Source organism: Chrysemys picta, chromosome 3, assembly GCF_011386835.1.
Source record: "Chrysemys picta bellii isolate R12L10 chromosome 3, ASM1138683v2, whole genome shotgun sequence".
Classification (NCBI taxonomy): domain Eukaryota; kingdom Metazoa; phylum Chordata; order Testudines; family Emydidae; genus Chrysemys; species Chrysemys picta.
This window is the reverse complement of record NC_088793.1, coordinates 31,945,020-32,089,198: the sequence shown is the minus strand read 5'-3', so window position 1 is coordinate 32,089,198 and position 144,179 is coordinate 31,945,020. Positions and strand designations below refer to the sequence as shown.

General features: G+C 42.9%; 1 protein-coding gene and 2 long non-coding RNA genes across 3 annotated transcripts; 1 reads left to right on the top strand and 2 right to left on the bottom strand.

Moving 5' to 3' along the window:
- Positions 1–31,037: 31,037 nt before the first annotated feature.
- On the bottom strand, positions 31,038–42,362 carry LOC135982194 (uncharacterized). Its single transcript, XR_010599434.1, has 2 exons — positions 42,312–42,362; positions 31,038–32,013 (listed from the first exon to the last, which is right to left on the bottom strand). It is a non-coding gene; the product is annotated as an uncharacterized LOC135982194 (long non-coding RNA).
- Positions 42,363–71,371: 29,009 nt separating this feature from the next.
- LOC135982193 (uncharacterized) lies at positions 71,372–133,413 on the bottom strand. Its single transcript, XR_010599433.1, has 4 exons — positions 132,844–133,413; positions 85,819–86,049; positions 73,046–73,176; positions 71,372–71,487 (listed from the first exon to the last, which is right to left on the bottom strand). It is a non-coding gene; the product is annotated as an uncharacterized LOC135982193 (long non-coding RNA).
- Positions 133,414–133,552: 139 nt separating this feature from the next.
- C3H2orf50 (chromosome 3 C2orf50 homolog) lies at positions 133,553–143,171 on the top strand. Its single transcript, XM_065587706.1, has 3 exons — positions 133,553–134,535; positions 137,991–138,030; positions 139,758–143,171. Exons 1-3 carry the CDS (start codon positions 134,267–134,269, stop codon positions 139,947–139,949), a joined length of 501 nt encoding a protein of 166 aa, XP_065443778.1. The 5' UTR covers positions 133,553–134,266; the 3' UTR covers positions 139,950–143,171.
- Positions 143,172–144,179: the final 1,008 nt, after the last annotated feature.

Below are 144,179 nucleotides of genomic sequence, written 5' to 3'. Positions count from 1 at the left end.
GGGGCAGTTGAATAAAATCAATTAACAAATATAGGATACAGTGATAAATGAAACGTATGTAACTAGCATTTACACTGCCACCATTTACCCCACCCCAGAGTATACACTCCTGTGGTTTTCAGAGTCCTAGGCACTTGCTTGCATGGTGTGCTGGAAGATCTGCAGCTGGAGACAGCGCTCTGTTGGTTCTGTGTATCAGTCCTGCCAAGGCAACAAGCTGCACAACCCCTCAGATGATTGGAGCCAGCCCAACCAAATGTCAGCAGCTCTGGATCCTAGTTCGATGGGAAGATCACTCTGCTTCTCCTCAGACTCAGTCTCTCTGCTGTGCCCCTTCCCTTGCAAGTACTTTCCCAAACCAGAGTGGTGGTTACTCACAGTCCTTCACTGCAGGCCCACCTCACTCAGCTCTAGGCACAGCAACAGTCTCTGCCCTGGCTCCAGTGAAGCCACCAACAGCCTCTGAGGCTCTCTGCTCGATCAAAGCCTCTGCAGGCTCTCAACAGCAGCTCCTGGTATGGACAGAGCTCCACAGCAGCAATCTCACTCCTCTTCCCAAAATGGAGTCCACCACCTGCTCTCCCTGCACAAGGAAGTCGCTCCCTCTTTCCCCAAAGCATCATAGGAGTTATTGTCTCTAAGGCTAGATTGCAACACACAGGCATTTCCCCTGGAACACTCCCAATAAAGTTCAGGGGCCCCTCTAGTAAAGGGTGCCTACACTGGCATGACAGAAATGGGGTGAAATGTAATAGTGCAAAGTGCAAGGTTATGCCCTTTGGGATGAACAATAAGAATTTTTGCTATAAGCCAGGCACTTTACAGTTGGAAATTATAGATGAGGCGAAAGACTTGGGTGTATTGGTCAATCACAGGATGACTATGAGCCACCAATGTGATGTGGCCATGAAAAAGGCTAATGCAATCCTAGGATGCATTAGGTGAGGTATTTCCAGTAGAGACAGGGGAGTGTTAGTACCATTATTCGAGGCACTGGTGAGACCTGATCTGGAATGCTGTGTGAAGTTCTGGTCTCCCATGTTTGAGAAAGATTGATTCGAACTGGAACAGGTGCAGAGAAGGGCTACTAGGATGATAGGAGAACCTATCTTATGAGAGGAGACTCAAAGAGCTTGGCTTGTTTAACCTAAACTAAATGAAGGCTATGGGGAAATATGATTGCTCTCTATAAATACATCAGAGGGATAAACACCAGTGAGGGAGAGGAGTTATTTAAGTTAAGGGCCAGTGCTGGCACAAGAACAAAAGGATATAGAATGCCCATCAACAAGTTTAGGCTTGAAACTAGAAGAAGGTTTCTAACCATTAGAGGAGTAAAGTTCTGGAACAGCCTTCCAAGGAGTAGTGTGTGTGGTGGGGGAGAATCTAACTTGTTCCAAGACTGTGTTTGATAAGTTTCTGGAAGAGATGGTATGCCAAGGTTGCCTACAATGGCATATGGCTCATCTGCTACTGCTATTAGCAAATATCTCCAATGGCTGGAGCTGGAACACTAGATGGGGAAGGGTCTGAGTTACTAAAGAGAATTCTTTCCCAGGTGTCTGGCTGCTGGGTCTCACCCTATGCTCAGGGTCTAACTGATCACCAAATTTGGGGTCAGGAAGGAATTTTCCCCCAGATCAGCTTGGCAGAGACCCTGGGGTGTTTCGCCTTCCTCTGCAGCGTGGGGCATTGGTCACATACTGATTTGAACTAGAGTAAATAGTGGATTCTCTGTAACTTGAAGTCTTTAAATCAACTAATCCAATGTGTTTAAATTGAAGTGTCTGGATAACTCCATTTAAAGGAACAAGTTGTTATATATTATTCCCTTAAAAGCATAACAGACTTAATATATTTGGACTGTCCAGGAGAGGATTGGGCAGTACCAGACATACATTTCTGGGGGGAAATACGGGACTGGAAGTGTGATGGGCTCACATTGCAGTATAACCAAGGCTACTGAAAGCCAGGATATGGACAGGCAGGCTGCAGTTACACAAACACACCTGGGAGTGATCTGAATGCTGGCAAGCTTTTTGTGAGCAGTCCAGGTTGGGAGCTACAACAGTAAGGCATTGCAAGATACCCCAGGATGCAAGGCAAGGGTGACATAGCCTGCCACTGGTCTGGACTGCACCCTGGTACGTCACAATAAGGCATCCACTTTAGGCTTCCAGCTTCTCAGCTGTACCTCTCTTGGTCGGAAACCCATGTCTCGCTCTTTCCTGACTGGGGATTTTAAGGCTGCAGAGCTCCTTGCCTTATGCTGTGATATCCCCAGCAAGCCAGATGGCCCGAAAGGCCAGCACCTGCACTTTGCTTTCTGTCCAAGGGCTATGACCACTGTATTGCCTGCAGTTACAAGTCACCACACAGCTCTTTCTAAGAAAGCACCTTTATTCTTAAGTAAAAGCATTACAGAGAAAACATATTAAAACAATAAAAGAACCTACACACATGCAAAGAAGCTTACTAGAGGTCGCTCCCAACTCCAGTATTGTGCTCTGGTAGCTTTTAGTCCTTCAAAACCCACAACTGAGTTTCCCTGTGGTTACACAAGTTCATCCATCTTAGATCCAGAATCCCAATTGGGCAGATCAACCATTTCTTTCTATGGTTTAGGCCTTTGATCTTGGTCTTCTGTAACAGCTAATCAGCAGACAATGACCCTCTCCTCAGGGCATAGTTTTGAAAGGCTGGGTTTTTGCATAACTGGAGTTGAAGAATTTGTATTAGCCCCTCCCAAGGGATTTCCCAGAAAATTCACTTTACACTTATTGTCCCAAAAGTCCATACATGTCTGACACATTTTCAATATAATCTTTTGAACTCCTAGGTCTCACATCCGTCACATCTCCCCCTAAAAGAAGTTACATACAATCCCAGCTCACAAAAACTTAATACACTAAAGTCTTCCAAGAATATTGCAGGAAATTGCCAAATCTGTCACTGTGTGTATGCAAATTAAGAACCTGTCAGGCTTACTCATCACTGTCTGTTTCTAACAGTGGATTGTGCATTTCATTATTTAAAATTGCTTACAAAGGTAAACTGTTTGACTGAATATATTGCTGATGTATATTTAGGAACTGTTCAGACTGAGAAATATTATTGCTTTATGAATCAGCAAGCATTCCACTGTCAACCTACTGTCAGGATAATTAAAGTCTAATTTAATTGACTCATATTTCCCCTTAAAATAAACAAAGTGCATCATGACAAATTAGGAGATGAGTCTAAATTGCTCTAGCATGCACCTTTTCCCTCTTCTCTCAGCTGGTATATTATACGTCTTTAGGCTATGCCTTCACTGATGAAGAGTTGTCTTTTCCATGGGATAAACAACACGTGTTAGCTTCCCAGTGTAAAAGCAAAGTGGAGGCAAGGCCCTTTACTTGTATGTGAGATAATGTAACAAGTCATGTCCTCCTGAGAGGTCTCCTCATAGCTAGAGGTGGCCCTGCAAGTGCCCCAGTTTTCCCCATCAGAAGGTTCCTTGTAAACTTCTTTGCTTTACTTTATAATTCAATAATTACCTTGCTGTGGGGTCATTTGTTACCCTAAATGCTCCAAATTTGCACCCAAAGTCACAAAGTACAGTCCAACACCCTAATACAAAAACCGGGCTCTTCTTCAGCCTCCTTCTTCAATCAGAGCGGTACATTTCCAGATTTCTGCCCAGTGTCCCCTAGCCTAGCTCAAAGCCAAAGAAAAAGTACAAATAAACAGTGTCTGCCCACCCTGCAACAAAAATGTAAAGCAACCAAGGGTTCACACCCCTGGGCTTAGGTTCTTAGTCACTCTTAGGTTCTCGCCCACCTCAGGGTTATTCCCGTGGACTTCTGTTCTCCCTGGCCTTGAAGAGGTCAATGGGCAAACTTACCTCCACTGCTCTCCCGGCCCAAAGATTTTTCCAGCTCTCTCTTCCCTTAGGAGTTTTCCATTACTGCTCCCTGAGGAAACTCCAGCAGGATGCACATGAGCTCTTTCTCTCTCAGGAAGTTCCACCAGATCCCAGCTGCCCCTTCCTTCCTGTCTCTTTCCCAGCTGCTGCCTGACCCTTTATATAGACCAGGTATCTTCTCTCCATTCCAATGAAAAGACAATTAACCAGGCACAGGCAGGGGCGGTGCCCACACAATGGAAATATCAAGGGGGTTGGATCTATGGCCTTGTCTACACTACTGGTTACTATGTTACGCTACTCCAGTTACATGAATAACATAGCTGCAGTCGACATAGCTTAGGTTGATTTACTGTGGTGTCTGCACCGTGCTGCGTCGATGGGAGATGCTCTCCCGTCCACTTACCTTTACTCTTCTCGTTCCAGTGGAGTACTGGAGTTGACCAGAGAGCACTTTACGGTCGAATTAGCAGGTCTTCACTAGACCCACTAAATTGACCCCAGCTTCATCGATCGCAGCAGCATCGATCCCCTGTAAGTGTAGACATGGCCTTTGTTTTCACCCCCACAATATCTTGCAGAGGCAAGAGCGGGGAACACAGCTATAACTGCTCCTGCACACATGCACAGCTACTGGGGAGGAGGTAGGACTCCGCAGTCCAGCCCAGCCCCAACTTCCAGCCACCATGCATCCCACTGGAGAAACCCAGTCTAGGAAAGGGGCAGGAGCAAATGCGCCAGCTGCCAGGGTGAGATGCGGGACAGGACAGGGTACAGCCCTGGAACTTGGGCAGGGAGCATTCATGCAAAGAGTGCCAGCTGCCAAGGTGGGAGGACCATAGGGCACTGGGCACCAGCCACTGAGGAACTGCCATAGGAAAGACTATATGAAATAGTGAGAAGCCTCTTCTCAGCCTGAAGCCAGCTGCCCTCCACTCCCCCTCCTATCTCTCCAGCCCCCCATTCACAAGGAGTTTCTGCCCCATTCCCCAGTACAGATGGATTGGGTCCACTCCTTATAGGGGCCCTCCCCCGTGACAAGTAAAGTAGTTGAGATTAACCATGGGCAGTGGTATAGTGCTGACCTCGCCTAGCTACCTCATGGCAAATGCTACAAATGCTTTGTCTCCATTTAAGATTTAGCTGTAAGATAGTTACAGGATTGCACATTTGTTGTTGCTCTGTAAAGAACACTAGTGAAAACAAAGCCTAGACACCATATGCTAGTTATGCTGTTGGTTACTAACATGTAACTAACACCCCTGCAAGCACTGTCTCTCAGTTTGGCCCACTGTGTCTAAGTCTAAGGGAGTCTAAACTGGGGGACTGGAAGAAAAGACTGTACCAGGAAGAACATGTAACATGGACACGTAAGAATGTGTACTTTAAATTGTTACATCTTCTACTGGCTCCTCAATGTGTTAAGGTATGTTTCCAGCAGAGTCTAGGTTCCAGGCACCCAATGCTAGAAAGTCTGCCAGGAGCAGAACATAATGGTGCAATGGCATCCACAATCCTCACTCTGCCTGAGAGGCCTGAACTAGTTAGTGCCACCCAGATGTGGACCAAAAGGGATTGGGGCCAGGCCAACTAGGAGATATGCTAATGCAGCTCCCTTCCAGGTCAGTCTCGCCTGGTAGGTTCCCCAGATAGAATTTAAAGCTACTCTCCCCAGGTGGTAAATCCCCTCGGTAAGCTCAGCTGCAGTCACAACAGTTTGCACTCCCATGTGAACCTGCTGGAATGAATCTAGTCCTTTAGTCTCCCTTCCTGCTCACTGATGTTTAACTTACCCCAATTTACACTTCACTTCTGAATTGTCCCCATCATTCTAATAGCAATTTTTCATTGAGACAGCCTTTCAGCTGATGATCTTTTTGTGCTGTATACATCCTAATTAATAAAACTCCGCAGTATCCCTGTTTATATTTATTTTGAGGCAGACAGACCTGCACATTTTCTTACTAAGTCAGTGGGAGAGTGAAAAATAAAATGCAGGTGGTCCCAGTTCCCAGTCTCCTGCTCTCCCACTAGATAACACAAACTTACCCTAATCAGATCACGACATGCACCTATACTTGGGAAATATGGTTAAAGTCATCACTTGACATTTCTCACTTCGAGCAACTTGGTGCAATTTCTGTTTATACGTGTTTGTAACTAGTACCTAACTGCTGTGGCATTAGGCACTTTATAAATGAGTAACGTCAAATAAATAAATGAATGAATTTACTGTACTGTCCTTCATATAATCTGGAGAGTATTCCTTGCACTCTAGTTCTAGTTCCTTTTTCTAAGTGGGCCATGGAGAGATTTCTTTCACAGGTTGCTGAAATTATGATGAATTATTTAACTTTGTTTTGATGTTTTGAAATAGGCTCTGGTGAATAGCATGTTACTTACTCCTTTCCTCTGGCAGTTTTTTTTTATGGCAGGTAAGAGGAGCACATGCTATCATGCTGCTCAAGTTAAGTTATACGCTCACCATTAAATGTAAGCAATCAGTTGGCCCAACTATACCCTATACCTTCCATGTCTGGATGTGTTTGGATCGGGAGATTTTGGATCAGCCTATCACAAAGAAATTTATATCAGTTTTACAGCAATAGAATTCCAATGACTTCAGTGGAGTTACTCCCAATTTACACCTCTGTGAGCCCAGAATACTGCCCGGGGACGACAGAAAGGGTGGTTTGTTTTTGAAGCACACATACCCCACTAGATGATCTACAAAGAACATACAAATGTGGAATATCTTCATCGTTTCACTTGGGAGACAAACTGGACAACTGACAGCAAAGAACATAACAAGCAGGATATTTTTGGAAGCCAGAAAGAACATCACTAACTTTCCAAGAAAAGCAGATATCTTCTAATCTTTCAATTTAATTTGCACTGTCAGTTTTAAAAACCATGGAACTCAGGGGACCTGTATTACACAATTGCTCTCCAAAAATAATTCTTTCTTCAACTAGTAACATTTGGAAGAGTAATCTAAAGTATACATATAAGTGACATTTTAAATGTTAGTGTTGTAATAAAACTCTTAATATACTAAATGTAGTTATTTGGAAATCTAGTCATAGTTGAACACTTCAGTCTCTTTGCTATTACAATAGAGAGAAACAGAATGGCTATATTACTGTGTCTGTGCTTCCTCACGGTATGTTGTCCATGTGGGTTCCACTCTTGGTGCACACATGCAACATGCATATGAGATTTGATTGTTTTGCCCAGCAGTGTCTGTTAAGGTCATGCCTGTGTCCTAGATGTCCTCATGCTCCCAATAAAGTATGGAGAAGGTCCAACCATCCCTCAGTTCCTTCACCAATTCAGAATCCAAGAGGAGTAGGACTTTGTAGTAGCAAGGCCAGAGGGCAGGTTTTGGAATCCATGGTGACAACATATCTCAATGAACCACTGTTGCTGTAAGATAAATAACCTTATAAAAGGTAATAAATGGATTTTCCGCTTAGTGACTAACAAGCAGTTTTCTATTTGCTTGGGAATGGGTACTAGGCGTCCTACTTAAACAGCGATTGTAGGACAGCCCTACCAAAATGGGCATCCAGTCTGGAAGCCTCAATCAAAGAACAATGTCCTGTAAATCAGTGGTTCTCAACCTTTCCAGACTACTACATAAGAACAGCTATACTGGGTCAGACCAAAGGTCCATCTAGCCCAGTATCCTGTCTTCCGATAATGGCCAATGCCAGATGCCCCAGAGGGAATGAACAGTACAGGTAATCATCAAGTGATCTATCTCTGTCGCCCATTCCCAGTGTAACGCTGACAGACCCTGGTCATTGGCAGGCGGGATCGAACCGGGGTCCTCTGGAGTTTAGTTCATGAGCCTTTACCTCATGAGCTAAAAGCCAACTTGCTGTTAGCTAAGGCTGTAGAGCAGACTCATTTAACTCTCTCTAAGTGGTCTTGGTGCCACTAGATGGGACAGAACACCACACCCAGAAAGTGTGTGGGTTACACCAGCTTCTGGCAAACAGAGGCTAGGGACACCATCCCTGCCAATCCTCCATGAATTTATCTAGTTATCTACTGTACCCCTTTCAGGAGTCTGGTTTGTCTTGCGTACTCCCAAGTTTCAACTCACTTCAAAACTATTTGCTTATAAAATCAGACACAAAAATACAAAAGTGTCACAGCACATTATTACTGAAAAATTGCTTACGTTCTCATTTTTACCATATAATTATAAAATAAATCAATTGGAATATAAACATTGTACTTGTATTTCAGTGTATAGTATATAGAGCAGTATAAAGTCATCGTCTGTATGAAATGTTAGTTTGTACTGACTTCGCTAGTGCTTTTTATGTAGCCTGTTGAAAAACTAGGCAAATATCTAGATGAGTTGATGTACCCCCTGCAAGATCTCTGCATACCCCCAGGGATACACGTACCCCTGGTTGAAAATCACAGCTGTAAATGCATGGATCAAGCTCCACATAGCCGCTCTACAAATTTCAGAAACAGGAACATTCTTCAAACAGGAAGCAGGGACTGCCTGAGCTCTAGTGGAATGAGCTCTAAAGTGACTAAGTGGATCTAACTTGGTTATCTCCTAACATACTCTGACACAGACAAAGACCCATTTTGATCATCTGTATTATATTGCCTGACCTTTAACTCTATCACAAAGGCCACCAACAGTCTACATGTGCTCCTGAATGATTTTGTCCTACAGATGCTCCCTGGGTTACGCAAACCCGACTTACACAAATCCGGACTTACAGAAAAAGTTCTTTTTCCGGTAAGCTTTTTTTTTTTTTTTTTTTTGGCATAATTGTCGGGTAGACGTTCCCCACTTACGCAAAATTCGACTTATGCAAGGCGTTCCGGAACGGAACGCTTGCATAAGTCGGGGAGTGTCTGTATTAAGATAGTATGAAACTTCCCTTACTACATCAAGTGTGTGATGTTTAGCTTCCACTGGACTTGAGCAAAGCTTGTGGAAGAAAAGTAGGAAATGAATAAATTAGTTCATATGGAACTTTGACAGAACTCTGGGTAGGAATTTGGGACGAGATCTGAGAGTGACCCTGTCCTTATGAAACACTGTATAAGGGGGATTTGACATGAGGTCCTGGCTCACCCCTAGTCTTTGAGCAGATGTAAGGGCTACCAAAAAGGCACTCTTTGATAGATGATATAGGGGAAAGGTTTCTAAGAGCTCAAAGGGGGGGCCTATCAACCCTGTTTACACTATAGTGAGTTCTATACTAATAGTAAGGGTGATCCAAAACTGGGGGGGAAACAGGTATAAGGACCTCATGGAAAGTGTTCAATAAAAGGCGGGATGATTGTGAGATTAAGAATTTTGTCACTGTGGAAAGGCAGTGCAACATTTCACCCAGTTTTGCTCATTTGTCATTATTTCAAATCAGTTTGCTTTAGCTGCAAACATTTCTTTGACATTTATTTAATTTTAGTTCTCTCCCATTCCAGGTTTTTGTAAATTCCTCATCTGTGTCTCAAAATCAGAGAACCAACAATTGCAAAGAAATGATAAATCAAAACGAAGGGATTTGTTTCAGGTTTTTGGTAGCACAGGAGAAGAACAGATGGTTTGTGGGAACAATTAATTATTCTCTTCCCATTATTTCTTTAAATGAATCTTTAGTACTTGTGAAAACTGCCAGATTGTTAGTCCTGAAAAATAAACTTCTGCCTTTCTCCACAGCACAGAGGCAGTGCCAGTGCAAGCTATTGTCTCAGTCCTGACTTGCAGCACAATCCATCAATGAACTCTACATTGGCAAACCCCTTACACTCATGTGGAGCCTATTGACTTCAGTGGGGAGTTTGTGGGTGCAGTAGTCTGCCTGCATGGATTGGGGCTCTGGAAAGAACATCTCTTAGAAGAACAAATCAGACTCTGTGCCCAATTCATCCTCAGCCTTGGCTACCATTACATTTGCCAGTGAACATTAACTATTGTGGTAGTATTTCTGATGGGAACACTTGGTGCCTAGGAAGTGGATCAAGGCGACCAAAATCAATTTTCATAGGCCACTACACAGGTGGTAATGGCTTTCTGTTATTGGGTCTGAACTACTGATCTAGAAATGAAAAGATTAACATGCCACTACCAAGCCATTCCCCATCTACCAAGCCCCTTACTGGTTAATATTTTACCTTAAGCATTCCCAGGCCTCTCACTAAGTGCAAACGTGGAGAAAAGGAGAATAAATCAATTGCTAGGCTCCTAGTTTAGCTTGGGGATTATAGTAGTCTCTTCCAGAGTTACTCTGGAATTAAATAAATAAATTGTATTGCTTTGGACCCTGATTCTGCACCTGGCACAGTGTCAAGATGCAGAACTGAGGCCTGGTGAGTATCTTGGAGAAGTCAAGTCTAAGGACACACTGATGCCTCATAGAAAACTTGGTCACACTTTATATTAAGGTTCCATTCATAAACAGTTTTTAAGGGGCTAATCAACAATCAATAGATATTATAAGCATGTTACAGACATGAGTAGTATGTGTTATAGATGGCTATAAGCACATCAGTAGAAGCTGTTATAGATGGTTATAAGCCACGGTTATAAACAACCTATTAGACTTTAACAATTAGTATATCTTTTTTAAAAACATCTAGTAAGCATTTATTAACTGTTTATAAGCTACTTATAAGTGAACTTTAATAAAGTGATTGGAAACTCAGTTATAGTTTCTTTAAAGCCTATTGTTTGCTGTTTCATGTATTTCTGGGGTTTGTTTCTCTGCCTCCATTATCTACTAGACATAAGCGTCAGTCTCCTTTTCTTCCGAATCCCCTGCAACTCCTAGGAGAAAAGGCTCTTGTCCCAAGGCCATTCTAAAGATACATAAATAATAGTAATAACAACCTCCCCGCTCCCATCCCAACAGTGTTTCCTAGACCCTGGTTAAAAAAAAAAAAAAAGCAGACTCCTCTAGGAATCCACATTATCAATATCAGCATTTAGACCTAATTTATAGTGGCAATTGGTACTGAGTCTAGGAACCTGGATAGGTTTTCTAAGCCTGTTAGCTGCACTCTTCACCTATTTTTACCAGGGCCATTTTAGCATCAGTATTTTGGAACGTGGTAACTCACTGTGTGGTGTAGGAATCTTCAAGCAGCCTTCATGAAGGAAGCTTAAATCTATTAAAGGTGTTCTCAAATTGTAGTATGTGGGCCACTGTGACTGTCACAGGGCATGCCTGCCCTGTAGCACCCCCTGGTGGCCACACATGGCACTCCCTGCCTCAATTTTCTCCTCAGGGATTTCTGTCTGAGCCACTCAGCTGGATCACTTTCAGAGATCAATCCCCTTCCAGGATAACAAAAGTCTAAACAAACCAGAAAGTTCTTTCCCCTGCTTGGGCTCCTCTTCAGCCCTTTCTGGGCTCCCTTTAAATCTCTCCATTCTCAGACTGAGCCTCATTCCCAGGCTACTTCCCTGGAGTCTCCTCACAGTCTCAACCCCACCGAGCTGTCTTTCAACTCTAAGATAGAACCTGGATTCCTAGGCTGCTTCCCTAGAGTCCCCTTATCTTTCTAGGCACTATTTCAAGGCTTTCCAGAGGAGCCTCACTTGTTCCCTGGAGTTCCTCCCTTTAACTGAGTCCTTGGCCATTTTTCAGGCCCAGGGGTTTATCAGACTGTCATTAGTCTTGCCCCCCTTAGACTGGGAGGCAGCAAATTATGGCACAGGCAGGGATGAATGAACAGGGCTGAGTAGCCAGGTCTCCTGGGCTTTAAAGGGACAAATCACCCATGATGCACTGTCCCATGATGCACTTGCTGGTGGTCTGTGGAAAGCTAGCAAGTCACCTGGTTCTGGCTTCTCCACTTTATTTCCAGCTGCTAAACTGCATTAAAAACAGCTGAAAAGACACAAATACGTTCATATTATCACTCTTCCATGTAAACAAATGCTTTGAGGTGCCTCAGGAATGTTATGCCATGCCAGATAGGAGGAGGTGGGCCACATAATCTCTGTTAGGAGGGGACATGGTCCATGAGATAATCTCTGCTTTAGAATACAAATCACACTATGAATAAAGTCAAAGACCCTGTGCTAAGGGGTCACAACAGTCAAGCATCTGGACAGCCTGTCTTTGTTATTTGTCAAATCTAGTTAATATATAGGGTCACATCACGGCCAGCACTGTCCATTCCAATTCCAATATCAGGATTAGCTCTGAATTGTGCGTACTCTCCAATTAAAGAAGTGGATTACCTCTTTGGAAATTGTGACCTTTACATTTAGATTCTGAATTATGTCAGCTTGGTAGGAGATTAGGAAAATATGTAATGGCTTCAGAGGGACCTGGCCCCACCCTCAGGAGTTCCATCAGAACTCTGGTTGTCACTGAGCTGTCAAATTAAGTTTTTTCAGATTAATTTGCATTTTTGGGTCTCCTGAGAGTTGCTCTTTCTTCTGTTATGTGTATCAGGACACCCAAGTGTTGGGTCCCTGGGAAGAGTTTCAGATGACATTTAATTGTTAGTTGGGAATACATGCATTGGGAAGTTGGGTTCAAGTTTAGATTAAATCCATACGTCTTGTGTCTAGAAGTTTCATCTCAAACCAAAGCAGACACTTAAATGGATGCATTTGACAGACTCATTTTAGAAGAGAATACCAGACTTAAGAAAGTATGAACATTTATTCCAAAAAAATGTATCACATATTGTCCCTCTGATCTTAATACAACAATCATGAAGCCTATGCAGATTATTCTCAATAACTAGGGTAAAGGTTCATATCTTGAACTGGCTTAGAAAGCATCCAAAAAAATTACAGGGATAACAGAAGTGCAGAGTTCTGTCATGACCAGAAACTAAGGTGGACTTAACTAATTAGGGAAGACCCTCCATCCAATAGCTGAATGCATCCTTCTTTTCACTTCAGCCAAGGTTCAGAACAGGCCCCCTAGGCTTATGCGTTCTATTGGAGGAGTCAGACAAGGGCTTTCCTTTTACCAAGCCAGTAGGAGCTATGCTAAGCTTATCTCAGCTAAATACCACGCTTTGCTCTTTGTAAACAGTTTGTTTAATATATCACCCATTAGAGTTGATTTACAAGCCATTAGAACTCTTGTTTACACTATGACCAAAACCAAAACTGCTCCATACTCATCCACTTGGTGGAAATCAAAAAGAGGTAACCCAACAGAACACATTTCACTAATTAACATTTAAAAGAGGATTAAAAACCTCCAGTTCAATTATAAGAACCAAAAAAACAAGGAAAATATTTCCGAGTGGTAGCCGTGTTAGTCTGTATCAGCAAAAACAACGAGGAGTACTTGTGGCACCTTAGAGACTAACAAGTTTATTTGAGCATAAGCTTTCGTGGGCTAAAACCCACTTCATCAGATGCATGCAGTGGAAAATACAGTAGGAAGATTTTATATATATATATATATATATATACACACACACACATATACATACACACACAGAGAGAACATGAAAAAATGGGTGTTGCCATACCAACTCTAATGAGACTAATTGATTAAGGTGGGCTATTATCAGCAGGAGAAAAAAAACTTTTCTACTGATAATCAGGATGGTCCATTTCAAACAGTTGACAAGAAGGTGTGAGTAACAGTAGGGGGAAAGGTTTCAGTGGTAGCCATGTTAGTCTGTATCAGCAAAAAAAAAACGAGGAGGCCCTGTGGCACCCTGGAGACCAACAAATCTATTTAGGCATAAGCTTTTTTACATCTGATGAAGTGGGTTCTAGCACACAAAATTTGTTAGTCTCTAAGGTGCCATGAGGAAAATATTTGTAATTGAAGACAAAGAAACTGGTGTGGGGGGGAGAAACTATGAGAAAATGAACCAGCTAATTTTTTCTTTCGCACCACCCCAAGGAGAAATCCTGATACCTATACAGAAAATAGATTGTGAAAGATGAAAGGCAGAAGAAATTAGAACAATAAACTTCAATTGCATATAAAAGGAATAAGTAGGAGGATGGGAACATATTTATAAATATTTTCTTATAACAATCTAAGGGAAAATGACTCCACTAAAGCGAGAGATTATTAAAGCCACCCTCATATTTACCTGATCTTCCAAAATATCATCTCTTTAGAGAACAAAATGAGGAGACTGGATGGCTGAGAGGATACAAAGCCTTTGGCTCTAGGTTATTGATTGGAATTTGACTCAGTGATTGGAAGTCCTTACCATATAATGTCTGCTTGGTGACTTATGTGAAATGAGCTATTAGACTCAATTCACCCACTTCATACAGTTAGGGTAAAATTTTCAAAAGCACCTAAATGATTTAGGAGATTAAGTCACTTAGATGCTTTTGCAAATTGTACCCTCAGTCTGGCACGTGGTTTGATAAAGGAATCTTGAAGTGAAGTTTCACCACTGCCAAGAACCACCCTCTCTGAAAAGCAGATCCCTTTTGAGCATCTCAAACTAGGCATCCAACAAATCACTAGTCTCCTTGGAAAACTGTGGTGCAGGCAGGCTGTCTTTTTTTTATTTTTATTTTTTATTTTAATTACAGGGAAAGGATGATCCAAGGGCTAGTGTACCAGTCTGTGACATGGGAGGCCAATGTTCAACTCTGTTCTCTGCCACAGACTTCCTATGTGAACTTAGGCCAGTCAGTTCCTCTCTGTGGGCTTGTCTACACTACCCACAGGACCGGCGGGCAGCAATCAATCCAGCAGGGGTCGATTTATCATGTCTAGTATAGACATGATAAATGGACTGCTGAGCACTCTCCCGTCGACTCCAGTACTCCGTCAGAACAAGAAGCGCAAGTGGAATCGACGGGAGAGCATCAGCTGTCGACTTACCACAGTGAAGACACCACGGTAAGTAGATCTAAGTACATTGACTTCTGCTACAATATTCACGTAGCTGAAGTTGTGTATCTTAGGTCGACCCCGTGCGGTGGTGTAGACAACCCCTGTGTCTCAGTTGCCTATCTTTGATATGGAGATAATAGTACTGCCCTACCCACCCAGCAGTTGTGAGGGGAAAAATACACTTAAAACATTGTGAAGTGTTCAGATACTGCAATAATTAAGTAAATACCTAAAAGATTATTTTTAAAAAAGTCATTTAACATTCAGGAAATTGCTCCAGAGTTTAAAAAACTTCCAAGGAAGGACTCCCTGTTCCCAACCCTTCTCCTGCCTCCTCCTCCATTTATTAGGCTTCCTCTCAATCTCCCCTTTTTGTTGGTTGTCTTGCTATGGATCTACTGGGAAACATACCAGAGAAATCATTTAATTCAATGAAATGCAACTTAAATACACAAAGAAGAGCTGGCTGGCATTTAGAGAAGCTGCCCTTTGATGAGAAACATCTGGACATGATTGAAGCACCTGCCTTATTGAAGATTTAAAAAGGGTTATTCCAAATAATAAATAATGTAAAAAAGAAAAGCCAGTGAAAAGCAGTAGGCTGTGGTCTTTTTTCTTACCCTGTGCCCAATGATAGTCTCTGTTCCTTTGTATCCGATACCTTTGCATTATTTTACTTAAATGTTTATCTTGAAAAATATCAAAGGTTATTTGATTATTAACAAATTATTTTAAACATTTCAGCAATGAACAAGTTAAACAAATAAGCAATCGTGGCTTTCTCTGTCTTTTCAATTCCTCCTTTCAGCTGTTCATACTGTCTGGTTTACCCTTGTCTCTTGCACAAAGGTCATTTGAAAGCAGCATATTTAAAGCATCTTCAGGAATAAATAAGCTTGCTATTATTGTTTTGCATTTTCTAGTTCTTATAGCACATACAGTATTTGAAAGGGTTTTTTCAGAACAACAATTTGAAAACAGTGAAAGTATGTTCAGGTGAAAAAACATTTAATATTTAAAGACTGTTAACCTTCTTAAGTCAAAAATATGCCTTTTGTTTTCATCTCTACATAAGTGGGTGGATCAGTAGCCTAAGGAGCTGCCAGTAGATTCTACAAACAGCTCCAATTAATTTCATTCTCAGCATTACTGTAAACCTAGAGAATGAAAAATGGACATGCACCAGGATAAATAGGAAGGTGAGGGAAATTTTACGTTCTCAATTAATGGGCAAGATTTTCAGAGTGCATTTTAATGGGTCTGACCCATAGGCACAGACTTTTGTTTTTGCGGGTGGGTGCTTTTGAACAGGTGTGTGTGTTTCGGGTGGGAGGAGAGGGGTTAAGGGGCACTCTGCCAGTTTTGGGGGAATGTATTTTCAGCTTATTTATACACTTCTTTCATATTCTAGTTACTGAATGTGTCTATCATTGGTATCTTTACTATTTTAATAATGATTAAATTGTTATGAACTACGTAATTACATTATCTTGAATTACAGTATATTAAAATCATTTCAATCACCCACAAGATGTCTTCACTAACGTCCCAGTTTAAAGACATTATGTTCTCACTGTAGCTTTCTGGATGAAACTGTCAGCGATCTTATTCACATCTAGTTCCCTGGCATTGTCTTGGTGCACATTAAGGACAGCTACATTATTCAGTTGTGTCTGTCCCACTGAAGACTGGAGATAATTTTTAAGTGTTCTGAAGCTGGGGAATGAGTTCAGGATGATATAGGCACAGTGAGAAGAATTCTTATACATTTGCAGTACTCGGGAAACATAGTGCTTCCAGAGTACTGCAAATAACTCCAAGAGCTCTTTCTTGATGGGTAACAGCTAATTTAGGCACCATCATCGGGGGGAAAGGGGACCACAAACAGCAGCGTTTGAGAGGGGGGAGAAGAGAAGGAGATCCCCCTGCTGAACTAACAAGGTGCAAGTACTAATCTTGGGTTGAGTGAGTTTGTTTGGCTGTTTGTGGTTTTTCTTTCTCTTTCAGGTTATTTCAGTTACAGGGTCATTTGGGATTGTGTGTCTGGGGACTATTTGAGCCTTTTTTCCCCGAAGTGGGTTTTAGCTCATGAAAACTTATGCCCAAATAAATTTGTTAGTCTCTAAGGTGCCACAAGTACTCCTCATTCTTTTTGCTGATACAGACTAACACGGCTACCACTCTGAAACCTTTTTTCCCTGGATCATCCTTGATGATCTTTGATCAGCTTCAATCAGCCTTGTGATCATCCTCCCCCTGTGTGATTAAGAAGGGTGTAGGGCTGACCTAGGAGAGAAGACCTTAAAAGCCAGAGGCTAAACGACCAAGGGGAACTAGCAAACAGAGGACCACAAACAGGAGAGTTTGAGAGGGAGTTGGTGGGAGGGAGTTATAATATAATCGCTATGGTTAGGTAGGGCCGCATCACCAGTGCCAATGCTGTTCCTGTCTACACTGTGGCTGTATCCAGACAGACAACCTAACTATGGATGCCTCTGCCCAGATCCTGGTGAGATCCTGTCCAGATTTGCAGAGACTGTGGCCTGTATTTTCCACTCACAGAAAGCCAGGCTGGGGGGGACCATCCAGTGTGAAAGGTGCCTGCTGGTGGAATCTCTCAGGAAGCAGGTGGGAGAGCTATAGGAGGAGGTGGTTAGGCTGAGAAGCATCAGTGCCCATGAGGAATTCCTCAAGAGTATTCATATGAAGACGTCCAAGGCTGAGGAAGCTATCCAGCTACAGAGGATTGCTGTCACATCACCAGGGGAGGAGGATATGGCTCTGTCATAGGAAGGACACTGGCTGCTGGTTTCTTCTGGCATCAGGCAGTGTTCCACCCCTACTCCCAACTCACCCACCATGGTGATGGAAAACCATTATGCTGCCCTGGCAACGAGCAAAGAGAAATCATCCCCAAAGGTGGAGGAGGAGAAGCCTTATACCCCCAAGGCTGGGAGGAGGAGGAGCCTTGTACCCCCAAGGCTGGGAGGATCGCAGCCACCACTCCCAGGAGGAAACGTAAGGTAGTGGTGGTTGGTGACTCTCTTCTGAGGGGGACAGAGGCACCCATCTGTCACCTTCACATGGCATCCTGGGAGGTATGCTGCCTGACAGGGGCCCGTATCTGAGATGTTACAGAGGGATTGTCGAGGAGTACTGCGAAAAGGGATCTGGGGGTCACAAGCTAATTATGAGTCAACAGTGTAACACTGTTGCAAAAAAAAGCTAACATCATTATGGGATGTATAAGCAAGACACGAGAAGTAATTCTTCTACTCTACTCCTGGCTGATTAGGTCTCAACTGGAGTATTGTGTCTAGTTCTGGGTGCCACATTTCAGGAAAGATGTGGACAAATTGGAGAAAGTCCACAGAAGAGCAACAAAAATGATTAAAGGTCTAGAAAACATGACCTATGGAGGAAGATTGAAAAAATTGGGTTTGTTTAGTCAGAAAAGAGAAGACAGGGGATGTGATAACAGTTTTCAAGTACATAAAAGGTTCTTACAAGGAGGAGGGAGAAATTGTTCTTCTTAACCTCTAAGGATAGGACAAGAGGCAGTGGGCTTAAATTGCAGGAAGGGAGGTTTAGGTTGGACATTAGGAAAAACTTCCTAACTGTCAGAGTGGTTAAGCACTGGAATAAATTCCCTAGGGAGGTTGTGGAATCTCCATCATTGTCTAACCTGCTCTTAAAAATCTCCAAACACCTGTCAGGGATGGTCTAGATATACTGAGTTCTGCCATGAGTGCAGGGGACTGGACTAGGTGTCCTTTCGAGGTCCCTTCCAGTCATATGATTCTATGATCATTTTGTATATTTAGTTGGGATTATATTTTGCCACGTGCATTACTTTGCATTTAACATTGAATTTCGTCTGCTATTTTGTTGCCCAGTCACCCAGTTTTGTGATATTCCCTTTGTAACGCTTTGCAGTCTGTTTTGGACTTAACTATCTTGAGTAATTTTGTATCACCTGCAAACTTTGCCACTTCACCGTTTACCCCTTTTTGCAGATCATTTATGAATATGTTGAACAGCACTGGTCCCAGTACAAGCCCCTCAGGGACACTACTATTCTATATGCATCTGAAGAAGTGGGCTGTAGTCCACGAAAGCTTATGCTCTAATAAATTTGTTAGTCTCTAAGGTGCCACAAGTAGTCCTGTTCTTTTTGCACTATTTACTTCTCTCCATTCTGAAAATGGACCATTTATTCCTATCCTTTGTTTCCTATCTTTTAACTGGAGTGCCTGGGAATGCTTTCAGGATCATCTAATGATCCTTTATTTAATTTAATGACAGGCCTTTTGTTATCTTAATCACCCTGCCTCTGTTTATAAACAAACTCCCTGCCCCTACTGTAGAAGTTGTTAGCAGCACAGAACTCATCACATTCCACACTCAAGCTCTGACTCCTGGGTGCTGAGCACCCACAGAGTCAGTGCCTATGGTCTGACCCTTTTTCTGACAAAGTAACTGGCAAGTCTGCCATTGACTTCTATGGTACAGGATCCCAGTCTCCCAAGTGGGAAATTAGGAGCAATTATGGGTAAAATCATGTCTAAAATAGAATTTGTTCAGAAGTACAAGAGAAGGTATAATTATGGGAAGGGGCTGTGCACCACATTTGGAATACATAAGATAGTGCCCTGTTTCCCATTGTCCTCAGCTGCACGCACCAGCCACTCATTAAAACAATGGACTTTTGAATCATTCAAAAATTGTTAAATGAGACAATCAGCTGACAAGTTTAGGGATGTCATGTGCTTCCCTAATGCTACTGAAATTGCAATGGGCATTTAAAGAGGTGATTACGCCCACATACTCTTCTGCTTAATAAACACTTATAGCAATATCCAGCTCTTATAGTGTTTTTCTCCTGTTGCACTCAAGGTACTTTACACAGGAGGTAAATTATCTCTATTTTATAAGTGGGGAAACCGGGAAACAGAGATGAAGGGACTTGTCCATGGTCACCCAGCAGACCAGTGGCAGAGCTGGGAATAGAGCCCAAGTCTCCTGTGTCCCAGTCCAGTGTGCCATCAACTAGGCACCATGCCTCATATAGCATTTCTCACTTCCTGATCTCATCATTTATTTTACAGATGGGGAAATGGAAGCACTGAGAGTTAAAGGGATTTGTCCTGGTCACACAGTAACAGACATTCAGCCCCATGCCTTCATATTGAACCCCCACTATTCCTCACATCTGTTTTGTTTTGCTTTCTCGCCTAAGGAAACAGTTGTTTGCACTATTGAAAGCCATCTTGTGAAAACATAATTGTGTACATAATTGCAAAGTTGGCAAACTCAGCTCAGATGTATATTTCTGAAAATGTTACCTAGTTCATTTCTATTCACACATTCAAAAATGAAAAAAAGGTTCATTGATGTAAATTATGCATAAAATTCCATTAGTTTTCTATTCTTGTGCCCAGCTATTTAGAGGGTGGTATTTAAACAGGCATTCTATTAGACAGATTAATAGCTGTCTGAAGTTCAGGTTGGTGAAGCAAATCTCTGATCAGTGTAGCCCTCGGCATCTTTGGTAGAGTTATCCACCGCTTGGTGGATTTGTATTTTATACATATTTTTTTCCATTTGGATAACTGAGGCATCTTAGATCTCTCTTATGTATGGACATGGGCTCAAGTCACAACATTTGGTTTTGGATTTCAACCCCCAAATTTCAGAGATAGTCAGATAATGCAACTCAGCTCAGTTCCTCATAAAGATAAGGTGCATTTGGAAAATTCATATCTGGCTCTGGGTTCAGATTTTAATCATAGAATATCAGGGTTGGAAGGGACCTCAGGAGGTCATCTAGTCCAACCCCCTGCTCAAAGCAGGACCAATCCCCAACTAAATCATCCCAGCCAGGGCTTTGTCAAGCCTGACCTTAAAAACCTCTAAGGAAGGAGATTCCACCACCTCCCTAGGTAACCCATTCCACTGCTTCACCACCCTCCTAGTGAAATAGTGTTTCCTAATATCCTACCTAAACCTCCCCCACTGCAACTTGAGACCATTACTCCTTGTTCTGTCATCTGGTACCACTGAGAACAGTCTAGATCCATCCTCTTTGGAACCCTCTTTCAGGTAGTTGAAAGCAGCTATCAAATCCCCCCTCATTCTTCTCTTCTGCAGACTAAACAATCCCAGTTCCCTCAGATTCTCCTCAGAAGTCATGTGCTCCAGCCCACTAATCATTTTTGTTGCCCTCTACTGGACTCTTTCCAATTTTTTCACATCCTTCTTGTAATGTGGGGCCCAAAACTAGACACAGTACTCCAGATGAGGCCTCACCAATGTCGAATAGAGGGGAATGATCACGTCCCTTGATCTGCTGGCAATGCCCCTATATTTACAGCCCAAAATGCCGTTAGCCTTCTTGGCAACAAGGGCACACTGTCGACTCATATCCAGCTTCTCGTCCACTGTAACCCCTAGCTCCTTTTCTGCAGAACTATTGCCTAGCCATTTGGTCCCTAGTCTGTAGCAGTGCATGGGATTCTTCTGTCCTAAGTGCAGGACTCTGCACTTGTCCTTGTTGAACCTCATCATATTAATCTCTCCCCAAAGTGTGAGTACACAGACAGGTTTTGTGAGCAATTGGGTAGCTGGTCTATTCAAAAGAGCTTCATTTCCTGCCCAACACAAAACTATTTTCTAGATTCTTATTAGGGCATGAGGCAACTTCTTTCCCTGTTCCTCTGATGTAAATCTAAAGTGACCCCATGGAAGTAAATGCAGTTACTCTGAATTTACATTGGCATTACTGAGAGGAGAATTGGGCCTCAGGTCTGTCCAGCCCATCTATACAATGTCACAAAGAAAGCAGACAAGCTCATCTTTCTGTGTCCTGATGGTTTGCTCGCTTCCTGGGTACTATGATACAATGGATTCAGACATTAATTGAGTTTCCGGCCACTTTATCCAATGCCAGCAAAAACAGAAAGGCTTTTATGTTGTAATTGATGGTTTCCCAATGTCACTGAAAGTGACTGACTGCACTCAAGCTCCTGCTATGGCACTTGAAGAGAATTAAATGCATTGGAAAGAAGAAACATTTCTCTGGATAAATGTGAAAGTTGCCTGGAATATCAGCGACATTGTGACTGTTCTCTGGAGTGCTTCAGTGTACAGAGAAAATGCACCTGTCGAGCATTTCTTCATGTTTCTCGTCTTTCACAGCTGTACTCTTGTACCTACTTACAACTAACAGGGCAGGGATATTTCCCTGAATTATAGTTTTGACAGGAGGCACAAGGTTAGGGTTAGAGTTAGCTGCTCTTGCATTGAAGCTGAAAGAGCTTTTGAACTTGGCATATGCTGAAGTGGGTCTCTTAATCCAAAATTCTGTTTGAATTAATTCTTTAAAGATTTTAGCAGAAATGTTTTGTGAGTGTGGTTTCAAATGGCTTCTGCAAACACACTTTAAACCTGGGTTGCCTGGCTGATCATACTTAACCACGCTATAAGCATTTTAGAAATCTATGGTCTTGACTCAGTGGCTGCTTTAGAATACTAGCTAAACTAGTTATTCTGTCCAGAATATAGGTGTGTAAGTTGTTTTAAAATACTTGTGCATACATTGACCCAGCAAACATGTTTAAAACACAATGGCAGGAACCATTTTTAATCTGTATTTAGACACTTTTTTGTTATCATGGTAAAAACAGTATAGACGGAATCTAAGCTGATGCAGAAAGGGGAAATGAGAGATAGTGTTAGAAGCAGCGTTGCCAGTTTCTGTATTCTGGCACTCTGTGCTGCTTTATAGTTGATTTTAGGGCCGGTGCTGGCTCAGAGTTGAATATTTTGCTTAAAAATGTGCCCAGATTCTAGTGATGGGCACCCAAGCAGATTCAGTAGATATTTAAACACAAAGTTTTACATTCCAGATTTGAGATTGAACGTCTTAAAGAGAATTTAGAATGAATTAAAAAATACTAGGATTTCCACGCAAATGTAAAGTCATACATCTAGGAAAAAAGAATGCAGGCCATACTCACAGGATGGGGGACTTGATCATGAGAAGCAGTGACTCTGAAAAAGATTTGGGGGTCCTGGTGGATGATCACCTACACATGAGCTCCTAGTGCAATGCGGTGGTCAAAAGGGCAAATGCGATCTTTGGATATATAGTCAGGGGAATCTGAAATCAGAGTAGGGAGATTATTTTATCTCTGCATTTGGCACTGGTGTGAACATGACTGGAATAATGTGTTCCGTTCTGGTGTCTACAATTCAAGAAGGATGAGGATAAATTGCAGAGGATTCAAAGAAGAGCCACAAGAAAGATTAAAGGATTGCAAATATGCCTTATAGTGATCGACCCAAGGAGCTCAATCTTTTTTGCTTTCAAAAGAAAAGGTAACTTACCTGCATGGTAACTAGAGTTGTTCAAGATGTTTTGTCCCTATGGGTGTGTTACATCAGGATCTGAGCACCCCTATGCTCTCTTGATCAGAGACCAGTGTCCACGGGTCTACACCTGTGCCCTACACACCCCTGTACTCTGGGAGGGGTGGAGCATTATAAAACAGTTCCTTCTCAACCACAAAGTCTCAAGGCAAGACTCTGAAGGAGAGGGGAAGGAGGTGGGGTAGTGCAGTACCCCTAGGGAGAAAAACCATCTCAAAGAACACCAGTTACTGTAGAGGTAAGTAACCTCTCCTTCTTCGAGTTACTGTCCAGATGGGTGCTCCGTGTCAGGAGATTTTCCAAGCAGTACCTCAAAGTGGGGAGGGTGCTGAGGAGGCAGATCTAGGACAGATTGGAGATCAGCCTCACCGAATGCTGCATCTGCCCTGGAAGCAGGCACAATAGCATAGTGACGTGAAAATGTATGTATGAAGGACCAGGCGAATCTACAGTTACCACGGGAGGGGGATGCACTCAGGAAGCTTTAAAACTAGCTAAGATGCACCCCGAACTCATTTCAATTGTCTTTCAGTGGAAATTGGTTATCCCTTCATTCTGCAAAAGAAACAAAAAGTCTAGGACAAGCCCTGTAAGATTTAATAGGGCCTACCAAATTCACGGCTATGAAAAACACATCATGGACTGTGAAATCTGATCTCCCCTATGAAATCTTGTCTCACCCGTGAAATCTAGCTAGTGTAGGGAAGGAGCAGGGCCTGGGGGTTCTTACCATGCATCAGTCTCTAGATGCTACTCCTGGCCAGGCTTAGAAGGATGGGACTTCCTCTTTCCCTGCAGGGGCCCTCCCACGGCCGGGTCAGACTCATCTCCGGGAACTTCAAGTAGCTACACGGCTGCTGGTTGGGAGCCCAGCTCTGAAGCCAGTGCCACCACCACCAGCAGCACAGAAGTAAGGGTGGCAATACTGCAACCCCACTCCAAAGCCTTGCGAGCCCCGCTACAGCCCCTTTTTGGGTCAGGACCCCCATGGTTACAACAGCATAAAATTTCAGATTTAAATATCTGAAACTGAAATTATGATTTTTAAAATCCTATGACCATGAAATTGACCAAAATGGACCTTGAATTTGGTAGGGCCCTGCCTATAAAGGTGGAAGGCAAGGCCCCTTCTTACTTTCAGAGTATGCAGACTGGCATCCTCAGTCGTGGAGTGAGACCTGGGATAAAACACTGGCAACTGAATATCCCAATGGAAATTTGCAGATAGGCAAAATAAGTAATAAATTCTCAATTAGCACCTTTGAGTTTGATTTAAGGATATTTACTTCGTATATTTCCATGAGGTGTTAATAATTTGTGTTTTAATGGTTAGAAAGCTTTAATTTTTTGAATCTCAATGTCAGTCATTACATAATTATTGCTTGATCCTCTGTTGTATGAGTGGCTAGGTCATATTTTCAAAACCAACTTTGGTGACTAAGCTCCTAAGTGCCTAAATCAGTTTTGAAAATGGGACTTAGGCACTTTTGAAAATTTTACCCAATATCGGATTATAATTTCTGATGCTTTTAAATCCTACCTCTAAACAGAGTGATAGCAGATCCACTCTCTTACCCACTCTTCTCCTCGGTTAGATTCCTTTGGTAGGACTGTTGTACATGAGGTCAGACTAGATGATCACAGTGGTCCACTTCTGGCTTTATAATCTATAAAATCAAGTTGCCATACAATATGACTATGATGTCCTGCAGCGGCGAAATCCATAGGCTGACTAGATTTGTTGTGTGACAGTTTATTGTAGTGTCTCTCATTCGCTTTACTTGCCGTTACCTGGAAGAACTGTGGAAGCAGCACAAACAGTTCCTGGGAGGAGAGAGTGTCTGGAGCTGCTTTAGTGATCCCATCCCTTCCCTGACTAATCAAATGGATATTACTAAGCATGATCCAACCATCTAGTCTCTTGGCCAGAGGGCTGCTCTGCCACTGGGTCTTTGAGGAAATAAAAATACAAGCGTCTTCTTGAAAGGGGGTTTTATGTTAAATTTTTTACCAAGTTTTAACTGAAATTAAGAGGGAAGATGGACTCTTCTGCAAGTGCCACTAGAGTATTCTGTGTGGGTAGCACTCCAAAATGGAAATTAGCAAGCTTTAAACAGCCACCCACATACCAGCCCAAACTTTGCTCTGAGTTACTATTATATCTGAATCAAAATCACTATAAATATTCAGATTTGGCTTTTAACATTTTAAATTAAGACAAAAAGTCTTGGTTGGATGAGATGTTGGAAGAGAAATGCCCAGATGTGGGAGTTCAGGAGGTAAATTGAGGTGAGGAGGTGCTGTCTTCAAGAAAACAAATGATTTTCTGAGTATAAGAATGGTTGAGTATTTTTTGTTTTACCAGAGGAAAGGGTGTCGGATGGATATGGCAAAGAAAGAAAGGAAATAGATACAGTAAGCTGAGTGACAAGGTTATAAGGATAATATTCTAGATTCACGTAGTGTTTTCCATTGGCAAGGATCCTAAAGCACTTAAAGAAACCATACACCATGCATAGGGGACTGCTGAAATACACCTCTCTATAGGCGGCAAAGGACCAGTGCAAGGCATGCTGCACAACAACATAGAAAAGGTCTTTTCTGACCAAGGACAATACAAACCCTCCTCTCAAGCAAAATGCTATGGGATCTTTAAAATGCATTCAGGACATTCAGAAGACGTCCATTCCAAAACCCCACAAACTGTAAAGTCCATGTTACTCAATTTGCTTCAAGAGGTTGAAACCCTGAGTTGACTCTGAGATATGACTTTCTGAATATTGTTTTATTACATTTGCCCTGTTTATTAAAAAAATGTTGTGCTCTATTCACTTGCATAGCCTCTACAGTTCCTTTTCAAGGCAGGATGACAGAGGTTATCTGAACAATGTAGGTCAAATGACACTAAGGATCAATCGAAACTATTGCTTTTTATGGTGTTTAAAACCATTTTCAAATATGGTAATGGACCTTCCTCACAGTGTCTCTATGGCCCTCTCTAACGAATGCACAGGAAATGGTCTCCCTCATCCAGCTCTCCAACAGTGCATGCAACAGGTGTGTTCTCATAATGCCTGACTAAGTATTTCAGCTAAGTATCTCCAGAATACACAGCCCTGGAACGTGAAGATCACTATCTTTTTCTCTTTCTTTGGAAAGTTCTTACAAAAAACACTTTCAGAGTAGCCTTAACTCTGTCCCCTTTCATATATGATGGTCTTACTCACATGACCACAATTTCTCAACAACACAATATGTCATACCATCAATTTTTTCTACAAGCTTAGATACTTATGTAGCATCTTGTAGTATACAATACCACACTCTATTTGCTAGACAAACAGAGACCATGAAAGGAATGTATATAAAAAGCATATAATGAACAATACCTGCACAATGTATTACAGATTACATTTAGTACATAATAATAGCACAGGTTTTCTGCCATATATACTCCCCTAAATGCACCCCCTCATTATATTCATTGTTAACTATTTCATCCCCTGAAGTGCCCCAGAGGAAGACTAGTCTTCTGGTTGAAAAAAGTACATGATAACTGATTAAATTATTAAAATATATGCAATAGAAAGAAAACAACATATAAAAGTTATTTAGGTCTACAAACTGCATAGTATAGGCCAGTTTTAAGTATGGTAGTGTCATATTTTGGGGTGCAATACAGACCAGTGAGATGTTGCATCACTGCCTGCCTTGTAATGCCGGATATCTTAAATGCTCTGCTGCTGTGTCTCACAGCCGGACACCAACAGCCAGCATGCACTAAGTGTCCGTGGGTTAAGCAGCTCTGGTTCAGTAACTGATTTCAGCAGCCTGCCTGTTATACCCCACCCTCGTATCCAACAGCCTTGGTTACTACTAACCAAGTGACTCCAACACACTCTCAGTCCCCAATCTTCCCAAGATGGTGTGCTCTGCAATGTCCTGCTCTTTCCTGGACCATTCAGTGGAATAAGAAGGTTTGTTTTCTCCCTTAAAGAATCAATATCCAGCAGCTTGCCAAATTAACTGGAGTTAACAATGACTGCAATCCAAACACAGCACTGCATTGGTTTAGATTAAAAGTAAACAAGTTTATTAACAAAGGGAGATAGGATTTTACCTTATACCAAGTAGAAGGAATCCAAGTAGAAAGGGTTACAAACAAACGGAAGTAAAAATACACTTTCTAGTGATTAAGACTTAACACAAATACACTGTTGGTTCAAGGTAAGATTCTTACCACTCTTCCTTCCTGCAAGATGGCTGACCACCCACTTGGTCAGCATCTCCCACAAACTCCAAGGTGCTCAGTTCCTTTGTCTTATTAGGTGAAAGATAACTTGGGATTCTTTGGCGCCTGCTTTTTATAGTGCCACCGGACTCCTTGTTGTTTAAGTGTTTGCAGTACTGGTTCTTGCTATCAGATATGCTAGCCTGGACCTCTGTGGATCGGACTCCTCATTGGTTTTGAGGATACAGACTAACACGGCTACCCCTCTGATAGCAAACACTTATGCACATCCTTAGCTTTAAGCATGAGAGTGGTCCAACTGCAGTCTTAAGTGTTTGCAGGATTGTACCCTTAGTTTTTACAAGAGGGAGACTTTATGGGTAGAAGCACCAGGGGGAAAAGGGGAAAAAGACAGGCTGGGGAAGAGGTTGACAGGACAATCAAAGAAGGGAAGGGGGAGAGATTGATGGAGGGAGTTAGGAACCAAAGGACAGCGGGAAAGAGATGTGAGGTATTGAGGAACAAAATAGTAAATTGTGAGAGAGAGCACAAGAATACACAGGAAAAAAGTGGAAATAAATGATACAGTAAGAGGATGAAAGTAATGCATGAAAGGAACAAAAGAGAAATGAAAGAAGCAAAAGAAAAGGAATATAGGAATGGGGGGCCAGAAGGAGAACACTACACATGAACCCCTTTAAGTAGAGAAGGACTTGAACTGGAATATCAGTTCCAAAATTCCTTAAATCTGAATCGAGAGCAGGAATCACACACACTACTTAATCTTTGTTATGTAATGGGGTAAATCAGAACACCCCAACCAAATCATCCTGAACTTTGGGTGAGCTGGGCACCAATTCTGCTTCTGAACATTGTGTTCTGGGCTCATCTGTGCCTTCAAAGAAATGCTCTGTTTTATTTATTTTAATTACAGTACATTTTAACAGAATTTCCCTGGCAGAAAAGAAAATGGAGGTGAGTACATTTTGAACCCATGGTGAGCAAAGCAAATCTTTGGGTCCATTCTTGCCAGGGAGACAAAGACAATTTCTCGCATACACGGACACCCCAGTGTTTTCACTGTACTCATTAGCTAGTGTGAACAATTTGGTATGGGGGTTGCAGGAAAAGCAACAACAGAGGGCCAGATTCAAACTCCAGTGGAGATATGGGAACACTTCCATTGATTCCAACTGGCATTGTTTCAGGTCCATACTCTGGTGGTAATGGCATAAACTTGCCACATTCCATTTATTTTCTCTTACCTTTTAAAAATTTAAATTGCGGACACACTGTAACTTAGGTATGGGCAAGACACTGACTAAGTTTTACAAGCTAAAATAAAGTCAGCTTCTGTTCCAGCATCCTAATTGGAAATGGGTAAAAAAATCTACCTTCAAGAATAAACCTGCCAAAGATTAAGAGGATTAACTGAATAGAAATCATGTTTTTCCATCTGTGATTGACACTGGATTTTTTGCCTTTAGATATTCTCCTGTCTAATCTCTTTAAGAGGTGTATAACTACAAAAAATTCCCTGATCTTAACTTCTGCAGCACGGTTTATCACTAAATCTGCAGAGAAATGGAAAGCACTTTCCAGAGGTGGCAAGTGCATCATCTTGACCACCTCCAGATGGGTGATATTTTTTACTTAAGAGGTTTAAATTTAGTTCCAAATGTCAAGAGACAGGAAATTAAAAACAAAAAGAGAGAGTGGGGGGAATGGGAGAGAGAGAATAATGGGAACTATAGCGTTTAAACATGCCAAAGAAATTGTTTCAGGGCAAATATGAAGTTAGAGAATATATTCTAACTTCAATGCATACATATTAATTGGAGAACAGACCTCTGCTGCTATTGGAGACAAGGCTGATTATTTTGAATACTATAAATTACCTGTGTCTCCAAGATTTATTTCCAGAGGGTGTACTTTATAAATAGGTGTGAAAAGGTTAACCAGCACATTCTAGAGTCTATGTCACAGAATATAAATAGAATGCCTTATATGAATTACTTTGAGTAGCTCGTACAGCCAAATTGTAGCAGGTGTTTTGCATAAGCTACCAAGAGAAAACCCACACCATGAATGGGACCACAGGATGACGTTCTCTACTCCTGTCTAGCAATTCCCTCAAAATGACAAGGAGGCGACTCCATACGTACTCCACAAAAGCAACTTCAGAGGAACTGTTAGCCAACCTGTCCATAGTTAGTCTGATATCTGAATTATTAACAATTCTTAAAGGTATCACAATGTTTAAAAATGGGGCAGCACAGCCCACTGGGTAGGTCGCACGACTAGGACTCAAGCATAGCTGGATTCTATTCCTGGTTCTGACCCTGACTTATTGTGTAACTTTGGGAAAACCACTTCACCACTCTCTCTGCCTCTGTTTCCCCTCCCATCTGTTGTCTGTCTTATCCATTTAGCCTAATTTCTTCAGGGCAGGGGCTCTCTCTTACTATAGCAGGGGTGGGCAAACTACAGCCTGCGGGCCAGATCCGGCCCCTCAGGGCTTTGGATCCGGCCTGCGGGATTGCTCCCCATGGCCCTGCAGGCCCCGTGCTGCTCTCAGAAGTGGCTGGCACCACTTCCCTGCGGCCCCCGGGTGGGGGGGCAGAGGGCTCCGTGCATTGCCCTTGCCTCCAGGCACTGCCCCCCGCAGCTCCCATTGGCCGGGAACAGGGAACTGCGGCCAATGGGAGCTTCGGGGGAAGTACCTGGAGGTGCGGCAAGGGCAGAGCACGCGGGGCCTTCCATCTCCCCTCCCTCAGGGGTCGCAGCGCTTCCTGGAGCAGCACGGGGCCGGGGACAGGGGAGGTGTGCAGGGAGCCTGCCCTGGCCCGGGTGCGCACCGTTGCCACCCTGGAGCCTGAACCCTGCCTGCATCCTGCCCCCCAACTCCCTGCCCTAAGCCCACTGCCTACACCTCGCACCTCTCCTGCACCCCAATCCCCTTCCCTGAGCCTTCTCATACAACCCGCACCCTTCCTCTGTCCCAATCCCTTGCCCTGAGCCCCTTCCTGCACACCGCACCCCCTCCCACACCCCGTACTCCCTCCCACACCCCAACCCCCTGCCCCGGTGTGCCTACTACAGTTCTGCTGTCACTTCTACCTCTGACTTTGCTCCTGGCAGTTGTAATTGTGAGTTGAATATCAAATTTGTACACTCTGTTACAGAACCTCTTCTCCTAGCAGCATGCATGGATGACTTTCGTTAATCATGGAAGTTGTGTGAGCTTTAAGAGAACATGCCCCATATGCATACCATACAGAAGGACAAAATGTCCCTCTTGCTTTTGATAAAATTGGATTAAAATTACGTTAGGTCTACTGAAAGTAGGTCATCATTTTCATACCAGATACTAATAGTTTTTTTATATACAAAAAGCCTCCTCTATGGTTTTCATTTTGATCAGCAAGCACAGAAGTGGCTCTCAGTAGGGAGGAGAGTGAATTTCAGATGAACTTTCTGGAGGTGAGCAAGCCTGTCATCTGAATCTGGAAATCATTATTAAGCTTCGAGTCCCAGTTTAATCCAAAATCCACAGCTTTGTTGGTACTTGCACCAATTAGGGAATTAGAACGATACTGATTTGTAAAATATGTATTTCAAAAATGCCACAATGTCATTTTTGCAGTAATTGGCATAACAGGATGAAGTTCTCTTTATTCAAGCTACAGTTACTAAGCAGAAATATATACATCCAGCAATGAAACTTAAAGATTAAGTATGACATTGAAACAGTAGGTAAAGCAGCATGCAGAGCCTGACAGATACAAACTGCTTGCATAAACTCTAAACATCATTGCATGGAGTTCATGTTTCAATAGATGTGTAAACACCAGATACACATGTGCCTCGGTATTTGTTCTGTATTCATTGCTTCTCGGTGTATTTCCCAGCAAAGACAATCTGCCTAAACAGGCCTGCTTGCTTTCTCCTCAGAAAGTCAGAACAGAGAGATTGCTACAGATAGAAAAAAAAACTGTGCTGCTTTATTCTTAAGGTAAAAAGCATTACCAAAAAAAAAAAAAAAAAAGGCACATTAAAGCAATAACAAGAACCTACACACATGCTGATAAGCTTACCAGGCATATAACCACAAAGAAACCTATACGGTGGGGTTACGTTCATCAGAGCTTCTGCCAAGAACAAGCACACAGTCTTATGGGGCCTCAGTAGGTCAAGTCCTTCCAAACCTCCCCTAAAGATTGCACCCCTCAGTGGACTAGGGATCCTGTTTATTTGCTGGATCAAGAGGAAGGCCCTGAGTCAATTTAAAACCCAGATTTTTATCCAAACGTCTTTTTTTTTTTTGGTCTGTTGGTCTCTGGAGAATCCAGTTTGAACTTGTATATGCATATCTCTCTGGGAGATGGCTTCAAAGGCTGAGAGAGGAGGAAGTTTATTAGCACTCCCACTTCTTTGTTCTTCCGAAAGTGTCAGGCCTCTAAATCTCTTTGTGGATCTAGCCCAAACTCTTAATAACTTTAGTTCTTAGTGTTTTGTGAGAAAGAATTGAAATGAAGAATATATGTTCAAATTCTCTAGATTTGCTCATTTCTTTTCCAGTTTCTTGGTCTCTTGCTCAGAAAGAGAAGTATCTTAAAGAAACAAAAAAAAAACAGTTTTTAATTTATAGCATTGCAATCTTTCATTTCTGTTAATTCGTTCAACCCATCAATACCAGCTAATGACTTTCCACGTGTATTAGCCATAGTCCACTGCAAATACATTGTTTTGTTCTGTCCATACAGTGCCAGATAACAGGGAACCTATTGTCATAATCTTCATGTTTCTGTTTTAGCCACAGTAATGCTTTTTAATGGCTGCATTACCTCTTCACTGATAAATCATTCTGTTTGTGCAACTGTAACCCACACAGAAGCTAACAAGGGAAACACAAAGGAGAAGAGGATGATGGAAAAGACTGAATGGAAAATAAATGTAAAACTTCTGAGAAGGACAGGATTGCACAGGGAGTCCCAGAGCCACTGTGAAAGTGGGGGTAAAGTACCTATCTGGGTCACAGAAGCCCCCAGAGAGGTTGGCTGGGTTTCTCTGGATAGGGCTAGAGCCCATAATCCAGGTTTCATGACATATCAGAGTGGGGATCCAGACTGGCTTAGAGTAAATGACTGGAGAACAGATGAAACTGGGGCTCATTAAACTTACAGGTCCTAGATGCCATGTATAAAATGGAGAGAGTGGAAAGGAGTTGCTGGAGGTGGAGGAAATCTTAGTCTCAGTCCAGGGGCAGTACCAAGAGATTTCTTTGCTCTTGATGACCCATCTTGGGAAGCCTTCACTGAAATGCAGCTCCTGGCCTCCTCAGCATTGAGTTCATGGTAAACATCCCGGGCTTCCCTGGTAATACAGGCTGCCAGATAGATGGGCCAGACTAGTTTTTCCCAACTAGCCAATCTTGCATTCGATGAAGTGGGCTGTAGCCCACAAATAAATTTGTTAGTCTCTAAGGTGCCACAAGTACTCCTGTTCTATTTGAGGCTTTGTTTGTCATTCAGAAGATAGTATTACTTTGACATATGCTTGCTGAAGCATTCGCCCTTGGCTAACTCATCCCACTCAAATTGCATAATCTTCTCAAAGAATGAGTGGAAGGGAGAGAGGCACCATTTCTTACTCTAAACTTTCATTGTCTTGTCTTATGTTCTTCTTATGTTTTGTTTCATGACTGGCAGCCTCTGTATCTTCCATTCCTTGCCATAGTGGGACCCTGAGGAGGAGTCAGCACACCTCTTCCTCAACTTAATTACATGAGGCAACCGTAGATTATCAGTTTTCAGTCTTGTCCTATGTATTGTACATACTCCAAACAGGAAAAAATTGGGGTTAAATCCAAGATAAAAACATAACAAAGTTGGGGAGTTGCAAAGGTAGCTTGAGCTGCCATGTCATCAGAGTGGGAGGAAAATCCCTGCTTCCTTCCCCATGACTATAAACACTGAATGGATGACTTTAGGGGTAGTGGGACAATGCCAGGGATTAGAGGGAGAACAGATATGGCATTCTGAGACACAGTTCAACAGAGAGAGTTACCTATTCTCTTCTCAAGTTGCGTCTTTCTAAGACAGTTGGGAAATGGGCAGAGGGATTCTGCCCTTCAAGGCCTATCTGTGAGCTCCATGTTTCTGGCACCAGAAGTTCTTCCAGCCATATGAAGCATAGTTCTACAGTGAGGAACAAGTCTCCTGTCAGGGAAGAAGCTGTTGGTTCTCTCAAGAAATCTCCAGTGCAGGCCTTCCAGTGCAGTTTACAATGGTGGGGCGGGGGGGGGGGGGGGGGGAGGAGGACCGGAGTGGAGGGGGACGAGATGACCGCAGTTCACACAAAGAAGAGCTACAGTTAAATTATGCCCTCAAAATGAATGAAGGAATGAGGGCTTGCAGAAGAGTCAGTCTCCAGGCAACCTAATGAGCACAGCTGGCCTGGGAATCAAGAGAGCTGGGCTCTATTCCTTATTCGAATGCAGACTTACTGTGTGGTTTTGGGCTGACATTTAACTTGATTTTCTTACAGTGGGGACTTGAATCTATATTTAAATTCCTGAGTAAGTGGTCTGATTTTCAAAGGTGCTGAGCGCTCATAAGTGTCAATAGAGTCAATGGGAGCTGCAGGAGCTCAGAACCTCTGAAAATCAGACCATTTATTTGGTACCTAAATTCAGACTTTGGTGCCTATTTTAGGCACTGGAGTTTGGCCTTCATCTTTTTGCCTCAGTTTCCTTGTCTTTAAAATGGAGTAGTAATACTTCCTTATCTCGCATGAGTAAATTCTTTAATGTTTGTGAAGCAATAAGACACTTCAGGTACAGTAATGAGTGCCATACAAGTGCCTAGAAATAAATCAAAATAAATTAATAAGGCTTATCAGGATCAAAGTGAAAGCTGAACCTTTGTGCAGTTTAAAAGCAGAATTCTGTCAAAAACAATGTAAAAGAATTTGCACTTCAAAACTTTAATCCACAGTCCGTGCCCTGAGAGTGTAACCTCTGTGTTTCACTAGACTTATTTTCAATTGCTGCAAGAGGCTCTGTATTCAATTTCTTTCAGATAAGAACAATATAGTACACGTCAAGATCAATTGTGCTGTGTTTATTTGGGAAGACACTATGCTCCAATCTATGTAGCTCTGCAGTCTCTCTCCAACCATATTTCTAAAGAAGTCTTACTTCAGAGAGTATCTATATTATATTTTAGGATTACAGGCCCAGAGGGCAGCATTCCATCAATACAAAATGCCATCAAATCACTCTGGGTAAAAGCTTTTGCTGGCTTTTCTGACATCTAATTTTTTCTTACCAAATGAACAGCAATCACATACAAGTTTTAACTGAATACGTTTTCAGGAGGTGCTACTCTTCACTCATGACCACAGTATTTCTTTTGTTTTAAAAGGCCAGTCCTTGTACTGTGAAGTCCAATTTACTCACGATAAAACTTGTGAGCTAGTTACATGAACCAGATCCTCAATGGTGGACTCCATTTCAGTCAATGGAGAAGCACTGCTTCACGCAGCCTGGGGAGCGGTCCTAAAAACTTGAGAGCTTCAAACTGTGCACACTTAACAACCACTACATGCACTAGCAATTGAAGCTTCAATATGTGAAACAGCGAATGACTACGAAGACACTACAGTGAATTACTGTAACTGTCACCTGCACCCCCATCGTCACCTTGCATCTCTGTAGTTCTTCTCCCCTTGTGTGTGACCCATATCCCTTTGGTGACACACATCAATAGGAGAGCACATCTTTGTCGGTGCCTGTTGACGACAAGTGAAATACAGGCCCACTAAAGTAAGTGGGAGATTTGCCACTGATTGCGATGTGGCCCAGATTTCACCCTGAGACCTCTGGTTGGGATTGAGGCTCCAGAAACACCTTACTATTCAGCACCACTCCCTTGAGATTGAGGAATTCTCATCTCTTTGGGGCCAGGTGTGTGAAATTACCCCTTCAACAGTAGTTTTTATTTTTAAAAAGATTAAAAGAAGAGAGAAGATTATAGTAAAACAAAATGGCTTACAAAAACTAACCAAAAAACCCCTCATCTGAACACTTTGCAAAGCCCTGAGCGGTATGCTTCCCTTTGATTAGATATTCAGGGAACAGAAAAATCTTACATCTCTTCAAATCAGTCCCTTCAGACCATCTGCAGATAGGCTGATGCAGCCTTTCCCTTCTGTGTCTCAAAGATCCTTTCCCATCTCCTCCAGACCTGCTTATCAAGTTCCTTGATCAAAGTCAGCTCTCAAGTGAGGGGGTGTCAAGGCTGAATCACAACTCTGTCACTCTGAGTGCAAAAGGTGGGGGCCCGCAAGGATTTTAAAAATTAATACTTGCCACTCCAGGCTTTTATTAAACTCCCCAAGGTTACAGCTTTTCTCTGACCTTGCCTTGGTAAACGCTGCCACCACCCAAATGCAACAAAACCCACTTTGAACCCAGGAAGGAGCACTTGGAAATTCCTCCCTGTGGCTTGTCCCTCAAGCCCTTTCACCTCCACTCCCCCCAGGGAAGAGCTGAAACAGGAAACAAAGGAAATTAGTTGTGGCTACCAGCTAATCAAACAACATGCACAAACCTCTTAGGACACCAAAAATCCAACCCTGTTCTTAAAAAAGGTAAATTTTATTAAAAACAAAAAGAAAGAAAATACATCTAGAACTTAGGCTTTTGCTAGATTTTAAAAGAGCAATTCCAAAAATCAAGCATCCAAAATAGCTTTCTTAGGGGTTCAGCTTAAAGGTTACAAGCAACAAAAGCATCTGGTGTTAGCACAGAGGAGTCTGCAAGCCAATAAGAAATAAAAGAAATAACCCTAATCGCCTCTAGTTAATATTCTGATGTAGTTACACATTGGAGTTCAGATAAGTAGTTCTAGGCATGATCTGATGACTTGTAATCATACCTGGTTTAGCTGCTTATGAGAGCCCAGAGTGAACAGACCAAGGGAAAGTTTCTTTCCCAATTTTAAAAAGTTCTACCTTCCCATTGGCTCTTTTGGTCAGGTGCCCACTTTTTTTCCCCCTTTACCTGAGAGACTTTTAAACCCTTTACAGGTAAAGCAAGTAAAGAACAGCTATCAGGAGGGATTTTACAGCTAACTGGCTGGGTGTCCATCAAAGGGAGCTCCCCCCACCCACACACACACACACTTTATTTATTACAGGGGGAAGCGAAGATACATCAGCATGGCTACAACACAGTGTTTGGTCAGTTGCAGGAGGAAATGCAAAAATTGCATGAGGATGGGGATGATTGTCCTCGTTATTCTGATAACAGCCACACTACCCATCTTCCTGGTTCCAACTACTGTATTTCACATATGTAATTCAATGACTTAGCGATGTTCACCAGTCAAGGTCAATGAATTCTGATTTGCATTTTCATGTTCTTGGCTACAGGTATTAGACCATGCCTTCACTCTGGCTGAATTCAGTTTGTATAGTGCCCTCTCAAATAGACAGAATGGATTTTCCTAATTATAAATCCCTCTTGCCCACCTTCTCTTGCTTTGAAATATAAATTACTGACAGAACCCAGACCCTCTGTCACAATAACCATGATGTTTTCTGCACTCTGTGTCATAAATTTAATACGCACTTTTAGTTCTCTACTCAGGTCCTAAGGCATTTTTCAGGTGTCTGTCTAACTGCAATCCTGACAGTGATACATTTATGGGAGAAAACTCCTAAGTCTGTGCCCGTTTGGCTGAGACCCCAAGGGAGTTAGATTCCAGACATCCCCCCTCCCCTACCTCTCCTTAAAAGAGGAAGGGATTTTCCCTTCAGCATGGTCTGTGTGAAATTCCCCAATCAACAGGCTAATTAAAAGGGAGATTATGAAGAACAGAGAGAAGAAAAGGTCAGATTAAACAAAAGAAATGGTCTGCATAATAACATATCTAGTCAGACAATTTGGCCATTGAGTTATCCAGTTCACTTTTGGTTTAGTTGCAGTTCAGTAACAGATATACCTTGTGTTTCACACAACGAATGAATTTGGTTTATAGAATAATTGTCAAATTAATTTAGGTTTGTTTGTTTACTTCTATTGAATCATTCATCTGAGAATCTCAAAGCACTTTATAACCATTAATGATATTATATTATTAGGAATCATTTACTTCAGTGTATCAATTTAAATCTAGTAATTAAAAAAATTGAATTAAGCAGTTTCAGGTATTTACACCTGCCTTCAAATCCCCTACCAATTTTTGTGGGTTCACAACCATATTTTCCTATCTTTTAAAAGGCTTTCTTGCCCGTTGCTGTGTAAAACGAAAACAACAAAAAACCCCACGTGTACAATGGGGGGAAATGATTCGCCCACTTAAATTGTGAGTTCCTTGGCCAGGACCCATACTGTCTGTGTGTGTATGTACAGTACTTAACACAATGGGAGCCCCGATCCCTGATTGGGATACATAGATTCTAAGGCCAGAAGGGACCATTGTGAAAATTTCTAGACTCTACTGCAATGCAAATAATTAATAGCACTACTTTGGACCATTTAGACTCTGTTTCACTGTGTCTTATGTATAAAATATATGATGTAAACAGGAGAAGCAGATTACAGTGAAACTTATTGCATACAGGCTCCTTGCAAACCCACAGTGTAAATAAAGTGGAGAAAAATATTTTGCCTCTGATCCCGTTCAGTTATGGTAATCTTGGTTGTTACAGTGGCTGGTAAAACAATTTTCACATGACAGTGTGATTTTTTTTTTTAATTGATGATCCTTACATTGTGTTTCTTGATTAAATTTTAATTTCCTGCCCCCACTCTGACTCATGCCAAACATCATCACAGGCAGTCAGGCTGTCTCCTGACAGAATTATGGTTGTTCCAGTGGGACTTGGCTGAGGTGGAAGAATGAGGTAGTATTTACACTTGTACTCTTGTTGTTAAACATTCCTTTACAAGAGAGCTTGTTAACAACTGGCCTATCAAAGAGCAATCTGCTACAATAAAGACATTAGAGAACATTAGATGCCCATAATGTTTTTATGATATTAGACAACAGACCTGTGCTGCCTAGAACTTCAAGAAATAATCAGTATCAAGTGAAAGTAAGAGCAAACGTAGGCAGATTTCACTATTATTAAGGGCTCAGCTGTAGTTTTGCCATGAGTGCTGTTTGAACTGTGCCTAAACCAGAATGGAAGGCAAGCTGTGACTCTGAGACGTCTATACCTGGTGCAGCATTCTCTCCCTGGCCTATTGGCATTACTATGCCAGCCAGGGTGTTAAAGGGCAGAAGCAAGGCTTCACCCACTTTCCACCCCATCCTGCTCACTCACACCAGAGGCTCTAGTTCCACCTCTCCTCTGGAAAGGTTCAGATTGTGGTTTTTAACATTCCTGTCCTGCCCCCAGGTATGAGTGTTTTCAGACTTGGAGGTTTGGTGACAGCTATTTTAAAGATTCACTTGCATTTTCAATATTCAGCTCTGGGTTCAGATTCTGAACAGCCAGGATGTGTGGTCTGCATTTAAGAGCATCCTCCCTCTCCAGTCTCATCTTTTGCCTCTACCTAGGATAAGCACAGTTATTGTGGCTCAGCAGGCTTTACTTTGAGCCTCTGCCTGCCATCATTTTCTGTTGTAAACATCTTTCATTTGCCAGCACTCACCATGCTATACACAGGCTGGGCAAGAAAGGTGGAGCATGTGCATTCCCACAGCTGCCATCCCTAAGTGGATGTCAGCAGCAGCTGTTCAGCCTTTCCCACTTTTGATCTGAGTGAAAGAACATGATCCTCATCTCTGGTTCAAGCTACCTCCCCCATCGAGGGTCTGTGGAACTGCCCATAGCACACACATTGAAGGGAAGAATCAAGAAGCCCCAATTCCCAGAGCAAAGACTTGAGGGTGACTCCGAGGGGCAGGTCCAGAGGCAACTGGTCAGTACTCAGCAATAGGCCTCAGACATGTTCTGCTCTTGTGCTGGCTGCCCTGGACTCCTGAGCTGACAACGAGCTTGTCATCTGACCAGGAACGTGCCACAGGCCCAGACAATTATATGGATTTGAAGTGAGGAACTAATGGTTCATTTGTATATTTTAGGAAACAGTTCTGATTTTTAAAAGGTTTTCTGAACAATTTCTGTCTCTAATCAAAACCTGAATGGTGCCTTTATTAGCAAATGATACCAGGGATAGGCAGGCTGGGACACAGGCCAGGATACCATGATACAAACACATGCTTCCTCCCCAGTACATGCCAACCCTCCTTCCTCTGTTTCAGACCACACCCCAAGTGCAGACAAACATCTATGGTCCTCCTATGCCCCAGTAACAAGGGAGGCAGGCAAGTGCTCACCATCTCCCTCCTCGTTCCACTCCACACTAAGGCGGGAGTAACTGCCTCAACATTAGATTCATTTGAGCCTAACTGCCAGTGGCGAACTTCCAGCTGCCTTCCTTTCTGAGGAAAGAGGAGAAGCCTATTTGGTAGGTGGCCTGTATTTTAGCCTGGCAAAACATTCAGCCCTTACGTTTTTTCCCCATGAATATTTGTATGAGGGTGGGACTTTTGTTCAATGGATGCACAAGTCCAGCAAACACGCATATGACTGCATGCTTGTAAAGGTTCCATCTGAATTATATATATGGATGTCTCGAATAGAAGCATTTTCAAAAGCACCTACGTGACTTAGGAGCCTAAATTCCATTTTCAAAATTAACTATAGTGTACATACATATGACCACTCCCCTTGAGTGATTATATCACTTGCGAATGAAGTTAAGGGGAGTGGTCATATGTATGTACACTATAGTCTGCTGCTCTGCAAACTGCTTAAACACCCTCATCAATGACTTTTTTGCATGAGATCTAAAATTTTGGAAGCTATGTATATATCCAACCCTTACCTATCTTTCCTTTTCTCTAGGTCCTCTTTCCTTTTAATCCCTCATCTGTCCTGTTTATTCACTTGCTTATTTCTTTTAGTCACCGGTCTCATTTTCATATCTTTTCTAGATCGATTTAAATATCATTATACTTGTTTAAGACATTTGTTCATACAACATACTGCATTATATCCCCTCTCCCCCGTACTATTGATTACATTCAGCTCAGTCACCGTTGCTTACTGCCCCCAAGGTTGGACTCCTAGGGACAAGCAGCAGGCTGTTCTGAGAAGATGGAAGCCCCTCACTTGTTGGAACTCACTTTCTCCTTGCAATCCACAACAGCCAGACGTTAGGATGCAATGCAAGACACACCTGTTTAATCTGGCCTTCTAAGTGGCATAGTATTTGCTGTTGCTGGGAAAGGATGAGCAGATTGTTTTTGCTGGACATATTGACTCCATTAGTGTTTGCTATTGTTTTAATTTTTGCAGAATGTGTTCAGGTATATTACATGGGGTACATAACAATTAATGCATACATTTTATAAAAATTATATCTGAAACTATATTAAGTTATATTTGAAAGAATCCAATCGTTCATTATTTACAGATAGCAATGAGGAGCACTCCATGCTTAGCTGTCCTATGTACCTTTGTCATAGACTTTAAGGCCAGAAGGGACCATCGTGATCATCTAATCCAGCACATTGCGGGCCACAGGACCTCACCCACCTACTCCTGTAATAGACCCATAACCTCTAGCTGAGTTACTGAAGTCCTCAAATCATGTTTTAAAGACTTCAAGTTACAGAGAATTCACCATTTATACTAGTTCAAACCTGCTTTCCTAAATACATACGTCTTCTCTTCCACAGAGCCAGCATCATGATGCTTGCTAAGACAAATATATCTTCCTTTCCAAGCAACACAATGTAAGGACATCAGTAATGCTTGCCAGGCCTGAGAATTTATTGAGCTTTTAAGGGAGAGCATTTATTTCAGTTTTTATCTGCAGGGAGGATAACTGCTTTTTTCATGCAGCTGATCAGTGGCCACAAAGATGAGCACATAATTTACAGCATGTTGATGCAGAATGGACCCTTGTGAATCTAACCATGCTCTAGCAAACAATGGACTGCAACCAGTCTCTGACAAATTGCCCCTCACTCTGCCAGCCCTGATCACAATTAAAGGCAAGGATTATGCATGAGGGGCAGCTTAATACTATGTTCATCCATTATCTTGAAGCCTTATAAAGCAAAAACCTGAGTCTCTAATCAGTATGATCCCTGCATCCATACGTTAACCTATTAAATGAAGATAGGTAACATACCACTCGACAAGTGAAATTTTCAGTAAGGACTTTTGTTTTCCCTTTTAGATTGCTGAAATATTAGCGATGGTTGGAAATAGGGTAAGATGTCCATGGGTAGCTGTCTCTTGAGACTGGCGTTCCAATCCATTGACGGGAAATGTTAATTTAAATCATTCCAGCCAAACAGATTTCGAGACAGTATAAATTAAATCATACTTAAAATCCAAAGACATCTTGTCTGTTGGACCATCACTTTGTGATTTTTGGCAAAGTGAATGGCATATTTATATAATGACCTCAAAAAGCCAAAACACCAATCAATTTTGGAATACCATTTGAAAAAAGTGTGACACCTAACTGCCACTTTAGATGCCTATGTCCAAAACATATAACCTCAATCTCAGCTGCCATTTAACACTGTAGGCACCTAAAGCCCCTAGGCAACTAAGACTCCACTGGTAAAGTCCCCTTGGCACCTACATATCTGTTGGTGGGCATATACACAGCCACCTCAGTCCTGAAATATTTAATAGTCATTGGGCCAGAGAAAAAGTGGGTGACTATATTGCCCAGTTATTAGGGCAGTTAGCTGGGATGTTAAACACCCAAATTCAACACCTGGGTCCACTGATTACACAGTGACTTAGACAAAGCAGAAGACTTTCAGCAAGAGAGTTTGAGACACAGCCCAGGGGTTAGGGTCCTTACCTGAGAAGTAGCAGACCTACTTCAAATCCCTGCTCCACATCAGGCAGAGGGGCAATTTGAACCCAGGTCTTCCTACATTCTGGGTGAGTGCCCTAACCAGAAACAGGTGGCAGCAGCCCCTCCTCTTTGTTCGTTTGTTTTTGCAAGGTGAGGCTTAAGTGCCTAACACCAGGAGAGGTTTATAGCTGCAATTCCTGAACACAGGCCTTCTTCAGACCCAGATTTAGGCACTTACCTTTCTTTGAGAGGTGGGGCTCAGGCACACACATTTTCTATTGGCTATTTTAGATAGCTCCCTGCTCAGCTTGCAGGCTTTTGTGGATCTCATTCTTAGGGGCTACATTCTCCCTAGGCATTGTACGGGCTGCCTAACCCAGGGCTGTGGATTCCACTAGGCAGCAGGGTAACTAAACATTAGGCTTGGCAATGCTGATTTTAAGTCCCCTTTCAGATCTAGCCTTTAGGAACCTAAGTCCTCTTGACTTTGAATGATCTTTGCAGGATTGGGACCTTAGATTGTAAGCTTTTTGGACCAGGAGCAAAGTGCTATTAATTTGTGCTGGCAGGCATCTAGCACACTTTTTGGTGCTGAGAAATTATATTCAAAATAATAATTAGCAATGATTCATGTTTCAGTACTAAATGATTACATTTGCTATGGAAATGCTATCCAGTTAAAAGAATTGGTTTCTGTTCAAATGAAGTCTGAATTGCTCTGTCTTTTTTGGAACCACATCCCAGAAGCACTACCCATTGTAAAGGTTACTCAGCAGGGTAGACTGCATTTTTATTCCAAATGAATATAACGAGAGAGAGCAAGAGAAATGGCCACGTCAGACACAATGTGGCATTTGTCACTGCCTACATGGGATTAAGCAAGCAATCTTCTGATGAAAGACTGATATTACCGGATTATTTATGAGGGATATTTGATATCTGGAGTAATATTCTTGATAAAAATGCAGACCATTGTTGTTATATAAGGATGTCTAGTGAGTGAGCCAAAGAATTATTTGTTTTTCAATTTTGCTATTTATAAAATCTCTGCTATAATTAAGATCAATTAGCTTCAAGGGAGTTTTAACTAAGTAAGGGCTGCAGAATTTGGCTCTTGGTTCCTAACAAAGTAAGTTTAAAGCACAAGACAGAACTACACCACTCCAGAGGAAGGATTGCGCTATACACCTCTATGGGGTGCACCATATTCTCCCTCCCTCCCCACAATGCACTGCTTCTGCTCCACAGGCCAGTGTTTAGAAAGCAAAGACAAGGCCTTTCTCACTCCCCACCCCAATTTGGATGCTCTGCACCCTAGTGAATAGTCAGAGAGCAGTCCCTGTGCAATTGCACCTCTGCCTAGCCCACAGACACGGGGATTATTTTTGGTCCTAATCAGTGCACTCTCCCAAATGGCAATCCAAACTATAAAGTCATATTTGTCTGAGTGATTTTCTTTTTGACTGAATTTCATGCTAATGGAAAGCATTGGCTCAACAGCCCTGGAGACTGATGTCCTCTGATTTCCTGAGAACAGACACATAAGTGGTAAATGCATTGCCCTACTAATGTTCCTCAGCCCTGACCTCAGGGCCTGCTTTAGGCATAAGTGGTGCACTAGCAGAGCCTTCAGGTTCATTCAATATATACAATCTCAGGAACTATTTTCATCTCCCCTTTGGGAGAATACTTATTAATATAACCCTCCAAGCCTGTTCATAGATTTTAAGGTTAAAGGAACCATTAACCATTTCACCAGTAATTCCTCCATCTAGTTTAATAAATTGTGATTAAACTAGAACATGTGTTTTAGAAAGACATTCAATTGTGGTTTATAAACTCCAGTGATGGAGAATGTACCATATCTTTTGCTAATCTCATTTCAATGGTAAATTACCATCACTATTAAACATTTGTGTTCTATTTCCTGTATGAATTTTGCTGACTTCAACTTCCTGGGGCAGAGTTTTGGAGCAGGGTGAGGTTAGTGAGGGACCATGAGGGTAAGAGGAAAGTGGAGGACAAGGGATTTAGACATTTCGACTAGGCGCGCCGCGGCAGCCACAGCGTGCAGGCAGGGGGGCAAGCCTTGGGCAACAGGGTTTAAAGTGGCAGAGAAATAAGCCACTGAGCGGTTCTTGTCTCCGTGCATCTGAGTGAGAACTTTAAGTGCACACCCAGATTGTTTGTGGCAGAAAAGGGTAAAAGGCTTAGAATAGTTAGGCAGCCCTAAAGAGGGGGCAGAAGCCAAACCCTGTTTGAGGGAAACAAAGCCAAAGTTGGCCTCAGGGGGCCACGGCATGGGGTCAGGCACAGAGAATCGAGTGAGTTTCTGGAGAGGTTTTGCAAGCGAGACATATTGGGGAATTTATTGCCTGCAAAATCCAGCCATGCCCAAAAACTTTTGAAAGCTAAGGATAGCTTGGACACGGGCAGGAGAAAGTGTACGGGAAGCCTGGGAGAGGAGAAAGCCAAGGTACGTGACAGAGGCTTGACAGAGCTGTAGCTTAGAGCAAGAAGCCTTGTGACCCTTGTTTGCTAGGGCAGTAAGGAGAACTAAAGAATTAGTTTCTGAGGCAGACAACAAAGGGGAACAGAGGAGTAGATTATTTACATATTGGACTAGTGTGGACCCGGACCAGAAAACAAGGTCAGCGAGGTCTCGGGCTAATGCTTGGGAAAAGTAAGATGGGCTTTTAGTATACCCCTGAGGGCGCGTGGTCCATGTGTACTGTTGCCCCTTGTAAGAAAAGGCAAAAAGATACTGGGAGTCAGGGTGAACCGGGACAGAAAAGAAAGCAGAGCACAAATTAAAAACAGTAAAATGAGTTGCACCCGGTGGGATAGAAGCCAGAATTGTTACGGGGTTAGGGACAACAGGAAAGGGAGAGAAAGATTATTGATAGTAAAACACATTTACCCGTGGGAGTGAGAGGTAGTAAAGGAGCTAAAATTTCCTGAGGTTCCCCGGCGTTCCGTTATTGCTGTGGGACAAAGTAAGACTGGGGACTGTCGGGCTGTGCCGACAGGGGGTCTAGCTGGTCGTTTACAGAGCTATTAGGCCGGTGCGGACACTTGTTTTTTCAATGTCCGGGCTGCTTACAGTAATTACAAACATTTTAAAAACCCGAAAATTCAGTTTTATGGCCCCTGCTGCCCCTCCCGCAACCACGTCCCTGTCCCCGATACTGTTTGCCCTGCCCTGGGCCATTAACTTTTGGGAGGATTGTTTCTTCTTTCCTTTTAGAGTGCGGTGGCAGTGCTCTGCCACTACTTGCAATTTGTCATGGTTTTGGTCTTTCACCCAACACTTATTTGCTTTAGCATATTGCCAATAGCAGGTAGGAGGCCATTAACTAACGCCTGAGCCAGGGCACCCTGTCCATTTTCACCCGGCTGCTGTATACCAGAATGTTGCAGAAAAACATCAATCACATCAGTCAGCTGGGTGCGATAGTTGCCCAGGCTTTTTTTCCTGTCGCTGTTTACAGCAATGTATGGCTGTTCAGTTGGTTTTAGGAGTCCATACTTGAGGGATGGCCTTATGTAGGTTTTTAGCTCGGTTTTTACTTTCTTTCTTTTTTTTTTTTTTTTCGGTATTCAGCGTCAGGACCAGGGTCTGGCAAAGTAGAGTGTCGCTCACTGACGGGCCAATTGGCTGCTGTGACCCATTTGTTATGCTCGCTAGGGGTTACAAGTAGCTTGCACAGGTCTGCCTCAGAGGGTTCATAGGTGTTGCACACTAACAAAAATTTCTCTGCAAATTTAGTAGGATTTTCCAGGGGCTTTGGAAAGCCTTTTACAACTGAATGGAGCGCTGTACGAGTCCAGGGTTTATAGCTTCAAGTGGGACCCTTTTGTTGGCCCCCAGTATGCAAGATTCGGAGGGAAGCCTGGATAGTTTTAGAGCCAATCAGTATTCAGGCTATTTTTGCATGTATGGGGGAAAGCAAAGGAGTCAGGCAGACTGGAGGGTTTTGGGGGAATGGGTTTTTTTTTTCTTTATGGGTTGGAGCGGTACCAGAGGAATGGGTCTGGGCAGTATTGGATGATTCGGACTGATTTGAACTGGAGACCCCTGGGAGTTGTTTCTGAACTGGGGAGGTTGGTGACCATCTATTGATCCGACGCAAGGCTGCCAAGCCAATTAATGCATCTTCCTTATCGTCGTTCCCAGAATTTAACAAGGGGCTTTTTTTTGTTCTTTTTTATAATGAGATGGGAGTATGAAGGGGGTTGGGATCGATCCAAGTTTTCTCAGAGAACGGGGTAAAGGGGAGCGTTCAGTCTGGTGGTGGAAGAGGAGGTTTTCAATAAAGCTTTTAACTTATTATTTGAATTTTAGAGAGAGTCAAGTTTTGATTCTGTTTACCTGTGATTTGCATCTTCCCACCACTGCATGAAACAATTAATCTCTCCTTTAGCCAATTTAGTTTTAGCTTGGACGAGTTTGTCTTTTAAGACGTTCACTTGGTCTTTGTTCCAAGATTCTAACAGTGACCTCTGAGTTTTGGGATTCCCCTGAGTTAGCCTAGACCATTTTTTCAGAAAATTACAGAAGTCCGTACCCTTCCTAAAATGCATAAAATGAGCTGGTGTTCCTTTAGGGAACTGTCCCGACTTAGACGTCTGGTTACCCATACAGGAGGACTTTACACACCAATCACACAAGAATGAAATTCGGGTTTGTCAGAGCGATGCCCGGTGCAACACACAAAAGGAGCCCACAGGCTACTGCCTCAATCACCCTTGCTTTCACACCAAGGGTTTTACCCAAGGTGTGGTGCGGCTGCGATTGTGCAGATTTCATTCACTCAGACCGCGGGGACAGGAACCCTTTGGTCGACCGATCCCAGATGGAGACGGCACCCAGACTCAAACACTTCCACAGGGAGGACGGATAGACACAGAGACAGGACAGTCCTCAGTCCGGACAAAACACAGAAATAATTACCTGACCAGATTCCTGATGTCAGATCCCGAGATCCCTACCAGAACAGAGTGGGAACCAACAGGTTCAATGGCAAAGACTTTACTGTGGTCGTGCGCCCTTCCGTTCCGGCGGAGGACCGCTCGGGCCAAATGCCCAGGTGCCGGCTGCCACGGTCATTCTACAAAAACGGTCAGGAATCACACGGCCCCAGTGAAGACAGTTGCCATCTCAGTGGGACCTCCAAATTGTTAAAGTCAGACTCAGGACTCACAATTTGTCAGACCACTCTGTTTATTAGCAAAGTGCTCTGCTAATACACCCAGATAATGTGAGCACCATACAAGACTCAAACTATCTTATTTATACAGATAAAAGGGCACAGACTTAACAAGATAACAAAAGGAAGCAGAACTGATAAGTTTACCTGGGGCTTAGACATACATATCTTATTTTCTTACTATTACTGATCTCCTGTTAATGTCCCACCATTAGCTTAAGTGGACCCATTGTTTCATACCTTAATGTTTTTCTTTCTGACAATATATTTTAACATTTCTTATTCCTGCTTAAAGGAACATACAGCATTTCTTTAATCCATTCTATTTTAACAATATAATTTATTCTACTTTCACAGTAGTAATGGGGAAAGAGTAATTTTTCAGCAGAGGAAGAGTCTGCATGGATTCCAACTGAAGATTCCTACAAGCAAGTGGAGGAAAGATGCTGTTTTAGATTTAGCCGACTGTGTAGATTTGGTGATTAAAGACTCTAACTGAGACTTAGGTGAACAAAACCTAAGCTTTTGGGAACTTTCAGTTTCTTCTCATTGTATTTCTGTGGGGACTGAAGTGTTCAGATTTTAATTTGTTTTCTTTATTTATGTTTATGTATAACTGTGAAGGTAATGTCTGTGGATTATAAAATAGCCACGTCATGTTTTAAAAAATAGATTATTTGTTTCTTTATCATAAGATTTTTATAAAGTTATTTAATTAAATTTCTTTCTTTAGTTCCTGTGCAATCCTTGCTGAAAATCCTTCAAGACCAAACTCGGGGTCTCCAGCTACTTTCTATGGAAGTTGTTTTTTTTTTTAAGGCACTGGAGACCAGTAGCATAGCTAGAGGGGGAGCAGGGCAGCGGCCGCTCCCCCACGGAGCATGAGTGGCGCCTTGTCAATTTCTTGGCGCCTTTTTAATTTTTACTCATCCAGAGGGAACAGGGGGAGCAATTAAAAAAAAAAAAGGTGCCACCCGCTGCAGTGCTTTTACTCACCCGGCGGCGCTCCGGATGTCTTCGGCGGCGGGCCCTTCACTCGCTCCGGATGTCTTCGGCGGCGGGCCCTTCACTCGCTCCGGATGTCTTCGGCAGCGGGCCCTTCACTCGCTCCGGATGTCTTCGGCAGCGGGCCCTTCACTCGCTCCGGATGTCTTCGGCAGCGGGCCCTTCACTCGCTCCGGATGTCTTCGGCAGCGGGCCCTTCACTCGCTCCGGATGTCTTCGGCAGCGGGCCCTTCACTCGCTCCGGATGTCTTCGGCTGCATTTCAGCAGTGGGTCATTCGGTGCCGCTGAAGACACCCGGAGTGAGTGAAGGGCCCGCCGCCGAAGACCCGGAGCGCCGCCGGGTAAGTAAAAGCACCGCGGTGGGTGGCGCCTTTTTTTTTTAATCGCTCCCCCTGTTCCCTCCATCTGGCTACGCCACTGCTGGAGACGGAAATGAAGTGAACTCTAGCCCACCCAAAGGTTACAATAACACCAGATTGTGCTTGCTGGAGAAATATGAAGACAAGGTCACAGCCTTAAGGAACTTACAGTCTGATTTCTGCAACTGGCAGCATCTTCATGGAGCACCTTTGACTTGAGTGGGGCTGCACAGAGTTGCAGTGGCCCTAAGTTCTAAAGGATGATTCAAAAAACCTACAGAAATGTTATCATTCTCCATTAAATCCTATAGATCTTTCCCAGAAAGGTTTTTATAGGACTTTTCCATTAGGGAGGGAAATGATGCTTCCCCCACTCCCTCAGTCACCACTTTCATTTCATTTCATTTCAGCCCATAAGTAAAATACATCTCACCTTTTATGTCAAAGTAGAAAACATGTTGTCACAACCAAAGATCAATAGTGACCATGCCATTTTAAGAGTCACCTTCTACACTGTGAGAATTCTATGGGACATGAGGATGCCACATGCCCATTTCCCTCCATCTACCGTTAGGATTGCACAGGAAGGATTATTCCCACTCTCACCTGGCCAGACTCCAATACCCTGGTCAGAGTTTCAGGCTAACTGCACTTGTATTTCCTCAGGCTTTCAGCCACCATCTGTCTCTGGGCAGGGACCCATGTCCCACTCCATTTTGATTGTGGGTTTTAAGTCTGCACAGCCCCCTGCCATACACTGCAAAATCCCCAGCAAGCCAATATGCCTGACAGCCAGCACCTGTGCTTTGCTTTCTCTCCCAAGACAGTGTTTTTAACCAGTGACCAAACAGCTCTTTCCAAGCAAGCACATTTATTTATAGGGCAAAATCATTACACAGAAAACACAGAAAAAACAATGAACAGATTTAAACTCACACTAAACATGACAGGAATCACCCATCAGCATGGGCGGTACGTAAACCAGGGGTTGGGGAAGGCGAGCCCCCCACTGCGGCCCCTGCCCCAGGCTGGCTAGTGCCTGCAAACCCCCCAGTCCCAGAAGGGAGAGCACGCTGTGATATCACTGCTGCCTCCCCGCACAGCCCCGGAGCGCCAGGAGGGAGAGCAGGCGGCCACTGCAGTCCTCCCAGGTCCGGGAAGGCCGGTGGCGTGGCCCCAGCCCCTGGAGCCCAGCGGCAACGCTGAAGCAGGGCCCTGGGGGCGGAGTGTGGGCGGGGCCACACCTGACTGTTTGGGGAGACACAGCCTCCCCCAGTCTCCCCTACCCTCCGCCCATGCCCATCAGTCTTAGCAGGCCAAAGTTCTTCCAACCCTTCAGAATTGAGTCTCCCTTGGACAAAAGTCTTGTCCATTCACTGGTCGAGAAAGAAGGCCCTGTGACAGTTCAAGCTCATTCTTTTATACCAAAAGCCCCCTCCCCCCCTTTTTTGTTTTGTTTTGTTTTCTAGTCTCTGGAAAACTCAACTTGCACTTGCATATGTGCAAACCACACAAGGGGGGAGGGTCTGGAGTTGTTTACAATCCTTGTGCTACTCACCCCAACTGTTTTTAGTTCCTTGAGGAGCAGTGGTAAGCCTCCCACCTGCAGTAGAACACAATCAAACAGAAACCATTAATACATTTAATACAAAGCTGCCCAAAGATACTGCATGGGGTTGCAATATTTGTCATAACCCTTTTTCATCTTGATTACTCTATGTGTGATTTCCATGGGACCACAGAAGTAGCCAAGTGCTACTCAGACATGAATAAGGAAGGGCAGGGCCATGTGGGTACCAGTTTTTTCTTGCATACACCAAACAGTGATTGGGCACTGACACCATTAATGTACAGTGTTTCTGCAAAATAGCACTCACTGAATGAGAAGAGCAACATCCCAGGAAATGAAAGCTACCCCAGTCCAGTGCTCAGAGAAAGTACTCTGCAGTAGAGCTCCTTAAAAGGCATTTACTTTTGGAGGCAACAGACAGTTTCTTCTGCAAACTCAAACATTATGGCTGAACATTTCTTCACTATACGCTCAGTCCATCCATTTCCTGCAGTTCAAATTTTGTTTTTTTGGCAGAGACCCAAATGGGAAGTGTGCGGACTATGTTCAATGGAATGATTTGCAAAGAAGGAAGAAAAAAAATCTGACTACCAATTGAAAGAAAAAAACATTTATGTTTTCTGCTGCATTCCTTCATAGCCTCAGATAATACAGCTAGAGCTTATGGAAAACTGAAAGCTTCTAAATAATGTCTATATATTTCTCACAGAGATCCTGAGGGCTAGGGAAATGCATCTGCATTGTATGTTAGACACAGCTTCTGCATTAGAAAACATCAGTCTGTTGACAGGCTTTCTGAGCACTGGATAGTTATAGGTTTCTGGGGTTTTGCTGGGCCGTTCAATCATTAGTAGCTGTACAGCATCCCCAGTCTCTGATTGGCTCTGAGACAATTCCATTTCAGTAGGGTATTTAATGAACACTGACAATGTGATAATGTGAACTGAAGACAGTAAATAGATGGGGAAAATACATTTGTGGCCTGGGAAGTTATTGAATGCTTTGAACCTGGGATTAGGTTGCTTAATGCCATGAATTTCTACAATACAAATAGATTTGTGATAAGCAATGACCTAGGCAAGAACAACTTTCAAGGATACTCCACATAAAGACCTATCCTCCAATTCCCATTCAACTGGCTGGGAGGCAAGCATGTGAACACAGAGGAGAGCAGGTTGGGCTTCTAATCTGCCACCTTGAAAGTTGGCATCTCTCAGTTTTCCCACCAAGTGGACATAGGGCCTGCACGTGCTCCTTTTGAAGTCAATGATCAAACTCCCAGTGACTTCAAAGGGTGCAGGATTTGGCCCTTAGTTTGCAATAATTTTTACTGAGTTCTATATATGTGATGTCCTAGGTGCTGGCAAGGAAATGCCTTTTACCCACCAGCCAAATACTGAAAATCACTGAAGTGAAAACAATATTTCCATTAAGTCATCCTTATCAAACAAGACAAACATGACTACATTTTATCACAGTTATACTAAGGGACAAAAATGACACACACACATTCTCTCTCTAAATAAAGATATATTTAGTTTGAATAGGATAGAAAAAACCCTGTTAAACTGATTTTATTTTATTTTAGCTGTACATTACCTTATCTAATATGACCCGATAGTAGGGTGTACAGATGCTCCAATTTTATAGGGATAGTCCCAATATTTGAAGTTTTATTTTATATAGGTGCCTATTACCCCCGTATCCCCGTCCTGATTTTTCACACTTGCTATCTGGTCACCCTATCCTACAGCAAGATTATACTACAGATTAGAATACAAATATTTCCCCATGAAATTTATTTTTGGGTGACTGTGTATGCTGTACTATTTATACCATGATAAGAGTCATCCTCCATTCCTGACTCGTATCAGCATTAGCACTCCAAATATTTAGAGTTGAATGTATAGTGCAAAAAATTATTTGCAAATATTTGAACTGTGTTCATGCTCTTTTTATGTTAGTTATTTTAGGAATATTCAAGCAAACAAGTGTGCTAGCTGGAATATTCACAGAAGCAGTGAATCTTAACACGACAGAATGTTTTAGGGCAGAATTGAAAATATCTACAACACTAGCCTGATTCTATGCGTTATACATAACTAATCATCAAAGTCAATCATACCATGAGGCCTATGTGTCCAAATCAGAACAGCTTGAATAGCAAATATTGAATTCACACAAGGATCAGGCTACAGATCAAAATGAATGTGTAGAAATGATTTGGTAATTAATTAGAAATGAATCTCTGAAAATCACAATCTTGTGAACAGAAAGAGGAGAAATGCATCAAATAAGTTAGGACACTCATAAATAAATGGGAGGAAACTGAAATTGCAAGCAGGAGACTGCCTGTATTCTGCTTCCATGTGCCTCAGTAAGAGTTAACACACCATTCATTTTAAGGCTTCTCTCTGCTGGTTATTATCTCATCCTTTTCAGGTGACTGGCTGGAACAGAACAGTAATGAATGCTGTAAGTAGGTGAGGAGAGAATGCTTGTGAGGCGTGATCTTTGTCAGTGAGGGTCAGCTTCCTGAGAAACACTGGACTTCACTGCAAAGAAATCTGCCCAGTCCCTCCCCTAGACCAACCACTGCTGTTGTTACTAATGCTTGAATTGGTATAGCTGCTTCAGTTCTACTTTGCTTTCAGACGCTAAAAGGGGAGCGATCTAATATCTCATAAGCTGATGAGGGGGCCCTCAGGGAGAAAACTTGAATATAGTATTCAGCCATGCTACCTGTTGTGTCTTTTGCTCTTTACACAACAGACATAATATGAAGGGACCACACAGGGACAGTGGGGTCCAAATAACCATGTCTGCTAAATACACATATAACATGCAAAACCTAGCTAGGCATACACTCATGCTCTGGCAGGTATCCAGTAGTTTCTAAAACATAGAACACAGTGCAGACCACAAATTATTTAAAGAGCTACTACCCTATTCCTATACTCTACAGCAGGGGTCGGCAACCTTTGGCACGCGGCCTATCAGGGTAATCCACTGACGGGCCAGGAGACAGTTTGTTTATGTTGACCATCCGCAGGCACAGTCCCCGCAGCTCCCAGTGGCCACTGTTTGCCGTTCCCAGCCAATGGGAGCTGTGGGAATGGCAAACCACGGCCACTGGGAGCTGTGGGGGGCCGTGCCTGTGGATGGTCAAAGTAAACAAAATGTCTCATGGCCCGCCGACAGATTACCCTGATGAGCTGCATGCCGAAGGTTGCCGACCCCTGCTCTACAGAAACTCATCCAAAATGGCTGAATTTCACCTTGTTTACTGTTGAAACAACATGGTGCTGGAGAGCTCTGCCTGGTTTCTATCCAAAAACGTAGTATGATGAGTGGAACTGGAGAAACAGGGTCAAGTTTTAGGAAGGATGTAGTTTGGTGAGATACCAAGGGGCTCAGAATTTAGAAATGTAAGCAGAGGTCAAGCTGCTATCTCTCAGAGTATGTCTATACTACCCGCCGGATCGGTGGGCAGCGATCGATCCAGTGGGGGTTGATTTATCGGATCTAGTCTAGACGCGATAAATTGACCCCCAAGCTCTCTCCCGTCGACTCCTGTACTCCAGCACCACGAGAGGCTCAGGCAGAGTCGACAGGGGAGTGTCAACAGTCGACTCACTGCAGTGAAGACACCGCGGTGAGTAGATCTAAGTACATCGACTTCAGCTATGTTATTCACGTAGTTGAAGTTGCGTAACTTAGATCGATTCCCCACCCTAGTGTAGACCAGGCCTCAGACTGAAGAGCCTTAGCATGTAACACTGTCCACTCTGAATTTTTAATAAAGATCTTTTTTCTACAACTTTGCCTCCCTGTCACATCATTCATTGCTAAGAACTCCCCCTCCCTTTCCATGGGGCCCTGCTATCCCCTCAATAGGGTCAAGGCACCTCGCCCACCCCCTGTCACATGTTGATGATTTTGTTGTGGGGTGGAGCAGTGTGCCTGCAATCACCCTTTCCCCTAATTTATCCTAGGGAACCGCACATGAATTAGGCTCTACTACTAGAGTGATATAAACAGACACTGCTGTAGCAGTGGGACTTGTGAAACACTTTGGATCCTGCTGCTACTGAACATAGGGTTGCCAACTTTCTAATCGCACAAACCCGAACTCCCTAGCCCCGCCCCTTCCCCGAGGCCCCGCTCACTACATTCCCCCTCCCTCAGTGGCTCGCTCTCCCCCATCTTCACTCACAATGGGGGAGAGCGAGCCACCGAGGGAGGGGGAATGTAGTGAGCGGGGCCTCGGGGAAGGGGCGGGGCTAGGGTGTTCAGGCATTGGGGTAGGGGGTTGGAGTACGGGGGGGTGAGGGCTCTGGCTGGGGGTGCAGGCCCTGGAGTGGGGTCAGAGATGAGGGGTTTGGGGTGCTGGAGGGAGCTCCGGGTTTGGGAGGGGTTCCGGGCTGGGTCAGGAGGTTGGGGTGCAGGCTTACCTCAGGTAGCTCCCGGGTCAGCAGGGCTAAGGCAGGCTCCCTGCCTGTCCTGGCACCGCGCTGCACCCCCAGAAGCGGCCGGCAGGTCCGGCTCCTGGGCAGGGGGCTCACGAGGCTTGGCGCACTGCTCTTGCCTGCAGGCACTGCCCCCCAGATCCCATTGGCCGCAGTTCCCTGCCAATCGGAGTGCTGACCCAGTGCTCAGGGTGGGGGCAGTGTGTGGAGCCCCGTGACTCCCCTGCCTAGGAGCCGGACCTACTGGCCGCTTCCGGGACGCAGCATGGTGCCAGGACAGGTAGGGACTAGCCTGCCTTAGACCCACAGCTCCGCCGACTGGACTTTTAACGGCCCAGTCGGCAGTGCTGACCGGAGGCACCAGGGTCCCTTTTTGACCAGGCGTTCTGGTCAAAAACCAGACACCTGGCAACCCTAACTGAACAGCTGAAGCGAGAAAGCATTCTGCTCCCTGAAGGTCCTGTGGGCTGACTGTTTCTGCTCTGTGACAACTGGAGACAGGAGAAGTGGTTATCAAGAGGTTATGAGTGGGAGGTGGATCAGTTGGTTGCCAAAGTGCTGCAGGACACTGGACAACAAAGAAGTCACAAAAAGGTTAAGGGGGTATTTGCTGGGTGGAGGAACTGGCATGTGGAAGGAGTGGGTAGACCGGAACTGGAATATACATCCCAGTTTTCCCGCCTCACTGAACCTGGATGGATTGTAATGGTTTGTAATGTGTTGGTTTGAGTTTTTAACATGAATTGTTTGCCCAGCTTTGCTTGCCAAAGAGAATCTAATTGTTCTAATAAATAAGGTGGCAGGAAAACCGGAGTTAACCATGGGATATTAAGCTCAGACTAAGTAACTGATATAAGAAAAGAGAACTGAAGGGAAGCTGAAACAGGTTGCTAAGCAATAGTAATAGGTGGGGAGAAAAGAGAAAGATTAAGCTGAAATTCACATAATTTACTTGCCGCTCTTTAGAAGCAGGGATGATGCATACTTTCTTTTTAAGCATGGGACTGGGAGTCTGGCAACAGAGAGTCTGCCACAGACTCTGTGACACCTTGGATTTAGACCAAATTTTTTAAAGGTGGCCATTAATTCAATGTGCTTTAATATTTCAACACCTACTTGAGGCACCTTAGGTCTAAGTTACAGAAAACCGAAAATCAAAATCATTGAGGTTTTTGTGCGTCCCATAATTAAAACGGTTTTATATGAATACAGTCCCATGGGTAATTTGATTTAAACTCAGTATTCTTCAGTGACGCATAAGACTGCTTTGCACAGCTGCTTGTTATTCCACGGTATTTAAGGAGTTGCTGTGCTATCAGTACACAGCATTTTGTTCTAGAAGATCCAAGCCTTAATAAAAAAATAAAATAAAAATTCTGCAGTCCCTGGAAATTCTAATTAAGGTTATTTGGAAATTGGAATGGTGCAAATAAACCTTTTGCAACTATAACTTTGGGGCTCCATCTGTCCTGTTGGATATGAGCAACACTGCAACTAAAGATAAGCCAAACTGGGAGCGGTTTTAATTTTGTAAAACCTCATCTGATGGTTATTGGTTTTGTACTACTCCTGCCAGGGGTGGTTTGGAATTGGGTCACATTTTATCCCAACTTCCAAAGACTGGGGTTAGTTTTCAGAAAATTCATTCCTTATTTTGGCTCATCTTTAAAGCTCAGATGTTTGATAAATATAGTATGAAAACCTCAATAGATAGTGCATGGGAGCCAAAGATAAAGTGTTCTTGGTCAAGGAGACTGGGCTGTGGAATAAACTTCCAGACGAGGTAGACTAAACCAGAATCTGACCACCTTTAGGGCTCCTTCCTTGGCTCTCCTCTTTGATAAATAATTTCTGTCATAACTGGAGAATTTGAGGTGTTCTGATACTAGGGTGATATCCCATATAAGCATTTAGGGACACACATAAAATAAAAAACAAATAAAAGTGCTCTCCCTCCTCTCAAACTTCCTAATATCCTAGGCAGAATTTCCTCTAATCAAGAAAGGGAGAACAAAAGAAAATTACAAAAGTCCACTATGGGCTCTCTATTGAAATCTAATTTATCTGCACACTATGCTGGTAGGCACTATAGAAAATCCTAAATAGATATGCCCCCAAGAGTTATTCAGAAAATACAATTACCACAGTCTTTCTTTAAGACTTAGGCTAGGAATTAGTAAACAGAATGATGTATTCATACCATGTGAGGCTGATGAAGTACTTTCCAGTCCATTAGTAACCATGGCTGTTAGGCAACATCTACAAGGGATAAATATTTTTAAATAAACAGGCCTGGATAACTTGCACTCAAGAGTCCTAAAAGAGTTGGCTGAGATATCTGGCTCACTAATATTAATTTTTTAAAAATCTTGGAAGACAGGGGAAACTCCAGAAGATTGAAAGAGTGCTAATGTTGTGCCAATATTCAAAAAGGGCAAGTAGGATGATCCAGGTAATTATATGCTAGTTAACCTGACATCAATCCCAGGCAAAATAATGGAAAGGCTGATGCGAGAGTAAATTAATAAAGAATTAAAGGACTGGAATATCACTGTGCAGTCAACATAGTTTATGGAAAACAGGTCTTACCAGACAAACCTGATTTCATTCTTTGAGGAGATTATAAATTTGGGTTGATAAAGGTAACTGCATCGATGCAATATACTTCGATTTTTGTAAGGCATTTTACTTTGTACCACCAACATTCTAATAAAAAAATTAGCACTGTACATTATCAATAAAGCACACGTTAAATGGATTAAGACCTGGCTGACAGATCTCAAAGAGTAGTTATCAATGGGAATGATCGTTGGATGGGAATGTTTCAAGAGAGGTTCCACAAGGAGTGGTATTAGGGTAGAAGCTATTCAACATTTTCATCTGTGATATGGAGCTAAGTATAAAACACTGCTGATAAAATTTGCAGATAACACAAAGACTGGTGGAAGGAAAAATAATGAGGACAGGGCAGTCATAGAGAGTTATTTGGATCGCTTGGTAAGCAGGGCTCTTTCAAACATAATATGTTTTAATATAGCCAAATCCAAAGTCACACATCTAGGAACAAAGAATGGAAGCCATACCTACAGAGTGCGGGACTGTATCCAGGAAAGCAATGACTCTGAAAAACATTTAGGGATCACAGTGGACAAACAACTCAACAAAGTGATGCTGTGGTAAAAAAGAACAATGTAATCCTTGGATGTATAAACAGGGGTGTAATGAGCAGGAACAGGGAGTTAATTTTACCTCCGCATAAGGCATTGCTGTGACTGATACTAGAATATTGTGTACAGTTCTGGTGAGCACATTTTTAAAAGGATGTTGAAAAACTGGAGAAAGTGCAGAAAAGAGCCCCCCAAATGATTCAAGGACTGGAGAAAATACCTTACAGCGAAAGCCTTAAAGAGCTCAATCTGTTTAGCTCATAAATGAGAAGACTGAGAAATGACTTGATTACTGTGCACAAGTACCTTCAGTGGAAGAAAATACAGGGTACTAACGACGTATTTAATCTAGCAGAGAAAGGCATAACAAGAATCATTAGCTGGAGCTGAAGCAGACAAATTCAAATAAGAAATAAGGCATACATTTTAACAGTGAGGATGATCCACTGGAGCAAACTACCAAGGGTTCTCCATCTCTTGATGTCTTCAGATCAAGACTTGATACCTTTATGGAGGATATAATTCAGACAAATACAAGTTACTGGGTTTGATGCAGGGGTAGCTGGATAAAATTTAAGGTCCTGTGATAAACAGGAGATGAGACTAGAGGATCACATCTATTAAATCTACTAGAATTAGTTGAATCTAACTATAACCATTCAGTTCAGGCCTCCATCTGAACTGACACCCGAGATTCACCTTTATTTCTGATTTAATTAATCAAATAATTTCCCCATAAGTAAACGGACACACATACACCTGAGACAAGAGCCCCAAATCTGTATTAATATCCAGCTTTACGGCTGGAGCACCCACGGAAAAAATATAGTGGGTGCTCAGTACCCACCGGCTGCCCCACAGATCAGTGCCTCTCCCTCCCCCCCAGCACCTCCCATCTGCCTTGGTTCAGCTGTTCAGCAGCTTGCAGGAGGTGCTGGGGAGGAGGGGAAGGAAGTGGAGCATGAGGGTCTTGGGGGGCAAGGTGTTGAGTAAGGGCAGAGTGGGGGGTTGAGAACTCCCTGGCAACTCTTAAATATGGCACCTATGATTAATATTAAGTTACAGTTCAGGCAGCCTGTGGTGTATTAATTGAAAAGCCATTACATAAATATCTTTCCAATGAGCTGGCTAAAATATTCTTTTTGTCTTTGCAATTACAAGCCAGCAAATAGCATAACTGTTAGTTCCCGCAGATATTGCTTGATTTCCTGATTGTTACGACCTGTCACTATACAAATTATATATTTACTACATACAAAAAATCTACAGTAAAAGAACATTATTAAGGTTGCAAAGTCAAGTATTCAAGTTAGGAAATGCTAGAATTAAGGTTACCTGTGCAACCTTCATTCAGTCTCCTTGTGTGCAAGCATTATGATTGTCTTTAATTACATAATCAAATACTATTTTTCCACACGATCCCTGTTCTTTTAACACAGCTTTCTGTGTGTAATTTCCTAGGTTGTTAAAAAAGCAAACTGAAAAAAAATAATCTACATATGGCATCATATTGACAGCCACATAAGTCATTAGCACAGTTGGAACATATAGATCCACCTAACATTCACCCCAAACATGACCCCTTCTACCTGTCCCTATCTTTTCTCCATCCCTGGCTCCTAATCCCAGTCCCAGTCTCCTCACCTCGCTTGTTCCAGTCTCTTACTATGTGTTTTTACAGCATCTAATATAATAGAACTCCAGTCCTATTAAGGGCTTCCGGTAATATGGTAATACACATATACAATAATAATAATGAAGGTGGTGAAGTCATTTCCCCCAATCTACTCAGTACTGTTCACCTGGCCAACATGGGGAGTGGGGAGGCATGGCAGACCCAGTGTTCTATCCATTCTCTGCCCACCTTCATGGCTCTGGAGATGCTGGTCCCCACACACACATGAACATATCTGGATAGCTAGAACAGAGGAATAAGGGAGCAATTTATGCCCCTTTACTCCCCGGTTTGGAAGAGTTAGATGGGCCACAATCTGAGCTTAATAAAACTGTCCTTTTAAAAAAAAATCCTATTTCTTAAAAATCTCCCCTCCTCCATGGAAATATATTGCAGAAGAAACACACTTTAAAACAGTCAGTTTCGTGTTAATTTCATGGTGGTGGCACTTCTGTAAGCATTTGAGGGTAGTGTGGCTGTAAGTCGACCTGACATAAGTTGACTTAAGTTTGTAGAGTAGACATGCCCCTATCTTATGCTTATGTGAGTGCCTCCTGGATTCCCCAAAAGATCCCACTGGGGGTAGACTCTCCTGCACCAGAGTCAGACTTCACAGCAGGACACGCACTCCTTGCCTACTTAGTCCAATGTATGAGGAGGGTCCCCGGCCTGGATCTGATTGAAGCCTCATGGCCTCCTCCACAAGGTCTTTCCAGAGCCAAAGTTCGCACCTTCTCCAGTATGGCTGGAGAATGATTCACAGATACTGCACCTTGCTGCCATGTGGGCTTCCCCAAGGTACAGGCAGCGCTGTTGGTCATCACTGACCGAGAAGGGTCACAAGCAGGAAGCACAGAGTTTGAAGCCAGAGCCCAGGACCTGAATGGGGTACGGGCGGTGAGGAGGATTTTCGCCAAAGAGACTAAATCTAAACACGAAGAGACCTATAAAACACTAAACAGTAAAAACTGCACAAGCTGTTAAAACTATTTACAAAGCTAAATCTTTGTAGGACAAAGCCAAATCTATGGACACTGGAGGTTCCAGCCCAGACCATGCAGTGGTCAGACGGAACTGGAGAGATGGTCGGTGACAAGGTGAGCCAGGGTGCATGCACAGACCAATGGACACTACATACAAATTCTCCAGCTCCAGGCATGTGGTGCACATGCATAAACCCACATTGGAATACAATAGGGACCATCACTCAAAGAACTTAGGCTCCTAACGTTCATAATTAGGAAACTAAAACAAAAGATACCCAGGCAGTTTTCCGAGATGCTGACCAGTCCCAGCTCCCACTGCAGTCAATAGGCGCAGCAGGGGCTCTACACCTCCGAAAATCAGGCCACTTTCTTCCACATATGTAAATACAGATTTAGGAGCCTAACAGGCACTCAGGTTTGAAAACGTTGGCTGAGACTGGTTATAACTCTGTGTGAGCCTTCATATTTTTATGCTTTTCCACGTCAGCCATGAACTTCGCATATTTGAAATCTGGGTCCCAGCTACGTGTGTGTGTGGGTGCGTGGGTGTGTGTTTTCTTGGATCTGAGGAAATATGCTTCTTGAAAATTAGAAGTAACAATTTTTCACCCTCCAGTGTTTAAGGGTACCCAGTACCCCACTTTTAAGAGTTTAGCCTTCTTATAGAATCGTGGGGTTAGAAGGGACCACAAAGGTCATCTAGTCTACCCCCCTGCCAAGATGCAGGATTTGTTGCATCTAAGCCATCCAGGACAGATGGCTATCTAGCCTCCTTTTGAAAACCTCCAGTGAAGAAGCTTCCGCAACCTCCCAAGTCAGTCTGTACCACTGTCCTACTGTTCTTACAGTTACCAGATTTAGATTAAATCTCAGGAAAAACTTCCTATGCTGTAGTTTGAACCCATTGCCTCTTGTCCTGCGCTCTGTGGCAAAAGAGAACAACTTTTCTCCATCTCTTTTATGGCATCCTTTCAAGTATTTCAAGACCACAATCATATCCCTCCTTAATCGCCTCTTTTCCAAACTAAAATTGCCTAGTTTCTTCAGACTTTGCTCATATGGCTTGCATTCTATCCCTTTGATCATCTTTGTCACACACCTCTGGATCCTTCCCAGTTTCTCCACATACTTTCTATACATTGGTGACCAAAATTGGACACAGTACTCCAGCTGAAGCCTAACCGGTACCAAGCAGAGCAGTATTATCACCTCCCGTGACTTGCATGCTATGCCTCTGTTAATGCAACCTAAAATTGCATTTGCTTTTTTTGCAACAGCATCGCATTGCTGACTCATGTTGAGGTTGTGATCCACCACAACCCCACAACTTCTCAGCAGTGCTGCTGCCAAGCCAGTTTTCACCCATTCTGTATTTGTGCATTTGGTTTTTCTTCCCTAAATGTAGCACCTTACATTTGTCTTTGTTGAATTGTCTATAACCCAGTTCTCCAATTTATCAAGATCCCTCTGAATTTTATCTCTGTCCTCCAAAGTATTGGCAACTCCCTACCTTTCTGTCATCTGCAAACTTGATCAGTATGCTCTCTATACTTATATTCAGGTCACTAATAAAGATGTTACATAACATCGGACCCAGAACAGATCCCAGTGGAACCCCACTTGAGTGCTCCCTCCAATCCGACATCATTTTATTAATAATTACTCTTTGTTTGCAGTTGTTTAACACTAATTATGTATCTACTTAATGGTAGTTCTGTGATGCCCACATTTCTCCAGCTTACTTATCAGAATGTCATGTGCGACTGTCTCAAAAGCCTTGATGAAGTCCAGGTATATTATGTCCACTGCATTCCCCTATCCATCACCCTGTCAAAGAAGGAAATCAAGCTAGTTTGGCATGATTTGTTCTTGGTAAATTGATGTTGGCTGCTAGTGATTATCCCTTCATCCTCCAGATGGAACCTATGCTCACGTGGAACCTAACTATAGACTCAGTGCTGAGTTGACCCTCTCAGATGTGGAATATGTCATCAAGGGCAGAATAGGTGGTTATGTTGGAACTTGGGACAGGAGCCATATGAGTGGCAGCCAGTCAACATCACCTCCTGATGTGTTCCAAGCCTGAGTGCAGTCCTAGGGTCCCTTACCTTACCAGAGCTCAGCTCCCAAATTTGAGGAACTCTGTTTAGAAAGCAACAATTTTGGTCAAAATGTTTTATTTCAGATTACATCATCAGATGTCCACTATTCAGTGTCCTGGCGGAGGAACCAGGGCACTTCTGCTGCACATGGGAGCCAACAGCTGTCTAAGGTGCTGTTCTCTCCTTGCTGATGTTTGGGGCGGCACATGGAAGGGGGTGGCACGTCCGGCTCTTCGGCGGCAATTCAGCAGCGGGTCCCTCATTCCCTCTCGGCGGGAAGGACCTGCCGCCGAATTGCCGCCGAAGAAGTGGCGGCAGTAGAGTCGCAGCGGAAGTGCCGCAGTTTGCAATTGTGGCTTTTTTTTTTTTTTGGCTGCTTGGGGTGGCAAAAACACGGGAGCCGGCCCTGCTGAGGACAAGCTTGTCTTCATAAAAGTTCCCTATACACCAGCATGAAGGGGGTAAGTGAGGAAAAGGTCGAGTCCTAGGATAATCCGAGTGCAGAAAGACCCACCCCACAATGATTCAAAGAGTCTAAGGCCAGAAGGGACCATTGTGATAATCTAAACTGACCTCCTGTATTACACAAGCCAAAGAAATTCACCAAAATAATTCCTAGAGCAGATCTTTAAGAAAACCAGCCAATCTTGATTTAAAAGTTGTCAGTGATGGAGAATCCACCACAACCCTTAATAAATTGTTCAGTGGTTAATTACTTTCACTGTTAAAAATGTATGCCTTATTTCCAGTCTGAATTTGTCTGGCTTCAGCTTCCAGCCACTAGATGCAGTCCGACTTCCCTCTCATGACATATTGATTGAGAACTTTAAGAACAGAAAAACTAAGTGAAATAAAATTAGCCTGAACTCTTGAAAGCAGCTTTGGGAAGCCAAAATATATCAAAAAGTTAGATAAAATGTGATGTTTCAGTCTCTCTTAAAAAAAAGTCATCTTACCGAAAATCAATTAATAAAAATAGCTATTTGGTTTGTGTCTACAACACTAGATTTATTCCTCGAAATATATACTGCATAAGAGCACATTTTAAAATCATCAGTTTAAGGTTCATTTGAAGATGGTGGAAAACTTATTCTATACATAAATTCCTCAACTGATCTACCATATTTCAAATTTGAGGCGCTAAGAGTCCTCTTATAAACCTGGAGTAATTAGAAATTAAGCCAGATGTTAACATCCCCAAGCCAGATCACATTTAAAACCAATACATACCTATAGAGAGGCTAATTGGGCCTACAAATAGTCTGATGAAGAATGTGATTAAGTAGAACAGCACTCCTACCTCTTGCAATACCCCACTTGATCTAGTCTAACAGAGTGTCTCCACACTAAAACTCCTGCTATAACCTTCGCTGATCAAACCAGGGTTCAGCTTCCAAATTTCAAGAACAAGTTTTTCTCATAAAATTATGGCATAATTTTGGCATCACTGGCAATGACAATGGATGTTTCCAGTCCTGAGTCAGCTTAGTTTAAAAGACCGTCATATGTTGTCATCTAGAGTAGGATGTTGGGATCCAAGTCACCAACAACTGAAGGACTGGGGTAATTCAGGATATCCCAGCACACAGAGAATCAGAGAATCATAGGGTTAGAAGTCACCGCCAGGATCATCTAGCCTAACTTTTCTCCATCTGTTTTATGGCAACCTTTCAAGTATTTGAAGACCACTATCATATCCTCCTTTGATCTCCTCTTTTCCAAACTAAACATACTCAGTCCCTTCAGCCTTTGCTCACATGGCTTGCATTCCATCCCTTTTATCATCTTTGTTGCTCACCTCTGGATCCTTTCCAGTTTCTCTACATCCTTTCTACACATTGGTGACCAAAACTGGACACAGTACTCCAGCTGAGGCCTAACCAGCGCCGAGTAAAGCGGTACTATCACCTCCCATGACTTGCATGCTATACCTCTATAAATTCAACATCAAATTGCATTTGCTTTTTTTTTTTTTTTTGCAACAGCAACGCATTAGTGACTCATGTTGAGGTTGTGATCCACCACAATGCACAGATTCTTCTCTACAGTGCTGTTCCCAACCAGTTTTCCCCCATTCTGTATTTGTGCATTTGATTTTTCTTCCCTATATTACTAGAGAAATTCTCCAGCCTCCATTTTGTGTGCCTGATCTCTATTGTGAACAGACAAAAGCTATTCCACTGTAAGCTGCGGATCTTAAGCTTAATTAGGGTAGAGTGAAAAGTTGACTTAATTTGCAGAAAGCCCAAATTTCTGAGATGGTGCCCTGGCAGAAAGCCAAATGTGTATGTGTATCCGCAGAATCTCAGCTCTGAGGTAAACAGCAGCAGTGAGCATGTCCAAAATTGGTGGCTACTGAGTATGTGCAGTAAAAGTGTGACAGAAAGGTCAGTTAGTTGATTAGCTGGCTGGTTATAGCCCACTGATACTGGTTGCAACTTGTTCTAAAGGTCAGAACTGTCAACCATAGCTCTAAGTAATGGTTGATACTGAGCATGTGTGAATGAGGTAAGTGCTTCTAAGGAGGGCTGTCAAGCGATTAAAAGAATTTATCGCGATTAATCGCACTATTAAACAATAATAGAATAACATTTATTTAAATAGTTTTAGATATTTTCTACATTTTCAAATATATTGATTTCTATTACAACACAGAATACAGAGTGTACAGTGCTCACTTTATATTTTTTTGATTACAAATATTTGCACTGTAAAAAACAAAAGAAATAATATTTTTAATTCACCTAATAGAAGTACTGTAGTGCAATCTCTTTATTATGAAAGTTGAACTTACAAATGTAGAATTATGTACAAAAAAACCTGCATTCAAAAATAAAACAATGTATAACTTTAGAGCCTACAAGTCTACTCAGTCCTACTTCAACCAATCGCTCAGACAAACAAGTTTGGTTACAATTTGCAGGAGACAATGCTGCCCGCTTCTTGTTTACAATATCATCTGAAAGTAAGAACAGACGATTGCATGGCACTGTCGTAGCTGGCATCACAAGGCATTTACGTGCCAGATGTGCTAAAGATTCATATGTCCCTTCATGCTTCAACCATCATTTCAGAGGACATGCGTCCATGCTGATGACAAGCTCTGTTCGATAACGATTCAAAGCAGAATGGACAGACGCATGTTCATTTTCATCATCTGAGTCAGATGCCACCAGCAGAAGGCTGATTTCCTTTTTGGTGGTTCGGGTTCCGTAGTTTCCACATCTGAGTGTTACCCTTTTAAGACTTCTGAAAGCATGCTCCAAACCTCGTCCCTCTCAGATTTTGGATGGCACTTCAGATTCTTCAACCTTGGATCGAGTGCTGTAGCTATTTTTAGAAATCTCACATTGGTACCTTCTTTGTGTTTTGTCAAATCTGCTGTGAAAGTGTTCTTAAAATGAACAACATGTGCTGGGTCATCATCCAAGACTGTATAACATGAAATATATGGCAGAATGCAGGTAAAACAGAGCAGGAGACATTGAACTCCTTGGGGGAGAATTGTATCACAAATTTAATTAATGCATTTTTTTTAACGAGCATCATCAGCATGGAAGCATCTCCTCTGGAATGGTGGCCAAAGCATGAAGGGGCATACAAATGTTTAGCATCTCTAGAATGTAAATACCTTGCAATACTGGCTACAACAGTGCCATGCGAACACCTGTTCTCACTTTCAGGTGACATTGTAAATAAGAAACAGGCAGCAGTATCTCCCATAAATGTAAACAAATTTGTTTGTCTTAGCAATTGGCTGAAAAAGAAGTAGGACTGAGCAGACTTGTAGGCTCTAAAGTTTTACATTGCACTCAAAAACAAAACAGTTATGTAACAAAAAAAAACCTACATTTGTAAGTTACATTTTCATGATAAAGGGATTGCACTACAGTACTTGTAGGTGACTTGAAAAATACTATTTCTTTTGTTTATCATTTTTACAGTGGGAATATTTGTAATCAAAAATAATAATATAAAGTGATCAATGTACACTTTGTATTCTGTGCTGTAACAGCAATCAATATACTTGAAAATGTAGAAAAACATCCAAAAATATTTAATAAATTTCAATTGGTATTCTATTGTATAACAGTGCGATTAATCATGATTAATTTTTTTAATCACGATTCATTTTTTTGAGTTAATCGCGTGAGTTAACTGCGATTAATCTACAGCCCTACTTCTAAGAATAGAAAGATATATTAGAACAGAGCCAGGGTGCAGCATAAAAGCCCAGCTGCCAGGATTTGAATTAAAGAAAGAGAATTGATCGGGAGAAGACGAAGGAATTGCAAGCCAGCCAGGGGAGCCAAAGAAGAACTGCTGGAAAAACAGTTAGAAAAGCTGCTTCAGAAAGAGAGAGAGAAGAAAACCAGAGTGGAGCAAAGCTGACTACCAGGAGCTGAGCAGCATCAGTTATTTATAAAACAGCAAGAGTGATTTAGAGGGATACCAATGTATTTATAAAGTAAGCCTGCTATTCTTTTAATTATGGTATAAGTATAGTGTACAATAGTATATAGGATTAGCATATGTGTGTGTGTGTGTTTATAAAAATGCATAAAATTATATTATTGATTCCAACTTACCTATATAAACTTTAAAGCAATTTAAAAACTGCTGTCAGTGATTTGTTCTAAACTGGCCATTTGTAGCAAAGCCCTTCACTTAGAATCATTTAAACTGTATGCTGTTGTGGTTTGAATGATCTTTAACTTGCAATAAGGAAGTTGTGTTTGATTTCTGTTCCTAGATTACATTGTAGTAGGGATTAATAGTTACTTTAATAAAAAGATACTTTGTTTTGGAAGATATACTGCCTGTGTCAATCAGAAGGTTATATCCGTGTCCTTTAGTGTTTCCTTAGCAACGCTGGAAACTCATACCTCAGGAAGAATAGACTTAGAGGGTGATAGGCAGGTTATTATAGGGATAGTCCAAAGTCTGTTTTTTGGGAGTAACACCTAAGTGTACCAGTTTATATTTGTCTTTGTTGAATTTCATTTTGTTGCCTATAGCCAGGTTCTCCAATTTATCAAGAGCCCTCTGAATTTTAGTTCAATCCTCCAAAGTGTTGGCCATCCCCTCCCCCAGCTCTGAGCTTTGTAACATCAGTTCAACCCAACAGAAATACACATGTAGACTACTTAACAAATTGTAGCATCCCTTTCCAAAATATTATTATGCCCTGATTTTTTAAAAATTGATAGCGTAGATCCCCCTGGGAGGGGGCACGGCTTACAGCCAACACTGCCACCTGATTCATCCCTGTGACAGCGCCAGCTTGCTCCTGCCTCTGTTCAAGTCCACAAGCAGCTCACAGATCTTTTTGCTGGTAAAACACCCCATGCAGTTTATTTATAATATTAGTTTCATGACCCTTATACAGCCTTACACCTAGAGTCCTACGGAGCCCTCAACTCCTGAGGCAAGCAAGGAAGATCTCTCTCTTTCTCTCTCTGCTTCCCCCCTTCTCACTTCCTTTCTGTTCCTTTTGTATTATCTGCCTTATGGCCTAATTAGCCTCTTAGTTCTCCTCAGCCCATCAGTTAGCTCTTCTTAATGAGGTTGCTCTGGTAATTAATTCGAGGTGCAGTGACCAGAGTCCTGGGTCAGATGCTGTTGCTCAGCACTTTGTCACACACCTCCCCCTTTTCCTGACAGTAAGATTTTTCTTTCCCCATGCTCTCCCTCACTTATCAGAGGTGCCACCTGGCAGGAATCTCTCTGTGTGTCCTTAGGGTGATCATCTGGGTCACCCTTATGGGTTCCACTCATTCTTCACCCAAAGAAATCACATTTTGTGGGGAGAGGATACCTCCACAGCTTTGCTGCGGCCCACAAGTCATCACACCATGGGCATCCTATGGGATTGCTCCCCCTTTGTATCTGGTGGTGGATGGAGGTCGCTCGGGGCTTCGGGTTCTCCCAACCCTGCAAACCATGCCTAGGTTTCTTCTCCTTGGGGCTGTGGTGGGGGGAACTCCACAGATCTCTCAACCTTACTAGGAAGTTTGGGCTGTCTGTTTCTCCTGTATCTCCCTTCCTTAATACTACTGCTTCCCCCTCGGACTTATTCTTTTCTCTCTCCACTGATTTCCTTTCCCCCAACCTGGGATTCCTTACACCCCCTTGTTTCCCTATTGGGAAGGGGTTCCAGTCAGTGCCCAACAGAACAGGATAGGGCAACCCCTCCACTATCCCGACCAGTTTCCAACAAAACCTCCCCCAGAGCTCCAGGGGCACTTGGGCCATTGGGCAGCATTTCTTATCCCCATGGACACACTACATTCATAGTTGCTCCTGGAATCATCCAGCAAGGCTTCACCATGTCCCATTGGACCTGAACGTAAGCTGAGGCTGTATCTAAAAGACCCCTCCAGAGCTTCCTCCCCACCATTACTGAAATGGTGGGCAGTTTCTGTCCCTGTTTCTTCCCTCTATTCCCAGCCCAGCTGAAAAACTTGGCAAAACCACATTCTACATACAGGCAATCCCTTTTTGTGTCTCTCTGTCACCTACACTAATAGCATGTAATGGGTCATGTTCCAGCTGGAGCTCCTCTGGGTTCTTCCTTCTTCCTCCTGTGGGTTCTCTAGTCTTCCTCCAAAGCTCCAGGCCAGTATATGGTCGTCCTTCTTTCCTGGGGAAGTCCACCTCTGTGTATTCCCCTGTAAATTTCACCCCCACATCCATGGTACCTGGTTAATGCTGCTTGACCCACACTTGTATATTCTCGGGGATGCCCTGAAGGAACTGTTGTAGTAACAGAGCTTCCAATATCTGCCCCACCATTTGAGTGTCTGGTCTCAACCTGTAGATAGGCGAGTCCATCAACCACTGGGCAAATGCCCAAGGCTGCAACCCCCCGGTCCACTTTGTGGAGTGGAACTTTTGGCAGTACTCCTCAGTGGACAGACCCCCTGATCCAGGATGACTGTCCTCACCACCTTGTAATTTCTGGCCTGCTCTGCACTCAGAGCCATATAGGTCACTAAAGTTTCCCCCAACAGAAAGGGAGCCAGACTTAGGGCCTAGACTCCCCTAGCCCAACCTGCACCCTTAGGTGCCCTTTCAAAGGACTGAACAGAGACACTGGATTTATGGTTTATTACAACAATCTGTAATCCATTAGCCCCTCCCCAACCCTTTTTTTTTAATCCTCTGACTGAAGAGGTGTTAATGGGCTACTCCACCTTGAATGGTCCCCTAGAATATGTGCTAACTACTTATGCTAAACAATCTGTTCCATCTTGCATTTAGCTCTGACGCTCAGAGTACCTTTACCAGAACTAAAAATCCGCCCTGTCTAGCTCAAAAGCTTGTCTCTCATACCAATAGAAGTTGGTCCAATAAAAGATATTACCTCACCCACCTTGTCTTTCTAATAATATCCTAGGACTGACACAACTACGACTACACTGCATACATGTTTAAGCCTATCCGTTCCAATGGACCATAAGCCAAAGAGCTGCAGAACTAGATTTAGAGGAGAGACTTCTGTAAACTTTGTTTTCCAGTTTTTAGTGGCAGAAATTCTAGTGCATTTTCATAATTATTTTTTATCAGTATTGAACACCACAACAATTTCCTCCAGGTTACTCTAATATCTACAAATACTAAGATCCTGCTTATTAAAGCAATTTCAACATAGTTATAATTTTGTTCTATTCGCCGAGTAAAATTTAATTTGTGCAAACTTCCTTGCCGTTGGGTATGCAGAGCTTGCTTATTAAAATTTACTTTCAACTTGGGAAAATGTTGCTGGTAATGGTATATTTCACTTTGTGCATTAAAAAAAAATCAAAAGAATAGCCTAAAAATAAGAAACTGGTTCCAAAAATAAGGGATGATGGACAGTTTAGGAAAGTCTGCAAACACACTGATCTGAGGTAAATGAGAACAAAGTGCCGTGACTTGTCTCCACTGATAAAATATTTAGATTGGTCTTTTTTGCTTCTTCACTGTAATCTCCTGAGTTGTGGGGAGTCTTAATTAAAAGCAGCCTACAGAGTCACTAAACTAGCATCCACTGCTCTACGGAGATAAATAACTTAAACCACAGAACATTTTAAATAGTTCTAAACTTGGGAAATTATACTTTGGGGGATGATGGGGGATTATGGGCCTTTACTGGTTCTAAGTCAGTCAGATTTGTCATCCTGATCATTATTTATCAACAATCAGGAACGTATGATGGATTCACCTCCCCCTCCCCAAATTAGTAACAAGCCTTGTTAATAGTTTATCAGTTTTACATGCTGATGGTTATTATTGTTAAGTGCTGACCACATGTTCTGAACAAGTCCAACAGGGTGAGATTCACTCCCTGTGCAGAAGATCTATGCACAATTGACATCCCCTTATGTAAAAGAATTAGGGGGTGATATCATCTCAATGGGAGAGGAAGGTATGATTTTGATGTAAGGTGCTAATCATTGCCAGCATCTTTGCAGACCTGGTGAAAGCCTGCGGGTGTGTTCCTCACCCTGCTTTCAGGAACAATTTAGTTCCTTTATTTAGTGAGACTGCTGGAAAGAATGGAGGCTACTGCTTAGGGCACTGGGCCACATGGCAAGGCCTCAGAAGAGAGGAGCTGAGTGGATTGAGGGGTTAGGAGGTTGGTTTTTGCAAGCTGTGTGTGAGAGAGAAAAGAGAAAATCAGGAAAGTTGTTAAGTATCAAAGGGGTAGCTGTGTTAGTCTGGATCTGTAAAAAAGTGACAGAGTCCTGTGGCACCTTAGAGACTAACAGAAGTATTGGAGCATAAGCTTTTGCGGGTGAATACCCACTTCGTCAGACGCAACAAAAGTTGTTGTGAGCATGACCCTGAGAGGAAGCAGACGGAGAGAGCTTCTTGGGCACCGAACTCATTGGAAAGGCAGACTCAGGGATTTCTAAATAACTAACATTGGGAGGATATCAGTGCTTACATTGGACCCAGATTTGTAAAGAGCTCAAAACAGCTGAAACACATTTAAGCATGCTTATTAGTTCACATTCAGAAATGTCAGTAGACTCCCTTTTTATCAGCAGATTGCCCTATCAGCCCCAGTGGATCCCTCACTCCATTTTACCTACTAGTGTTAACACATCTTGCTAGCACTCTCACTTTTGATCACCGTCACTGTGAATTGTACCCAGGGTCGGACTGGTCACAGGCTGGGATACTCTGCCACAAGCACCACGCACAGCAGACATGGAAGAGCATAATGAAAATAATGGGATTTTAAGGTCAGTCATCTAACAAACCAGAAAAGCTAGAGAAGATGCTATATGTAATTTTAACACTGGGATTACCTGTTTTTTAAATGGTGTATTGCATGATTTTCTAGCCTGGCTGGTTCACAAGATATCATACTTGAAATGCTCATTAAATAGGCCTTGGCAGAGACAGTGGCAATTCTTCCCTTGCTCCCCTCTTGCTCCAAGGATGGGATGGAAATTAGTGTGGCTCCTAAAATATTACAGTTTAATTCCCCCATCGTGCCTGCCCTGTTATTCCACCAAGACTCCATCACCTCCCTTCCCAACTTGCTCAGGGGGTGGGGTTTCTAAAGAGCAGGGGCTGAGCTCCGCACCAAACCCCAATCTGAGATCTGGGTAGGCACAGTCAGTGTTGAGGTAGAATAGTTGATCCTGCCCTGCTCAGCTGAGTATGTGAAGAGTGCCATCTGGTCCAATGCCAGAGGAAAGCAAGCCCTATAAGAGCCACTGTAGCTGGGTCAAGATCTTTCTTTGCTTACAAAATTATGTAACAGCTTGTCTAAGAATTAAATTCTTGATGACCTCTGTCAGCAGCTGGTTGCAATTATCTTCCAAACTGCCTTCCCACATAGGTGGCTTTCCTCTCACATGTTTGGAGCCTGGAAACACTCAGTGTTTCAAGTGAGGGAGGTCACAGTTCTACCTTCTTACAGAGGTATCTAAAGATAAGCAAATTTTGACAGCAGCTGATTGAAAGATGCATCTTGCAGAATTGTTTCCCATGTGGCTCTCAGACATGGCTGGAGCCTGGAATTGGTACACCCAATATCAGGAGGTGAGCTGGCTTACCTTCAAAATTCCTGCCTTTCTGTTCCAATGCAACCTGATGCTTTTTAGGAATTCATTTAGGGATGTTATACATAGACAAAAACTAAGCTTTTTTTTTTTAAATACACAAACTAAAGTAAACAGGGGGCAGATTCTTACTGGTATAAATTGATGTAGCTCCATTCAGTAGAGATATGATGATTAGCACCAGCTGGGCCTGTGTTTATTTGTGCTACACTCCAGCTTCTGTGCTCTGCCAATAATCCAGGCATCAATGCATCACTTATCTCCTTCAATAAATTGGAGAAAATGCTTTAAAATGAGACACATAAGGAGTTCAATCTAGTTATCTTACTAAAAAAAAAGACGAGAGATGACTTGATTACAGTGTATAAGTACTTTCAAAAGAAACAATAGTGGACCCTAAAAGGTTCTTTAAATCTCATGGAGAAAGGCATAACAAGAACCAATGGCTGAAAGCTGAACCCAGACAGATTCATATTAGAAATAAGGCACAATTTTTTAACAATGAGGGAGCTTCTTCTTCTTCTTCTTCTTAGCATATGTGCGATGTGCCTCAGGTGGCACGTGACCAGGATTCATCACCGAATTTGGTCTGCTGGTTGAATCATTCCCCGGCTTGGACCGGGTGCTGATGGGGAGTGCAACGTGAACATTGATCTTAGCCATTAAAACAAACTACCAAGGGAAGTGGTGGATCTCCATTTCTTGGTGTCTTCAGATCAAGTCTGAATGCCTTTCTGGAAGCTATGCTTTAGCCAAACATAAGTTATTGGGCTCAATACAGGGGTGACTGGGTGAAATTTAATGCCCTGTAATATACAGGAAGTCAAACTAGATGATCTAATGGTCCCTTCTCGCCTTAAACTCTATGAATATTACCATCCAATTTTAAATGTTCATAGGTTTAACTTTAAATTACTGGATGCATTTTGTAACTTGAAAATCAAATCCAGTTTGAAGAAGCACTACATTGGAATGTATGGATAGCTGCATGAGATTATAGATTACATTAAATGACAAAAAATTCATGGTGTTAGATATAGAGGGCTAGTCTTCACAATGGGGGTAAGTCAACCTAAGTTACACTACTCCAGCTACGTGAATAGTGTAGCTGGAGTCGACGTAGCTTAAGTCGACTTACCCCGGTATCTTCACCACGTTGTGTCAATGGGAGATGCTCTCTGGTCGACTTCCCTTACTCTTTTCAGAGAGCTGATCGACCGGAGAGCGCTCTGCTGTCAACTTAGTGGATCTTCACTAGACCCGCTAAATCGATCCCTGCTGCATCGATTGCAGCAGTGTCGGTGAAGACCAGCCCCTAGAGAGCTTCAAGTCTGCCTTTTTGCTGCCTTGCACAAACATTTACACCTCCTTTGCTCAAGCATGAATGGATACACAAGGTGCAAGGCAGTGGAGAATAAGACCATTGTTTAAGGCATACGTACAATGGAGCAGAGTTGAACTTTTAAGCTTTTCAAGCTTTCAAGTCTCTTGTTGATCCCGTAAAATTGGTGTTCTTTTTATAGATATATTTCCAATAGTTCTTAATTACTCCAGTGAGTTGCTCTTCTGGGGAGACGGTTTACTGTATGGCCAGCAGTTGAAAACAGATTTACTAGCTAGTTATTCCACTTTGCTCCACCGCTCCTTTTCCTTTCCCACATAGCCAATATCCTTAGCATGAACAGGGGCATGAACAGGATGTCCCAACCCAAGAAGAGAGACAAAGGCAAATTCACTGGAAATAGAGCAGGAAGGCAAGCTCAATTGTGCTTCATTTCTGCCAACAAGCAGCACTGCATATCCTCAAAGAAATTCAAAGAACCAGGAATCTGAAGTGCAAATGGATTGTAATTCTGATCATCTTTACCAAATGAGACAAAAGGAAGCAAAGTTTTCCAGAAAGGTCTCTAAGGACGCAGACCAAATTGCCTAACATCAATAAGTAGGGCAAAAACATACCCACATCTAAAGCTTTAATAAGCGGAGAGCTGACGAGAGTAGCTAGGCAGATAGGTCTGAGCATTAGCTTAGATCAAGGTTGATATATTACAGGAAGTAAGACAAGTGTCTGTCATATGGTTTAACAGAGAAAGACTGCAAGCTTATTAAAATCTTTCTGATCATAGGAACATTAAATACACTACGCCAAAAATGTCAAACCTGAACAGATGCCTAAAATTAGGCTCCTAAATAAAAGCAGCTTGATTTTCAGAGGTGCTGAGAGCCTCCTCATCTCCCTCCTACATCCAGTGGGAATTATGGGTGCTCAACCTCTGGAAATCAGGCCACTTTTATCTAGGTGTCTAAACAGGGATTTAGATGCCTACATCTAGACACTCAATTTTCAAATCTTTGGGCTAGGCCATCAGATTTTTAAGAATGAGATGAAGTAGAGATAATGGAATATAATTTGCATTCTCTGGAACCCAGTGTAATATTATGACCCAACATCTACAAAATGTTATCTGGTAGACCCAGTGATGATTTCTTTTCAGCCTTCTCTCGCTAGTATTTCCTTGGATTTCTTCATACACCATATAAAGAGGTAATTCTCCCAACCAGAAAAACATTTTCAAAGTACTACAGGTTCCCTATTTTTGAATGGGATTCCTGCATAGAGCAGCAAAACACCTATACATCTGGGTTTTTCCCCTGATATTTAGCAAACAGTGCCTGAACTGGTGTTTCATACAGGAGAACAGCCTATTTTTCTTCTTTATATATATATATATATATATATATATATATATATATATATATATATATATATAAAAAAAAACCATTAAATACCCATTTTTCAGAAAATGGAACTTTTCAAATGTTCTGCGTAAACCATTCATTCCATTGTCAGCTGGCATTTATTATTTAGCATTCTCCTAGAGACTGCAAAAAATGCAGTGTTGAAGCAACTTAATATGGTTTAAACTTTAGGCTACATGAGCTTAATTAAAATATTTAACAGATCATAAAATTGAGAAAGACAAATTATGATAGTAAAAAGTGTCAAGTGGAGCATTTGAGTCCCAAAAGTTTTCAGTAGTTCTAATGTGTTCTCATGCCACTCCTTCTAAGAAGCCTTTTGGCATTATCATTGTTCATAATTATGGAAGAACATAGTGAACCTACCTGAAATCAAGGGTCATTGTTTAGACAGAGTACAAACATAGTGAGAGACTGCCCACAAGCTTGTACTGCCAGGCACTTACAATATAAAAAGACAAGGCAGATGGGAGGAAGAAAGGAAAAATGATTATCCCCATAAAATCATAGAATCACAGAAAATGTAGGCCCGAAAGGGACCTCGAAAGATCATCTAGTCCAGCCCCCCGGTGGTGAGACCATCCCTTAAAAACTATTTATCTAACCTGTTCTTAAAAACATCCAATGATGGGAATTCCACCTCCTCTCTTGGTAGCCTATTTCAGTACATAATTATCCTTATTAATTAGAAAGCTTTTCCTGATATCTAACCTAAATCTCCTTTGCTGCAGATTAAGCTGACTACTGCAGTAGACATGGAGAACAACTGATTAGTGTGCTCTTTGTAGCAGCCCTCAACATACTTGAAGACGGTCATCAGGTTCCCCACTCAGTCTTCTTTCTTACGACTAAACGTGCCCAGGTGTTTTTTAAACCTTTCCTCATAAGTCATGTTTTCTAAACCTTTTATCATTTTTGTTGCTCTCCTTGGGACTCTACAGTTTGTCCACATCTTTCCTAAAGTGCAGCACCTAGACCTGCCCTCCAAAATGCTCAGAACCCCCTTGGCGCTATCTTCAAATTTTATAAGCAGATTCTCCACTCCATTATCCAAGGCATTAATGAAAATATTGAGTAATATCAGACCCACTACAGACCCTTGTGGGACCCCACTAGGTACGCCCTCCCAGTTTGACAGTGAACCATTGATAACTACTCTTTGAGGATGGTTTTTCAACCCATTGTGCACTTGCTTTATAATAATTTCATATAGGCTACATTTCTCTAGTTTGCTTATGAAAATGTCATGTGAGACTGTGTCAATAGCTTTATTAAATGAAGATAAATCACATTTACTGCTTCTCCCATCCATTAAACAAGAAGCCCTGTCAAAGGAGGAAATTAGGTTGGTTTTGCATGATTTGTTCTTGACAAATCCATTGGCTATTACTTATAGCACTATTATCCTCTAGATGCTTAGAAACTGATTGTTTAATAATTTGTTCCAGTCATTAAAGTTAGACTAACTGGTCTTTAATTCCCCAGGTCCTCTTTGTTACCCTGTTTAAAGATAGGTACTATGTTTGTCCTTTTCCACTCTTCTGGGACTTCACCATCCTCCATGAGATCTCAAAGATAATCATGAAGAGTTCCAAGATGGGGAACTGTGGCACAGAGAAATTAAGTGACTTGTGCAAAGTCATACAGGAAGTCTGTGTCAAAGCCAGAAACTGAACCCAGATCTCCTGAGTCCCAGTTCATTATCTTAACCACAAGATCATCCTTCTTGACCACCAGTGAAGCTATAAAAATAATAAATATTGTAGACATTTAAAAAAAAATCAGCATTTCCCAATAGCTGCTGTGTTAGGTGTGAAAACAGTGTTTCCTCCTGTGCTTAAAATACATTGATCAGTGAGGGTAGCCATTTCTGGATTCCTCCGGACTGATCAGGAGGGTTGGTCTATATATGTTGGTGTTTGATTTCTTTAGTGCCTGGATGTCTGTGCTGTTTCACTACTTGGCTGTGACTCACTACATAATGCTCCCTGATCCTTTGTCCTTCTGAATGACCAGCACCTCCTCTTCCACCTCATGTATTTGGATGGATCTGCTCTAGTGGCTGTACACTAGGGCGACCAGATGAGAGACATAAAATATCAGGACGTGGGGGGGGGCGGAGGGGACCGGTGGAGCAACAAAATAAACCCCCAAGAGCCAGCGGTGGAGGAAAAAACAAAAACAAAAGCAAAACAAAAAAAAAGAGCCGCCGGAGCATAGGAAAAATTGGTGGGGGCTGAGCACTCACCGGCAGCTCCACACCCCCCCCCCGCATTCCCTTCCCCCCCTACCAGCTCACCTCCGCTTCTGACTCTCCTGAGCGGGCTGCCGCGTCCTGCTTCTCCCCCCTCCCTCCAGCACTTGCGCCGCCATACAGCTGGTTAGCGCAAGCCTGGGAGGGAGGGGGGAGGAGGAGGAATGTGGTGTGCTTGGGGAAAAGGCGGGGCCAGGGCGGGGATTTGGGGAGGAATCCAATGGGGCAGTGAGGGGGTGAGGCTGGGGGTGGGGCAAGGGCGGGAATTTGGGGAGGGATCCAATGGGGGAGGAAGGGGTCAGAGTAGGGGCGGGGCCAAGACGGAGTTGGGGGGAGGGGCGAGCCCCCTCCGCTTGTGCACCGGAGGGCAAAATATCGGGACAATTCACATCCTGACCGATGTTGGACAAACAAGTAAATATCGGGACAGTCCCGATAAAATCGGGACTTCTCATCACCCTACTGTACACATATCCATGTGCATGGTTTAGCCAGAATCCCCCTATTACTAATCAACTTGTGTGCTCTCTTGCATTTCCTCTGCTGATAACTAGCTGCCACTTTTCCTATTCTTCAGTGCACATGCTTCTGCTCAGGGTCTACTCCTATACACTAGCTCTCATGCATAATTGTTGATGTAATTTGTGTCCCTCTGCACATGTCACAAGAGGATACAGGGCAAAGCTAGTGGCCTTCCCTTCTACAAAACTCCTAGAGAATGTACTAAGCATCTCTATTAATTCAATAGGGTTCTAACAAAATGACTCTAAAAACAATAGAATTTAAAAGTGAATTGTATCTTTTTAACCATTTTTATACCATCCTATGGGATGCGATAGCTGGGATATAACTCTCTACTGATCTTATAGGGTACTTTAAAAAAATCTATAGAAATGCTATTTTCTGTTAAATTCTACAGGACTTTTCCCAAAAGGATTGTATGTTGAGGAGTTGAAAGAATCACAGCTGTCAAACATCTGGGTTAAGTCCTGGCTTTTGTTGCCTGAGGTGTGCCATTGGGCAGGGAGCAGAACTGTAGCAGCCATGCAGATTTAACTGAACTACTTCACTCATGTAGCTGGGACCCTGCATAGGAAGCTAGTGCTATAAAACACAACTGGGTACGTTCACCATGCCTGCCTGCCTAGCAGACAATGAAGCCCTAGGTCAACATCCTGCCTGGCTGATGGGCAGGTGCACTGGGGTAAGGAGAAGGTGCTCCCTGTACTCTCTCTCCTATTCACTCCAGCCCTCCTGTGCAAGGCAAACCAGATTTTAAACCTCTGACAACTCTGGATTCTGCACCCTACGCTATTGTTTATCTCCACTACTTTTGATTTACAATCCATGGCAACAGCACTTCCCCCACACCATGGGTTTTCAGTACAGGTGTGCAGTTCTTTTGGTGACGGTCTCCTGTTTACAGAGCTCCCATACTGATCAGAATGATATAGGAAGCGCTTCAGAGACCTCCAACCCATGACGAAATGAGCCAGCTTTCCCCAAAGCCATGGATTTCAAACAGAGCCTAGGAAAGCTGGATGGTTGGTGCCTCACATCCAATTTTCTGTGTTTGGAGCACCACACAAATGCAATACCAGATAACAAGAAATAAACACTATTCTATTAAATTTCTCATTGTATATTTATAATACAAATTGTTAATCTGGAGCAAAATTATTGCCCTGCTAGTTGTCTCCATGGCAACAGGACTGAATGGTGCCTATAGGACTTGTCTGCAAACAGTAATATTGGGGTTTTTTTTCCAAATGCTTCACCAGTTATGAAACACAGGATTTTGTTACAGGCACGAGAACAAATTCAGGCCTGGTGTAAGCTGGCACAACCCTACTGAATTCTAAAAAAAAAAAGGTTCAAAAATGATCTCATTCTCTATAAAATTGTATGTTTTTAGAGAGACGAGGCAGGTGAGGTAATATTTTGTCTCACTCACCAACAGAAGTTGGTCCAATAAAAGATATTTCCTCACCCACCTTTTCTCTCTAATATCCTGGGCTACATTGACACTGCATACAACCTATGTTTTTAGAGCAATTTCTGTGAACCCTATTACATTTCTACAGAACCCTATTGGTTTCATTCCTTTTCTGTTCTACTTAAAAGATACTGTAGGTCTGAACTTAAAATATTTTAATTCTACTTGCATTTTAAACTTTTCCCTTAGGTTAGGCTCTTGGCCCATGCCTTCTGTCTCTCGCACTGCAGATGCTCAGGAAACCCAGTGATAGTGGCAATGTGAGACACTTCATTATCCACAGCCTTGTGTCAGTGAGCCTGTCACTTTCTAGTAAGAAATGTTGACGTTTCCTGGCCAGGCTGTAATTTTCAGCATATTAGCTAAAGGAACATATTTGGCCTGGGTTTTGTTTTGCCCTTTCATCTACAAGCAAAAGACTAGTGATAATTATTAAGGAAGACAGCCAAGTATTTACCAGATGAGTGAGCAACATTTTGATAGACTACAACAGAGTAGTGCTGCCACACAGCAAGAGGAGCACCAAGTGGAAATGTGTTTTAAGGAAAGTTGTGAATGAAGAGAAGGGTGACTGCTTTGTGCACCAATTTAGGGTTGCCCGACATCCGGTTTTCGACCAGAATGTCTGGTCGAAAAGGGACTTTTGGCAGCACTGGTCAACACTGCCGATCGGGCCATTAAAAATCCAGTTGGTGGCTCAGCGAGGACCCAGAGCAAGACAGGCTCCCTGCCTGCCCTGGCTACGCATGGCTCCCAGAAGCAGCCACCAGGTCCCATGGCCCCTAGGCACGTGGGCGGCCAGGGAGGCTCCGTGCGCTGCCCCGCCCCAAGTGCCAGCTCCGCAGCTCCCAATGGCTGGGAACCACGACCAATGGGATCTGCAGGGGCAGCGCCTGCAGGCACAAGGGCAGCGCGCAGAACCACCCCAAACCTCCTTCCATACCCCAACCCCCTGCCCCACCCTGGAGTCCCCTCCTGCACCCAACTGCCTCCCAGAGCCTGCACCCCACCCAGATTCCCCACCACAAACCATAACCCTGAGCACCCTCCTGCACCCCAACCCCCTCATCCCTAGCCTCACCGCAGAGCCCATACCTGCAACCCCCAACCCTAATCTGGAGCCCTCTCCCACACCCTGAACCCCTCATTTCTGGCCACACCCCCAGCCAGAGCCCACACCTGCTCCTGCACCCCAAACCTCTCATCCCTGGCCCCACCCCAGAGCCCACACCCCCAGCTCGAGCCCTCAACACCTCTCATCCCAATCCCCTGCCCCAGCCCAGAGCCCTCTCCTGCACCCTGAACCCCTCATTTCTGGCCCAGTCCAGAGCCCATACCCCACCTCATCCCAACCACCTGCCCCAGCCTGGTGAAAGTGAGTGAGGGTGGGGGAGAGCAAGCGACGGAGGGAGGGGGGATGGCGCAAGCAGGGCCGGGGTCTCAGAGAAGGGGCGTGGCCTCAGGGAAAGGGCAGGGATGTTCAGTTTTGTGTGATTAGAAAGTTGGCAACCCTATGCACCATGGATGGGAAGAAGCTCCAGCATGTTTTAAAATAACCACATGAAACACTTGCTGATAATAATAATAATTTGCACTTATATAACAGCATTCACTTGCTGCTCCTACAGTGCTTTAAAAATGTGGGCCAGTGTTATCTCTACTTTACAAATGCAGAAACTCGGGTACAGAAGAAACTGGCACAAAGGGAATATCATCTAGTCCTCTTGTCTACCAGTCCCTTGCTCTAGCCATCAGACAATGTTGACCTCTAATGTGGATCCTCCACAGTATCCCAGAAGGCTCTCCCTACACCCAAGTCCTGGCTAATTGGCCTTAAGGGGAGGGGAATTTCCTTCCCAAGGCCTAGTTATGGCAACAATCAACATAGCTACAGGTCTGCAGCAAATATCAACTGTGACAGACTCAGACCTGAAGATCAGGCAGATATATCCCAGGCTGCCTGAAAACAATACCTTACCTCTGGCCTAATATCAAGTAGTAGACAATACAAACAGGAGGGAAGGAAACTCTCCTCAGCTCACTGGTAAGAAAGCTGCAGGAAACCAATTTCTGCTGGATGAAGAAGGGCTGCCAATCACTGACTCTCTAGCTCCCAGGCTATCACAGCACTAATCCTTACTAGGCCACTGTTGCCTAATATCAAACACACAAGATCTTGCTGACTACAATATACTGCCATTCTCAGGGCAAGACATGATCCCCCAATAGGTGAGAATCCACATTTGTTGTGATCACCTGCACATTCATATAACATCATGATTCAAGGGAATTCATGCTGTGTAGACTTCTGAACGATGTCTGTCATTGTCGTGATCTCCTTTGCATAATGAAGCATGCACATCAAATAGCCTGGATTTTAAAAGACGTGTGTGCTTTCCCTCTGGGAATGCTGTCTTTGAAAACACTTTCTGGGGAAAGGAGAGTGTCAGAGGCAGATCCATTGTGGAAATCAGTATATAGCAACATTATTATTCACTGATATCTTTAACAGCTCCAAGAAGTGGATTTCAATTACAATTGAATTCTTTTAAGCTTCTGTGAATCCATAAAAGTGATGGTTTTCTTGTTAAAGCCTAGAAATTACTTGTAAAATTGGACTGTGTGGTATTTTACTAGACACTTAGAAGGAAATCTTATTTATGGGATGGTTGCATCTTGTACTGGAGCGAGTGGCTAAAACTTAGAGGAAATTTATGTTACATGGAGTAATGCCCTTACACTGCATCACCAGTGATAGCAATCCCAATATCCCATTTAAAATCATAGAATATCAGGGTTGGAAGTGACCTCAGGAGGTCATCTAGTCCAACCCTCTGCTCAAAGCAGGACCAATCCCCAATTTGTCCTCTTGTCCCATAATTGTTTCCATGCCACTCCTGTATGGCATATTCTCCCCATTCTGATCAAATCACCATCCTCACTTTATTCAACCCCCAACTTAAAAGTCACTTTTTCCACGGTGTCCAGAAGAAGTGCCCAGCTATGGATAATATAAAATATAAAACAGTTTTTAATTGTGTAGTATATGGGAATAAAGTGGTGTCCCTTTAAATACTTTGTGAACCTTCTAGTGGTGCTCGTTGTGTTCTATGTTTTAGAAGTCACTAGAAAATAGTCAGAGCAGCAGTATGTGTGATGCTAGAGCAGACATGTTTGTGTATATTTAGTAAACATGGTTAACAGTGCTTTTGTGGTTTCTTCATCTATAGTCTTTGTTGTGTAAAGAGCAAATGACATAACAAATGGAAACAACTGGCTTAGACTGAGTAACCACATGATCATATTGCTTTAACTCTTGCCCCTTCTTACCCCATCTATTCCCTATTGTTTAGGACTCCCACGCGTTGTGTAATATCTACATTTGGATTATAAATTCTTTGGTGCCGGGGCAGATCCTCAGCTGATATAAACTGACTTCAATGGCAATATGACACTTCCATGGAGCTATGACTCTTACACCAGCTGTGGATCTGCCCGCATGTCTTTCTCTCTGTATTGTACGGCGTCAAGCTGGCTTTTGGGAGCTGCATAAGTAATAACAACAACAAGAGCTTGATTCTATACTCATTGACGTCAATGGCAAAGCTCCCATTGACTTTAATAGTGCAAATCAGAACCTAAATGAATACCTAAAACCAAAAAAAGTCTTCTTAATACTTTTAGCCAGTCAATGTCGGCATGTTACCCCTAAAAATAGTATCAGAGGCGTAGCCGTGTTAGTCTGGATCTGTAAAAAGCAACAGAGAGTCCTGTAGCACCTTTAAGACTAACAGATGTATTGGAGCATAAGCTTTCGTGGGTGAATACCCACTGCGTCAGACGCATGCGGTCTTAAAGGTGCCACAGTAGACTCTGTTGCTTTCTAAAAATAATAGATACACAGGACACCTGGGATGATCCACACTACACTGAAATCAATGACAAAATTCACATTGATTACAATGGAAGCAGGCTCAGGATCAAAATATGCATTGGTCAAATAACTGACTAGATTTGGGGTCAGTGGAAAATGTGAAGTTTATCTAACCAGAGCTTCCACAAATATTTGAGGTTGTGTGCGTGTCTAAAAACACATATCAAATGTATTCATTTCCAAAAGCACATTGGGTAACAAAGAGCCTCATATTAATAGCATCACCTCTTTCTTCTTTTCTGTGTTTCAATTGATCTTCCTAGTACATTTTAGTTCTATTTATTAAGCATTTCCCACCCCCCAACCCCAACACACACACACTCATTTCGGGGTATCATGATTTCTTCCCCTTTTATAGCATTCAAATACTGCTGCAAGTGTTAATTCCTGCAGTCTAGTGAGCAGGAATTAAACCCTTAGAAAAAAGCACAGATTTATTTCTTAAATTTAATACACCTCTACTCCAATATAACGCTGTCCTCGGGATCCAAAAAATCTTACTGCGTTATAGGTGAAACCACATTATATTTAACTTGCTTTGATCCGCCGGAGTGCGCAGCCCCACCCCTCCGGAGCGTTGCTTTACCGCCTTATATCTGAATTTATGTTATATCGGGTCGCATTATATTGGGGTAGAGGTGTATTTCAAACCCAGTCCCACAATAAGCAGCACTGCAAAGCTTCAGTGTAATTCTACAGTGCATTTATGGGAAATAGGATTTCCAGCAGATGTCATAGGAGCTACAGGAACAAATTATGGGTGATACGATATAATACAAGTTGCCCCAGAAGGAGAACTCATTTTCTAGGTTGTTCTGGGTTTGTTGTGAAACTAAAGAAGGAAAGACTCTGCTGTCTTGACTCACACCAAGGAGTACCATGCCCTTGTGTAGTATCTCATTGGTTTCAGTGGGAGTATTCATGGAATAAGGTGCTATTCAGCATGAGCAAGGTATCAGTGTCTGGACCTGAATATAAAGTATTTACATATGCATATAACACCCACATACTGTGAGTAACTGAGATGCACCAGTAACACATCTGAGACAACCTGCCAATTCTTCTTGGGTGTAATTACACCCGGGAAGAATTTGACCCAACCTGTACAGTCATGAACTTTGGAGGCAATTTGTAACTAAAAAGATAAACAAAAACTGATTAGATTTTGTCAACTAATTAATATCTATCTAATGAGAACTGACAGTGGAAAACGACTGAAAAAAACTGAAGTAGAGCTGGTGGTTTATTTTTGGATCTTTCATTTTACTGCTGAGCTTGTTTTCTTCCCTTCATGCAATAAAAACTAGCAGTAGGAACGGGAAACAACATGGAATGGGAAGCTTTTTGAATGCCACTGTATAGTTTTGAGGTTCCCAACAATAGTTCTAGTTCATGAACCTTTTATTCCTGTTATTTAAACCCATTCTTTTTTCACAGGCAGCTCAATTTAAAATAGGTCTTTCTACCTAAAGGGCACTAGTGCCATGCACAATGTTAAGGACAAAAGAACAGCCCAGAAAAGGTTGGCCACATTTGTATTTCTAACCAATTATCAGTGGTTTTAGCCCTTGATAGAAATTCCATTTACTAAATCTACATTGATAGTACATTATGGTCCAAATCCTGTGCACTGTACTTAGCACAATGGGGCTCTATTAGAATCAACACACCTTGCACCCAGCCTCAGACAGGCAGCATAGTCTAGAAGAAAGCAAGAGCCTGGCAGTCAAATTCCTGAGTTTATAGCCTAGTTCTGCCACTGACTCTGTGTGCTGACTTGGGCATGTCTCTTAACCACTCTTGCTTCTGTTTCCCTACCTGTAAAAGTTGGAACTGGGGCCAATAACTACCTGCCCACAGTCCCTCACACAGTGTGGTAAGAATCTAATTAATGACTCAGCAGCACTCTCAAGATGCTAGGCACTGCCTATAAAGTGCTAAAAGGCTGGGTCAAACAGCACCTCCAAGCTGTCACAGTCATAGGCCATGGGCACCGCACCGGAATAGAGTACGCCTGAGCAGTTTGGGTCAAGCAACGCTTCCAAGCTGCCATCTTCATATGCCCCAGGTTCAGCACATCCTTATCCCCATTTTCACGTTACAGTTGTTCTGGTAGTAACCCACTTGATGAGCAAACCCCACAGGATTTTTGGGTGCTGCAGGGATCTTTAGCTTAGGTACGAGGAGCGTTGCTGCAGAGAGAGGGGGGGAGGGGGAGAGGGAGAGAGAGAGAGAGAGATAACCAGCTTAACCACAAAAGTTATTTATTGCCAGATAATAACCATAGAAAACATTTATAATATTAAATCCAACTTCAAATTTGATTACAAAAGTCAGTTTTAGAAAATTATAACTGATCACACAAGTCAGGGTCCAAGCTATACAGAGAGAGTTAGCTTTTCTGGGTAAACTGATGGCTCGAGGGAGTATACCAAAGTTGTTTTGTTCCAGCTAGACAATAGGAACTGATCATTCCTGGCTATGGGCGGTGTTCCTTCGAGGGAGTTCACAATGCAATTAGGCATCTTCAGTATTTTGGATAACAATGTAAGCAGAGTCAGGATGAGCTCTACCCTGACATCTGGTGGTGAATTATGGCGAGTGTGGAAAAGAACTCCAGGGGCTGATCTTGTTTGCATAGGCACACCCACTCACCTGGCAGGAAACAACAGCAACTCAAAGTGGTTACTTTGGCTGGTGTGGGATCCCCAGTTTCTCTGTTATTGGGGCAGGAAGAATAAAGTTTTGTTACCCTGATTCTGTGAATCAAGGCCAGTGGAACTGGTGTATGACAGAAGGACTGAGTGAGTCATTCACCATTACCTAAGTAACATTTGCTTGTCAAGGGGCATGGGTTACAAAACCCAGTGAATTGAGAGAGGTTGGGGGCAGGTATTGGTACCTGGTGGTGTGGGTCCCTTTTGTGGGCCTGAAACACCAATTGCACCTCCTCCTCTCTCCACTGTTGAATGTCAGAGCTAACTTTGATTCCCTTAGGAGTCTAGTTACGGACTGCTGAGCTGAATTCACTCTGGGCTGATAGTGCACCAGCACTGGGGCTCCCCTACTACTAGCTGAAAGCACTAAGAGCTGAAATCACAAAAGAGCTAAAGCTATTTAAGAGCTGAGATCACTGAGGCTGTGTTAACTAGTGGGGGAGCCTGAAGCTATATATTGCTAAGCTAACTTAGCTTAGCGGGGGCGAGCGGAGCGGCTGGAGGAGCAGCGAGCAGAGCAGAGCCTTGTGGGAGCGGCCCAAGGGACGGGCGGAGCAGAGCGGAGCAGTGCGGCTCACAGGTCGGTGAGCGGAGCGGAGCAGTGCGGCTCACAGGTCGGTGAGCGGAGCGGCCTGGCTCACAGGTCGGTGAGCGGAGCGGAGCGGAGCGGCCTGGCTCACAGGTCGGTGAGCGGAGCGGAGCGGCTCACAGGTCGGTGAGCGGAGCAGCTGCCAGAGCAGTTCGTGGGACGGCAGGAGTGGGACTGCGGGTGGAGTGGAGCAGTTCGTGGTAAGGCTGCGGTGGAACCCCACGGAGAAGCAACCGGGTTGGCCTCGGATCACGTAAGGTGCCCCTTAACACCCTGCTCACCCCCCCCCCTTTTGAACTCTGGGGCTGCACTGATCAGGGACAGAGACTTTGGGGGGTTGTCGGACTTTTGGGACTTTTGTGATTCTTGGGTTGCTGGACCCAAGAGACTTTGGGATCGGTGGACTTTTGGGACTTTGGTGATTCTTGGGTCGCTGGTTTCAAGAACCAACGGGAGAGGACACGGCCCAATTTGCTGGGGTGGGTCTTCGCTCATGGTTTGGTCTATGAACTCTAGTTGTGGTGTTTTCCCAATTTAATGCTATGTCGTTTACCTCATGTTATTAAACATTTTCTGCTACACCGAGGCTCTGTGCTTGCGAGAGGGGAAATATTGCCTCTTCGAGGCGCCTAGGGGTTTGTGTAAGATTTTCCCAGGTCACTGGGTGGGGGCTCGAGCTGGTTCTGTGTCACGCTGTTGGGAAGGGACCCCTATGTACTGAACCCGGCCCTTGCTGCTATCAACTTGGCCTGGCAGAAGGGTTACAACAATAAAGGGCTTATTACTAGAATTGGTCTGATAACTACTGAGCTGGGTGTGTGCAGGCATGGGTTTGTTAACGTCGTTAAGATCTGGAGCAGAGACCCCCCCATCATGCAGTGCTTCCCTGGTCCCAGAATTCAGTGCAGTTCTTGCCTTAGAATCTCTGTATGCTAATAGAGATGCCTCCCTGTCCCCTCTTCAATGCAAATGAGGCTAGGGGAGTTTCTTTAATCCTATCACCATTGTCCAGAGGGGTTTAGGTGTGTCTCCCACTGCCTTTTCATTGCTTTTTGTAAGTCTTTCTTCTGATTGGTTTTGGTTCAAGCAGAGGCTGGACCGGGAGGTCTTTTGTGAGTCAGACAGGCTGGGTGCTGCGCCCTGCTTCCCCGAGAACACAGAGCTGATAGGTAACATAGCACAAGCATGTAGGGACAAAATCAGAAAGACTAAGGCACAAAATGAGGTACACTTAACAAGGGGCGTAAAAGGCAATAAGAAGATGTTCAATAATACATTATGAGCACGCCTGACATCAGCCATACGGAATAAATGAATTTAACAGTGGTGTTGTAACAACAACATCAGAACCTCGTGAAAATGCCCCTGCAATGGTGATGGTCAGAGAGCATTTTCTAGAATTTATTGACATTGATGATACTACAGGAGCTGGTATGACAAATGTGCGTCTTAAAAAGCTGGAAGATACAGGAATTGCGATAGCTGACATGAGAGGTCAGGGCTACGATAATGGTGCCAACATGAGAGAAAAGACATAGGAGTGAAGACACGAATCTGAGAGTTAAACCCTCGAGCTTTTTTGGTCCCATGTAGTTCTTATTCATTGAACTTGGTGCTCAGTGATGCAGCATCAGCTTCTAGTCAGGCTGCTGAATTTTTTAAATGTAATTCAACGCATCTATGTATTTTTCTCTGCATCAACTCATCGATGGCAAATTTTGAAGCAACATCTGGGAACATCCTCTCTGACACAGAAACCACTGAAACCACATGATGGGAAAGTCGAGTGGATGCGATAAAGCCTATCAAACACCAAATTGTGAAGATAGATGATGCCATAGTTGCCATTATTGAGGATAATGCTATGACAGGAACTGTTTGTGGGAGAACAGTGGCAGAGGGAAATGGAATCACCAGAAATATACATCACTTCGAATTTCTGTGTGGCTTAGAGTTGTGGCATGACAGACTGTTTGAAATAAATGTTGTAAGCAAGAGACTCCAAGGTGTTGACCCTGATATCTGCTTTGTCCAGTTGTTCCATTGCTCCAAAGTCATACCTACAGTCTTACCGGTCAGGTGAGGGATTCAAAACGTTCTGAAGAGTGCACAGAAGTTGGCAGAGGAACTTCAAACTGAAGCTATTTTCCCACCCATTCAAGAGTCACCTAAGAAGACGACATTTTGATTATGAGGCACGGGATAGTCCCATAAGAGACCTCAAACAACAATTCAAAGTTGAATTCTTTAACCAGGTGTTCGATTGTGCAATACAGTCAGCTGAAGAACGTTTCATGCAGCTCAAGGAACACAGCTGTATATTTGGGATGTTGTATGATATTCCAAAACTCCTCACTACACCTGAAGAAGGCCTACACCAGCAATGCAGGGCACTAGAGACAGTGTTGACACATGATGACATGCGTGATATCGATGCGAGTGATTTAGGTGATGAACTGAAAGCCCTTTCAAGATACATTTCAGCAGGATCAACTCCAAAGGCTGTTCTGGAATATATGTGCACAAATAAGATGACCACCCTCTTTCCAAATGCTTTTGTTGCTCTGCGCATACTTCTAACACTGCCTGTAACAGTTGCCAATGGAGAACACAGCTTCTCCAAGCTGAAGTTAATAAAAACACATCTACGCTCCACAATGACACAGGAGAGGCTGGTCAGCCTTGCAACCATCTCAATAGAGCATGCGCTGGCCCAGACTGTGGACCTGCAGCAGGAAGCAGTTCAAATCTTTGCAACCAAGAAGGCACGGAAAGCACCACTTTGATTATTCAAACAGATAAAAATGCCAATGTTTACTATGCAGACAAGAAAAGTAACATTTGCTGTCCAGGCGTTTGAAAGTTAAGTGTTACTTAAAATTTTTCAACAAGGCATTTTAAGTTGTTAGTTCTCCTTTATTGGGGTAGGTAGCAGAACAGTACTATGAGAGGAGTAGAACAGGTAGAAGGCAAAATTGAGACCTTTCAAAGTTTTGGCCCAAGCGAGGGAGCATGGGGGCGTGATTTGAGCTCCCTGCATCAGGTGTCAAAATGTTGTGATCCGGCCCTGCACCGGCCCCCCAGTATTCATTTCCGCCACCATCCGCAGCTTCTGCCCCAGCTCCTGCTCTGTGATTCTCTCCCCCGAGTCCCTCCTCCCCCCTTTCTGCCAGGGTGGAAGTCGGGCTGAGCACAGCTAGAGACGCGCCTCGGAAAGGCACCGCTGCCAGTGCTCCTACTGAGTGCCACTAGATGGCGCCCAGAGCAGGGAAGCTGGGCTGGTGGCAGAGTTCTGTGAGAGGGGGCCCGGGAAGCCTGCTGAGCCCCATCCCTTCCTCGCCTGCAGCCTCCAGTAAATGTTTGGAGCCCAGGACAATGTGGGGGGAGGCAGCAGGGTGCTGGGGGGGATGGGTGGGGAGCCTGGGGAGGTAGAGGGAGCCAGGAGGGTTGGAGGAGCCAGTTTAAAGTGCCCCTCCAAAAATTAGTTACATTTAAATCTCTGTGCACACTCCTGCACTGTACTGAGAGGAAGTGAATGATTCACCACAGGACTCTCAGTGCCTGTGAAATCCATTCTCCATCCAAGGGGCACTGCCTGCATCTGGCTGGAGATTTTACTCTTTACAACTCCATTTGCAAGGAATTAACATGACCCCCACGGTAAAGGACACCACCTCCTACTACTGTTTCAAACCATGCAAATCATGGCTGACTTGCATTAGAGGTCCGCACCAATGCCACTACACTGGCAATGGCCACTAATGGCTGAAATTGGAGCAAAGCCCCACTGTAGACAAGGTGTACACATGCAAAAGACAACATTTAAACCACTGTTAGTCACTCCTGTAATGGGTCAAAAAACGTGTGACCTTAGCATTGCTAGGGTTCTAGACTCCAGTACAGCGCAAAAAAAAAAAAAAAAAAAAAAAAGCACAGGCCTATTTTAATGCAATTCAGGCCAAAACCCATCCCCATTCAGCAACACAATTAAACACATGCTTAACTGTAAATCTCATTAACTTTGATGGGACTAAAGTACATTGCTGACTAGGATGGACTTTAGCATGTGTCTAAAGTGCCTTGTTGAATCAGGACCTCAGCGCATTCTCAGTTATTGGAGTAATAAATATTGATAATACTTGTCACTTACATAGCACATTCCTTCCGAGACTTTGCAAATATTACTGAACTTCTCAACACTATGTGCAGTAAATTAGCATTAATATCCCCCATTTGACAAATGAGAAAGCTGAGACCCAGACACAGGGCAAAGCTGTTAAAGAAAATTTACATAACAGACTTGATAAAGTTTGAATTCTTGTGTAATCATCATTTGATAGTAATTATTATTAATGGAGCATTATTATTAGATGGTAATTATCATATTGTGTTGCTTTGGCACTGTCAAATAAATACAGACAGTCTCTGATCCTGGATGTGAAATATTCCTTATTCCAAACTCTGGTATTCTATCTAATTTGCATTTTACATTTGGATTTAAGACCAGCAGCAGTGTGACATTAAGGCTGGGGCACAGAGTTAAAATCCTATGCCCAGCCAAACAGCTGTTCTGATTACAGTATTCCAATCACATCCATGTTTATTTGCCTTGTCTCATTCTCTGCTCATAGTTAAATGTGGCCATGAAATTCCTCCTTGTGAAATGGATGACAAATATTATAATAATCACTTGTTATTAATGTTCCTCCAAGTACAGTCATAAATTAGGACATTAATTACATTGCCATTTTAAAATTAGCTTGATAATATGAAATCCTAAAACATGCTCCCTTGGTAACACAGCATCAACAGCATATAATGGTTCTTTCAATTCGAGGTTGTAACACCAGCTTTTTAATAAAAATGAAGAACAATACCTTGTACCATAATAGTACTGTGGGATCAGGATTTCAATTACCTTTGTGTGATATGTGCTTCAGTGGAAGAAAAACCTTTTATAATCTTTTTCAGTTCATATGGTATATGGAAGAATAGTTCTAGTCCCTTTTTAAAAAGGGAACATATATGTACATGCGTTATCATTTGGACTCTAATAAGCAGGCAGAGGAGAAAAGTAACAATTTACATATTGCCAACAGTTTTCAAAGAAGTTATTTCTTATTTTTAGAAATAAATTCTCTCTCCCCCTTCCCCCCCCCAATTAGTTTGCTGGCTGGAGGTGGCACTGAATATCTCTCACCAACAAAGGTCAGGAGTCCCTTAGAGGAATTTTTATCGATGACAGGAAGGAAAGGAGAAAAAGCCTCCTGAGGAATTTTTCCTACTGGATAGAAGCTGTATAGAATTACCAAAGAGAACCGGGCTTCATCTTTTATGTGATCCTTCCACTGCTTTTCTGTAGTATCCAACAGGTCTATGTTAGAGATCCACAGTAAGAGTCTGTGCTATAATTACCCTTCCAACTGCCCACATATGGGGATTTAAGTAACTAAATGATTGCATTGGGCCACAGGCAAGAGAGCTGAAGGAAGGTTTACTGTGAGAATCCTACTGGGACTTAAGGTGTGAGCGAGGTGTTGAGCTGCTCAGCAGTGTCAGGACTTAGGCAGTTTTGTGTATGCCCATCAGCAGAAACTTAGGTGCCATGGGGACTTTACCAGGGGAAATTTAGAAAACTTGGGAATTTAGGCACCTCCAGGGGTAGGCAGCAGCTGAGCAGGGGTTCTGAAAAACTCAGTGGCACCTAAATGTCGGACGTAAGCATCTACAGTGGCAGGTAGGTGCCTAAATACTATTGAGGCCTGGGGCCTGAGTTCTTCATTCCGCAGTTTTGGACAAGTCATATAACCACTCTAAAAGGTACATCTATGCTTCTGGGCTGGGGGTGTGATTTCCATCTTGAGAAGGCATAGCCATAGTAGTGTGGATCGAGCTAGCGCACTATAGAATGTAGCTCCCATGGCACAAGCAGTGGGAGGGACCAACAGCCCCAAGTATGATCCTGTAGGTGACCCTATGTAGATACTCAGGGTAGCTAGCCCCTCCCACCATTTGTAGTGCCACATTGTAGCACCGCTCACTCACCGGTGCGGCGCCTCCTGCTGGTCATCCTGGGAATTACCTCAACTCCAGCTCCAGAGCACCCTCTGCTGGCCGGTGTCTCGCCTGCCTCAGGCCTCCCGGACCCCAGTGCCCTTTACCTCAGGGTTCTGTCCCAGCAGTACCCCCACACTCTGGGTCTCCCCTTCCGGGGGAACCCCCAATCCTTTAAACCCACCTTGCCTCAGTGGCTACTGCCAGTCGTCATCTAGCCCCTTTCACTGGGGCAGACTGCAGTCTGTAAACGCCACTCATCATTGGCAAGGGGGTAGGACCTGCTGCCTTTTCCTATTCCCGGGCTGCACCTCCCAGCCTCAGTACCTGATTAGGCCTTTATCAAGGCCTATCATTTGCTCCTTCAGGCTGCTAGGTCCATCTCTCCAAAGCTAGAGAGAGAGAGATACTCTCAGTTCCTGGCCCAGGGTCCTGATTGGGCTGGCCACACCTGTGGTCAGCTACTCACTCAGCTGCCCTCACTGCTTTTCCCAGACGCAGTCCTCTCTAGGGCTGCTTTTAACCCCAGCCTACTGGAGTGTGGCAGCCACCCCACTACACACAGCTAAGCTCTATTTTTAGTGCATTAGCTTGATCTGAGTAAACACAGGTATGTCTCCTGGAGCTGGGAATTACACCTCCAGCACAAAGCGTAGACGTACCCTGAATATCAGTGGCTAGAATGGGGATAACAATGTTTTCTGTACCTCACAGGAGTAGTGTGAGAATTAATAGTTAATGTTTCTACAGGCAGCTTGGAGATGTAAAATCCTTAGCATTATCACACAGTGGTATTTTGCCAAGTAACATTTGCAAGAACACCTCCTTTTGCAGGCTGGTCCCTTTATAAGGGTATCAAGGTTTTCGGTTTTAAAAGTGTGTTTCCTCGGTCTAGCCTTGCTGGAGTTGACAAACTTTAACCCTAGCACAGTATTTACTGACATAACTGGACATGACAAGAGGCAAAGCTGCTATTAATCTCAATGATCAGCGAGCTGGATTCAGATTTAGAACTGTGCTGAAACATTTCAGAGCTGATACCAGGGAGACATACAGTATAAAAAGTGCAGCAACAATTTCTGGCAATCATCCTAAATCCAAGTATTTAGTGTGCCCGCTCTAATTGCTTGAGCACATCCATGCTAGCTAGGCAGCTTTCTTTTAATGATAGTAAGTTAAGGGTGAGAACCAACTTTTGCTAGCTTCCTTGGGGCACAGCAAGCCATGCTTTGAATTCAACCCAGTTTTCATAAAGCTATTATATATACCAGCCAAATGGTACTCTAGATCTTGGGGCTAGATTCAGTGAAGCCAATGGGACTAGAACTACTCAATAGGAGAGTATCAGAATCTATTTCTAATATTACCCATTTTGACTGATCATATTTAATTATAATATTAAAAATAATTTTTGCAATCAGTGGGATGCTTTATTTTAAATTTCCAAAAGATGGGACACAGTTCTGGCTGTTTTGTCTTGTCCTTGTTTAACTTAGGATATTCCAGTCCCCTTCTGAATGCAATAGAATTATTAGTTATTTGCACCTGAAAGAAAGGTATTATAGAAGGTATAAACAATGCATCAAGACTATATCAACACATGGAACAAAATTCCCAGTTACTTTTCTTTTTAGTATCATAGGTCTAACCAAATACTGATTCACTTAAAGTTTAGGATGTCAGATCTCTCATCTAGTTACAAAAATGTGTCTTTTCCTGCCACATGAACCTTAATACAAGACCTAAGTGAACTATTTGCAATGAATAACTTATACAATGCTATTTTCCCCCTCCTGTTTGTGAATAGTCCAACTGATTTTTACGAATTTGTTCATTAGTCACAATTGTTTTAGTCTTTTGAATGAACACATTTCACCCTAGGGATTGTTTATCAACTGTTCGCTGTATTTGATATTTAAGCTCAGTGACTGGACACCTAAATCACATGGTATTGTTTCTGTTCCTACACTGCATGGCCTAACCTCCAAAAACAGGAACAGTGCCTGAATAAAACATTGATTCTCTCAGAGAGGTAACAAGTTTAGGGAATTTAAATAGGACATTTTAAAGTCTTATTCCTTAAAACATATTTGCACACATTACACTGATCAGTTTGACATCATGTAGATACATCACCTGAAGCAAGTGAAAGCATGGTGAAATGAGATGCTGAAGATATCTAACAATGCAGGTGTTTTAATTTCGGGATCCAGCAATGGTCTCTCTCACCTGAGAGCTGTCTATTGCCATCATTACTTGTTTGTGTTACTATGACACCAAAAGGTTCTGAGATCAAGACACCATTGTGCTGGACCCTGTACAGTCCCTGCCCTAAAGACCTTACAATCGAAACAGACAAGACCAGCAAACAGCGGGAGGGGAAACAGAAAAGTGATGTGACTTAGCCAAGGTTGCACAGCAGGTCACTAGCAGAGCCAGGAATTAGAACTCAGTTCTCCTGAGTCCCAGTCCTGTGGCCTATCCATGGAGCATGCTGCCTTTCAGGTTTTCAAAAGAAACAGATTTGCCTAACTAAATTGCATGTTTTTTCTGTAGGGTTTTCCAAGGATGAGAAAGGGATGACAGGTGTCATTTCCCAGACATTGAAAAAGTTGCTTTCTGGCAGTACAAAGGTTCTAAGAAGTTCAAATATGCTGATATTACTGATTTACAAACCTGCATCATTTTAAACTCCCCAGACAAAAATAACTGGAGATGGTTGGAAATCTAACGCATTCTAGCATTCAGATCATGGGCTGGCTGATATCTTAAATCACCTTGGGACTAACAGCCAGTACATTTTTAAAAAGTTAATGAGTCCTAATATTGGCACAAAATTAGAAGAGGCAAAAGTTTGCTTTCCCCAAGACAGGTGGGGGTTGACACAAAGGAACCTACCGGTCATCTGTGTGTTTCAAGGGTCATTGCTGAAGCACCTTTTTTTCCCCCTCCCAAAAGAAATGGGAAATTCCATCCCTTCTTCCATTTTGTCTTTTATTTTTCCATGTTGTACTCCTCATTTCTGGCATGTGCCACGCACCAGTCAGTGCAAGCGTGGGCCCTGTGAACAATGCAGGGCCAGCCCAAACAGCACCCTGACTGTGTAGGCACCGTGCTCTCCCCTAGAAAGAAAAGCAGTAGTGCTAAAACACACCTAGGCACTCCAAGGTTTTACAATGTTGCCAAACCTGCCACCACTGGGGACTCCACCACACCAGGGACAGGTTTGAAATGCTAGTGTGATGTTAGCTTCTAATGCCACAGTGCCATGGGATGTGGAGTACAAGCTGCTTTATGCGGACAGGGAGCTCAGGATTAACAGTTTCTTGTGCCCCGGGGAATTAGGCTCTATTTCTGGAGTGGTTCTGTCTGGAGCAAACCCCCTGGCTTCCCCTTCCTGTATATCAGGAATGTCCAATCACGTCTCTCACAACCTTCTCTCAATCAATGCTTTCTCCACATCCCATACAGCTGTGTTTTCCTGGAGTCAGAGTGTCTTCTCTCAGACAGCCACAGCTCTCAACCAGAGGTACGTGTGCCCCTGGGGGTACGCAGAGGTCTTCCAGGGGGTACATCCACTCATCTAGATATTTGCCTAGTTTTACAACAGGCTACATAAAAAGCACTAGCAAAGCCAGTACAAACTAAAATTTCATACAGACAATGACTTGTCTATAGGGTAGTATAAACTACACACTACATGTAAGTACAATATTTATATTCCAGTTGATTTATATTTTAATTCTATGGTAAAAATGAAAGCATCAGCAATTTTTCAGTAACAGTGTGGCTGTGACATTTCTGTATTTTTATGTCCGATTTAGTAAGCAAATAGTTTTTAAGTGAGGTGAAACTTGGGGGTACGCAAGACACTCCAGACTCCTGGAAGGGGTACAGGAGTCTGGAAGGGCTGAGCGCCACAGCTGTAGACAGTTCACTAGGCTTCCTATTGAGACCTGCTGTAATCTCTGTACTTTAGCTATTTCTAGCACTGGGACTCTTTCCACATCCACCAAGCCATTTACCTGCACACAGAGGATTCTCCCGCTAATCACAGCTTCAGAAGTTAAGCCCTTCTGCTGAGCTCCTGTACTAAAACGATACAGTCTGGTAAATCCTTTACTTAAAAAACCCATTGGCGCTAGTCTGCGTACTCATTCTCTTCTTAGCTCTGTGCCGAGTCCTTTCCTCCTTACTCCTCACGCTCTCTGTTTTTACAGTTCTGCTTCTTTTGTAAGGTTCAGCTGGGAACTGTTCCCCTTCTCAGAACCCAGTGAAGCTAAACGACAACCATTTTAACACAGGCAACCACTGGATTTGAACAAACCCCACTATGATCCTATAAAAGATGCCTGGAGGGAGCTATTCCAAAAGACAGAACCCCATTTCGATGCAATCGGGCTTTGGGAATGGGATTGCCTAGAGGTGAAACTCTACATTGCCAATCTCTGCAGGCAACTTGGAAGTTGAGAAATTGATGCAACTTACTCAGACATAGCCACCAGCTGAAAGGCGTAGCAGAGCCAGGGGACAAGCTGCAGGGGACTGATGCGTCTCAAGGGAACCACCAAAACCTAGTTGCTTAAACTCCCTCTGTGAGAACATCACAAACTTCTGAGACTATCATATGCTCTTCAGGAGATTTTTGTAGTTAAGGTATGAGATTGGGAACCAGGAGACATGCCTTATAGCGAGAGACTTAAAAAGCTCTATTAAGTTTATCCAAGAGAAGATTAAGAGGTGATAATCGTGGTCTAGTAGTAAATACCTGGGGGAAGAGATTTCTCATAGTACATGGCTCCTTAATCTAACAGGAAAAAGCATAATGAGATCCAATGGCTGGAAGCTGAAGCTGCACAAATTCAGACTAGAAAGAAGTTGTACATTTTTAACAGATAAAGTAATTAACCATTTGAAAAATTCACATCGGGCTATAGTAGATTTTCCATCATGTGAAGACTTTAAATCAACACTTGGTGTCTTTCTAAAAGATACACTGTAGCCAGGGGTGAAAGTAGAAATAGAGACTTACCGGTACGGGCTGGGTTGGGGCTGGCTCTGGCCCCCAGAAGGGGCGGGGCCACGGGCGGAAGGGGCGGGAATGGGGGTCAGAGCTAGCCCCGGCCCGCCCTGTACCAGTAAGTGCCCTCCTCTCCCCCACCAGGGTAGCAGCAGCAGCTGGGGGCTCCGGCAGCAGTTTAAAGGGCCCAGGGCTCGGCCGCTGCTATGGCCCCTGCCCTTTAAAACCGTTGCCGGAGCCCCCGGCTGCCGCTGCTACCCCAGGGCTCTGGGGGCTATTTAAAGGGCCCGGGGCTCCCCTGCCTCTACCCGCCCCGGACCCTTTAAATAGCCACTGGAGCCTGCCGGAGCCCTGGGGTAGCAGCGGCAGCTCCGTAGAGGAAGCAGGAGCCCCAGGCCCTTTAAGTAGCCCCCGGAGCCCCGCCGCTACTCCAGGGCTCTGGAGGCTATTTAAAGGGCCCACAACCTCTCTGCTTCTATCGCCCCAGCCCATTAAATAGCCCCCGGAGCCCTGGGTTAGCGGCGGCAGGGCTCCAGTGGCTATTTAAAGGGCCCTGGGCAGTAGAGGCAGCAGGAGCCCCGGCCCTTTAAATAACCCCCGGATCCCCACTGCCACTATCCCAGGGCTCCAGCAGTGGGGCTCTGGCGGCAATTTAAAGGGCCCGGGGCCCTTTAAATTGCCGCCTGGGGAAGCCGGGCCACCCCGGTACGGCGCACCGGCTCTTGCCAGTACACCGTACCGGGGCGTACCGGCTTACTTTCACCTCTGACTGTAGCCCCAACACTATTTATGAGCTCAGGACCAGATTTTCAATGGTACTTAAAGCTTAAAGATGCGGATAGGCACCTAGTGGGTGTTGGAGTGCGCCTGTATTTCCCCTCATTGATCCAGAAAGGGCACCCACTCTCAGGCTCCCTACCCATTGCCTTTCTTGGATGGAGACCCATGTCTCTCTCCCTTCTGACCAGGGTAACTACAAGCTGAACTGTTCCCTACCTTCACTGTGCTATTTCCAGCAAAAGACAGACTGCTTAAGCAGATCTGCTTGCTTTCTCTTCAGAGACTAACAACAGCGTAACTAGCCTCAGTTAAGCTACCACACAGTTCTTCTAAGCAAGCATATTTTATTCTTAAGGTAAAAGCAATACAGAGAAAACACATTCAAAAACAATAACAGTGCCTATGCACATGCTAATAAGCTTACCAGAGATCACCCCTCCAACCTGGGCTCTGGCAGGAGCAGTCCTTCAGCACCACCCAGGGGTTTCAAGTTCATCTCCCTCTTTGTTCAGAACAAGAACTTAGTCTCATGGGCCTCAGTAGGACATGTCCTTCCAAACCGTCCCTAAGAATCGGGGTCCTCTGTGGACCAGATGTCCTGTCCATTTGCTGGATCAGGAAAAAGACCCTGAGTCAGCTTAAACTCAGGCTATTTATTCAAAAGCCCTTTCTTTGGCTCGGTCTACACTAGGAAATTAGGTTGGTATAACTACAACTCACCCTGAACGACTAACTTAAACCAATCTTATCCCTGGGGTAAACAGCACTAGTTGACAGGAGAATTCTGTTGATCTAGCTACCGCCTCTCACATAGGTGGATTACCTACCCCGATGGGAGAACCCCTCCCGTCAGCATAGGTAGTGTCTTCATTGAAGCACTACAGCTATGCACCTGCGCTGCTGTAGCATTTTAAGTGTAGATAAGCCCTTTGTCTGTTGGTCCCTGGAGAATCCACACAGGATCTTTGAACCATCCTCCTGTAACAGGTGATCAGCAGACAAAAGATGTCCCCTCCTCATGGTGAAGCTTTAAAGGCTGAGTTGAGAGGTGGTGGTTTGCAATCCCCTCCTCCCTAATACTTCCTAGGAGTTCCACTTCACACATATTGTCCAAAAAGATCAATCGTGTCTGCTATATTGTTCAACATAATCTTTTGAAATTCACATTCCCTCTCAGAGATTGCGTTAATCCTTCTTCCTACTAAAAAAGTTCCATACAATCCCACAATAGTACATAAATATTTGCATTTTCAATACAATGGATTCTAGAGGTATTACATTTAATTCCATAAGATCTGCCCGGGATATTGTTATATCTGCCACAGTGGGATTTTTAAAAGTGCTGAAGCAGGTTAGGGGCCTAACTCCCAAAACTTTAATTAGGAGTTAGGTGTCTAACCTGCTTAGACTTCTTTGGAAATCCCACTGGACTTCTATTTGCATCTTTAGGCACCTAAATATTTTTGAAATTCACGCCTTAATACATAAATGACTGGGTGAGGTTCTACATTATGTAGATCAGACAAGATGATCATAGGGTGACCAGACAGCAAGTGTGAAAAATCGGGATGGGGTGGGGGGTAATAGGAGCCTATATAAGAAAAAGACCCCAAAATCGGGACTGTCCCTATAAAATCGGGACATCTGGTCACCCTAGATGATCATAACAGTCCCTTCTGACTGTGACATCTGTGAATCTATGAAACCTTGGCTGTATTTCTGTCACTGGTTCCCACTTAATCTCTGTGACTCATCTGTAAAATGGAGACATATTAGCCTATCTGCCAGGGCTGTTATGCAGCCACATCCAGTAATGTGTAGGAAGCACTTTGAGAGGCTCTGAGAGAAGGCACAATGGGCCAATTATTATTATGTGAAAGCTCCTAAAGAAGCCATGAGGGTTCTTCCCGCCAAGATGGTGGAACATGCAGTATTATGCATGCATGAGGGTCTCCAGCCATCAAGATCTCTCAGGACCCAGGAGTGTTTAAAGTGAGAGCTCCTCTTTCTGATTTTAGCAGGATTTAGAGGACTTGAGAGACAGTGGGCCACGTTGTAACCATTTCCTATTTTCGACAATAAGCATCATGGACAATGCAGTTGGCTTGCCTTATTTCAGAGAATCCTGGCAGAGATCCACTCTTGGTTCCTTATTGCAAATCACAAACTACTTGTTGATTGAGGTCAACCCAGGAGTGGCCAGATTATTTTTGACCCTAATGTAACAAGTCTCTTCAGACTCTCATAAAGATAGAGACAGCTGTGCCGAACCACAATACACTGTTCTGTCTAAAAGGCCAAGGAGGCAGCTGCAGTACCACCGACTGCTGGTTGCTAGCTTAATGAGCCCATTTAGGCATCAACATTCAGGTCTTCAGAAGATACTGCATATAATGCACAGAAAGTATCATAAATATCTATTATTATTTTAAACTGTATATCTGTGGCAACATCTCTACCAATTATTCAGTCTTAGCAGGAGTTCTGATGCTTATTAACTACATGATAACATGAGAGCACTTCCTGGATACAAAGAAAAATAATTTACTTGAAAAGTACAAGTTCTCGAAGTCCAGTTTGACTATAAATTGTATGTCCAGCCCACCCATTCACTAGAAATGCACGGACTCCTAAACTGTCTAGAGAAACATTATGGAAGTATTAATATTACTTGCTTTGTCTGGATAACTGAAAACTTTTTTAAAAGGCTTCGCCATTCACATTTAACCTGGCTGAGTGGGTTAGGTCACAAAGGACAAGACATATGTCACAGGAGTACTTATTCTGACTCCCTCCCTGGCCGAAATAATTTCAGGAAGCTCAAATCATGTCGTTTCCAGCTGGTATCTTAGAGAATGGATAGTTCTCTGACCCAACTGAAAGCAAAACATTTCCCTTAGTCCTACCCCTTCCTCAGTCTGACTCTGGAAAGCAATACCCTACTATTTACTGTCTGCATTACTGCTATGGGATCTGTCATAATTTTACTTTAGATAAGGCCTGACACAAGTACCTCCAACTTTTTCAAAAGGATGCCTGTTTCACTGATATGAATTCTCCTGCTACATTAGGCAACTGTGTTTTATTCCTGGCCAAAGTCCTATACATTACACTGTGCCCAAAATTCATAAATATCTCCGAATCTGAGTGCATTAATGCATGCTTTGGGTGCACTTTAAAAAGACGATCATCCTGGCTGGGGACAGGTCTGGGCAGGGCCAGCTGTAACTTTTTTGCCTCCCCAGACGAAAAAAAAAAGCGCCACCCCGCCGAAACCCCTGCCTCCGAGTGCCACGCCGGGCCGCCGAAACCCCCGCCCCCCCCCAAGCGCCGCACCGCCCAAACCCCTGCCCCCCCAGCGCCATGCCGCAGAAACCTCTGCCCCCCCGAGCGCCGTGCTGGGCCGCCCAAACCCCTGCCCCGCCCCGAGCGCCGCCCCATCCAAACCCCGAGCGCCACGCCGGGCCGCCCAAACCCCTGCCCCCCACCGCGCCGGGCCGCCCAACCCCCCACCTCCCCTCGAGCGCCAGGCTGCCCAAACCTCCACCCCGCCCGAGCGCCGCCAGGCCACCCAAACCCCCGCCCCCTCCCCCGAGCGCCGCCCCGCCCAAACCCCGAGCGCCACGCCAAGCTGCCCAAACCCCTGCCCCCCCCCAGCGCCGGGACGCCCAAACCCCCACCCCTGAGCACTGCGCCAACCCATGCTCCCCCCAGCACCGCGCCGCCGAAACCCCCGCCCCCCAAGCGCTGCACCAGCCCCCGCCCTCCCCCCAGTGCCGCGCCACTGAAACAAAAACAAACAAACAAAAAACCTCGAGCGCCGCCCCACTGAACCAAAAAAACAAAAAAACCTAAGTGCCCCCCACCATCCCAAGATTGGCCACCCCTTCCAAGGTGCCGCCCCAAGCACGTGCTTGGTCGGCTGGTGCCTGGAGCTGGCCCTGGGGCTGGGATGGCTGCTTATCTGCAGAGTAGATACAGTAGCTCCCACAGGTTGTACAGTCTTAAAGGGGACCAGACTGCCATAAGGAATTTGCACAGCCTATCACAGGGAGTATAAACTCCTTATGCTAGACCTTTTCTGAGTTGCCACTTCCCTGACACAGAGCTAAGTCCCCCCACAAAAACTGGTGAAACCCATACATTAAGTATAATGGAGCCGAAAACATAAATCTAGCAACATCTACAAGTTCTATATTTAAATCATACAACACGGGACTTTAGTGGCTCTTCCACAAGCCAACTTTCCCTCTAAATCATTAACCTGACAAAAGCCAAGACCCTTATTGTTCCAGAGCTTATGTAGCCAACAGATTTTTTCAGATAGACTGGGTTTGGAGTTAACTTTACTGTGCAAAGTCCAGAATGTTTCCCTGTAACTTGCAGGCAAAGTTAAGGCAATACCAGCTTTAGGTTTCAAGCCAAAAAATGCAGGTACATAGATCCAAAAGTGTGGGAGTTTAGAACCAACGTTCTGCTTTTGCTCATTTTAATGGTGGGGCCACTTGTAAAATTCTAATTCAGATATGTATCACAATCAGCCCCCAAACTTTTGGGTGTTTGGATCTGGGGTTACAGCTCAGGCCCATCTCTAGAAAATAACCTTAAGCAAACAGCTCTTCAGAACATGGATTTTTATTAAGTTAGTGTGAGGGCTCAGTTTGAGAGCTCCCCTATTTCACCCTCTCTGAAAATGCCAGGCAAAACATAATACCAAAAATACCTAAGAAAATGAAAAAACAAATAACTATCTGATGGATGAAATTGAACTCCTGGGAGGAATCATGGCTTTCTTCCACTGCCCTCTCAAGACACTGCAGTAAATCAACTAGCACATAAGAACATGACGCAGTGATTGTTTTTATATTCATGTTGAACCTTAGAAAAGAAACACTATTCAGTCCCCTCTGGGATGTGATCAGACACACTCCTGCACTTTCTCTTTAGTTTTATGTTCTTTTTCTATGCTATGATTGGGACTGATTTGGGGAGTTAACGGAAGAATTTTTATTTAACAGTCCCAAAGGGTGAAGTTTAGGTAGGCTGACATTTCCGCCCGTGTTCAAGTGGTTTGAAGAGGTCTTGAATTATCCAAGGCTAAATCAGGACAACGAATGGGAGAATTGTACACAGGAGCCTTATGCAGTTCCTACTGAAGTCAACAGAAAGATTCTCATTGACTTCAGTGGGAGCTGGAAGGGCCCACAAAATAGTAAGAAACTCACTTTAGGGGAAAAAGAAGAACAGGAGTACTTGTGGCACCTTAGAGACTAACAAATTTATTAGAGCATAAGCTTTCGTGGACTGCTGTAGTCCACGAAAGCTTATGCTCTAATAAATTTGTTAGTCTCTAAGGTGCCACAAGTACTCCTGTTCTTCTTTTTGCGGATACAGACTAACACGGCTGTTACTCTGAAACCTGTCACTTTAGGGGAGAATCGTGTCCTCCATCTCTGCAGGTGCTGAAGGCTCCACATGCAGCAGAAGCAGGTTTTCCAGTGCAGGGGACAAAGCAGAATTTTGGAGGGCTGCAAAAGGGAACAGAGGCAGGAGACTCCTGTGTAGGACAGTGGCCAGCTTGCTGTACACCATGGGAGTGGGGAGATACTCTGGGAAAAGGGTTAATGCAGTATCATTGCAGAGTGGATCCTCTAATCCTGCTCCCTCGCCTATAGACCATTATTTAAAAGATATTCTGTGGTTCCATCAATAGGATATTGGTTAAAGCCTGGCCTAATTCATCCATCCCCCATCCAATTCCCTTACAAGACAATTTTCAAAAGAAGAGGGCAGCTAAGAATGTGGTTAATGTGGGGCAAGCACTGAGAGCCAACCAATACTCAAAGTAGATTGGGGACAAGGTGAGGATTGGTAGACTCATAAGTTGTGCTATCTCCAAAATGAATTAGGCTGTTTTTATAGACTGCAAGAATCTTAATATTCTAAATAAAACTGCCACCAGTGCAACCAGAGAATTCATTTATTTTATTTCAATGTATTTGATCTCCTTTTGTCTGGCAGCTCCAAATTGTAATCGAGTGATCACGGGCCTTCTAACTTTTGTCAGTCATAAACAAATCTGCTTCAAATTCAGTAGCTGATAGAAATGCAACTAAAATATATATAACAGACATTTTAATTGATGTAAACTATATCTAGCCCAACTGTGAATCAGCATACTTAGTAGACTGTAATGGATATTAATACTCCAAGATTAATCCAAAATCTTATAGATTTGTTAATTTTAACTAAACCTGCATGAGTAGGAAAACCTTATCACTTCTTTAATTTGCATAAGTACTCTGGGTTCTTCGTCTCATTAATTTATATTTGCTATAAATTACACACTGCTTACTTTCCATAATGCAATTACTGCTACTGAGTAGACGTTTTGTAAACATTTGAAGTCCCAGCATCAAGTCAGGACATGAAATCAATAATTAGCCGTCTTTTAACCTGATATTGATATTCTGGGAAATGTAATTTACTCCTCTGTAGTTGACCCAGAAGGCTGAAGCTGGGAGAATTTCAAGTAGTCCTGCACAAATGAGTCATCACAAGATACTGGGATAACATCTGACACTGTTGTTAGAAAGCTGGCAGTAGAGATACAGCCAAGTTGCTAGTGGAAGTTCTGGCAGGAGTTTATTACGGCTCCAATGCAAAGAAGCAACATGTTAAGATGTGCAGAGGAAGAAACTGGTTTTATGAAAGATTTCTTGTGAAGTTCTATTTTTAACAATAATAGAGTTGAAGCACATCTTTACATGGGAGGGGTGTGAGAATGATCTAAAGACAGCACCCACCAGGCCAATGGAAATACAGTAGAACTATGAACCCCAGAGTTACAAACTGACCAGTCAACCACACACCTCATTTGAAACTGGGAGTACTCAGTCAGGTAGCAGTAGAAACCAAAACAAAAAAACAAGCAAATACAGTACAGTGCTGTGTTAAATGTAAACTTCTAAAACCAGGGAAAGTTTAAAAAAAGATTTGACAAGGTAAGGAAACTGTTTCTGTGCTTGTTCATTTAAATTAAGATTGTTAAAAGCAGCATTTTTCTTCTGCATAGTAAAGGGTTTCAAAGCTGTATTGAGTCAGTGTTCAGTTTGTAAACTTTTGAAAAAAACAACCAGAATGTTTTGTTCAGAGTTACAAACATTTCAGCGTTATGAACAACCTCCATTCCCGAGGTGTTCATAAATCAGATTCTAATGTATGACAGTTATCTCTAGTCCAAGGTAGAAACTGCCAGTGGGACGAGCTCTGCTCCACCAAGAAAGCCAGATTCCTACTTTCCTGGCTATAGTAAAGGTACTGATGATTCTTATGAGATTCAAAGGGTGGTAGGATTTAAGGGACTGTGGCTGTTTTTGCTAGTGTGTCTGGGCATCTACAACAACAAAAACCCTCAACCCTTTGGTTTAGCATGAATAGGAGGGTGTAAAACATGGCTGTGATTATAGCCATGTGATCACAAGTTCAACACTTGATTATGGGCCCAGTCCTCAATACCCTTCCCCTCATTTGAAGCCAACGGGGGATGACTCCCATGAGTGATCCGGGCAGATACCCTGAAAAGAGTTTCCCTTTCACTCAGAATGTAATTCACTGCATGTAATGTTATGCTGTTTTTCGGTTTTAGAGTCATGAAGTCTTAGTCACTAATCAATTCCTATGATCTGTAGATAATGAGTGTGTCTCAGACAATTCTCCTTAATCAGGGAAAGGCAGTCCTCAGCAGGTTTGGATAAGCAGCCAAACGTTGATATTATTAGATTGCACAGTTGCCTACTTGGGGCTGTAAAACTGGGCTGGAAATCTCAAGAAACAAGGCTGTTGCAAGATTTCTAGTACTTTCTACCCTCAGTTGGGCCATAATGCTAGGGATGGTTGTAACAATTTTACAATCTTCCCCAAGGGAGGGATGGGGCAGGGGCAATACTTCCCTTTGCACTTACTTGGCTGTGCAAGAGGGCAATGGCAATATAGCCCATAGGTTAAAAAAATCCCACGGGGAGATTTGTATAAAACATGCTGGACTGCACTTTAAATCTAATTTCTTCTGGAGTCTAATTTCTTCAGCCTTTTTTGCCTCTATCCAGAAAACCAAATTCTCGGGGATCTGCCCCCTACCCATAGCCAATTTCTGTGCAGCCAGTCACTACTGTCAACTACAAAGGCAACAATCAGCAATCACTTGGTGTTTCCTGGTATAATAATCCTATCGAATCTCAGATCAAATCAACACCAAATGCAATTATGGAAATTAAGTTTTAAAACAGCCATTAAAAGCTTCCTGAAGCTGTAGGGTTATTTACTTAGCTTGACCAGTAAATATTTGTATTAGATATTTCACCCTAACTGCTACATTTCATGGAGTGAAATCCCTGGTGGCTTCTCATTTCTGACTTGCAATCGTATGGCTGAGTGATTCTTTTGTCTGTGTACAGAATGCTCACGTACGGTAAGACACACTGGAAATCAGATTTCATTTAACACATTACATCTCTAATGACATTTGTCAAGAGCTACAAATAGGAGGGCATCAGATAACAGAGCAGCATTCTCAGTGTGGTAAGTATTTATGCAATAAAAAATGGGTGTAAGCCAGAACCATTGTAATGCCAGAAAAAATGCCACACTTCCCTCTTCTTTTTTTCTCAGTTTTCCTAATACAGATTCTGCGACCTGGCCAACCCCAAAGCCTGAATTGACTCTTTTTGAGGCAGCGCCTTTTTATTATTTATTTGTATTACAGTAACAGTTACAGGCATGTCTATGCAGCAATTAAACACCCGCAGTTGGCCTGGGTCGGCTGACTCGGGCTCGTGGGGCTGAAAAACTGCTATGTTAACATTTGGGCTCAGGCTGGAGCCCAAGTCTGCTGACCCAGGCCAGCCGCAGGAGTTTAATTGCTGCGTAGACATACCCTTGGATGTCCCAACCAAGATCAGGGACCCATTATGCTAGGAACCGTACAGGCAAGAGGCAGAAGAGCTTACAGTCTAAATAGACCTAGACAGGGAGAAAGGAAAAGTATTGCTATCCCCATTTACAGATGTCTAACTGAGGCAGAGAGAGTGATTCACACAGGAAGTCACTGGCATAGCCAGGAACTGAACCCAGACCTCCTAAGGACTGAACTAGGACACAACCACAAGCCCATCGTCTTGTCCATGGCTGCAGATGTGGTTTCCAGCAGGATGGACTTTAACCACCTCTCTCTTCCTTTCATCTTTTCTCTGTTTCATGCTCATTGCCTATATTTCTCCTCTTTCCTTTTCTCCTGTTCTGCCTTCATAACAAGGGCATCATCCTTTCTTGATCCAACTCCCCATTCTTCACACTCCTACCCCTTTGCTTGTTCTCTCTCTCCTAAATGCTCATCTCACACCATAGCTGCTAGTCACACTGAACTACCCCCAAAGTTTCCAAGTAATATTTCCTGCTCCCATATCTCACCCTCTCTTCCTAATCTGCCCACATCTTTCCATCTCCTGTGATCTTGGCAAGTGCCCTTTCCTCCCATTGGGATCCTGCCCATCTCTCCTGTCTCCTCCAATGTTGCTCAGTAACCACTGTCCTTGCCCCATTTGTGATCCACAACACTGCTTCTCCCTTCACCAATTCTGCCTGTATTACTGGAGCTTTCCTAACACTGCCGGTCCATTCCTCTCTCTGCACATGAGAAGAGGGGAAGGTGGAGACCTGGTCAGAGAAGTGCCCTCACATGTATTAAACACAGTGCGTAGTTGGGGGCCTGAGCTCTCCAGTCTGGCCATGTGCTTTCAGCAAACAAATCAGACACTCCCCTCAAACTTAAGGGAACATGAGCGTAGTTACAGAAGTGAGAGTTAGAAAGGAGCTGGTAAGTGATCTTCTCCATTCCCCTGCCACAGATACTTAGATATTTTTACCCAGACAGTTCAGTTCAGTTCAAGAAGAAATTCAGAGTTTCAGTGTTTTATGACTGGTTCTAACCTTTCAGCTTTCAATATGAAACAAACACAGCTAGTGGCCAAAGTGACAACTTAATTAGGAATGTGATTTTTCATAGGATATTTACTTCCAAAAGAGTGACACCCTCTCTGTTTCCCCGCTCACTCTCCTCTTTGTGTCACACCTTGTAGTCAATCCTGTAGCCGTGGGATGCAGAACTCCCACTGTGAATTCCTCACGTGGAATTGAGAGGCCTGATCCATTGGCCGCAACCCCACCATGAGCTCTGTGCAGGTAGATCCTTGTGTCTGTGGGGACTTCGGTAGGGGGTCCATTCACACAGAGCTCATTGCAGCCTCAGAGCTTTAAACTGCAAGCCATCTAAGGAAGGGTGACTTCCTTAGATAAAGCAGCTGACCTATGCCCTTTGATTCATTTTTAATCTGTTTTCTGGCATCAGTTCTTTGGAGCAGGTATTGTGTCTTGTTCAGCTTTTTGAAAGACACTGTGCATATTTATGGCATCACACAAATCATTTTACTTTTTTTAACTGATTACATTAAAAAATTATCACTACCACATCCTCATAACAGCATATAGTTTCCAGGCATATGAATTGGGAACAAAAGAAGACAGTATTTAGTAGTTTGTGCTTCGATGTACATAGATACAAAGCTTCAGGTTGCCCTCTGCTGGTACACCCTTGACTGCAAACTGAAGAACGGCAGAACTCCTAGCTCTGTGACTATTTTCCCAAGCAAGATAATTTCCTCCAAAAGACTCATTATTTGAGAGCAGAAAGCTAATTGGTTCTATGCCCTTTTTTCATAAATGTATAGAAAGGAATATGAAAATGACTGCTGCAAAAAACAAGCATCTTCTCCCTATATATTTGGTGCCATAGTCACCAACCCTTTAATCTTCCCCTTTAATGTCATTTTCTTCACATCACAGCACAAATATACAAATAGCTGCAAGGACAACCTCACAGGTCTCTGGGAGACAAATATTAAAAAATTGGTTAATTTTTTTCAAAAGCACATATGAATGAGTTGCATGCACAAAAACACAAGCTACACACACCAGGAGTTGGTGCCACTCATGCACATAAAAAAAAAATGGTCATACAATTTTTGCATACTATCAACTGGGTGTGCTAATGTTAGAATTTATATATGAATTTACATACAGACCCTTCTTCTTCATCCAAATAAGTGAAAATTGGGTATTTGTGTACACAAATGATAAGGCATGAAAATCTGCCCAGACTGTTTACTCCCAGAATGTTGAACACATTTTAGATAGAGCAGATAGTATTGCCTATAGTTATGATTGCTTGATACTTCCTAGTATAAGACCCTTTTTTCCAATTGCTTAACGTTTTGTCAGACTTTAGCCATTTGGACTGAAACTTTCCATGTCAGGTGTCTGTATCGGGCTTTTTGTTTGTTTGTTTTGTTTTTTGGTGCAGGAGTGTGAATTTCAACTAAAACAATTCTGCTGTTTCCAAGAATGAGATTAGGGGAAAATACTTTTTTCGCCCATGTTAAAAAAATTCTTACAACCCTTTTGTTGAGAAGCTCTAACACCCCTATGCTTAGGAGCAGGGACTTAAAATTTGGCAGGGAAATTGTCTGGGTGTCAGGTATGTGCCTTTTGCCATCCTTTTGAAAATTGACCAAGTTATAAGACTCAACCCCCCCCCAAAAAAAATCACACATGCTTTAATAGAGATCTGGTTTGACAGCCAGGGCCGGCTCCAGGCACCAGCCGAGCAAGCTCATGCTTGGGGCAGCAGATTCCAAGGGGTGGCATTCCGGCCGCCCTTTTTTTCTCTTTTTCTTTTTGGTTTGCCGCTCCGGACGCCCTGTAAGGGGCGGCGGTGCGGAGGAGGGGAGTGCCCTGCAGCAAACTCGGCAGGGCAGCCTGCGTCCTTCCCTCCCAGCCGACTAGAGCAGCGCAGAGCCCTCCCGGCAGGCAGCGCAGCGGGAGGGGCCGCGTGGCAAGCGCCCCGCTGAAGCCCTAGCCGCCACCCTTCTCTCTCTCCCCCCCCACTTCCTTCCCCTCCCCCCCCCCGCTAGACCGGGCACACACTCCGCTGCATGTCTGCAGCACAGGGGGTTCCCCTGCACCCTGGCTCTGGCCACCCTGCAGTTTTTTGTTGGGTTTTTTTGCTTTGCTTTGCCGCTCTGGCCGCTCTGCAGGTTTTTTTTTTTGCTTTGCTGCTCCAGGCCCCCTCCCACCCCCGGCAGGTTTTTTTTTTTTTTTGCTTGGGGCGGCAAAAAAGCCAGAGCCAGCCCTGTTGACAGCTAAATTCTCTAGAGATTCTGCTCACAAGCATGCTCTCAGCTTCCATGTGCTGACCAGACTGTACAAATACCATCCTGTCAGAGCACTGATGGACATGATCTAAAAGAGGTAAAGTCTCTATAAACCCGAGTTTGAGCCTGCAACCCTTCTACCCAGATAAATATGAGCTCCTCATGCAGGGAATTTGCAGGAATGGTCTGAGGGTGATGTTAAGAACAGAACATCAAGCTCAACATTGATTGTATCCGAAAGCAACAATTGCAAACGAAGTATGTTTTGCTCTCACAAGGTTATCTGCTTAGAGGCTTGATCTTTACTACCAATGAAACAAATGAGAGCCTGCTATTGACTTCTATGGTACCTGGGTATGATCTTTTAGTCACAAAACCTGTTGGATACAGACCATCTCTTCCTAAGTACAAGAGATCTGGTTTGAATCAATTCTCAAGCTACAAAATTACAGGAGCCTCATTTATCTGGCCTATGCAAGGAAAAGGCAGCAGGAACCAGTCCAGTGTTATGTATGTCCTGAATAACAGATCCTTAAAGCCTTTAAACAAGAGGAACAAGGATGTGTATCAAAGACATTTATATGTATGGTTCTTTATTCGAGCGCATAAATCAGAAAAATATTACACTGAGTAAATCTAGCAAAATAGTCTCTTCTAGAGAAGTGTCACTATCAATGTGGAAGTCTGTCAGTAAAGAGGAGGGCTGGTCTCCAAAGAGATACAACGTTGCACCTCCTGGTTTGACAGTTCTGTAGTAAAGTAGGATACATAGTGTAAGCAAAGTAAGGGACCAATCCTACAAATGCTTACTGCTGTGCAAAAAATTGTATGTGATTGTATAGTTAAGGACTGTACTATAACGCATAGACACATGGAAGCCTCCTTAATTATGGCAATTCCTAACTTTTGAGTACTTGACTTTGCAACCTTAATTATGTTTTAAACTTTTTTTGGTATTATGTGTGTGAATTATATATGAATATACATGCATTATTAATTATAGCTGGTAAAATAAATTGAATTTTTTTTTAAAAATGTGAAAAAAGTGTTTGTGAAAAATTTCCTGCATTTTTAACGCCTCAACAGATAAGCAAAGGTTTAATATATGTAGCGTGTGATGAATAAAGTTTAGAATTTGTCTAAACACAAATCAGTGTTAGCATTAGCTAACAAGCATCAGATTAGGAAAGAAAAACAAAAATGGTATACAATATTTTTATTTTAATAACGCTTTAAAAATAATTCCAGGTTTAGTTATAAATCCATAACATTTTTAAAGTTACTAATAAACACTACTATAAAATCATAAATTCAAGAAATAAAATTATACAATTTGGTCAATTTGACTTTGTGACAATGAGATATTTCAGGTATCTAATTAGTGGGAAGATACACAGGAGTACTGGTGATACATGACACTGCTGGTTAGAAGCTAGCTTTGGATATAGCAAATATTAAAAATGGAAATGAATTAACAGAATATATTTTATACCTAAATACAAGTATCACCTTAATAACTGCAATTGCTGCTTCTGTCAATAGTTCAGCATACAATTGCACTGGCCATTGACATCAATCTGGTCTTTTGTAAGTCACATTGCATTACAAAAAAAACAAATTAATAGAGAGGGCCCAATCCTGCATTCCTTGCACACTCTGGGTGAGATTCTGGGCTGCACCTCTAATGTAGCACAGAACTCGAAACACCAGGATTGGGGGGGGACTGAGCCTGATGGGGCTTGAAGCCATCTTTGCACCCTCCTGTATCCAGGCTGTTCTTGGGGTTGGAAAGGCCCTCAACATATTTCAGACAGCCCAGGAGCATGGCCAAATGACAGCAGCCTCCCTGGATTGCCCAGTGCTCCAAAGTGCTGCCTAGGATCTCTGCAGCATGATGTGCTGCGGCTATACATTTGACACACCCTCCTGCCCCTGGCACGCCCACTTCACAGGATTTGTAAGGTGGCCCTTGAAAAGCAATATTATTTGTCTGTACCGCAGAATCCTCCTCAGCCAGAATCAGGGCTTTAAGAGGCCCTTGATGCCGCTCCAACTCTTTTATCCAGATAAGGAGGCTGTAGCTGGGGTGAGAATCTCAACCTCCATTTCATCGTTTAGCCTGAGTTTATCAACATTCCTTTTAACATGAAAAATGTTACCACAGGGATGTCTGAGTCCCCGCTCTCCTTACAAAGATATTCCTGTAACTATTGGGGCAGATTCTACCCTCAGTAACACCAGTATATTCCCAGAGTACTCATGGACTTCACTACTAGATTTAGGTCAGCGTAACTCACATCACAATTTGATCCAGCCTGTAGCATCTCATAGTTTTAAAGAGGTGCTAGTGAGACCCCCGATCTCACACTATTGAAATCATTGTAAGTTTTACATTGATTTCAATGAGGACAGGATCAAAGCCTGTATAAAAAGAGTGAATTTCAGACATGCAACTTTACAGCAATAAACCCTTGCTTTGTATTCAGAAAATATCAGGTTCATGGGGAAAAGTTTGCATTTTGATTTCCCCAAAGTTTGGGGGTGTTCAGATCTATGGTTCTGGTTCAATTTCTTCTCTAGTATTCATTTCACGTTGTCATAGTAGATTCTGCTACTGGTTACACTATACTTGCTGTCATGTTGCTGCATAAATTCCATCTGACCAATACTATATGCCTTCAATATTATGGAATTGAGGGAAACAAGTTGTACATAGGACAACTGTTCTAAACCAGCTCAATCAGAGCTAGGTTTAAATTAAAGGCTTCCTTAATGCAGAAGCCATTCTGTTAATCCCTGGAACTGTCCATAATCATGTTAGTTGGCCTCTGACTGGAAAAGGTATTAAAAAACCCTCATCAACTTTATACAAAGTTGAATCTGAAGCATGTTTCATTTTGAAGATCATTTTGGAGGGCTTATTCTGAGTGATTTATGGCAGGGAGATTATTTTATGGGAGGAGGGGGGGAAATCAACTCTCTTCCTTTGTTCCGCAAGAGGCAGAAGATAAGTATACAGAATGTTATCTACTCTTCCAAAATAAGGGAACCCACCTCTTGAAGAGAAATTGAAGTTTTAGGTTTTGTCAAAACTTCAGCAGGAAGATGGAAATATCCTACGAGCCTGAACTACTTGTACAACCATGACTCTGAATATTTAGACTTCAAACACAGAGAAACAAGTTTTGTTTCACACTTTCACAGACTGTCAGAAATAACCTCCAAGCAATAGAATCACTTGTGGGCATGAATATGGCCTTGCAAAGGGACTTTAAAAAAATTGGTGGAGCCTTATTTTATAAAGTTATATCTTGAACAGCTCTCAGTGGGAAGAACAACAATTGAAATGTTAAGAAAAACTAATTACAAGTTAGCTGGAGACTGCAGGAAGGAGTTATCACTTCTTTTCCTCATCTTATTCCAAAAAATTCTTCACACAAAAATAAACCTGAGAAAAGTTTCCTTTTTCAGTGGCTTCACGAAAGAGTGGAACAAAAACAAAACAAAAATCCCACTGTTGTTCCTGGTTGCACTTTGTGATTTTCATTTTCACTTCTAGTGAAACATACTTTTCGCAAGGGGTTGCTGGATGTCTGAATTGCTTTGAGGTGACTAACCTGAATAACTAACCTGCCTTCTGTCTTGAAATTCTCATTAAAGGTTCTCAGACTAGACATGGACATACCATGATTTTCAAAGCCCTGCATAGAACTGGTCCTAATTATCTGAGAGACCTTCTATTCCTACAACCACAGCCTCCTACAACAGCTACTTTCCACTGGAAGAATAAAACAGTCACCCAGCCAATAAGAGGAGAATGGAAGATGGAATCTTCATGAGTCAGACAACACTAGGGAGTCTAGGAGCTCACTGGTAGCTTAAAACGTGGACTACATGCAATGAAATAAGAATAAGCACTAACTAGCTAAATGCAAACCTGCCTCTTCACCCAAGTTTTCCGCACAACAGTAACCTTACTCACATCAGCCTTCCCATGCTTCTTTATTCAATAATAACCAAAACCAAACCTAAGTCTGTTGGAAAGAGAGTGAGATATCAGTGTTGTTATAACTCTTTGGAGGTTCTCAGATACTACGGTGATGGGCACCAATAAAAGAACCTTGATAGATAGCACAGGGAGAACTTGCAGGCTTTCCAGTTCAGGCAGAGCTCTGTCTTCATTTGGGAGAACAAAGTTTAGAATATGTAAAGCACTTTGAGAGACTGCTGGGTGAAAGATATTAGCTACTACTCTTCCTCAAACTGTTTTTTACACCAGTGCAGTGCAGTGATTTGCATGGTGGGAGATCAGAATCAAGTCCAAAGATATTGTGGAATATGTGACACCCCCTAAAGGGTTAATTAATAAAAGCCCACTGTTCTCTGACTTGCTAAATTCAAAGTGTCCCTGACCCTTGGTTAAATCAAACTATGAGAACTTTTGTTGATGATGCAAGGCTTGTATCCCGCAAGATGTGTATTGCTGGTCAACAAAGAGGCACTTAATCATAGCCTTCCTAACATTAAAATTGGAAAGGACTAATTTTCCTAAACTTTACAGCCTCTCTCCTCATTTCTACCTCCATAAACAGGGCTTTTAAAAGAAAACATGAAACTAAAAAAATTAATGTACCCAACTACTGTACTTAAGATGTTCCATTTTCCACTCAGCATAAATTAATGTTTCCTGTAGTCTGAGGTCTACAGTGCTTTGTGGATTTACCAGCTGATATGGATAGTATTCTGCATAATACCACTAGACATGAGTTCAACAAACAAGTATTATAACCTCTGATGCTGTTTGTGAGTGTTTGTTAGGAAGATCAATAAGGCCAGGAACATTTTGCCTTTTAATTTGTGTAGTTTCTCTGGTAACCAGTGCAAATAACATAGGTAAAATTATAGTCCCATCACACTCCATGTGCTGACAGTAATATATAATTGCATGCCTCTCCTACAGGAAAGCTTTTTTAGCATAATCTTATAGTGTCTTTTCTCTCACACTGTTTTAGGTGTTTCATCATTTCCACAGCTTGCAAAGCCCTGAAAAAAAAATACTTGGCAGGTTTTGCTATTGCAGCAGTATCTTTGAAAGTATATAACAGGAGTAATTTAGTGTATCTGGTAGCAATCACCCTAGATTATTCACAACTAAGAGAAAGTGGGTATGTAAAGTCATGAGATGTTTCTGAATTTTTCTTTTTTTTTTTTTTAGTCTTTTAGTAGATCATTTGTTACAATCCTCATAGGTCTAAAGAGTGGCTGAACTTCACGGTTCCTAAGAAATTCTTTGCCTTAGTACCTAAACACCAAATCCAGGTTACATTAAATTTCTCCTAAACTAGAGGTATCCACAGTGTGTTCTATCCCAGATTTAATCAGTTTTGCTTATGTGATGGCTGTCATCTTGGTCAATTTACCAGGAATTGAACTGGGGACCTCCAGAGGAAAAAGCACAAGGTACTGCACCTTGAGTTAAAATTCTCTAGCTGGGGCTTACAATGAGGTGTACAAACCTTGCACTGGAAAGGAAGAGTTAAAGAACTGCTTTGGGCCCAGGCAAACCCCCCTGCCACACCATAGAGCGAGCACTATAGAATGTGCAGCTGCCTGGGGCCTCTGGCTATTGAGATTCTAATTGACCTGCTGAGGGGAAAAAGGACTCTGGACACTGGCAAGCTCTGGGAATTTACCATCATTTATTTTCTTTAAATGTCATCACTTTGCCCTTTTGTATAAGGAGGCTGGTAGGAAGCAATCCAGTGCAGCCCCTTTGGGGTGCAGAATACCTGCTGCCAACCACTTGGCTCTGGCTTGGAACCTGATGGAGAGGGGAAGTCCAGGTTCCCCTACCAACCCGCAGCCAGTGCTGAAGGTGGAAAGCCTACACCTGATATGGGGCATCTGGACAAAGGAGACCATGAAACCAGGAGGATTAAGACTCTGGGCCCTTGGCCCTAAATGTGGCCTGGAGCCCCTCAAGGCTGCTTTATTGGACTCTTTGTCTGCCTAAGAGGGGGTGGATATAATTCATGACCTGGCCAGAGGGTTGAGTCATGGAAGAAGGCAGACCAAAGTGGCTGTCACCAGACCACCAGGAAAGAAAAGAACCTACTACCACTACACCCAGCTGCAAGGGAGCATCTGCAGTCAGTGAATCCCCTTCACACAGCTGTAACAGAATCATATCTGCCATAACTTGGGCAAAGGAGGGGGACCTGGGTCACACATTCACCAATTGGTTACACTTACTGGGGGGTTTTGCTTCGGTTTGCATTTTGCCTCCTTTGATTATTGCAAGATGGCTTCTGCAAACAGATGAGACTTACTGCTTGCTCTGAAAGTGTTCAGGATTGAGCTCAGTCCTGTCTCTTCCAGCAGATGTTCTACAGTCAACCAAGAACTTCTTACCTCCAGCTCTCAACAACTTCATCCCTAGACAAAACTTTCCAAGGGAAGTGTGGTTCAGGAATACAGTCAGGAATGGAGAGGCAGATTCTAATGTAGCTGGGCCACATTCATTAGATTTAATCCCTTTATTGTTGTTGATATAAGAATGAGTCTTGGCAGTAGTTTTCTACTGAAACAATAATACCTAGTATGGGTTGCATTAATATGAATGTTGGACCATATGTTCCAAAGGCACCTGGGATGCTGTTCACTAATTAAGAGATTAAACAAAGGTGACCAAAGCAGAAAGAGGAAACCCTGGAATGAGAGAGTGAACGAATAAGGCCATGAAACCAAAAGGAAAATATAAAGGGACTGAGGTATTCAGAACAATGATGGGTGAAAACTGATCACATCTTCAGTTTAACTTACATAGTTCAAGGCCAAAACGAAAACTAAACTAAAAATACATGGTAAAATTGTAGAGCTGGATGGAAAATTCAATAACAAACATGAATACTTTTTACTTTGACTATTTCTACAAACAGCAAATGCTACAAGCAGTGGAACCTGAACAAGAGGACCACAGTATTAAAAAAACCCACAAAGGGATGATCCTGCAGAAAAATACCTAACACAAAGGTAGCTCTGATAGGTTAAAGGCACAACCCAGTATGCCCTTTGAAGCAGCAAATACTGTGCTGTTAGCTGGCTGTCCAAAGGCATCCTTTCCTGTGATGGCAGACTTTGTATAGGATGCATATTCAGCTACATTCTACTACCCCTCCTGAGGGTTTGGAGTGTATGGCCAGGATTTAGTCTCTATGAGCTCAATTCAAAGCCCACAGAAGTCAATTTGAATTAAATGTTCTAGAGAGACTGTCGAATGTTTTACTAACATCTAAATTCTGAACATTGTATCTACCACTTTTCATCCACTAATTTTGTTAGTGTCAAAAAAAAATAGAACAATCACAATTGTCTAGCATAATATCTTTTGAGAAGTCCAAACTGCTTACTGTTATCTTTTGGGGGTGGGGGGGGGGCAATTACTTGCACCTTTGTTCCATTGCTTTCCTAGTGCTACAACTTCAAAGTTACACTTCTAAGGCAGTAACTGGCATGACAGCTCTCCTTTCCCATTTTGAAGACCAGTAGTATATTTGCTTTTCTTTAATCATATCTTACTGCTTCATTTTCCTATGACTTTTCCAAAAATATATTTCAGTGTTACAGTAGGTTTATTTGCTATATCCCTCAATACTAACTGGACCCACTGATTAGTAGATGAACACCACTTTCCATTTATCTCCCTTGTTATCCATACAACTTTTTTTTTTTAATTTCAGCTCTTTTGAGAACGTTACAATCAGACCTCTCAACCTAGCAAATTCTACATGTGAGCTGCAATGTGTGACTGTGGATGAGTGAGCTAGCCCCCTTGCACCCTCTTGTGGCCAGGATGCCTCTGCTCTGCCCTTTATTCTCCATCTTCCAGGATGTTTTACACAGACTCCACACACTTGCTTGTCCAATTGCCATCCTTACCGGGATCTGGATTTATTCAGCCAATAACTCAAAAGTAAAGCTCAGTCTCAAAAATCCGTTCTAAGGCACGGCTCTAACCTCGGGGCCTGGGTGAGCGAAAGGGTTCCTCTCTCTAGTCCTTTCCCTTTTTTATGAATTCTTAGGGGGTGATACACTGGGGTTTGGCATGCAGTTGTCCTGCTGAGAGCTGACTCCTCTGTAAACTTCCCAGAATCAGCTCCCTCAAAACCTCCTTTAGCTCTTTTATCAGGAACCAGCTGCTTGCAGGTCCCTCCCTATGCCAGGTGTCTCCGGTTAGCTCATTTAGCTTGTTAGCTCCCTCACTCCTTCTGCTCTCTCACAAGGATCAAAAATGAGAGACACGCTAATAAATATTCATGCAGGAAACTTAACATGCTGTGGAATTCTTTCCTTCAGTATAAACAACTCTTTCTAGAGCCTCAGGTTCACGATTCTTTATCTCTGATGTAAACAATTGTGAACAACAAAAGTGAGGAGATCCAAAATGTTTGTGGAACAGAGTTCACTTTGGGACTAAAATGAGGGATGTCCCCTCAAGACGAGAGACAAAATGAGAGGTAAGGTTACAACTTTTACTGTGGGGTTGCTACTGGCTGTGCCTCCAAAACAGGATGTGCTGTTGCTAAGAAAGTGGTTTCTGTAGCAGCCATAATCATATAAACACTTTCTGATTCTCTTTCCCTCACCTAGGTGATCTTTACAGGAGCTGAAGAAGTCTGGATAGAAGCAGCCCAAAATCTGATTTAGTTGTTTTTGTCGCAGATGGAATGTGAGCAAACCCCACGCTAAAGGATCTGTGAGCTCAGGCATTCTTGAACTTCAAGACACTATGGGGTACATAACAACCAGAAAAACAACTCATTATTTTGCAGCCATGAGCCCTTCTAATCATTCATACTAAGCTATAATAATACTAGAAAAAGGTAAATTTTCATCACATTGAATGTGCAAAATTCTCATTAGCAAGAGGAGCATGAATTCCAGACTATTAATGACCTATTAGTTTTAATTGATTTTAAAAAACAAACCATTTATGGGTTGCAAGTGGAAAAGCAACTAATAGTAAATTGCTAAAGAAAAGCTACAGATACCTTGGCAAAAACAGCAGGCCAAGCAGGGCTCAAAATCAGTTATGTCAAAACAAATATCCTTGAAGCCCAGGCATCAAGCAGTAACATCATATTAGAAGGCAAAAACATCAAGAAAGTAGAAAAGTTCATTTTTATCTGGGGAGCACCATACTAGCCAACAAAGACCTGGAGAAAGAAGTGACCTCAAGGAAATATCATTAAACAATGTGTGAAAATCAAAGATACACAGCACCATAACAAACCTAAGAATTTTCAACTCAAACATAAATCTCAGTGCTAACATGCATCTGTGAGAGCTGGCGATCCATTAATGTGTTAGATCAAAAACTAGACACCTTGGAATATAAGTACCTATGAAATATTTTAGGCATTGGATAGAGAGACTGTTACCAGTGAAGAGATCTAAGAAATTACCAACCAGTGGCTCATCTCCACTAGGATCAGAAGGAAGCACTGGACATATTTGGGGCATGTACTCTGGATGCCAACACACAGACTCCCACATGAAGCTGTCAAGTGGAAACCAACTGCTGTGAGGAAAGAGGGCACCCAAGAGAAACCTTAAAAAGGACCCTTCACAGGGCAAAACTGTTGATCTCAACACTGTGGAGCAGTTTGAAACAGCAGCTATCCCATTCAATTACATCACATAATGGCAAACAGCTAAATATTGACAAATGTTATAAGGGCTTGTATACAAATGCCAGAAGTCTAAATACTAAGATGGGGAACTTGAGTGGCTGGTCTTAAATGAGGATACTGAAATACTAGGTATCACAGAAACTTGGTAGAACAATGCTAACCAATGGAACATGGTAATACCAGAGTACAAATATATAGGAATGACAGAGTAGATTGTGCTGGTGAGGGAATGGCGCTATATGTAAAAGAAACCATAGAGTCAAATATAGCAGAAATCTTAAAGGGATCAAACTGTACCATAGAATCTCTATGGATTGAATAATAAGAGGATAGCAGTGGTGGCGGTGATTGTGTAGCCCCTGAGAGAGGCTACAAAAATAGAAAACTCAATCATGATGGGGGATTTCAACTGACCCCATATTGACTGGGTACATGTCCCCTCAGGACGGGATGCAGAGATAAACTTTCTTCACATCATTAATGAGTGCTTCGTGGAGCAGCTAGTCCTGGAACCCACAAGGGGAGAGGCAATGCTTGTTTTAGTCCTAAGTGGAGCACAAAGTCTGATCCGAGAGGTTGTTATAGCTGAACCATTCAGTAATAGCAACCATAATGTAATTAAATTTAACATCCTTGGGGTGGGGGGGAAGTTACCAAAGAAACCCCCCAAAATGTCATTTAACGTCAAAAGGGGGGAACTAAATAAAAATGAGGCCGTTAGTTAAAAGGAAATTAAAGAGAACTGTCACAAGAATGAAATGCCTGCAACCCACATGGAAGCTGTTTAATAACACCATAACAGAGGCTCAAACTAAATGTATACAGTAAATTAAATAAAAAACAGTAAGAGACCCGAAAAATGCCATCATGGCTAAAACAACAGAATAAAAGAGGCAGTTAGAGGCCAAAGGCATCCTTTAAAAATTGGAAGCCAAATCCTACTGAGGAATATAGAAGTATAAATTCTGGCAAGTCAAATGTAAATGCATAATTATGCAGGCCAAAAAAGAATTTGAAGAGCAACGAGCAAAAGACACAAAAATGATCAACAAAAAAAATTTTAAGTACCTTAGAAGCACAAAGCCTGCCAAACAATCAGTAGGGCCACTGGACAATCAAGGGGCTAAAGAAACAGTCAAGAAAGACAAGGCCATTGTGGAGAAGCTAAGTAAATTCTTTGCACTGATCTTCACTGCAGAGGATGTGAGGGAGATTCCCACATTCTTTTTAAATCTGACAAATCTGAGGAACAGTTTCCGAGTGAGGGATCAGTAGAGGAGATTTCAGAACAAATTGATAAATTAAACAGTAATAAGTCACCAGGACCATACGGTATTCGCCCAAGAGTTCTGAAGGAATATGAAATTACAGAACTACTAACTGTGGTATGTAGTCACTGTACCAGATAAGGGTAGCTAATGCAATGCCGAAAAAAAGGCTCCAGAGGTGATCCTGGCAATTATAGGCCAGTAAGCCTAACTTCAGTACCAGACAAATTGGTTGAAACTATAATAAAGAACATAAATACCAAACACATAGATGAATATTTATGGTGGAGAAAAGTCAAGATGGCTTTTGTAAAGGGAAATCATGCCCCACCAATCTATTAGAATTCTCTGTGGGTGTCAACAAGCATGCAGACAGAGTGATCCAGTGGATATAGTGTATTTAGACTTTCAGAAAGCCTTTGATAATGTCCCACACCAAAAGTTCTTAAACAAAACAAACAGTCATGGGCTAAGAGGAAAGGACTTCCCATGGATCAGTACCTGATTAAAAGATAGGAAACAAAGGGTAGGAATAAATTATTGGCTTTCACAATGGAGAGGATCTGTACAGGGATCTCTGCTGTTCATCATATTCATAAATGATCTGGAAAAAGCTGTGAAGAGTGAGGTGTCAAAATTTGAAGACAATACAAAATTATACAAGAAAATTAATTCCAAAGCTGACTGGGAAGAGTTACAAAGCAATCTTACAAAATTGGGTGACCAGGCAAGAAAATTAAAGACAAAGTAGGTTATTGGACCAACTTCTGTTGGTGAGAGAGAGAAGCTTTCAAGCTTACGCAGAGCTCTTCTTCAGGTCAGCTCTGTGTAAACCCAACCTGAGCAGATTGAGTTCTTTTCCTACCTGGCCTGAATCCAACACTTGTAGTTGGGTCCCATTGGGGTCGGGTCCTGTTGCAAGGATCTGCTCTCAAGGTCCCTCCCAGTCCTACATTTCTATGATTCTATGAGGGAGTTACTCTGGCTCATAACTCTTTACAGAAATTAATATTAATGGGAGTTCCAAACCTAATCTAACCTGCACAAAAATTAAAAAGCCCTAATGTTTCACACTTCAGCCCTGAGTATATCAGAATTCTAGTAGGCTGCTGTAGTTCATCAAAGTTCCCAAACTAGAATTCCATGCTCGAGAGGGTGGGCAAGCTGCAGATTTCAGTTCAAGATTTCAAATTGCACTAAGTTCTGAGGCATTTGGATCTAGGGGTTAAGTTCTTGCCCATCTCCACTATTAATAACTAAAAGTTGCATAGTGTTCTTGCCAGACAGGGTGGATGTGGTGTTTCATTTACAGAAAACTCATTAAAAAAGGCATTACCATTTAAACACTGACATGGAGTTTATTTTCAACATATCTTTGTGAAAATCCTATTCTTTTTACTAAAACTATTAGTTTAAGTTTATTTGTCTAGAAAACCCCTCATAACATAAATAAATATGTTTTCTATCAATAGAAACTTATTTGAACTGTAAACAGAAGCTGAGGGTTGCTATGGTGTGTTCTTTTGCTCACAGGCTATTTAGTTCATTGAGCGAACAACAACACCTACAGTGGAGTTCATAAAACACAGAGCACAGGAGTAAAACAACTGTCCTCAGCATGGCTCTGCGAAGTCCTTATTTCAAGCAAACCAATGTGATATCGCAAGATCAACAGGGAAGGTACGTACAAGCAGGAAGTCGGATTGATCAGTTTCATTGTAGGTGGGGTTACTTTAACCTATATTTTGTGATATCAAGATATAAGGCAGCTCTCAAAGTTTGTTTGTTTTTGTGTTTTTTACAAGCTCAATCACCAAAAGTTATAGGCTGCCTTTAGTTAAAATACACATTCTAAATGAATATTTACCATAGATTAGGCTAAAGGGACATTTAAGAGACTCCAAAAGGTGTGTGGGCTGCTGCAGAATGGGAGTACAGAGTGCCCAGGGACATGATGCAGCTTTATTTATTTATACCACTCCCCCTACACTTAAACATGCCTCTCAGCATTTGATGCAAGTGATATATGGCAGTTGAGATTGCTATTAGCTTTGAGTTCAGTTCTGTCTGAAAACTTCACACACACACCAGTGGTCCCACAAGCTGAACGTTTAGCTGAGTCACTCAAGGTTTCAGGTTTCAAAATGAAACTTTTTCACAAGAATATTGAATCCCATTAAGTATGGAGTTGCTGGGGCATCTCTAAAATGAATCCATCTATTAGGCCTGGTCTACACCTAAAAATTAGATCAACCTAGCTATGTTGCTCAGGGCTATGATAAATTTCACGCCCTGAGCAACTTAGTTAGGTTGACCTAAGCTCTAGTATAGACACGGCTAAGTCAAGAACTCTCTTCTCATGGAGATGGATCAACTACATTGACAGAAAAACCCCTTCCATCACTGTAAGAAGCGTTTCTACCCTACAGCGCTACAGCGGAAGAACTGCAGTGTCATAGCTGTGCCACTGCAGCAGCTATGGTGTAGACATGGCCTTCATTAGAAGATAACATCATAACTTAGAGTTTTTAAACTGTGTCTATGCTGTAGCTACAAGTATAAGAAAGCTGCTGCTATTTACTTATGCTAACTAACTGATCAGAGAGTACATGTTTTACTAAAATCAGAAATACAGTAATATAGGTAAAAGCTTCCATATGAATTCTGTATAAAATTTTACTTTTAGTCTCAAATGTCCAGCTTTTCTGAATAGTCCTATAAGGTTGTTCGAAGGAAAGGTTGATGCTTTTAAAAAATTAATAAGGATGCCAATTTTAATGGGAAATAGTGGTTTGGCTCACGTGGGAGTAATTAACTATAATAGGAACTACATTTGTAATAAGTCAGGCAAAGAATTGAATATTTCACCCCTCATTAGTAAAAGAAGGCAATACGTGAAGCAGGAGTTCTGTTCATTTATTGTAACCCCTTTGGGGTTTAGAGAGCATGGCCCCTTTAAATCTTCTTCCTAAGCGGGGAGGGGAAGCAGTGAGAGAAAGGAGGAAAGCTCCAGGGTGTGGCTCTGGAGTTCCAGAGAGAGAAGGGCTGCAGCTCGCAGGCCCTTACAAAATGAAGCAGCAGAGAACCTACCTAAAGCCTGGGAACAGGGCCGTCCTTAGCTATTCTGGGATCCTACGCAGCCCCCCTACCCCCTGCAGGGGATCTGGGGGCCCCAGGCCTCCGCAGGGGGGTGTGAGGATGGCCCCAGGCCTCCGCCGGGGGGGGGGCTGGCTTGGGGGGCAGGGAGGAACCACCCCCTAGCACTCACCGGTGGCACGGCTGAGGCCGGGTCCCTGCACTTCCTGCCGCCAATGAGTGCAGGCCCAGCCGTGCTGCAGTCCTCAGGGGTGGGAAGAGGCGGGGCTGGGGCGGAGCAAGGGCGGGATGAGGTGGGGTGGAGGCGGAGCAGGGTGGGGGCTGGGCCAGGGGGCCATGGGGAAGAGGTGGGGCAGGGGCTGGAGCAGCACGCAGCTGCGCAGGCACCAGGAAATTTTGTGCCCCAAGTTTCCTGGTGCCCTGTGCAGCTGCGTACTTTGCATATGGGTAAGGACGGCCCTGCCTGGGAAGGACAGGGCGGCCGATCGGGGACACCCTAGGACAGGAGCCAGGAGGAGCACTGTGCCAGGGAGAAATCACCCAAGAAGGACAGACCGGAGCTGGACCCAGTATCATGGCTGCCCAGAGCTGCATGGGGCTGTGATAACTGGGACTTGTGACTCTGCATTGGGAATAAGGAGGGAGGCTGTAGCTAGTTAAGTGGGGAGGTGGTCACTCTGTGTGGCTTTGCAAAGAGCAGCAGAAGAGGGCACCGGAGGGGTTTGTTGGGGAAAGTTCACTGGCGCTAATGACGACCAGGAGCACCCAAGACTCACCACTGGACTGGAACTTTGCCCAGGACTCCTGAACTCTGTGTGCAGACACATTGCTCGGTGTCTGCCCTTTCAGACTGTGGTACCACAAGGCCTGTGGGGCCTTGGTTTGAATGCAACCCTGTTTTACTGCTCCCCCTATATTTCCCCTTGTTGTTTTTCTCCTCTCATCCCTCTGTAAATAAATATTTCCCTTTCTTATATCCATTGTACTTTTCCTGTGGGGGTGTGTGTTCACTCTGGGGGGGGTTGGAACAGGTGCTTCTGGGGTGGAAGGGATTTTTCCTGCTGCATTCCTGCTCACACCTTCTCTTGGCCAAAGCTGCCTGCAGAGCAGGCTCCATCTTGGCTATGAGGGCGCTAAAGTTACATTATTAGTAATAGAACGTAATGACATATCAGTTTGTTGAGTAGCCATTCCTCCAAGACAGAGATGGGATTAATCACAGTTAACTCACGCAATTAACTCAAAAAAATTAATCGCGATTAATCGCACTGTTAAACAATAGACTACCAATTGAAATTTATTAAATATTTTGGATGTTTTCTTCATTTTCAAATATATTGATTTAAATTACAACACAGAATACAAAGTGTCCAGTGCTCACTTTATATTATTATTTTTATTACAAATATTTGCACTGTAAAAAATGATAAAAAATAGTATTTTTCAATTCACCTCATACAAGTACTGTAGTGCAATCTCTTTACTGTGAAAGTGCAACTTGCAAATGTAGATTTTTTTTTACATAACTGCACTCAAAACAAAACAATACAAAACTTTAGCGCCTACAAGTCCACTCAGTCCTACTTCTTATTCAGCCAATCTCTAAGACAAACAAGTTTGTTTACATTTACGGGAGATAAGAAGCTCACCACTTCTTATTTACAATGTCATCTGAATGTGAGAACAGGCGTTCGCATGGTACTTTTGTAGCCGGTATTGCAAGGTATTTACGTGCCAGATATGCTAAACATTCGTATGCCCCTTCATGCTTCGGCCACCATTCCAGAGGACATACTTCCATGCTGATGACGCTCGTTAAAAAAATAATGCGTTAATTAAATTTTGACTGAACAATTTGGCAGAGAATTGTATGTCTCCTGCTCTGTTTTACCTGCATTCTGCCATATATTTCATGTTATAGCAGTCTTGGATGATGACCCAGCAGATGTTGTTCATTTTAAGAACACTTTCACTGCAGATTTGACAAAATGCAAAAAAGATACCAATGTGAGATTTCTAAAGATAGCTACAGCACTCGATCCAAGGTTTAAGAATCTGAAGTACCTTCCAAACTCTCAGAGGGACGAGGTGTGGAGCATGCTTTCAGAAGTCTTAAAAGAGCAACACTCCTATGCAGAAACTACAGAACCTGAACCACCAAAAAATAAAATCAACCTTCTGATGGTTGCATCTGACTCAGATGATGAAAGTGAACATGTGTTGGCCACACTGCTTTGGATTGTTATCAAGCAGAACCCATCATTATCATGGATGCATGTCCTCTGGAATGGTGGCCAAAGCACGAAGGGACATATGAATCTTTAGCGCATCTGGCACGTAAATATCTTGTGATGCCGGCTACAACAGTGCCATGAGAACGTCTATTCTAACTTTCAAGTGACATTGTAAACCAGAAGCGGGCAGCATTATCTCCTGCATATGTAAACAAACTTGTTTGCCTGAGTGACAGGCTGAACAAGAAGTATGACTGAATGGTCTTGTAGGCTCTAAAGTTTTACATTGTTTTATTTTTGAATGCAGTTATTTTTATACATAATTCCAAATTTGTAAGTTCAACTTTCATGATAAAGAGACTGCATTACAGTACTTGTATGAGGTGAATTGAAAAATACTATTTTTTTTACAGCACAAATATTTGTAATAAAAAATAAATATAAAGTGAGCACTGTACACTTTGTGTGCTGTGTTGTAACTGAAATCAATATATTTAAAAATGTAGAAAACATCCAAAAATATTTAAATAAATGGTATTCTATTATTGTTTAACAGTGTGATTAATCGTGATTCATTTTTAATCACTAGATAGCCCTAATAAAAATGCTTAAAATCCATAATTTCATACAACTGTGAAAATGTATACCAATAATTGAGAAAAGGCTTTAAAATAAACATTGATATTCTGTCAAAATTGTTTTAAAAACTTGAATTCTAGTATGCCTAATTTTAAATATGAAGGCCTTTTTAAGTAGCTGCAATTGCAAAACTAGGAGTAGGATATTAAAAAGAGCCTGAGACATTTAGGCACCTGAATCCCCATTGGGCCCCTTTGAACATCCCAACCTATGTGAACAAAATAACACAAACAATTGCATCCTGGTTTTTTGCTCGTGGCCCATAAGACCCACTTCTCTAAAAATTTGGCCCCAGAGTCACGTTTGGTGGCTAGAGGAGGTGAAAATGTGGGGAAAGTGGTGTTCTAGGCCATTAGTATTTAGATGATTTAAACAGTCTGTACTGCAGTTGTATCGCAGTTGTTCAAATTATGGCATACACACGGGGTATGTCTGCACTTTGAGCTGGGGTTGTGATTCCCAGTTCCAGGAGACATACCTGCACTAGCTTTGAGAGATCTAGGATGCTAAAATTAGAGTATACCCACAGCAGCGCGAGTAGCAGGATGAGCTGGCCCCTCCCAAGTACATACTCTCTGAGATGCTACATAAGTACTTGGGGCAGCTGGCCCCTCCCGTTACTTGTGCTGGCCCAGCTACACTCTATTTTTAGTGTGCTGGCTTAATCAGAACTAGCATGCAGGGCCGGCGCAACCCATTAGGTGACCCTACAATTTGGGGGGCGGCGACTGCGGCGGTATTTCGGCGGCGGGACCTTCCGCTGCCTCTGTGGGGGCCGGCATTTCGGGGCGGGACCTTCCACTGCCTAGGGCGGCAGAAAAGCTGGTGGCGCTCCTGCTAGCATGAGTACGTTTCCTTGAGCCGGGAATCACACACCCAGCTCCAAGTGTAGATAGACTATTGCAGCTTACAGCCTCTCCCTTCTGACATATGGAGGCATAGGAACTGTCCTACCAGAAAAGGCTAGTGGTCCATCTAGTCTAGTACCTTGTATCTGACAGTGGCCAATGTCAGATATTCAGAAGAAGGTGTAAAATCCCTCTAATGCACCTACCTAATAGTGCAATATTGCCCCATCTAGCGATCAGTTGCTAGGAGCCTGTGTAATTTTATCTTAGTAATGCAACTCCGTTATTATTCCTATAACGACTGTCTACTGCTATTTTGGAAGCTTATTAAACTGGCCTCAGCATTCCGGAGAGTCCATTCCCATCTGACCTGAGCATTCTGAGACAGAGCCTCCTGAACCCAGAGCCCCCTTGCCTGGGAGCTGGAGTACTGCCCATCATTGCAGACAAGCTTTGAATCAGTGTCTTCAGTAAAACCATAAAAAGATATTTACAAAGATATTTACAAAGCCATCTGTCACAAGCAGAGTCCAGTCTGATAAATTTTAAATGCTAACAAATGCTGCTGATCCAATTTTGTTTGACTGCTGCTGCCACATGTCTTGGGATTCATGAGGGCCTCAGCTGTTTTTCTTTCATTTTTGTATTGCTACCTGAAGCATGGGGATTTAGTAATAGAGTTTCTATTTTTAAAAGGTAAATGATGTCTAAGCCACCTATCAGACAACTACAATTAAAGCATTAAAAATGTTTTGCTACAACAAGTAAAACTTGTGGTCAAAATTTTCAAACCTGGGTGCCTAATTTTAGGCTCTTAGATCCATATTTGGGGGCCTCAACAGAAGCAGTTTGAGTTTCAGTCAATGGAAGCTGCACATGCTGAGCACCTTTGAAAATCAGGCCACTTTTATTTAGGTGCCTAAATATGCACTTAGGTGATGAACTTTGGGCACTCAAGTTTGTAAACTCTGACCTTATTTTATTTAAGATGAGCTACAGTAGGGTGCCCAGATAGCAAGTATGAAAAATAGAGACAGAGTGTGGAGGGTAATAGGCACCTATATAAGAAAAAGCCCCAAATATTGGGACATCTGGTCACCCTAAGCTACAGTGACTCTATTAGGCAACCAAGCACTCAAACAGATGCAGAAAAGCAATTATGAGAAGAAAGCAAAGCTGCTATCCCTCTCTGAATATGGTGAGGAGATGGCAAATGGAAACCTTCTTAGATGCTGTTCAAGGAAAATGCTCTTGAATACTTTAGATTACAAATAACTAATGGATAACAGTTGGAAAGAGAGTGAAAAGGCATCTTGAAAATTAAAATAGGCTCTGAAAAATCATAATCCACAATGCAACATACTATCTAACATACTACTAACAAAGCTGCTATCCCTCTCTGAATATGGTGTAATTAAAAGACCTGCCTGCTAATAATGGCTCCTTGTGTTTGTGGGTATAGATGAGATTGCTGCCTTACTGTAGATTCCTATTACATTGATATCAAGCATAGTCCTTTCATAAATAATTGGTCATGTTATCCCAGTAACTAATGAAGTTCTCTTGGAATTATTTAGACCAATTGTGCAGGGGGAAATGGAAAGATAAAATAAGATAAAGCAATGTTGTACTCTCATCTAAGTGCTAAAGCTCCCTCTAGCGATGAGAATATTCCTTAAGCAATTATAAACATCAAATACAAAATAATAAAGGCCTAGTATGGCTGTCTATTCACACCCTATGCCTTCCTGGCTCTTGGCTGGATTATTGCAATGTGCTTTATCTGGGACTCCAACTGAAAACTACTCATAAATTTCAGCCACAGAAGAACACAGCAGCACAACTGCTCTAGGACCTTTGTCTACAAGAACAACAAGGAGTCCGGTAGCACTTTAAAGACTAACAGATTTATTTGGGCATAAGCTTTTGTGGGTAAAAAACCCACTTCTTCAGATGCTAAAGAAGTGAGGTATTTTACCCATGAAAGCTTATGCCCAAATAAATCTGTTAGTCTTTAATGTGCCACCGGACTCCTCATTGTTTTTGTGGATACAGACTAACACGGCTACCTCTCTGATACTTTGTCTACAAGAGTTTTTGAGGCCAGTATGTTGCAAACTGCACCTGCTGCCTGTTATCTCACAAGTATACTTCAAGATTTTATATATAATCTCTTTTAGTAACATGGGACCTAATAAACTGTATCTTAATTTATGCCCCACTATGGTAATTAAGAGCAGTGATGACCGAAGGCCTAGTCTCCCCAGATATAATCTCAAAATGGTGATAGGATGGATGGCTTTCTCCTTCAAGTGCCACAACTCTACTCGGTAATGCTCTCTCCTCAAACTCTCTGGCCTGTGTTATACAGGAGGCCAGAGGAGATGATCATAATGATCCCTTCAGGCCTTAAATTCTATGAATCTCAACCTAAACCATGGAATATCTATGGCAATCTTCCTAGCAAGTCGACAAACACTTTAAATGGCCTTTTTGTAGTTTTCTCACCTATAATTTTAATGACAGTTTGTGCACAGTGCTGTATACAATATAAAAGGCAAAGAAAGATTACATGACATGCCTGACCACGGCTACATTGCAATTCAGTGACAGGCCCAAGAATGGAAGAACACAGACTTCTTCCTATCCCCCACTCTAGGGTTGCCAACTCTGACTGATCCTATTAAAATCTCCCAGATTGCTTTCAATAGTCAGCAGGAGATAGATGCTGATTCCGGGAGACTCCCGGCCAATCCTGGAGGGTTGGCAACCCCACCCCACTCCTCTGCTCTCACCTTCACAAAACACCACAGCAAACATGTGACAATCCTGAGAGTTTAGAAGAATGCATATTTAATGCAATATAAAAAAAAAGTCTCTATTTATATAGGGAAAAAAATCCCAACACATTAGTGAGTTGGGGGAGAGGAAAATAACACTGCATGTTACTGTAACATTCTGCAATGTATGGAAACATAAATATAAAAGAGACTTCTGAAAACAAACACATTGGAAAGAATTCCAGACCCTTCATTCTGAAACCAAATCCCATGGGCAGAACCAGAGTGCCTTAGTCTTGAAGGAAACAGCGATATTTTCTGCCATGTACCAATACACACAGACTTTTCTACTATGTTGACTTCATCACAGTCTTCCCTCCCTCCCCAACTCCAAAGACAAAATTCTCTGCTGATAGTTGAAAATGCATTCTCTGAATTTTCCAAACCATTTCCATGAAACAATAAAACCACAATACAGTGTTTAAGGACAAGACTCGTAATCCTGATCCTTCAATGAGAGTAACACAGGCTTACCCCTGCACCTCATGGAGCTTATTATGGGATTGGGATGGGAGTTCTAGCAACAAATTTACCAACTAAAATAATTTCCACCAAAGGCAAAGCAGAAGTTGGTTCCAGATAAGAAAAAATACGGTTGATATTGACTTACACAGTCTGATTTTTCTAACTATTGTATAGTTTAAATAGTTTAGATTTTGGAGAAATTACATAGTTTAAAATAATGTTTTTTTAAAAAGCAATGCATGTTATCCTCAGCCATCCAGTCAAGTTTTGCATAGCTTAAACTACAACCTCCTCTTGTGGTCAAGTAAAATTAATATCTAAACATCTGAGATTTTTTCCCCACCGAAAAACATTATTTTCTTAGAGAAAAAAGCAAATTATACACATGCTTAGAAAGAATGAAATGATATGATTTTTTCAAATAAAAGTTTACAGTTTGTATCACCATTGTAAATCAAGAACATCATTAAAACTCTACCTGAGAGTTCTGGATGCTTCCATTACATAAACACAGGCCTGCGGAACAAACTACATACAGCAAACTCCTAACCAGAGTTTCTGCCACTTACAGTGTCCCTTTTTAAAAATGTCCCAGACACAGTTCCCCCCCACCCCAAAAAAAGGCCTATTGGTACATTAGACTCAAGTTTACATATAGATTCAGATCTAAATAGAGATATAGATCCCTCCCTTCCCTCAGAGACCCCACTGCTGATCTACCAGGAATTGAACTCTGGAGTGCACTGACTGATAAACACATTGGACCTTAGGCTCAAAGTTAAAAATAGCCTCCTGCTTCAGCTTGCTTGTAAATGCCACCACATGGCAATATCACCTCATATGGCTAATCAGCCACATGTACTGTACCCTGAAGAGCAATCTGGGATGCAAGTCACTGAGCAGACCCTGAGGAGGAATCCAGCAAAGTAGCAGGGTGGACTGGGAAATGGCTCTTTTTTCAGTTCAGTGGCACTTATAAGGAAGATGAGGCTGGAGGACAGTTTTACTGTTCAGCCCCCAGCTGGATGTATTAGTCTGTCACAGTGGACCCAGGGACTTTTAGCAGATGGTCAGCTCCTTGTCCAGAGAGCAGTATGCAATTAAAGGTCTCTCCTCTTGAACCAATTTTTGATTGTTCAGGCCTGCAGGAGTTTTCCATGGGAGTTTTCTTAGTCCGGACAGAAATTAAGAGGCTTTCAAAGTGTGAAACTAACATTGATCCCTGGAAAGACCTTATTCTAAACAAACAGAAATTCCCTCCTGATGAGAGTTCAAAGCCAAGTCCCCAGCAGCTGTCTGCATTGGTTTCCACTCCCTCTGGGATAAATATTCATGAGCCAGCCTGGTTTCCAATGGAGACAGTAAACACACTGGGGAAGCCAGCAACTATCAGGGGGTTCTGTTTCGGTTGTACACACAGAATAAAACTAACCCTGGCAAACTCGGCAGCACACTTTACACCAGGCTTTGCTACTAACACAGCCGCTGTTCTGGGGACTTTGAGATCAACGTCAAGTCGTCTCGCCTGCACACAGCAGTAGCTGGTGTCTCAGAAGCTGAGAATTAGGTCTTGCTGGCTACAGCCGGTATCTTTAGCCTTTGGTAAGGATTGTTCTTTTTAAGATTATTACAGTGAAGCTTCTCTTAGTAGTCACCCAATGGGGCAACACAAACCAGCTGCCTAGTATAAGTTGGTTTTAAGTAAAGGGGAAACAAAAGAGCACATAGGTCGCCTGTTGGAGGTTGGGTTCTTAGTGCAGATTCCTTGCCAAATCCTGAAAGAAAGTGCTAGGAGAGAAAGGGATGCAGGAGAGAGAGCTGTGGAATTGGAGGATCTTGGAGAGCATCTCTTCTTAGCCTTCCTAGTGGTGACAACATAACGCGTCACAGGGGAGACACAGATGGGAAGCAGATCAACTGGATTCAGGAGAACCACCTCCGCCGGGTACCGGTTACCAGCAGCCAGACCTTTGGTGAAACTCGCCTCATCCTCATCTCCTTCTCTCAGCACCACCCAGCATGGGAAAGCTCTGCCTGCCAGTCGGGTCTTAGCACAACAGGCAGCCCGGGCCCAGGAGGAGGAGCAGGCAGCACTGCAGAGGGACCCGGTTCGGCAGGACAAGATCTGGAGGGAGTTTATGGATGCTGAGTGGAGGGGAAGAAAATATTGGTAAGTACCTCAATTCCAATTTCACGTCCTCATCTTAACACTGCCACTGCTCAGAGACATAGGATATATCTACACTGTAGCTGGAAGGGGCAATTTCCAGCTCGAGTAGATATGCCTGCCCTAGCTCTGATCAAACTAGCATGATAAAGACAGAAGTCTAGCTGTGATGGTATGAGTGGCAGGAGGGGCCAGCCATGCGAGTATGTACCTAGGGTCTCAGATGGGATCACACTCAGGGTAGCTAGCCCAGCCTGACATTTGCACTGCTGTGGCTGAACTCTATATTTAGTGCACTTACTTGAGCTAGTGTGGGTATGTCGACTTGAGCTGGAAATCACACCTACACTCAGTGCGGACATACCCTGAGGGCCTGATCCAAAACCCATTAAGTCAATGGAAAGACTTCCACTAAATGGACTTTGGATCAGGCCCTAATCCTGCCACTGCTGAGAGTAAACACCATCTCTGTTCTCCTCTTTTTTGCAATACTTTATTGGAGCATATCTCCTGGCAAGTCATGCTTGAACGGAAACAGAGACACTAAAGAACCCCAGGCTTAATACTGCTCAGCTGTATATGGATGTCCACACTGTGAAGATACAAATGTGACAGCATCTGTAATTGATTGCACAGATGCTGATATTATTGCCTGTTCTCAAATTCTTGGAAGTGGCTGAAGTAGAGATTGGACAGAGTGTTCTGCCAAAAACTTATTTGTACTTCAACCCTGCAAATCTCTTGAGTGCCCCTAACCCTGCACATATAGACACACACACACACACACACACACACACACACACACACACACACACAGGGAAAATCCCATTGCTACTAATATATCAGCAGGGTGTACAGCATGCCCAGGGCATAAATTATGCTTTGACTGGATATATACACAGCTGAGCTGATGGAACCAGGCATTAAGATCTCTCTCTCTCTCTCTCACACACACACGCCCCCACCCACCCACACCCACCCATTTGTGGTCATTCTCCAATTTACAACATAAGCATGCCCGCTAGAAGAATATCTTTGGTAAAAGCAAGGTTAGCTTGAGTTCTGATTGTATGCCAGCCTCATCCAGCCAGACACTAGGGAAGCAAGGTAATAAGTAGGTGATCAGCTACCATGACCTTTCCTTGGATTCAGTGGGAAGAAGGGAAGAGAAGATCTTTTGGTAGCTCCTCTTCTCCCACCAGCAGATGGCACCAATCCTAGCTGTGATTGCTTCTTTACTCAGGGACATATTTTTAACTTCTGTCTTTGCCTCTTTAACTCAGCCTCCAGCTGACAGGAACAAAGCTCACCAGCAGCTCCACATCCCCACACAGAGTTTGGGATGGGAGACGTCCTCTCCATTCTGGTAGCCTAGGAATGAAAGTGGGTGTAAGGGAATGGGACCAATGGGCTGATTTTCATATGATGAAGCCCAGGCATTCCTTGATTACTAGTACTTCAGAATACAAATATAGTATTATCCAGATCTGATATGTTTGTACAATGCCTAGCACAATGGGACCCTGATCTTGGCTGGGGCCTCTAGACACTACTGAGATATGAAAATATATAATAATAAATACAATGCCAATTAATTATTATTCTATGCTAAGCTGCACTGCAGGACTTTCACACCACAGTAGCAGTGTCCACATGATGAGTTACTGCACAGCAAGCTAGTGAGCTGTAGATTTACACCGTGGTTTGCCGTGCAGTAACTCACCAGGAAGGCAAGCCCTTAGATAGCACCTTCTCTCCACAGATACCAAAGCACTTCACAAAGATGGCTATACTGTCATTAGCCCCATTTTACAGATGGGGAAAGTGAAGGGATTTGCCCAAACTCACAAAGCAAATTAGTGGCAGAGCCAGGAATAGGACTCAGGTTTCCTGACTCATAATCCTGCGATCATGCCACAGCTTCCAGTTTGTCCATTTGTACAAAACACTGTAGCGAATGGCAGCTCCCCTACCTGCAAATAAAGCTTAGCATGACAACAAAGAAAGCCATGTGGTCATTGTGGGAGGGAGGTGTTAAGCACAGAGAGCTTTATGACTGTAAGAAACTGTTGTCCTATTAAACTAGCCTGAGCAGCAGGAAATGGATGGATTGTAAACGTCGAATTTGAAACTTAAATAGACTCTCAAATGGCAGACACAACAGTGGCAGGTCAGCAAACAAACTTCTCTTTATTGAGTTACTTTTCTAAGGAGAGCACATACTTCAGGTGGTTCTGCCTCCCTATTATTTTTAAAGTAGACAGCCTGTAGCACTGTGAAAACCAAACAGAATATCACTATGTTTGTTCTTGTTAGGAGGAATTTCTTTCTATTAACATGGCTATTAACTAGAAAAATGAGGGTAGAATACCTAGAATTCTGGCTAAGCTTGGGGATTACTCTATGTCAAAGTTTGGGTATTGTTAGTAATAACTTTTAATCTACACTAGCTGATCTCTGGGTTGTGGGTTGCTGGAAATGGAATTTTCATTGTGAGAAAAAGTGTGAAGACAGACATCAGAGCAGCATCTATTATTGGCATGATAGGAAAGATTGCTGGCAAGGGATCCCTTGCCAGCAACCATAAGGCAGATGTCTTTGGAACACAAGAGCTCATCCACATGTTTTGGAGCTGACACTCTTGAACTTTTAGTCAATTCGGTAAATGAAGATGTTTGCAGCTCCTGCTAAGAGCAGATCAACATGTCTGCACCATGTGAAACCATTCTGTGTATCCACTGTGTGTGTGTGATTCTAATTGTTCAGATGCCACAGTGATGAGCATGATATAAGAACATGAATTAACAACTTGTGGCCCAGTTGTGTTCAAATTCAGAGCTGGATTCATTCTGAGAAGAATGTACAGCTTGGTTCTAAAATAAAGTCTGACTGTACCAAGATATTCTAGTCACAAAATTGAGGTAAAAATTATCTGGAGAGAGAAAGAGAGAGATCGGTACAGTAGCAACCCACAAAACCCTGGTCTATAGTAAAAGGCAAAATCACTATTGTAATTATCTGACTACTTCTTCTGAGAGGAAAGAGTTTGTCCTGAGAAAATGTGAGTGAAAACCTTTAATTTATTATTTGTTACAGGGACTGTGTCTTACTATGTGTTTGTATACTGCCTAGCACAGTGTGATCCCAGTTGTGATGGGGGTCTTCCATTAATACCCACCTCTGCTCAAAGGGACATCTATAGTCATTACAAATATTTATACATTTAAAATAGATCAAAATAATCTCTTAATCAGGGGCTGAGCCTGCTCATTTTCTCTTGTAAAAAGAAAAGAAACCTAAAATTAACGGATCATTTGGAATCACTATTCTTTGTCTTTTGCAGCTTTATTCTATGATACTGAATCAGGTTTATTTTAAATCATAGAAAACTTATGAAACTAAAGTACAGAACAGGAATGAGTCATTTAAATTAAAATCTTTTTTTTTTCTTTTCCAAGGTACCAGAATTGGGGTTTCATGAAGGACTATGATCCAATGGTAGGTTGCACATAAATTTACCAACTGTAATCCAGGCTCTTTTTGGTTTACAACAGGATTTCTAGTAGGCTAATATTCTAAATTGAGCCATCCTTGAAAGTAATTTGTCAAATTGTTTAAGATTAAAAACTGCAGGAAAATATGCCCAAGGAATCTGAAGTGCCACTCATCTGCTATTCTCGTTCTAAGCAGATGGAATGCACTGTGTGTGTATTTCACCTCAGTTTTGATTAAAGTACAAATGCCGTAAAAGGACTGACATTTTAAAAGAGTGCTTGAAGAATCAGCCTAGGAAGGAATTTAAGAAATATTGTCAGCACAATAGAATCTGAGTCATTTGTTTTTAAAAACCCATCATCATCTTGCTCGACAAGTTTATAAATGGGATTATATGATGTGGTTGCCTATAATAGCAGGATACTGGACTTGATGACTTGGGGAGCGGGGGGAGGATATCTTCCATTTTATGTTCTTGCCATCACTACCACCACAGTGGTCCTGACTGACAGTCCATAATGCTGTTGAAGTCAATGGGTTTGCATGGGAAGTCATGCTCCCAATGATAAAATTCACATTCACTGTGGAAAAATTGGAAAGAGTCCAGCGGAGGGCAACAAAAATGATTAGGGGTCTGGAGCACATGACTTCTGAGGAGAGGCTGAGGGAACTGGGATTGTTTAGTCTCCAGAAGAGAAGAATGAGGGGGGATTTGATAGCTGCTTTCAACTACCTGAGGGGGGGTTCCAAAGAGGATGGAGCTCGGCTGTTCTCAGTGGTGGCAGATGACAGAACAAGGAGCAATGGTCTCAAGTTGCAGTGGGGGAGGTCTAGGTTGGATATTAGGAAAAACTATTTCACTAGGAGGGTGGTGAAGCACTGGAATGCGTTACCTAGGGAGGTGGTGGAATCTCCTTCCTTGGAGGTTTTTAAGGCCTGGCTTGACAAAGCCCTGGCTGGGATAATTTAGTTGGGAATTGGTCCTGCTTTGAGCAGGGGGTTAGACTAGATGACCTCCTGAGGTCCCTTCGAACCCTGATATTCTATGATTCTATGAATGGGAGCAGTATCAGGTCCTTGCTTGAAGCAGAATTTCCCCTCCAGGTGCCTATATTCTAAGAGGGGGAGTGTTATCTTATCACAAGAATGTACACCAATGACTTTGAATCCAATCCTGCAGCTCTTACTCAGGCAAAACTCCTCCTTGGAGTAACTGAACATTTGCCTGTGTAAGGACACAGGACCAAACCATTTATATTTTAAAATACCAAATGACTGCAAAAAATTTTAAAAATGTATGATTCAACCAGCCAATCTGAAACTCTGCATCCTGATGAAAGTTGGTGCGTTAAATTACCATGTGCTCAGACTGTTCTTTGATTGGTTCAAAGGGATAACTTCTTGGATGCTGCTTCTTTAAAGACTGCTGACCCTTGGTGAATAAGATGGTATACCACTTTTCAACAGCAAATTAAGCGGTGTCTTCTTGGAAGCTGATGGGGTGTCACCAATTTCAGTTAGCTTGATAATGATTAAGTTTACTGTCTCTACAGAGCATTTTCACATAAATTCAGTATATAAAATGTCAGGTAAAATTTTTCAAAATATCTGAGTGACTTAGGATCTTAGGTCTCATTGACTTTCAATTTCATTTTTGAAAATGGGAATTAGAGGCTGTTGAAAATTTATCCATAATCTTAAGCAAGTGTCTTCCCATTTATTTTTTCCAGGGTAAGAAAAAGGAGCAGGAGCAACTGCCCGAGTATATGCCTGTGTTCTCAGACAAAATTCCCAACACCACCAACCAGACTATCGGCAGTAGAATGAACACTGAAATTGGCAAAACTCTAGTAAACATGGATTACTTCCTCAGCCGTGGAAGACAAAAGAAGAAACTTGAGCATGAGTTCCAGCCCTCCTAGTGTTAGAAAGAAAATATCCCTAACAAGATATGTGGCAGGATTCAAGCTAACAATCTTTTTAGAGTCTCACAGTAATGACGTTACAAAGCATCAAATCCTATCCTGATATCACCGTCTTGCATGGCATTTTTTCATGAGCAAAGGTGGACCTTGTGCTTAAAAAAAATCTTCTGGGGAAATCCTCTTAATATTTGGAGTGATCAGATTAGAGTGGATATAAACATGTGCTGTTTAGATCACAGGGTCCAATCATGCTCCCATCAAAGAAAATGGCATTAACTTCAGAGGGAACAGGGTCACTACCAGAAAAGAAACCCTAACTTATCTAAGATTGGTTACAAGATCTTGCCAGATGCAAGATAATATTATATTTTTAATTTCAAAGTAATCATTGCACTAGATGGCAGCAGTCCCTTGTGTTCCGTTTATCTAGCTAGGGTTTTTAATCACACTCCCCATCACCTCAATGTCTGACCTCATCACTGAAAGTAAAAACCAAGATGATGAAAACCTCTGTTCTAATTTTTCTCCATACTTCTGTGGAAATGGATGCAATTTTCCATTTTTTTAATTTGCTTTTTCCCTTTTCCTTCCTTTTACAACTACCACCTCCCTCCTCTTTCTCTTCTCCTCTCACTTTGTCTGATTTAGTTGTTTCTTGGGGAACACCAACACAAAGAAGAAGGTTTTACACTCTGCTCTGGAGGCACTGGTAGTCATTCTGATCTCCTTCAGTGATAAGTTCCAAGGTTCTGTTGCCCAGAAAACCTGGTCTCCCGTTCTTACAAGCTTCACCCTTGAGTTTAACAGATGCATAGTTCCTGAAGAATGTAGTTGCCCAGGAAGATCATCATCATCTTGAGAGAGGGAGCATTTGTTAAGGTATCTAGAATCAGTTCTATAGAGGGGCTTGAAGGCAAGGATGAAGACTTTGGTTTGACCAGGGAATGGGAGTACAATGCAGAGCACTGAGACGATGCGAAGAGGATGGCTGTTTTCTGAACTAATTTTAGCTGTTTAAGGTTGGAGTGCTCAGACCAAGGTGAAGAGGGCTTTAGCAATCCAGCTTGAAGATCCCGAAAGTATGGATCACTGTAGCAGAGTCACCACCCAAATACAACAGGGCACAATGCTCTAGCCAGACTTCAGTGGAAAGGCATTTTTCTGTAGTTGCAGCTATTTCAGACTCCAGCAGCAGGGGGCAGCCCAAACGCACTCAAAAGGTGGGGACCAATTTGGCAACTGCGAGCTAGCCACCCTCAATAGAAGGTGAGGTGATGGGATTTCAGCAAGGCAAAGGGACAATTTGGAGCTGGTGCTCTCTGTGTTGGGGAGTAAAGGAGATGTAGAGGTAGGTGCCACCTGCTGCCATTTAAGACCATGGCAACAGACAGTTCCCCTAATGGTTTCACCTATATTTTAAAGGCTGGGGAGAGAATTGATCCTTGTAGGATGCCACAGCTGAGCTCTCTGGAGATGGAGGAACACCACAATCTGCGAGCAGCCTGAAAGGAGGACTGGCTCCATTTCAGTGCTTTGCCATTGACCCTAGAGGAGATGCAGGAGTCTTCTATATTAAATGGTCTCAAAACAACTGTATAGAGTTGCACAAAGCAGGGGTGACATAACCATCATCCTGCCCCCTCACCCTGACAGTCCATGTTCTCTCCTGGGCCTGAGGACTGCTTCCCCTTCCTCCCCCACCACAGCATCTAAAAGAGGTAGAGAAGAGACCAGGTGCGCCCCCATCTCTACATTGACCAGCAAAGCTTGCTGGCTACAAAGGGGAATGAATGCTACCCCACCTAAGCACACAGAGATGTGCTCACTCTGTGTGCTAGAAAGTCCAGCACTGCATCCAAGACTAGCCTGTGCAGCTTGCAATTTACATTATCTCCTGGGAAATTAACATTCAGTTCTGGGCTGTAATTAGATTCCTGATCCTGAGAGATACTGCGCAGCCCCAACTCCCATTGAGGTGGGAGTTGCATGCTGAGTTGCAGGTGGTCAGTACATCTCAGGATCAAGCTCTTATCCAGCCTCATGTAAGAACAGCTCGTTCATAACTAGGGCCCTACCAAATTCACGGCCATGAAAAAGCATCACGGACCGTGAAATCTGGTCTCCCCCTGTGAAATCTGGTCTTTTGTGTGCTTTTACCCTATACCATACAGATTTCACAAAGACCAGCGTTTCTCCAATTGGGGGTCCTGACCCAAAAGGGAGTTGCAGGGGGGTCGCAAGGTTATTTTAGGGGTGTCGCAGTATTGCACTGCCTTCAGAGCTGGACGGCCGGAGAGTGGCTGCTGTTGGCCGGGCACCCAGCTCTGAAGGCAGCGCCCTGCCAGCAGCAGCACAGAAGTAAGGCTGGCAGTACCATACCATGCCATCCTTGCTTCTGCGCTGCTGCCTTCGGAGCTGGGAGGCCGGAGAGTGGCGGCTGCTGACTGAGGGCCCAGCTCAGCAGGCAGCAGTGCAGAAGTAAGGGCGGCAATACCATACCCCATGCCATCCTTACTTCTGCGCTGCTGCTGGCGACGGCTCTGCCTTCAGAGCTGGGCTCCCACCCAGCAGCCGCCACTCTCCAGCTGCCTAGTTCTGAAGGCAGTGACACTATCAGCAGCAGCACAGAAGTAAGAGTAGCAGTACTGCAACCGCCCCTCTACAATAACCTTGTGACCTCCCCCCCTCCACACACAACTCCTTTTCGGGGCAGGACCCCTACAATTACAACACCATGAAATTTCAGATTTAAATAGCTGAAATCATGAAATTTACTATTTTTAAAATCCTATGATCATGAAATTGACCAAAATGGACTGTGAAATTGGCCCTATTTATAACTCATTCAGTAAAGAACACTGAAAGCACATGAGGTTACATGCCTAGCAACCTGCAGGTGGCACTCCAGACCAAACAATCCCTTGGAAAGGAAACTAAGGGAAAGCAATGTTACGCAATGATTTTTAAAATTAACATTCCTATTGGCAGCATGCCAGATTCTCAGCGTGCTTACCCCGGTGTAAATCCAGAGTAACTCCACTGAAGAGTTACTCCAGATTTACACTGGGGTAGCTGAGTACATTCTCTCTCTTTTTTAAACTGGATTAAAAGCATCAAGAAAAATAATGCCACAGTAATTTCAGGGGGTGTGGGGTGTGAGGAGGTTGCAGTGAAATGTCATACTGGTTTGTCTTTTTAATTAAAGTGTCTTGGCTTTAACTGATGAAAAAATCATTTATTTTACGCAACTATTTTGATTTATTGCTGGAATGAGTTGCTGTGCGTCATCAGTGTTAAATCAGGCTGTTCTGTGCAGAGGTTTAGCCATGATGGAAATGAGAGAAGGGACATTTCACATCTTTGTTACTTGGCAATGGAAGTTTTTTGGGTCAAGTAAGGGAAATGGCTTCTTTTCAGAACTGTATAGTGTCAATGAGGATGTGGAATTTGGGTAGAAATTAGATTTTAACTCTAAGGGCCCGATTCTGCCTTAGGGTATATATCTACACTGCAGTTGGGGGTGTGATTGTAGCTCAGGTAGGCATACCTGCTCTAGCTTTAATCTAGCTAGCATGGCTAAAAAAAATATTCTGGCACAGGCTGTACAAACCCACCTGGAATCAGCCTGCTAAGCTAGCTAGTTTAAAGCTAGCAGGAATATACCTACCTGAGCACCAATATTGCCTCCGCTTGCAAAGTAAATGTCCCCTTAGATACACAGTTGCAACTCTCATTTAGAAATTCTGTGCACAAGCACACAGAAATTAGATCTATGTGTCTAAGGGAAGACTGGTGCATAGGAGATTTATACCTGAGGGAGTTGAAATTACAGCTGGTCAAAAAATTTCTGTAAACTAGTATTGCTGGGTTTTGACCAGCTCATAGATTAGTTGAAAGTTTTTGAATATTTGAAATGTTGATAATTTAAATTTAAATAAAATATCCACATTTTTTCTGCATGGATTTTATCCCTAAAATATCTTTTCTACATATAAATCATCTCCACATTTTTTGAAATTATATTTTAAGCCTTTCTATCTAGTTGTAAATGTAACAAGAGTTTTTCTAAGAGCTTGATTATGTTATCCTTATTCATATAGTCCCCTTGAGGTCACTAACTACATCCTTATTCAGAGAAGTTTGTGCCAATGTCCTCCCAGCAGCTGAGACTAGCAAGAAATAAAAATACTTTGAAATTTCACACTTATGCCTTCATTAGGGTGACCA

Excerpts from the sequence above, each read along its gene's own strand:
- C3H2orf50 (XM_065587706.1), top strand. The coding sequence starts at position 134,267 with ATGGGAAGCAGATCAACTGGATTCAGGAGAACCACCTCCGCCGGGTAC. Across the intron at positions 134,536-137,990 it reads TGGAGGGGAAGAAAATATTG|GTACCAGAATTGGGGTTTCA; the intron begins GTAAGTACCTCA and ends TTCTTTTCCAAG. Across the intron at positions 138,031-139,757 it reads TGAAGGACTATGATCCAATG|GGTAAGAAAAAGGAGCAGGA; the intron begins GTAGGTTGCACA and ends TATTTTTTCCAG.